General features: G+C 37.6%; 1 protein-coding gene and 1 long non-coding RNA gene across 3 annotated transcripts; one reads left to right on the top strand and one right to left on the bottom strand.

Annotated features, from left to right (window-relative positions):
* Nucleotides 1-57,990: 57,990 nt before the first annotated feature.
* Nucleotides 57,991-121,504, top strand: LOC106070606 (uncharacterized). Of its 2 annotated transcripts, XR_008778724.1 has the most exons (4): nt 57,991-58,943; nt 92,440-92,673; nt 106,006-106,057; nt 121,149-121,504. It is a non-coding gene; the product is annotated as an uncharacterized LOC106070606 (long non-coding RNA). The 2 variants fall into 2 exon arrangements; XR_001218271.2 differs by lacking the exon at nt 92,440-92,673 and having other exon boundaries at nt 57,996-58,943; nt 121,149-121,493.
* Nucleotides 121,505-129,938: 8,434 nt separating this feature from the next.
* On the bottom strand, nt 129,939-131,608 carry LOC106070581 (transcription factor mef2A-like). Its single transcript, XM_013230517.2, has 2 exons — nt 130,883-131,608; nt 129,939-130,004 (listed from the first exon to the last, which is right to left on the bottom strand). The coding sequence occupies exons 1-2, from the start codon at nt 131,606-131,608 to the stop codon at nt 129,939-129,941; spliced, it is 792 nt and encodes a 263-aa protein (XP_013085971.2).
* Between the last annotated feature and the right edge of the window lie 12,571 nt (nt 131,609-144,179).

Here is a 144,179-nt window from a genome sequence, read left to right as displayed (position 1 = left end):
TAAAACATTGGACCACGGCAGACGTCAATGGCCCGCACATCGCGGTCCCCCTTTTTATGTGGGAAGTGGACAGTTTCCCGCCTTTGTTTTGTACGCTTCTGGAACAGGATGTTACGTCTTGAGCCAAATAAATGACGTCATCAACGGCTTCGAGATGGTTTGAACTTGAAGAGGGCTTGACTAGGAAATTGGCCAGTTTTCTGCTTTAGGGGCAAGACTCCTGAATGTTTTTGTTCAATTTCCTCAAGACAGCCGTCAACGAGGTTCTCCATTTTTCCGGATTTTTTTGAGTCACAAATGGAAAGCTAATACCCTGTCAGGCCGGAGCGACGTGACCTTAGTGTGGCAGACGACAATCACTCTGAAGATGTTGTCCCCCCCCCCTTTTTTTTTGTTCTTCTCTTTTTTATTCATTTTACAGGGGTGATTTGAAGAGGGTTTCTCTTTTTAAAAAAGAAATGTGCGAGGGCCAGCTCTAACTAATGTTCAGTGTTATAGCTGTACCCAGAGAAAAATATAAATTTTGTTAAAGCTTTTACTGACTTTTATGGAATACTAGCTGGACAACACGCGGCCTTAGTTTGGGTATCGCTAATTTAGTGGATTGGATTTAGATCTATGTCAAGCATGACGAATATTACCTTAACATTTTAAATTATATTTTGCCACAAAAATGAAAGTAGAGTGTGAAAATGGGTTAAACAGTTTAGCCGGCATATTAGTTCTAATATAAAATACTGTGAAAACGGGTTTAGGGGTTTTCTCGAATCTTAAAAAGTTCCGTTATTTAATAGAGATAATTTTTGGTATTTTTTGAAATTACTTTAGGGCCTTCCGGTTGTGGGAGGGACATTAAACATACACTGCGGTCTCCACCATGATAAAAGGAACATTTATGCCAAGTTTTATCAAGATTGGTCAAACGGTGTTGAATTCTATGCGAGACATACGTATATATATATACTCCTTACATTTCATTTTATATATTAGATTCGCATGTTAAAAGAAACAGCACAAGTAAACTTAATATTACAATAAATTTGAATCTGAAATATTTTTTTTTTCATTTCTTTTATTGTATATCATTATACATGGAGGCCATTGCTTTAAAAGCAAAGCGTTTTGGTATATCCGGTGTAAAGCATACCAGAATATTTATAAACAAACTATCAAACCATATAATAATTTATTTATTTATTATTATTTTTTTTGTGTGCATTTTTTTCAGCACTCTAAAATTTCTAAACTCTTTCAATTGTAGTAGAAATAATAATTATCTAGTTGGCAAGTGTGATTGTTCACAATGGCCTCCTTGACATTGCTTATTTGATCTAGTTATTTTAAAATCTCTGTAAATTTTTAAATTGTACTTTAAAATGTTCCATTGTTGTTCTCTTGGTTCCCTGACACTGCTACCATAGTCCTCGTCTCCCTGTCTGTATGTTACTTACAGAACGTACATTTAAACTGTAAACAAAGAGCGGATTATTCAGAAATGTTTAAAGAGGGAAGAGTTATTAATAGACGAGAAGAAAGCCTTATCATTAGCTCTAGTTGGTCATATGAGCTATAACTGCTATACCAATTTAACTTTTAGAACTTTCTAGGATGTTTTAGTTCAAATAGTGTAACTAGCTCTATTCACAATTAGTAGGCATGTCTGAAACAATTAATTTCCAATTAACCGGGCAGCTGTCGTGGGCATCTTAGTGTGTACGTTAAACTAAACACTAGCTTTCAATCACAAGATGTCCATTGTAGTCCACGCCAAGACGGGCTCTGTTGCTAGTACCTGTTACTTGATTAGTGTTCATTCGAACTGCACCGCAGGGGCGCAGTGTCTTTTTAATCATGCACCATCAGCGGGATCGGGGCGCCATAGATTTTCGCCACGGGAGCCAGTTGTTTTACACGACTTTGGGATGTCTCAATCTGCTGAGGGGCGTTCTCCATCCCGCGGCCGTCTTGAACCGGTTTCTAAAGGCCATACACTGTTACCTTGAATTGATGTGATGGACTGGTAAAGACAGGTGGTCTCAGGTCAAAGTTTCGAACTTCGAGGAATAGCGAATGACGTTTGGGAGAAATAAACACGTCACCATCATTAAGCTGCGTTCACACTAGTTGAACCAATCTAACGTGAGTAGGAAGGAATGAACAGTCAATGTTTAAGGTGTGCGCAGAATGAAAAAGTTCAAAGCGACAAATACTGTGGAGATTTACGTTCTCATTAGTATGAACATTTCCAATAGGAAAATGCTTAGTTTGTCGTCATCCCAAAATTACGTTTAGACTGAGTTGTGGTGGCTGAGTGATAAAGCGGCATCCGAACCGAGGCATCCCGGGCTGGAATCTTAGTGAAGACTGGGATTTTTAATTGCGGGATCTTTAGGGCGCCCCTGAGTCCAGCCAGCTGTAAAGTGTACCTTACATTAGTTGTGGAAACTAAAAGGCGGATAGTCGTTGTGTTTGCCATATGACACCCTCGTTAATCTTGGGCGGAAGAAACAGATGGCATTTACATCATCTGCCCCATAGATCGCAAGGCTGTTAAGTGTTTTAAAGGTGAAACAACTTGTCATTAGAATAACTTAACTTTTGAGTTTCATTTAATGTTCGTCGTTTAGAGAAAAAAGCGATACATTTTCTTTCGTCAAGCCAAGGAGATAAACAATGTCTGTGTGAGCGTGTGTTGTGTACACAATGTCTGTGTGAGTGTGTGTTGTGTACAAAATGTCTGTGTGAGTGTGTGTTGTGTACACAATGTCTGTGTGAGTGTGTGTTGTGTACACAATGTCTGTGTGAGTGTGTGTTGTGTAGACAATGTCTGTGTGAGTGTGTGTTGTGTACACAATGTCTGTGTGAGTGTGTGTTGTGTACACAATGTCTGTGTGAGTGTGTGTTGTGTACACAATGTCTGTGTGAGTGTGTGTTGTGTAGACAATGTCTGTGTGAGCGTGTGTTGTGTACACAATGTCTGTGTGAGTGTGTGTTGTGTAGACAATGTCTGTGTGAGTGTGTGTTGTGTACACAATGTCTGTGTGAGTGTGTGTTGTGTACACAATGTCTGTGTGAGTGTGTGTTGTGTAGACAATGTCTGTGTGAGTGTGTGTTGTGTACACAATGTCTGTGTGAGTGTGTGTTGTGTACACAATGTCTGTGTGAGTGTGTGTTGTGTAGACAATGTCTGTGTGAGTGTGTGTTGTGTACACAATGTCTGTGTGAGTGTGTGTTGTGTAGACAATGTCTGTGTGAGCGTGTGTTGTGTAGACAATGTCTGTGTGAGTGTGTGTTGTGTAGACAATGTCTGTGTGAGTGTGTGTTGTGTACACAATGTCTGTGTGAGTGTGTTGTGTAGACAATGTCTGTGTGAGTGTGTTGTGTAGACAATGTCTGTGTGAGCGTGTGTTGTGTAGACAATGTCTTTGTGAGCGTGTGTTGTGTAGACAATGTCTGTGTGAGTGTGTGTTGTGTAGACAATGTCTGTGTGAGCGTGTGTTGTGTAGACAATGTCTGTGTGAGCGTGTGTTGTGTAGACAATGTCTGTGTGAGCGTGTGTTGTGTAGACAATGTCTGTGTTAGTATGTGTGTTGGGTCTATGTGTTGTCCGTCATTAGAAATTTGTATTTTTGTATAAATGCTCCTTAAAATTGTATGCGTTTCCTTGTAATTAAGGACAAAGATGATATCTTTCAATCTCTTTCCGTTATTTCTGATCTTCAAACGTAGATCTCCCCCGAGCTCTCAGCTCGAGGTTTAAAATCACATTTTTTTTACGTTGTCAATTATCTTTTTTTTTTCTTTTAACACTTTCTTACGTTCCGTTTCTTTTTTCTCTTTTCTCTCTCTCTCTCTTTCTCTCTCTCTCTTTCTCTCTCTGTGTCTCTCTCTGTGTGTGTGTCTCTCTCTGTGTCTCTCTTTGTGTCTCTCTTTGTGTCTCTCTCTCTTTCTCTCTGTGTCTCTCTGTGTCTCTGTGTGTGTGTCACTCTCTATGTGTGTCTCTCTCTGTCTCTCTCTCTCTGTGTCTCTCTCTCTGTGTGTCTCTCTCTCAGTGTCTCTCTCAGTGTCTTTCTCTCTCTGTGTCTCTCTCTCTGTCTCTCTTTGTGTCTCTATTGTTCTCTCTTTAACTTTCTCGTGTCTTTTCCCAATCGATCTGTTTCGTATTTCTCCACTTGCTACCATTTTCAACCTCTCTCCTCCTCTCACATCCTCTCTTTTAATCTTTTTTTTTGTGTGTGTTAACCATACAAATTGTTTTCCTCGTTCTCTCTTTCCCTTCTCTTCTTTCCTTTCTCTTGTTTCCCTCTCCTATGACTTGTCTATTTCTCACTCTCTTTCTTGCATTCCATCTCTCATGTCCGTTTGGCTTCTTTTTCTCTCTCTTATTCCAACTTCTCTTTCTCTTGTTCTCTATCTCTCTCTAACCCTGTCTCTTGTTTTGTCTCTGTTATCTGCTCTATTTCTTTCTGTCTGTATTATTCTGTTCATTTCTTTTTAAATTGTCTGAATTTAAAAATCTTTTTTGTTTTCTTTTATTTATTTATTATTATTTTATTTATTTACAAAACTGCTAATCCCGACCCCTTCCCGGACTTGTCTTAACGTGACTTCAACTTCCCCCTTCCCCGACTGTTTGTTTGACTGTTTGTTTTTCTGTTTGTTTGTTGTTTTGTCTAAGTGTATGACCCAGCCTTCACGCCTTCTGTAACTAACTGTAACTGTAACTAACGTCCACAATTATGTAAACACTCAGCCCCCAATACTAACCTCTTTAAGTAAACTCTTTAAGTAACCTCTTCTGATTACCTCTTTAAGTAACCTCTTTAAGTAAACTCTTTAAGTAACATCTTCAGGTAACCTCTACACGTCGTCTGTACCCTTCCTACCAAAGAAAATCAGATTTGCAAACTGCACGGGGACACTGAATGTGTGTTGTGCATGTTGGGGCTAGATACGTCTCTCATCATCATAGACAGAAACATGACATGGGTCAGGCATGGGTCAGATTTCCTGTGGGCAGCTGTAAATACAAAAGACCATTGTCTCCCTTGCATCACCTCAAAGAAGTTTTATCTTTTGGTAATGTTTGTCAGACTAGTGCTGCTCAAACTTTTGGTACGTGTGTGAGGTTTGGTTGAGAGATGTACCGCTTGTCTACCCGAGTCGTGTTTGCTGAGTGCCTAAAGGAAGCACGGAAGCCTTCTCCCAGACACCTCTACCACCCACCCACCCCGCGCTACGTGTCCACAAAGGTGATTGGAGCAGAGCGCACTAGGCAAGGTATGGGAGTATGCCATACAAAAGTAGTCTTCATAATGATATTTAGACCTACATGTAATGTTGTAATGAATGTGTCAAGACGTTACAGGAGTGCATTCCTAGAATATATATATATATATATATATATATATATATATATATATATATATATATATATATATATATATATATATATATATATATATATATATATATATAGTTCGTCCATTGTGGTTCGATGATAACCACTTTTGTCATCCATGGGGGGCTGAGGGCTTTGCACTGGGGTTTTGTGCCTCATCATGTGGCTAGTGAGACCTATTTGAGCCCGGAATGTTCGGCTGCACACTGGGCAGGTTATTCCAGCTGGAGCTAGTCTCATTGGCTTTGATTTTCTTCTCTGGCGCTTTTCTTCTGCCTGCGCTGTTCTCTTTTCCTCAGCAATTTGTGCCCAAATTTTCACAGCGCGACGCCATGATGCCCTGTCATGTGCTTCTGTCTCCCATGCATCTGGGTCAGTGCTGAACACTTTCAGAGAAGCTTTGATGATGTCCCTAAAGCGTTTTCTTTGTCCACATTGTGAGCGCTTTCCTTTCTTTAACTGGACGTACAGGAGTCGTTTAGGGATGCGGCGGTCATCCATTCTGCAGACGTGTCCTGCCCATCGCAGCTGGGACTGCATCAGGATTGTGTGGATGCTTTGCAGACCCGCTCTTCGAAGGACTTCAGTATCTGGTATTTTTTCTTGCCATTTGACATTCAGTATTTTTTTTTAGACAGGTCATGTGAAAGTGGTTCAGTTTTTTTGGATGTTTTCTGTATACTGTCCACGTTTCTGAGGCATGTAGGGAGGATGACAGCTCGATAGACCCCTAGTACTGAGATAAAGGTGTCATGGGTTCGACCTTGTTTTGGTGTGATGCAAAGAAGTGATGAATTTATGTTTTTTTTAATGCATTTAAAAAGTTTTTTTAACCTTATTTAAAATAGCTTATAATTACTTAGTCTTAGTGACTCCCGAGCCCTTCTGCGCATGGAAATTCCATGAAACTAATAAACATGGCCGAATCCAAAACGAACTGTAATCAATACAGTGTTATTTTAAATTCGGCTTCATTCCTTCTTTCATTAATTATGTGGATGTAACAAAGTTTTAAGCAATGACGTCATGAAACCAACTAAGTTGGAGGGTCATTAGATATGATGGCACTCTGATAAAATAATTGAAGATTTGAATTACTTTCAAATACTCAAAGATGAATGTCATACTAGACCCACAGTGGACAATATCTTAACTTTAACATCACAAAGAGAAGACGTTTCCGAGCGTCTTACAAAATCCTTTTTGAATAAATAAATTCTTAGAACCTCACACTGTAAGCAAATAATCAATTTTGCCAGCCATTGAAAAAGTTTGAAGAACTTTTTTTGCTTTTACACAAACCTATATCTGATAACATAAAAGAATTTTTATAAGCAACGTTACAGTTTAAAAGTGACAAAATACAGGTGACACCACTTAAAAGTTGCTAACAACAAATTTCTCTATAAACTTGGACGAGTTGACCTTTCCTGGTAAAGAAGTATCCATTTTGGCCTATGTTCGTTTTATTATGAATCAAGGTATCCATGATCAACCGCTCGTTGACGAGAATCTCAATAGCTCTTTCAAACTGATGGTTACCGAAAGGCCAAAGCTCGACAATTATGTTAAATATTTTCAACACAGTTCTTGGATGCTAAGGATCCAATTTTAAAAGGAAATAGTTATCAAGTGGAAATCATAGTCATAAACTTTAATGAGATCAACTTTCAGTTACAAGGTGATGACTTCAATTGGATTTAAAAAAAAAAGAGTCTATAATAACAGCATTTCTTGTGAGAATTAATTAATGAAGCAAAAAAATTGGACATTGTGATTTTCTCAATTTCCAAATTTGAAACGGTGAAACTGTCAGGAAGCTTTTGTTTTCATTTATTATGAGATTTTAAATTGCTCTCCATTCCGATTTTCACCTAAGGTTTGAGGACGTAATCATCTTCTGTCTTGAAGTAACGTCTGGATTTTATAAGATAATATATTCTGAATACGGTAATATCCCAATGGATCCCTATCAATCCATATGATGTCGATACAGAAGAGTCGGGTGTAGCATTACAATAAGAACTGCTCAGAGTCAGTACAATTTTATAAAAGGCTGGCAGCTCTTCTCGCTTCCAAAAGATTTGACCTGATACTTATCAGATATTATGGGATATCACAAGAAAGTTTCTAATTATTCACCATCTTCCTATCTAGTGGATAAAGCAAAGTTTCCAGGCTTCTTATAAAACAAAAAACTGGGCATCCCTAAGAAGTTTAAATATTGAACCATTTTCAAGCCTAATATTGAAACTTAATTATTCTAGCAGCCCACTATAAGTTTTTGTGTTTTGTAAGGTATGGTATTACCTGCATATTAAATTGTATTTTACTTTGTTTTAATTTAAATCTCATTAATAAATATATATGACTTAGGAATCAGTGGAAAAAACACATTTGAAGTTGATCAATTTTCAAAATAGGGATAATAGGCTAAGAAGGGATCTACCAAAACCCGGACAACATTGCAAAAGATCTACGAGACAAAAGAAGTTAGATTGTAGAATAATACTATTATGATGATACAGTAAATAAATATATTTGTTACAAAATGTTAGCGTTTATTTATTGTTGACTCTGTTTCATTACAACGAATGGTGAATATAAAAGTAGTCCAGTATTTTCCTGCCTTGGTCCATAGGAGCAGAGGATTTGTTGAACATTTTCGGGATCATGTTAGATGTCAAGGCAGCATGTCATTTTTCAACGTGGAAATTGGGGCCAAGATTTTGACATTTGGTTGTAATGGCAACAGTTTTAGAGACATTTAATCTCAACTCTTGTTGGAAATGTCAAGCAAAGTATGACTAAGATCTTCCGCTGTGTTCCTATTTCCTCAGTTGACCCACTAGATCTAGAACAGGAGATGGACTGGAATGATTAAATCTGTGTCTGAATAAACAAGATTATATATAGATATACCATTTAAAAGTCAAGAAACATGTGGTCCTATAGAAGATATACCATTTAGAAGTCAAGAGACAAAAGGTCCTATAGACAGATATACCATTTAGAAGTCAAGAGACAAAAGGTCCTATAGACAGATATACCATTTAGAAGTCAAGAGACAAAAGGTCCTATAGACAGATATACCATTTAGAAGTCAAGAGACAAAAGGTCCTATAGACAGATATACCATTTAGAAGTCAAGAGACAAAAGGTCCTATAGACAGATATACCATTTACAATCAGAAAACAAGATCTCCTATAGATAGCAGCAACTAGAACCCAAATATTTCAGAAATGCTCACAGAAAAACCTTAGGAGACTTAAAATAGAATTAGACTTAGCAGCAACCAGAACCACTAGTGGATCCAGAACTTTAGAGTGCGAAAGGGGGGGGGGGGGCGATTTTCTTCCCAACCCTAACCCTAAGCATAAACGCGCGTACAGCATATCTATCTATATCTATCTATCTATCCATCTCTCTCTCTCTCTCTCTCTCTCTATATATATATATATATATATATATATATATATATATATATATATTAGAATTAAACAGTAAAGCAGTGTTTCTCAACCTTCGGCGAAAGAAAAACACACACACACAAAACAGCCATGTTGAGGTCTTTCTCTTGACAGCTAGGGGTCTCACCAAGTGAGGTCAGGGGCCAAGCCCCGACACCAAAGGCGTTTTCTTGAATTCTTCAATGCAGAAACGCATTCTCCTGACATCTACAGCTCATTATTCATCCTATTAAATAAGGACCTTTGAATAATGTTTTACTTGAAAAATATTCTAATATGAATTTACAGGCCCTTACTACAATGCAAATACAACCGATTCGTTCCTTGAAAATAAAAGATACCCCACATATTATGACTTTGAGGATCACCGCCGAAAAAACAATTTTTCGAAAAATAATATTTAAAAAAAAGCTCATTTGTAAGTGATACATTTTGTTCAATAGGCATGTTTGTAAATTTGTTTTGTTACAGAACTATAATTCCAAGCTCTAAACAAAGAATTTCGGAAGTGGATTCAAGTATATATTGTGAGTTATAGTCCCAAATATTTTTTTCAAAGAGAAAAATATCAGTATGAGTAAAGGTTGGAAAGAGATGACATAGTAGAAAAGGGGGGGGGCGAAATAATCTAAAAGTACGTTAAAATATAAATAATTAGTATATTATAATTAACATTGCTAATAAATTTATATACAAATTGTGTGATTTCTTTACTAAAATTCGTCCGGGGAGATCGCCCCTACCGCCCCCCCCACCTGGATCCGCCATTGACTAGAACCCAGATATTTCTAGAAGTCGTCTTTTATCGCAGGGTTATAAAATGGGCAAAAGTGAAAGTTCGGGTGTCCTTTGTTTCTTGTGCTTGTTGCCACTCTGTCTGGATTTAGATTGATTGACATTGATTGACATTGATTGATATTGATTAACATTGTGTTTTTATACTTTCCCCATAATGTCATGTTCCCATACAAACTGGATCGGCTCTGGGGCGTGTCATGAGAATCTCTTCGTCTCCAACGAGATTTGAACCTGAGAGCCTTAGTTTCGAAAGTCTAGAGGCTCATTTCTCATCCACCATGCTCCCAACGTATGTTATATGTTGCTTTAAATATTGTTGATGTTATTATTTTTATTATTATCATCCATAAGGAAATGGGAAATAGGAAACTTATTTAAGTCTTTGAAATGCTAATGTACACTGTACCACTCTCTACCTGTATGTAGGCCCCTACATCTCTTCTTCTTTTAGATGTAGTCAATCATTTTTGTAAGACCTCAGTTTGCCCGCTAATTTACTCCGTAACATTACCTCGCGACACCATACACGAGAACTGGACCGTTTGATGTTGACCAGCAGGTGAGGACGTGGCCCGAGGCTTGGCCTATGTCCTCGCCCTCCGTACACCTGTTGGTCGTTTTGGCCGTTAGTATCTTAATGACGGATCTGTGAGGCCAACAGGATAAAACTTCCATGCCACTTCAAGGTGTGAAGACAACATGACCGGGGTTCAACGCGATTGTGTGACGGTGTACCGAGGTTAAGACAAAGCTTTCCTTGCGCACGTGAGCCAAATGGATTTCCTTAAGAAGGGCATCAATATATTTAGTAGGGATTTTCATAACTTGAGTCGTTGGTGTATCCGGTGTACTAAATACAAATATTGATTAGCGGTGAACTTTAACAAGCATGTCATCATTTTGAATTGACTAGTAGTTCAGTATTACAGAATCAAATTTGCATGTTAGTTTTACAAGTAGTAATTTTTTAGTATTTTCTTGGTAACAATGATCTTTCATTATAGTTTCATTCTCATTATTTATTTCGTCTATTTATTTAAAAATCACTTCCAATTTTATTTTTCCTTTTCTTACACTTTTTCTTTAGGTTACATTATATTGCACCCATATTTCCCATAATCGCTTTCTCTTCTTTGTCTTTCTGTTTTTTATTGTTTGAGGAATGTAAATTGGAACTTAATAATCAAATTGTAAACAAAGAACAGATTACTGGCTGTGATCAACTTATGTAGATATATATGAGACTTTCCTCCATGGCAGATAACTCTAAATAGCTAGCTGTTTGGTGTATCCGATGTACAAAACAAAAATAGGAATTGTTGATTAGCGATGTACTTGAGAACGTGTATTATAGAGCACTGTAACATCAAAGTTCTAAAATATTTCGCGTAAAATAATTTTTATTTAGTGGTCAGCAGTGATCCTCTAATATAGCGTCCTTGATCTTACGTACAATAAAAAATCTGTCGCCATATTGACTAACACACACACATACACACATATATATATGACCGGTCTCTGTGTCTAACTTATTGCACAGATTTGGTCAGGGTAAAACTGTGTCTTCAGAGTGTATACTTGGTCAGGGTAAAACTGTGTCTTCAGAGTGTATACTTGGGAAGGGTAAAACTGTGTCTTCAGAGTGTATACTTGGGAAGGGTAAAACTGTGTCTTCAGAGTGTATACTTGGGAAGGGTAAAACTGTGTCTTCAGAGTGTATACTTGGGAAGGGTAAAACTGTGTCTTCAGAGTGTATACTTGGGATGGGTAAAACTGTGTCTTCAGAGTGTATACTTGGGAAGGGTAAAACTGTGTCTTCAGAGTGTATACTTGGGAAGGGTAAAACTGTGTCTTCAGGGTGTATATTTGGGAAGGGTAAAACTGTGTCTTCAGAGTGTATACTTGGGAAGGGTAAAACTGTGTCTTCAGAGTGTATACTTGGGAAGGGTAAAACTGTGTCTTCAGGGTGTATATTTGGGAAGGGTAAAACTGTGTCTTCAGAGTGTATACTTGGGAAGGGTAAAACTGTGTCTTCAGAGTGTATACTTGGGAAGGGTAAAACTGTGTCTTCAGAGTGTATACTTGGGAAGGGTAGACAAATCGTAGCAGTTATAATGGCGGAGATTTTAAAATATATTGCCGCAGGCTTTGACCTTGCTGACAACTTTATTAAGCATGAAAAACAAAGTGGGTCCAGGCTGTGTGGGTTATTTCAAAGGTGGTCAGTGTGCACTGGAAAAAAAAGGGTTGTGGGGGTATAACTGGGATTTCATCTACATACTTGTGATAAGACGTTCACGCTTCCAGCAAATTACACAATAAATAGCCTCGTTTAGTTGTTTCTCTTGGTCGATGGGTGCTCTTAGGATATTCCTTTGTCTCTAAGAATGCTTTCGTAGCTTAATGTCTTGACATGGATATATACAAACTTACAAACAGTCATTTTTTTTACTTTATAAATTGTACATAGAGAGAACTGTTGTCTGTAGGCTAGACATCTATTGCAACAGGAAGGGTTGTACTGTTACAATGGATTAAGGTGGTTGATATATATACATATGGCATTTGAACTTGCACCTGATGTCCTAATACCCCAGATGGTTGTTTAGTTGAAGAAGTACTAGACTTCATTTTTAAGAAATAAAATAATTTAATATTTCAAGTAGTAATCATGTACACATTGATGACCTACTTTATATCATCCCTCCATCCCAGTGGCGCTACAGCCTATGGAGGGCTCTGGCCTGCCTTAACACATCCCTCCATTCAGATCTCTCCTGGGCCTTTCGTCTCCACGCCCTAACCCGAAGTGTCCCCAAGCTGTTGAAGATCTGCCTCCACATCATCAATCCATCGCATTCTGGGTCTGCCTTTGGGTCGCCTGCCTTTTGTTTTTTTTTGGCTTGTATACAATTTTCCCTCCCCTGTTGTCTGACATTCCTTCTACGTGACTTGCCCATCGTAGTCTGTTCTTTTTTATTTCTGTCACAATCAGTAGGTCTTCATGCAATTGATATATCTCAATACACTTAATATATCAAGTAAAAATTCAATATACTGCAAATTAAATAATTGGTTAAAAATAGTAGACTTAACATAAAGTTTAAAACATCTGAACTAAATCGACCCTGTGATGGAAGCTCTTCTAATATATTTATAGGCTCCCCCAAGCTAAGCAATTGAAAGTTCTCTTATTTTCTGTTAGCGTAAACCAAAAATCACCATTTACATTACTTCCTCTTCTGTGTAGAAACTGGAAGTCACTAGAAGACAAATGTAAATAAATAAAAAAAACTTCATGTTTACATTTCTGTGGTAAATGATCATTTTAAGCAGCAGCAACAACAAATTATGCAATGAAAAGGTACATTGGGATTGTTTAATGATCAAGAACTCGTCTAAATATGTATATGTTGGTCTCTAGGACACATTCGAGGTACATACATAGTATAAAAAAACAAACATGTTTTTTTAAGAACATCAAAATAGAATTTTTTTTTCAGATTAGGTCAGTTTAGGTCAGTTTAGGTAATTGAACTTATTTGTTAATGACTCCGAATCGTCCGAATCTTCAGACTGCGTACATTGTCTTGTACGGAGAGTTAAAGACAGTCTGTGTGCCAACTTAAAATACATTCTCGTTTGAAGTTATTATACAATGCTGTCACTATTAAAGTCTCGAAAGTGACACGTTTTAGATTCAATCAACTCTCTTGAGGTGCACATTTTGTTTTTGCTTCCTAATCATTTATACTAATTACCATCCTTCTTAAGATGTCTTGGAACAACGAGGGATCACGTGACGTCTTTGACCTGCTTTAAACTTTTTTTTCGGAGGGAGAGGAGGCATAATGGGAGGAGAAGTGTCCCCTCACAAAAGAAGCCGAGGGAATAATATCTGTGACAGGAGAGAGCGCTCCTAAATTCTCCCAATAAATCATTTTGCCTTGCTGTGACAGGGTCTCAATTGCCTTCATTTCGGGGCCATTTTAACTCACGCTAGAAATAAGCTCGCCTGACAGACTTGGCGAGAGTGCGTTCACATTTCCCAAGGCCTGGAGAGTTTTAAAAAGAAAATGATAGTACATGAGACAGAATGAGAACTTTCGTACGGGGAGTCACTTTTTTTTTTTAAAGAAGTCACTGAGCATCTACCAGTTACCACACTTCAAAACAATGACGCAAATTAACCCTAAAGATTATTGTTGCTGTGGAATATTCAAAACTCATAGATCTAGTTGTTATTTACTCAATATGTTTCATTGTGTATTTTTAAATTTGCTCTATATGATTTGTGATTATTGTGATGATACTAACTATACTTCCACTTTATGCACGCTAGACTTTGAAAAACATTTTAACTTCTCAACGATGCAGAAGCAACTACTGAACCGCAGAATTAACCTAAAATACAAATTGTACTCGGAGACGGCGTCGAGCTAGCCTGAAAAACAAAGTGTACTTCATTAGCATTGATATTCCAACCCTGACCATACAATTTTGATTTTTATAACCAAAATTCTTGTAAAGTTACGAAGGAACTTCTTCTTCTTCCTTCTTGTCATTTTCATGTTGGAGCATTCAGATGACTAGACCAATATATGAGATGAACTGTGCAGTGGTTTCCAAATCAGGGAGCTCTCCATATAGTTTTCTTTCTATTGGGGTGTTTTGGGACCAGTGTCTTGTACGGGCCTCTTGGTAAAGAGAGCAGCTTTGAAGGACATGGTTAGCATTCTCTGGTGACACTCCACATGGTCAGATTTCACTGGTTCCAATTCTGAGTTCCGAAACATATGTTATCTCATTCTGTTGTGTCCGGTCCTTAGTCGAAAGATTAGACGTTGACCTTGTCGGGATAGCTTATAATAGGCGGCGTCTTTCTTGTGATTCGGATGAGAGCTTTGCCATTTCTCATGTATTCTATTCACAATTAGTTTCTTTATTTCTTCTGGATAGAGTGCAATGTTTACTTGTGTGTGTTAGTGTTCTCTCACACTTGGCAAGTGCATCAGCCACGAAGGAACTTATACAATAAATATTTTTATTTTGTTTATAAGATTTATATACTTAAAAGATCTCTATTTAGTACAAATAAAAATTTTATTTTTATACTTTGAACATAATGTACATATAGTGTAAACTGTTTCTTGTATGGCGGGGATGTTTTTTTTATTCTTTTTCCCCTTTAAAAAAGTTTTCTGTGCTCCAATGTACGAAGGTTTAGCTTGTCAGAACCAATCAAAACAGAAAAAAACAAATTATGTGAATAAATAAATATAGAAGATGTCGCAATATTTGTTTAATAAAATAATAAATCTAACAGTTAATGAAGATGTCTTAAAAAATTGAATGGGTTGAGTTGAGGGAAAAAATGTCATATTTCACTGATAAATAATATGACAAAGAATTCAAAGTGTCATATTTTACTGATATATAATGGGATAAAGAAGTCATATGTCATTGATATTTAATATGACAAAAAAATCATGTCAGTGATATATCATGTGACAAATAAGTCATATGTCAGTGATATAGAATAGGTTCAGCCCATAAGGATCCCAGCAACAATACTTTTGAGAAAGCCTGAACTAAACAAGTGGCACCGTTCAACTGCACTACAGTATTGAGGGTTTCTCCATTTTCCGGTTTGTCTGAAGCCAGCTTTATGATTTGGCCCCAGCACGGCCAACTTGCCCGGGCGATGGTCCTGAAATATTGCTAAATGGGGCTTACAGTTTAGGGAGTCTTAATTATTTCCCTCTTCGCTCAGAGACCACCGCATCTGCACGTGCTGAGGACTGCACGCTATCGACATTTTTTGAAAGCGCAGACGATACTTCAATATTTTCTTCCAAGATAGTTTGGAAACTATTTCTGAAAATAACTATTTGTGTCACAGAGCTGACAATGTTTTTAAGAAGAACTCAACGTCAAATGGTAAAGCTTTGAATGAAGATATAAAAATTCAAATCCTTGATTATTAATCATTGCAAAGGAAAAATGAGATAACAATGGTTTTATTAACTTAAAATTCACTAGCTTCTGTTTCACTAACTTTAATTTCACTATCTTCTATTTCACTAACTTAAATTTCACTAGCTTCTGTTTCACTAACTTTAATTTCACTAGCTTCTTTTACACTGGCCTTAGCTTCACTTTAATGTTTAACGTCATTGCATGAATGTGCATTAAAGAAAGCAGTGAGCTGTAGGTGTGTTTGTGTGTGTGTGTGTGTGTGTGCTTATGTCAGAGAGACAGAGAGAGCCCGTCTCTCGAACAAAAACCATTTAGTGGAAATTGATGAGCATTTAATGGTCAGCTCACAAGTCTGGATGAGAAATGGATGTTTCTTCATTGCCGATTTATGTCAGCGCCATCAGCAACCTTTAACCCTCAAGCTGTGAATGTTGTGCTCACAGTATAAGACAAAACATTGACATGTACGCTGTCATCTCCTGGGTGATAAGACCGCTTGGATGATGAGTTGACGCTAAAGGGTCGAAGACTTGTAGGGTCTGGGGCGCTTCTTCATTTGTTATTCTTAAGTTTCTGACATGTATAGAGGGTAAGTTGTCATGGTTACAGGAGACTTTTGTAACCAAACAAATGGCCTGAGAGCCACCGGTTCGTGAATTCAATACTTTAAATAACAAACTTCCACAAAGGTTCATACCGGTGCCGGGTTTACCATAGCGATAGACCGTGCAAGCTCACAGAGGTTCACCATTAAAGAGGCCACCACATTTCAAAACAATAACACAATTTTGATTATAATAAGAAAAGCATGAAATTGAGATTTAAATGTACACGTACTCTATTGACATATTTTAAAAAATTATTAACATTATCTAGTGCAATCTATATTTAACCTTCAAGAGAGAATAAGCCTCCACAATCATCATGTCAAGGACCTTCATTTACTAAAATCCAGCACTGGGTTTATAAACACATACAGGATAGAGAAATAGTTCAACCATTTTCTAAATGTTTATTCCATATGTCAGATATGTTTTCCACAGAGTTTCACTAGATCAATATCTCACTAGCGTATAACTCTCTAACGTATACCTATATCTCACTAACGTATACCTATATCTCACTAACGTATACCTATATCTCACTAACGTATACCTATATCTCACTAACGTATACCTATATCTCACTAACGTATACCTATATCTCATTAGCGTATACCTATAACTCTCTAACGTATGTCTATATTTCACTAGCGTATACCTATATCTCACTAACGTATACCTATATCTCACTAACGTATGTCTATATCTCACTAGCGTATACCTATATCTCACTAACGTATACCTATATCTCACTAACGTATACCTATATATCACTAACGTATACCTATATCTCACTAACGTATACCTATATCTCACTAACGTATACCTATATATCACTAACGTATACCTATATCTCACTAACGTATACCTATATATCACTAACGTATACCTATATCTCACTAACGTATACCTATATCTCACTAACGTATGTCTATATCTCACTAGCGTATACCTATATCTCACTAACGTATACCTATATCTTACTAACGTATGTCTATATCTCACTAGCGTATACCTATATCTCACTAACGTATACCTATATCTCACTAACGTATACCTATATCTCACTAACGTATACCTATATCTCACTAACGTATACCTATATATCACTAACGTATACCTATATATCACTAACGTATACCTATATCTCACTAGCGTATACCTATATCTCACTAACGTATACCTATATCTCACTAACGTATACCTATATATCACTAACGTATACCTATATATCACTAACGTATACCTATATCTCACTAACGTATACCTATATCTCACTAACGTATACCTATATCTCACTAACGTATACCTATATCTCACTAACGTATACCTATATCTCATTAGCGTATACCTATATCTCACTAACGTATACCTATATCTCACTAACGTATACCTATATATCACTAACGTATACCTATATATCACTAACGTATACCTATATCTCACTAGCGTATACCTATATCTCACTAACGTATACCTATATCTCACTAACGTATACCTATATCTCATTAGCGTATACCTATAACTCTCTAACGTATGTCTATATTTCACTAGCGTATATCTATACAGCGTTCTCTCTACCAGACTCATAGTTTCCTATTAAAAGCTGACTAAATATCTAAAAAAAAAAGAAGTGAACTTTTTGAAGTTTTGGTCAGGAAAAATCTTGTACTAGTTAAGACAAAAGCTTCCGGTTCTGGGTCAATAGTTAAACTTTTAAAGAAAAAAAAATATATGAGTCAATATGAGAGAGAGAGAGAGAGCTAGAGAGACAGAGACAAACAGAGAGTCTTGTGTTTATTTGTGTGTCTTTTTTGGTCCACTAATAAAAATATTGTTGTGTCTTGTAAGACAGAGTGTCATAACATATTGGTAGAGGCCCAGTCTCAGTACTGATACTTTAAAACTAGAATGAGTGTATTGAAGACATTGTGTGTGTGCATTAATCTTTAGTTCCAGTCTTTCTGTGGGTTTGTGAACGTGTAATGATGTATCTGTGTGCGTGTATAAGGTGTACCTATAAAATAGTCTTTTAATTCTATCTGTCATGTCTTCGTTCCAGACCACGTGACCTCCAGTCTATAAGCTCAAAGTCTGGTTGTGGTAAGACCTGGAGTACAACGACATTCTGATATTGTCGTCTGCACATTGACATTGAAAACATTGAGGGCGTGGGGGAGGCGGTGGATGTAGCAGACGGAAAGGAAGAACGACCAAGATATAAGGTGAGGGAAACAGTGAGACTAGAGAGAGGGTTCATGAACAGATAGTAGGGAGATGAAGATCAAGAGAGATAGAGAGAGAAAAAGAGAGAGATAGAGAGAGAGAAAAAGAGAGAAACAGAGAGAAGGAGAGAAAGATAGAGAGGAAAAGAGAGAGAGAGAGAGAGACAAGGAGAAAGAGAATGGAAGAGATACTAAAAGATAGAGAAAGAAAGATAGATAGAAAGAGAGAGAGAGAGAGTTAAAGAAAGAGAGTGAGAGAAAAAGGGTAGGGTTCATGAAGAAATAATGTGGTGATGGAGATAAAGAGAGATAGAGAGAGAAAAAGAGAAAGAAAGAAAGAGAGAGAGAGAGAAAAAAGGGAGAGTGAAAGAAAGAGAGAGAAAGATATAGAGACAGAGAAAGGGCGAAAGAGAAAGAAAGAGATACTGAAAGGAAGAGAGAGAATTGAGAGGAAGAGAAAGAGAGAGAATAAAAGGCAGAGTAAGAAAGAAAGAGAGAAAAGAGGGGATGAGAGAGAGAGAGAGAGAGAGAGAGAGAGAGAGAGAGAGAAGTCATAAAAAGCTGTGCAGCAAGAAAAGTCTATGTTACAGAGGCACAGAACAAAGGTAGTCATGAGCCTTGTGTTGCGCATGCCCAGAATGAAAGGACGGAAGTAATAAACCTGTCTTCTCCCAAGTGCAAAGGGATTTCATAGCCGGGCCCACATTGATTGCACCAGACATTCCACACCGGGAGTCGCCCATGAATGGATTATATGTTTTAGCGTAGGGCATAAGCTGTTCGTGAGGCGATCAAGTTTGAATCTATTCGTTCACTATTATCCATTTGGAACAGCTTTGTCTACATAAAAGTAAAGTTAATGTCAAAGTCTCTAGTAAAACCAGGGCGCTACAAGTCCCAGGTCTAAATGATTTTCCTTTTCTAGAGCTATTGTGAATCTAATTTACACCTAGTAGCAAAGGTGTGTTAATACATGTAATGTGTCTATAGAATAGTATAGAATGTCACCGACTCTTTTTTTTTTATAGGAAACCCAGGTATAGGTTGGTGTAAAACGGTAAAGATTTCGGTCTCCAAAACGAGAGGTCTTGGGTTCGAATCCCGATGGGGTTTTGAATTTCAAATTTTTTAGGACGCCCCAGAGTCTGCCTAACTTTAATAGGTTATAGACATACTTTTGTTGGTTGCTGTGCTGGCCTTAGTCTTTACCAAGATCCGAACCCTGAACCCGGTTCTGAAGCCAAGCGCTTTATCACTCAGCCTCCACCCATGCAATGTTTCTTTGTAAAAAACAAAATACAGTTTAAAAAAAAAAAGGAATGGCGTACTTATACATTCAAGGTTTTAAAATCTCTGACCATTAGATATTATTTGTTCCATCTCATTGTGACACTCGTTGTCTGCTTTATTATTTTTTATTTACAGTAATATATAGCGAGAATATAGTCTATTCTATCAAACTTTCTATAGAGATGATGTTTTAAATCGAAAAAAAAACAGATTTTATTTAGGTCGGATTTAGCAGGTAAGATCTAAAGGCGACTTTCATCCAATCAGAAAACATATCGACTTATAAAACATTTTGGTAGATACATTGTAGTCGGTCAAATCTTTTAGAGATGCAGGTTGAAAACTTTGGTTGGTTTTGTCTTGGAAATTTGATCATAGATAGACAGACATAGGATAGGCAGAAAGACAGACACAGACAGACAGAAAGACAGACACAGACAGACAGAAAGACAGACTAACAGATAGATAGATAGATAGATAGATAGATAGATAGATAGATAGATAGATAGGTAGATAGATAGGTAGATAGGTAGATAGATAGATAGATAGATAGATAGATAGATAGATAGATAGATAGATAGATAGATAGATAGATAGATAGATAGATAGATAGATAGATAGGTAGATAGACCAAAGCTTCAAAGAGAATAACAAGAGGCGTACAGTCTGAGAACCACTAGATCGAGCCCCCCAATGTTGTCAATGACAGTGTGAACACAAAAGCCTGACACACGAACCCAAGTCGCCTAGTGTATGTCAGGGACAATGCAGAGCGCACTCAATGACTTTACACTGGCTCTAGTGCAAGACTTCTGGTCATAGTTTGCGCCTTCTAGAGAATAACAAACTATATATTTTAATGTTTGGAATAGACTGTCAAATTCACTGTGCTTAGTTCAGTGGTGTGATCAGTGATCTGCTTTCTTTCCCCTCTAGATTTCAGATGTCCGTTATAGGTGGAACATCCAGATATCTCTAAACATACCATACAATCTCCCATCGGGGTTTGAGCTCGCGGCTCATGGTTTGGGCAACTAAGCTCTTTAAACTTGGTCACCACGGCATTCATTCGTAATAATGTAAACATCCGTCCATAAATGATCCCACTTATAACTGTTATTGATAATATATTTTTTTTATTATATACAAAGTCCACCTATTTAGTCTGTTTATTATCTACAAGAAACAAATCAATGGTACACACTTGGCACAGGTAGAACTCCTCTAGACAGACGTCTGTCAGACTCGGAGGTTTATTCGCTGCTCTTCGTCCAATTAATTTGTCGTTTGCTCTAGTTCTCTCTGCCGTGTCCTCTAAACACCTGATTAAGGAACGAATCATTGCGTCCTGCTGTCTGGCCCTGGAAGCGGGAAGGCTTTGACCCGAATCCTCCAAGCAGATCTTTCTCTCCCACCCCCAACCCATTTTTTTTTCAATCCTGCCATCTGGGACTCTCCAAATTTGATGCGCACGCACGTCTGACGAGGAAGGCGTAACTCACGCGTAACGACCTTGGGTGAGCACCCAGGCAGAGCACCCTGACCTTTCGAGTTCAACCTTAAAAAAATAAAACAAACCAACGAAGCAACTAAAATGTCTTGGGGGGGTGGACTTTCTTCTGCTGTCCTCAGGCTGGACTGCTGTGGACGTGACTTAATGGCCATTGAGTACAATGACTCTCAGAAAAGGGCGCCATCGGAAGTTATTGCGTGTCGATATGATTACTGTATGAAGGGCTCTGTCAGCACTATTTGGGCTGATATTAATAAACTACCTTATGTATTTCTATCTCTTGACAAATATCGAACCTATAAGAGTAAGGCGGTTTGGTTTAAAATAATAACTACTTTAATTCCACTGACGGGAGTCTATTGTCGCCTAAATTAAAATATTTCGGCATTAATGGTCCACTGCATCAGTGGATTAAAGATTTTCTGATAGGGAGAGAACAAACTGTAATAATAAATGGCTCTAAATCAACACCGATAACAGTAAACTCAGGTGTACCTCAAGGAACTGTCTTGGGTCCACTACTATTTTTAATTTACATAAATGATTTACCAAATTGCATTACTTCAGGAACAAAAGTCAGATTATTTGCAGACGATTGCATAATATATAGAACAATAAAAACAACATAAGACACAGATATTTTACAAAGAGAATTAGAAGAATTACAGAAATGGGAATCGAATTGGAGCATGTCTTTCCACTCAGAAAAATGTCAGTTGTTAAGAGTAACAAAAAAAACTAAAACAAATTAATTCCACTTATCTTATTCATGGCAAACCAGTAACACAGACTAAAAACGCAAAATACCTAGGTGTTATAATAAATGAAAAACTGTCATGGAATCCACATATTGATGAAACTATAAAAAAATCAAATAAAGCATTAGGATTTATTAAAAGAAATTTCTATAAATCAAACAAGAACATAAAACTAAAATGTTATTTAACCTTGGTTAGGCCAATAATAGAATATGCATCCTCCGTTTGGGACCCCTCAACTCAAGAAAACATTAAGAAACTGGAACAGACACAAAATAGAGCAGTGAGATTCATAACAAACGAATATTCACATTTGACTAGAGTAACACCTTTAGTAAAATCACTAAATTTAGAAAGCCTTCAGGACAGAAGACTCAAAAGTAAAGTAGCAATTATACATAAAACACTGAACCATAATCTTCAAATACAAAAACACAATTTAATAAAATACTCTGAAAGACACAAAGATAAAGGCACATTCCTCGTCCCATATACTAGGACAAATTTGTACAAATACTCCTTCTTCCCTAGTGCTATTAGAGCATAGAATGGGTTGCATAAGCTAGCCAGGAAAACCAGTGACTTGGCAGAATTTAAGTCATTGGTTAATATGCATGACTAAATGCATGACGCGTAGGACGTAATCATCTTCTTTTTTGAAGTAACGTCTGTATTATATAAGATAAGATAAGATAAGATGTCCTTCGTAAATAAAATACGTCCTTACTCTATGAAGTCTCAAGCATCTTCTGTCCATTGATTTGTCCTCCTTGCTAACCCGCGTTATGTTTTTAATCTATCGTCACGTCACCACCGAAATTCTCGATTATTGTACTTTTACGCGTCAGCCTATTGAATAAAGAAACGCTACTTTTTGGCGCAGCAGTTCTGGAGAAGCAGTTTTGGCGCGATAGGTTCTGACAATATAAAGTAGAATGTGAGGTGTATGTGAATGGAAATAAAAACCGCTTGACCAATCATGATAAAACTTGGCAGGAATGTTCCTTGGGTACTAACTTAGACCGTGGTGTATGTATTATAGCCCTAAACCAAACTTAAGACCCTAAAAAGAAATAAAGTTGTCCGACTCTATTAAAGCTATAGTATTCAAGGATCTAGGCCATGTTTACAATGTTGACATAAGAAAGGATAGAAAGGATTTAGACCTAGATCTAATTTTAAGAAATACACTTTACGCAGATAGTTTTTTACTTTGACACATGAAAATACAAAAGAAGGTCCATTGATTTCATTTTATAATAAAATTAACCTTCAATTTTGTGTTTCAAAAGCATTTTTTACATAAATTAGTTCCTTATATCTGTGACTACAGATTTCCTGACGAACATTCTTTCATTAGACAATACCGTAATGAATCGCGTACTAAAAATTAATTTGTTTAATTGTTTACTTTATAATCCCATCCCTAGATCTAAAACTCTAATTCAACTCTAAGATGATAAAACTTCTCTTCGCACAGATAGTTTTATACTTTAACACATGAACATACTAATTATAGTCCATTTCATATTTTGATCAAATAAACATTCAAATTTGGTTTTCTAAAGCATTTTTAAGAGACTACATTCGTTTACGAAAGCTGCGAAGCCGAGATAGGCCTAGCCCTAGATCTATATTCATTCATGAATCGCGTACTAAAAATTATTTCGTTTAATTTAACAAAGCTATCGCTCTTTTCGTTTTTAATATATATGAATGTATCGGCTTGGGGTAAACCCATTTTGGCAAAAATAATTTTATTTTCGTAGCGAAAGAGAAAAAACTTGAAAGGATCATTAGCTAAGTTTAACATGCATCTAAATCCAATCCACTAGATTAGTAAACACAAACTTAGACCCGCAGGACGCGGGTAATGTCAAGCTAGTAATATATAAAACACAAAGCTTTTTATAATAATGTAATAACTTAAGGGAGGCAACTCAACGAGACATAGACGTTTATTTACATGGAGACATGACAAACACAAAGGGCATCTGCCTTGACTCGCCTTGAGTACAGCATCTCCATATTGGCTCTCTCCTTGGGTGGAAATCGTTAGTCCTTTATGTCAACATCCGACTTGTCTGGTCACTGATAGTGCGCACCTTCTTTCTGCACTATCTTGGATGGCGGTGCGCATGGCAAAGTCATAACATTGCCCCCGTCTTAGCACTTTTCGTCCCGAAAAGAAACACTGCAGCTGAGGTTTGACAGTTCAGGTGGAGGTCGATCAGTGAGAGCCACAGGCGGCAGGGAGCGTGTTCCCCACGAGACCATCCGCATTGTTTTCTTCCAGTGCCGCTTTCTCTTTCTCCAGTTGACCAGGCTGTTGTTGCGATAATGACGTGGCCGTTTGCCACACAAAGAGATAGGGTCGAGCACTGTTTTCTTCAGCACAGCCGTTGATCGGACACGCTGTCTCAGCAGACCTTCCCGACAGACGCCTCTCAAGGGAGCTTCAGGTTCGCTTGCAGCCACGTTGCAAGCAAAGTCCAATGCACCGAAGTCATCCTCAGACAACAGTCTTACGTCCAGAAGATAGGTCTCTTCAGGTTCAAGTGGAAAATGTCTTTCTCTTGACAGCTCAGATTTAGAGTGATTTGATTGACATTCATCTATGCCAATGTCGATGATGATGGTAGAAGTACATATGCGCTGTTGGTGGTTTTCTTGGCATCTAAATTTTATGTGTGAAGCGCCGCACGTACAGTTCATGCTAAACTTCTGGATGCAGTTGTCAAGCTTCGAATTTCCCTCGTGAGCACCGACAGATAGGCAGAGGTCTTTAAGGTCCATAGCATCAGGCTTGAAAGCAGACCCAACGTTGTCTTGATCTGTCCGGCTCATTGAGGTACTGGTAACAGGTACAACAGGAACAAACGCTTCAGGCACATAACAGACTTCAGTTAAGGTACTGGTAACAGGTACAACAGGAACAAATACTTCATTTGTCTCTTTCCGTTCGACTCGGTACATCCCGTTGAGATCATCACAGCAATCGCCATCACGTTTCTCGTCTTGAAAGTCACAACCACAAGACTTGCCCACAACACAGACACAGACGGCGCTCAAATCCCCAGCGTCTCCGTCACCACTGTTTGTGCAACCACAGTCTTGACCACGCAACTTCTTAACCAACGAGTCTACAGGCAACTGCTCCTTTACAAACGAGTTAACTCCTTCTTTCAGCTGAGACAACATTTTATCTACCTTGTTCCCCATACTGTTAATTTGTTCACACATTGCTTCATTTATCTTGCCAATAAGCTCATAAATCTCCGGTTCAATTTCAAATAAGTAGGTATCTGGATCTTCGTCTTCATCTATCAAGGCTTGCCGGAGACGAGTTGTAAGCACCTCCTTGGTACCACCAATTATCTCATATCGGTTACGAAGTTCCTTCCTAAGCTCTCTAACTGAGAGTTGGTCTAATCGTTTCAAAGCTGCCATTGTAAATCCTACCTCCTCTCGTTGAGTTGCCTATAATCCCACTTCTGACAACCAATTGTAATAACTTAAGGGAGGCAACTCAACGAGACATAGACGTTTATTTACATGGAGACATGACAAACACAAAGGGCATCTGCCTTGAGTACAGCATCTCCATATTGGCTCTCTCCTTGGGCGGAAATCGTTAGTCCTTTATGTCAACATCCGACTTGTCTGGTCACTGATAGTGCGCACCTTCTTTCTGCACTATCTTGGATGGCGGTGCGCATGGCAAAGTCATAACAATAAACATCTTTTTTTTTCTCACTATTCTATAATATATATAGTATACACTCCTCCCCCCCCCCCACCCCCGAAAAAAAAAAAAGAGATTTTAATCATTTTGACAATTTCTTGAAGCCCTATTGCGAACCTGGTTGTGTGGTAGGTGCTCGGGCCTCGATGGTTACAGGTTCGAACTCTGTCCTCCGCAATCCCCCGCCATCCTCTTTGAGGTTTGGTCTAGGATGAAGTAATCTTCAATTCCGAGGGGGGCCATCCTAAGCATGTAAAACATACAAACTTGGAAATGTTAGATTTCTGCCTGAGACCATGATATTGAAATGCTTCTCCCGCCCCCCATAAAGTATAGGCGAGATGTGTGAGACGCACAGGATGACATTCATCCATGTTCTTCTCTAATATTTTGTTTTGTTGGAACTTGGGGGCACTAAAAACGACATTGATTTGTGTTTCTGTCCTTGTTTCAGATAGAACAATAATTACAGAACAAACTTAAATCCAAAATGTAATGGACACGAATAATTAATGCTCTTTACATAAAACTAAATGTAAACACAAAATACAACTAGAAAACATAGGCAATTATAATTCTTTTGAAAGACATAATGCACTGAACATATATTGTGTGGCTGAAACATTTCGCGCAAAGACAGCAGCGCCAAAAAGACATGCCGGCTCAAAACGGCTGCGTCAAAATGTCTGGCTCTGCCATTGAAAATATACATTTACACTAACCAATCTGTAAACCAATCTGTAAACCAATCTGTAAACCAATCTGTAAACCAATCTGTAAACCAATCTGTAAACCAATCTGTAAATCAATAGTAAGCAATTGACTTGTTAGAAAAAAAAAACATGAATAAGAAAATGTTAGATCCGTATTCCTAGTTTTATAGAACAGTTCCTTGTAATTGAAATATGATGTTTGGTTCATGTGTTCCGCTGGTTAGTTATACTATCTTCAAGTACTATCTTCAGTTTCTAATCCCGAACAAGGCCTCAGTAGCCTAGTAGGATACCGAATGTGTTACTGTATATTGTTAATAAGTCTCAGACCTGATGAGATAATGACCACTGGTTAGATGCACGTTTGGGTATACATAGAGAACGTCTTTGACATAAATGTATATTGCCATATTAAAACAAAAATGTTGGTTTTGGTTATTTGATTAAAGAAAGAATGAACAAAAAAGTGTTTTTCTAGTGCCCTTCATATTCATTAAACAACATTCGGAAAGATCATTTGCATTCCAACCACTTGACAGTTATAAAATGAATTGTACAAATAATTTGTACGTTTTTTTTATGACACGTATATCATCCCACCGCTACAGTCTTGCAAATCATGCTAAAAGAAAGTGTAAAATAAATTACTTGAAGCCATCAAGTTAGATTACTTTGGCTCATTAACTAACAGCCTGGTCACACAGTTACCCGTTTCTTTATGGATCTTTGTTGGGGGGAGGGGGGAAATAAAACTTACAAGTTCCCCTTTCAGACCTTGTGATCTATAGGGCAGATGGTGTAAATATAATATTGGATATATAATTCTATCATCTAACAGAAGTACATTTGTATGACTCTTCTATTTGTGTACATCCAATTGGAAGACTTTGAATTACTGTTTGATAAAACTTTGAAATCTTGTCGACCGTTGCTGTATACCAGACCCCACTGGAAATGAGTTTACCTCCCTTTCTTAGTCTAGTTTGTACTCTATGTTTGTTTGTTCTGGCGGTCACTCTAACCCCCAAGATATGTAGTTCTGTTTATAACAACATAACTAATGTCAAAATAAACAACAACAACAACAGCAAGAACAATAACACTCTAGTACATTTTGTAAGGGGCTCGCATCTTTGACAGTTGTGTTTAAATCATCGCGCAGACGACAGCGACTCAACAACGACAAACATGTAACGCTGGATTCTTGAGACGAAATCGCGAACGATTCTGCAGTTTTGCATATATTTTCTTTCTGCACTTGCCGACAGTGGTAGAGTTAATGTAACAAACAAGTCGCATCTTGTGACAATGACGTATTACTATAGCTTCGCATTGGCACCGCCTTAGTATTGCGGTGATATCTCTTGGGTATCTATGTCATACCGCTATGGTTTCGTGGTAGTATCTCAGTGGACATGGCCTTGCCCCATGTAAGGTCTGGGGTCACGGAGGTCACGCTTGCCCCATGTAAGGACTGGGGTCACCTGTTAGATGCCTTAAATCTCATCGTTCTTGAGGTCAATTTCGCCCCGAAACAAATAACTCTACTAAAATACAGGTAATGCGAATGTTAGATTCAATTCTTAGAACTAGATCGAAGTCTCACTTTTAAAGGGTTAGTAGTTGGCTATATTACAGACTCATAACCCAGGTTATGCAATTAACGCATAGTTATTGCCACTTAGGCTGATTTCATTATTCCGTAGTTAGACAAGTCCCAGGCTCAGTTCGTGCCGACATGAAACTGTGGCACACTCTGTAAAGCAAGAGGTGAGACGAAAGGTAGGGCTGGAGGGGGGGGGGCAGAGAATTGTTTGTTTTATGAGAGCTGGTGTCATTAATTGGTTTCTTCAATGTCCAGGCACGAGCTTAGTTCGTCATGGTCTCTTCTGTCATTGGTCAACAGTTAGCGGGGGAGGGAAGTTTGAGTTAAGAAAAGCGTGTATGTGTGTGTATATGTGATGAGGTTTGCAGCTTAAGATTTTCATTTTTTTTTCCTAGTGAAACAATGTAGACCTAGAAATCATTTGTTTATTTTGTTTTTTGTTGCTTCTGCTTTCCAATAGATTCTCTGTCTTCTACCACTTCTTTTTCTCTCTCTTTCTCTCTCTCTTTTCCTCTTTCTTTTCTCTCTTTTCCTCCATCTTCTCTCTTTCCCTCTTCTGTTTCCTTTTATATATATCTATATTCTTTTTTTCCTCAATTTTTATGCATCGAGTGTTTTTTGTCAACTATATATATTAGATAGAGAAATATCTATTCAGAAATAGGATTTCTAAAGGTTTCTAAAACTTAAGTTTCAAAGAAACGTTTCCAATCACTGACCTAGTTTTACCATTATTTCTCTGTTTTAGACTACGCACTTATCAAACGTTTGTTCTTATTGTGTTGTTTTGTGTAAGAAAACAATGTTCTCAAATTCTTTCTTCTACTTTTAGCCCTATCATTTCTTCTACTTTTAGCCCTATCATTTCTTCTACTTTTAGCCCTATCATTTCTTCTACTTTTAGCCCTATCATTTCTTCTACTTTTAGCCCTATCATTTCTTCTACTTTTAGCCCTATCATTTCTTCGCCTCTTTCACAATAGTGCTAATTATGTCGACCTGTAGAACAGCCAGACGATGACCCGATATCACGTGTGACCTTCTTGGCCTGACCCGACACCAAACTGCCGCCTTCTCTTTCTGTCCACCCCCTCAACGTCAAAGAACTCCAAAAGAGACCCAGATTCCAAGGTGTAAAGAAGGCAACGCAAGAAGAAAGAACTCTGGCTACCTTCTTTTGATACACCACCCAGAGTAACATCCCTTTTCTGGGGGGCTAGGGAACTGACCTACTTAAGCTCATTCAGATAGCCAAAATGTCCTTTTTTAATTGTTATCTTGTGCCACAAAAGCTGAAAAGGGGGACGTCCGATACAACAGAGGGTGGGGTGGTGGTTAGGAGTCCGGACCCCCTTTTATTCAAAACTACATCTCAATTACTCTCGTATTAAAGAATAGTGAAAGAGAAAGAACTTTTTTTTTCAAAGCCTCCTTTTGGACGTAACAGTTCTTCACGTCACTCGGACATCTTTGTAAATATAGTGTCACCTTGGAGTTGAGGTGAAAGGTTAAAGGTCCTCTCCTCGCCAACACTTATTCTGGCCAACAGCCCTATCACAGCTCTTTCCTCTCTTTTCTCCTTGCCGTAATGTCCTTTTCCTCCCCCCCCCCCCGCGTCCACTCCTTATAAGACTATTTGCTGTGTATTTAGCCTTGAGAGGCCAACACACACGTAGTGCCAAGAAACAGCTGTCTCAGAATAGCAGGAGTCTCCCCCTCCCCCTCTATTTTTTTTCTTTTCCTCACCCTCCAAAAAAAAAAAGAAAAACAGTATCAGAGGAAAGAATTCAATTTACACGAGCGCCCTGTCGAAACGGGAGTCCGTGACGAGCATAAGATGCCTGCTGGAGCGCGGGCTCGAGGGCCGACGAGGGCTCGTCAAGGTTAGTCATCAATTATCGTGGTTCTCCTTAGAGACCATCCGGACATTTAGCTCTGGACCTGCTACTGGCTCTAGGGGTGGGGGGCAAGACTTTTACTAGAGGTGAACTACCACAGAGAGTTGAAAGTGAGAGAGAAAGAGAGAGAAAGAGAGAGAGAGAGAGAGGGAGGTACAAGTTAATAAAAGAAAGTTATCATAGACATGTCAGAAGGAGAGAGTGCTAACAATGGAAAATGTCACCAGAAAGAGAAAAAAAAAAAAAAGAACCCTGCTAGGATATAAGAGAGCATACATTTGTGACGTCCTAACAAAAAAAAAAAAAATAAAGGACATTTTAAACTTCCCGCTTTATTTTATTTGAATGTTGTAAGTGAATGATGCCTGAAATTTTGATTGACTTTTAGGAAAAAACTAAACCAGAATGTTCTGAACATTCAAACGTTTTCTTCCAATTGTAACTGTTACGGACTTGTCGTCTGCCGTTTCACTGTTGTATACAGCGTCAAGTAGTTATTTGTTACAAACATATAAATCCTGTACTCCAAATTGTGCGAGCTGAAAATTGCGTATATAGATTCGTTGTTGAAGTCCACTCTATTACAGTCCGTCTTTGTATTATATGTTTGTTGTGCGATGTCAAATTTCTCTCTCTCTCTCTCTCTGTCTCTCTCTTTGTCTCTCTCTCAGTCCATCCGTTTATCCTCCTCTCTTCCTCTTTTCTCTCTCAATCTCTCTCTATCAGCTCTATCTGTCTATCTATTTATTTGTCTTTCTATTTATTTGTCTTTCTATCCTTTTGTCTATCTATCTATCTATCTATCTATCTATCTATCTATCTATCTATCTATCTATCTATCTATCTATCTATCTATCTATCTATCTATCTATCTATCTATCTATCTATCTATCTATTATATAATATACACCAAAAAACTCAATTCACCGAAGTTCTTCTATTGCTCTAAAGCAAATACCCTCTGGACCTGCTGCCTCAATTTTGTGTTCGAGTTTTACTAATTTGCAATATAGACATTATCTCAATGTACCTAGCTGTCATCTAAAACCAAGGCGGCAGAGTCCCTGTGGCAGCAATTCAAATTTCCACACAGTTGATCCCAGTTCTAGATAAACCCGACTTCACACTCCAGGGCTCGAGTCAGTCTTAACACCATTTCACGCCCTTGCCACGGCTCAACGACTGCAGCACTGAATGATGTCACTTAGTTTCATATAACGCAACTATAGCCCAGGAAGGAAATCTTATGGTATTTTTTTATTCCACTGATTGCTCGCCTGTCTGTGTGTAACGAAACAATCTGTTCAACCCATTACACGCTGCAGACTTAATAAGTTCCATTGGTTGACATTAGATCTAAAGTAGTTTTGTATATAAAGTATTTACTTAGACTGAAAAGGGTTAATTTCTTAAAACGAATACCACATTTTCCGGTGTTAACTGATTCCACCACTCAGCTACGTGTGTCTGATGTCAGAATTCACCACACAGCTACGTGTGTCTGATGTCAGAATTCACCACTCAGCTACGTGTGTCTGATGTCAGAATTCACCACACAGCTACGTGTGTCCGATGTCAGAATTCACCACACAGCTACGTGTGTCTGATGTCAGAATTCACCACACAGCTACGTGTGTCCGATGTCAGAATCCACCACTTAGCTACGTGTGTCTTATGTCAGATGAAATCGAAACATTTGCGATCTATTTATTTAGACGTATTACCGCCGGTATATTCTTACGCCATACATATAAAATATGTAGAAAAATTCATACGTCCTTGCTTTAAGTAATTTATTATTTCTGTTTTTCTTTAGCGGCCCCCGTAAGGGGAAAAAGCCGCTATTAGGTTTGTGCAAAATGTCCGTCTGTCTGTCCGTCTGTCCCTCTGCCCGTCTGTCCGTCTGTCACACTCAGATCTCGAACACTAGAAGAGATATGAAAAATATTATTTCATCATTAAATGCGGCTTGAAAGCTTTAGGTGCAATGGCTACTTTTGGTTTTCTAAAAGCAAACCGTTTAATTTATAAAATTAATTATGCAAGCGATTTTTTCATAAAAATACACCAATTCTAAAACAATTACGTAAATGTAAGGGAGGCAATGTTACAATATGCTAACAAAGATCGATGACTTTTGTGTATTTTCAGTATCACTAAGTCAAATATATTTTTAAAATGTACAGGAAATGTTTACAACAAATATAAATAATAGTTAAAGATGTTTTTTCTGGTCAACTAGCTGCTAAAATTAAAAGAAAACATTTCTGTTTGTTTATAAAGGCTAATAATGCACTTTGTATGTAAATATCACGCACATTTTTGAAATGGACTTTTTATGCAGCGATTTTCGTGCAGTAGCGTAACGTCGCAACATGAACAGGTGCTAAACCAATTCCTTAAACTTTTTAAAAAAATCAGATTTTATTTATTTTTTGTTTAGTGCCCCCATCCGAATAAAAGAAGATTATTTTTGTGCGTTTTGTCTGTTGGTCGGTCTGTCCGTCACGATTAGATTAAAAAAAACTAGAACTCTAAAAGCTATTGAAAATCTGATTTACCCTTTAATGTTCCTCCCGTAACATCTCAATAGTTTTAAGTATCTGAAATTGATTGTTCCGGATATTTTTGTGCAAAACTAATCAACGCCAACAAATGTTTGTTTGCTCTTCTAACTTATATTACATTCAATTTCCATGCTTAAACGTTGCAAAAACACATTATCAATAATATGTTGTTCCGTTTTTTATGTAAATAGCATATTAATGCTAAATCAAAATCTCTATACTGACTTATATTTCATTAAGTGTAAAAATGTTCCGGATATTGTTTTATAAAACATGAATTATGCCTAATGATTGTTTGAAATCGCATAATTTACTAATATTACACTTATATTATTTGACAACGTTCACTATAATTTGGTTATCAATATCAAATTGTTCCGTATTTTCATCTTTAAACAAATTTTAAAAATATCGACAATAGGTTGTTCAGGGCTTTCAAAAAAAGTAATTTACTAGAATTGATTACTGAAAATTACTTTTTAGACATTTAATTTTCTTGCTGAAACATAACATAGAAGTTTTGTAATCGATAAAGAATGTTTCGGATTTAGTTTCTTACAAATCGTCGCCAGAAATTTCCGAATTTATTTAAAAATCTACTAACGCCAAATAATTGTTTGAACTCCCTCTTCTAATTAATAAACAAATAATCTTCTCATTTACGAAATAATGTTTTTATGGATTTTTATGAAAAATATTTTAACTCGCTACTCTCTTACAGTACATTTAACTTTCTACCTAAAACATTAAAAAATCTAATTATCGTTAATATTATGTTCCGATTTTTAAGGAAAATAGAATCCAAACACCAAAGTAAGGTATGAAAATCTCTCCACATGGCTGTAGTACATCTAATTTTTATACGAGACCATCCAAAAAATTAATTAACGGTATTACATTTATCTGAAATTCTCTTTTTCTTTTACTATTTATACAAACGTCCGGAACAATCTATTATATAAACTTTTCAATTGTGTTCATACAATTATTGCGATGTTTTGAAACGTAAAATAAAGGTTAATCAATTTGTTATAACTTTTAGTTGTTGTTTTTTTTTATATCAAGATGACGGACAGACCGACTGACAGACAAAACGCAAAAACAATGCGGCTTTGATCCTCTTTAAATAAATTCTATTAGAACTCAGTGCACCAATGTCTACGAACCCTCGTTAAATATCTCGTGTAAATAAAGACATTTTTTATGGTACCGGTACTAGCCTATTGTGAGGTAATGGAATTTTTTTTCTTTGGCGTCATATGAATGGACTCTTTAAATGTAATGCTAAAAGAACGCACTCGGTGCACCAATGTCTATTAACCCTCGAAAAATTGCTCGTATTGATGAAAACATTTTAGTCTAACTAAGCCGTGTGACGTAGTGTTTTTTTTCCTTTGACGTCACATGGCATTAATTCTTTAAATGAAATGCTAAAAGAACGCACTCGGTGCACCAATGTCTATGAACACTCGATAAATGGCTCGTATTGATGAAGGTGATTTTTAGTCTAGCTAGGCCGTGTGACGTAGTGTTTTTTTTTTCCTTTGACGTCATATGGAATGAATTCTTTAAAAGAAATGCTAAAAGATCGCACTCGGTGCACCAAAGTCTATGAACACTCGATAAATGGCTCGTAATGATGAAGGCGATTTTTATTCTAGCTAGGCCGTGTGACGTAGTGTTTTTTTTCTTTGACGTCATATGGAATGAATTCTTTAAATGAAATGCTTAAAGAACGCACTCGGTGCACCAAAGTCTATGAACACTCGATAAATGGCTCGTATTGATGAAGGCGATTTTTAGTCTAGCTAGGTCGTGTGACGTAGTGTTTTTTTTTCCTCTGACGTTATATGGAATTAATTCTTCAAATGAAATGCTAAAAGAACTCGGTATAGTAATGTTTATTAAGCCTCGTTATGTGACTCGCGTTTAAAAAAGGAATGATATCTTGATTTAGATCTAATCTAGATTTTTTAAACTAGATCTAAATTTTTATTACAGTATATCTAGATCTGGATTTATATTCTAATTAAAATTATTTTAGAGTCTATATCTAGAATTTCTAGATCTAGTTTAGACTAAAATAGACTACATTAAGATGTAGAATTTCAATTTCTAAACTTAAAGTGTAAAAAAAAGTGTAGATTTTCATTTCCAAACGTTTTGATCAATATTGCAATGTTATAATATACTATAACTAATCTACTATTTTTTATTTAATTTAAATTTGCGGCAAATGAGTCTTTGAAACATTATTACTTTTGACCATCAAAATTAAATCATCTCTTGAATATTATTTGCAAATATGCAGATCCGACAGGGATCCGACTTCGACGGGGGCCGCCTCTGAGTTAGTGTAACACAAACTCTCTTTGTAATCTTGTTTTAGTTTGTTGTTGTTGTTTGTTTGACAGTAGAATACTGAGTTGAAGTAAATCAGTTCAGCTGACAGATAATGACATATTAAAGCTGATTCCATGCAAAAGTTGTACTGGTCTCCTACTCCTTGTTGATTTTGTTGATTCTAAATACTTTGAGATTTGTAAATAAAAAAAACGCACTTAAACATTATTAATAATAATAATAAATGAAGTTAGTGTTATACTCGAACCTAAGCCGGCCCCTGCGGGTCAATATTATTGTAATGTCTTTACATGTTTTGTAATTACTTTTACTTTACATACAATCTGAGAAATAAATCGCTTGCTAGTTGAAATCTTAACATTGAAGTAGCTTTACAATTTTTTACTAAATATTCATCTGCTTTTAATGTACTTTATTATAGACAACAAAAATGTACGCTTTAGAAAGTTCAACTGTAGAATAACTGTTATATATTCGCAGTGTACATTACTATATATCTAAGACTTATTTGACTTTATGACAATTTTTTATATATTATTTTATAGGTAATGTCTCATACAATGAAAAGTAACTATACTAAATCTATTGAATACTGTTAAATCTTGTTTAAAAAAACAAACGCGTGTATGTAAAAAAAGTTACTATATATTTTTTTTTAAAGTATGCGTGTGATTTATTTCTTGACTGTGCTTCGGGCTGTCATCAAGATATTCCAGAATCGAACCCTGCCCGCTAACATCCCCAGCAGAATTTCGGTTCTCGCGGGTGTTATGAAACGCAATGAACGAGGTATGACTGACGTAATCTTCTAAATTTTTTCGATGAGAGAAAAACTTGAAAATAAACAGAAACTCTCTGAGGGGTTCAGATTTACTAACTAGAACCACTTCTGTAAACTAAGTACACTATACATAAACAGCGATTTGTTCTAGGGTTGTCTTCTCTCTATCCCCTGGACACGGTGCGTCTTAATGACCAATGACCGTTTAGTCTGTCACGTCTCGACTTTTGTATTGTTCCGGGAACCTGGCAAATAGAATCGCCACCTTGACTTGTGTGAGAGGGCAGCGGTTGAATCCATTTGTTGTGCTCGTGACTTGAATAGTACACATCAAAGGAGAATGCCTTTGTTGGCAGAGAGAATCAAATCTAGGGGGCTGGCAGAGTGTGCAGCTATCTTTGGACGGTTGTCCACACTCGTAAGCGGAAGAAAAACGAATGTCCTCTTGTCTAGGTCAACATAGTCTATCTACTTATCTTTACAATTACATAGTATCAATACACAAGCTAGATTATCAGCTTCTTACGTTGGAGTGTTTCAGTGGCTAAGCGATTGACCAGGACATGAACTCGATGCGATCATGAGCTACGTTGTTCAGCCCCCCCCCCCAACTCTGAATAAGTACAGTTGACCCTTGATAGTCCGACACTTCAGAATCTGAGACAGGGGCGGACTGGCTGTCAAATCGGCCCCGGCATTTCTATTCCATTCGGCCCCAAACTTTCATGTTGTATAATAGGCATCCAACTCTAGTTCTACTTGTCCTAAAAATTAATGTGTTAAGTTTGGTAATGCATCGATAACTGAACGTATGCACACAGTAAACTCTATATCTTTATAAGAAATGTAAGCGTTATGTTGCTTTGTAATGGCTAAGTATGTAGGAGCCCTTCAAGGATGAAGCCTACTACGGGTGTTGGCTAGTAGCCTACATTATTTCGGAAAATGTGATAGATAAAATGAGCTTTATACTGTAAGAGTCTGTTAAAGTTGTTTTTTAAACACGACGCTCAGAGGGTTCCTTTTGCAACAAAATGCTGCTATAAACCTTTCAAAAATTTAATACTTTCTATAGTGACATTCGTGAGGCCCTTTAGGTGGCCTTACCGGCCCATTTAGGTACCGGCCCACCGGGCATTTGCCCGAAGGCCCATATAACCAGTCCGCCCCTGATCTGAGACTCTAAATACACTGACACGGCGCTGACGTAAACTCGTGTAATTATTGTAAACTGTAATACAAATATTTTAAATTCAAATTTAATATAGATCTAGTATGTAAAAGCTGAAATCATATGTTGTTGTTTTTTTGGTGGTTATTTTTAGAACAATGCATTCTTTTTCGTCTATTGTTTATTTTATTTATTAATTTTATGGTACGTAAGAGACAATATTATTACACCCTAAGTATAGAACTGTCTTGAAAAATTGAGAGGAAACAAAAGTAGAGTTCCGCTTTCAGACCTTGCGATCTAGAGGGCAGATAAAAGTCATCTGTTTCTGTGGTCAACGGTTAACGAGTAGGGTGTCAGCACAACGACCAACTGTCTTTAATTTCCCCAAACTAAGGTCAGGCAGCCATTAGAGTAGAGTGGACTGGGGGGGGGGGGCTAAGAATCCTGAATTTCAAAATCCCAACCTTCACCGAGATTTGAACCCAGAACCCCAGGGTCAGAAGCCAAGTGCTTAGCTACTCAGCCACCGCGCCCCTCTCTTGACAAATACGGTTATTAAATTAATTGCAGCAAAGCTAATCCGACGTTTTCAGTAATCCGACTTCCCCCCCCCCCCCTTCCAGTCCAGTAACCATCGGACTATTAAGAGTCAACTGTACATGATTTTAAAAAAAGTGGTGTGCTGTTATTGTGCCTATGCATTCCTGTATATTTGAAGAGAGTCTTGTTTAATGATGGTTAAAACGAAGGGAGTGAGGGAAATAGACTTGATAAGCTGAAGCAACAGGGGCGTGATTTAAAAAACAATATCTACTATCTAATGTCAGGTGTAGCCGGTGGGTAAGAACTAGTCAAAAGGGTTTGGATAGAACTCCTTTGTGAAATGAAAGAGCGAGGGTCCTCTTTAAGCATGCACTACTTGTCATTGGGCAGCCATCCTCTGTCTGCAAGCATGGGTCTCTCCTCCTCTGTCTGCAAGCATGAGTCTCTCCTCCTCTGTCTGCAAGCATGGGTCTCTCCTCCTCTGTCTGCAAGCATGAGTCTCTCCTCCTCTGTCTGCAAGCATGGGTCTCTCCTCCTCTGTCTGCAAACATGGGTCTCTCCTCCTCTGTCTGCAAGCATTGGTCTCTCCTCCTCTTTCAACACACTGGCCTAATTTTATTACACGAGTATGGCTATCATGTCCACTGTTCTGCGCTGTCGTGACGCAAATCTGTCTCTGGTGACCACTAAATCAAGGGCTTGCAACTATCCATTACACTCTCACAGTGAGCACCCAGCTGAACAAGAGGCAGATAGTCTCAAAACGTTAGAGGCCTACAAGAGTTCGCTATTGTCATAGAATGTGTGTGTGTGTGTGTGTGTGACTTGCGCTTGGGAGGGGGGGTCGACTTCTTGCCACTGGCTGTGCCATAGGACTCGGACATTGCTTCTGCTTAACATTGCTGCAAGTTATCTGGACAGTGCCAGAATAAGCTCCTGTTCTAAACATCGCTTCTAGTTTATTGAACACTACATAATTCTATATTAAAACTAGTATTTAAACCGTCAGAAATGCTGCTTGATTGCTGTACATTATCTGTAACTTACTGATTAGTTTGTAGACAAGTTTTTAGAGGAAGGTTAAGAGGCGCGGTGGCTTCCGAAACGGAGGATCCCGTGTTTGAATCCTGGTGAAGACTGGGATTTATAATTTCGGGACCTTTAGGGCCCCTGCTCTAATGGGTACCTGACATTAGTTGGGGAAAAGTAAAGCTGGTTGGTCGTTGTGCTGGCGATATAACACCTTCGTTAACCGTGGGCCACAGAAACAGATGACCTTTACATCATATGCCCTATAGACCGCATGGTCTGAAGGGGTACTTTTGGGAGGAAGATCTGTGGTGACATCCATTTGATTATTTTTTTTCTTTTCATTCTTTATGGATTTAAATTTGGCCTATAAACGATTTCACTCGCACTACAATTATAAAAAGTATCATCTGAGAAGAGCACTCATAGGATCTCTATTTTTAATCATATAAAAAAATAATGAAGGCGAATCAATTATTTTAGATTTAAATTACCCGATAGGCCACTAATAAAACTAACTATTTATTATAGTTATAGATTTCATTGAAATTACTCTGCCATAATGTCTTGGAACGAGACCAATATTTTGCTTCGTCGAGGATTTTAAACTTTTATGAAAATATTTATCCTTTGCTTCTTGTTGTATTGTGTGTTTTAATTCCTACACAATGTATTCTGTCTCCTATTAGAATTGTTTTCTTGGACTGTCTTGAATGTCATTTTATTTCATACATTTCTTGTTCTGTACTTTATTGTTGGACACGTGATTGGAGACTTGAAATGTTTCTTTTTTATGTGTGTGAAGTTATGCTAATGGGAGACAATAACATTCAGGTTGTGTCTGACAATGAATCTATCTGTCACATTTGTCTGTTTTATTGCACAGACTATTGAAACAGAATAAAGAAATGTTTACATAGGCTAAACATACGTTGTAGGACCCTAACTGTATCGTTATTTATAAACTGCCTGTGTTATTATAAGATGATATATAGATGTCTAAAAGAACTTCTTGGTTCAGCGTAAAAGAATATTCGTGTCTTTAAGACCAGTGGCCACCATCTGGGATGAATTTTACAAAGAACTTCGAAATGTTTTAAATATTTGTATACGTATGTGTGGATGTGTGTACCTGTGTATGTGTGTGTTTTCAATGACATTATCAAGGGATTGTGGGATATATTTGTCTTCTCTCGTTCACAGCACAAATACATTGAAGGCTTAATCCTATGATCTTAAAATAATCTTGGGAATATGCTTGCTTGATGCTACCGTTACAAAGAACACAAACTGTAGACTAACCAGCGACCAGCTGATAAGTAGTTACAGATACAAAGAAAAGGAAAGCAGAGCCGCCAAGCGTTATAGAAGGCCTGAACACTGACCTGCAACGTCACAACCTGTGGCCAATTTAGGCCAATAGCTCGTTGCCACGTCGTACATACCTATTGGTCTGAACTCAGTTTGGGAAACACTGACTTAAAGGATGGGAGAAATTCAACTACACCAGTCATTTTAATGTGAGTTTTTCTAGACATCGTTTTAAAAATAAATTCCAGGCGCTAATATTTGACAACATATTTCTATTTTAATAGCCATTTTTTTTTGTTTCAGCTTGTTCTAGTTCTCAATGTGTTGTTGTTGTTGATGTTCTTTTGTTTAGATAGGTTTTTGCTTTATGATAATAATTATGCACTTTTACTGAAGTCCTCTTACAAGACATTGAGAAATAATTAAAACCACCAAAAACGCCTCATTCTCACAGTCTCATTCATGTCTAAAAAAAAATATCCAAACTTAGCAGGTAAACACAGCAACCACTGTAAGTTTTGTAAGTTTATCATTTTATTAATTCCGTCAGAGTAAGGCATTGTAAATCATACACACTCTGTCTATCTCTAGGGCTACGGTAGGGTTAGTCTGCACGGTTAGCAGGCGAGAAAGACATCTCGACATCTCTCTGCAGCCATGTTTTACTTCGCTCAAGAAGCAATTAGGTCACGCATTAGATTTGTTTCATCCGACAGATACTAGCAGACGTTTCATTTGCATACCTTAATGTGGCTTTAATTGCGACTTTAATACTCCGTTAATTGCACGTGACCTTTTTCATTAATAGACAATTCAATTATGATTCACGAGAGTACACAGACACCCACACACATGTATTGCATCTGGCCCCCCACCAAAAATATTTGGCCCCTTACAACTGGGTACGTATCGACCCCTCTTCTCCCCCCCCCCTTCGCATGCTTAAACCGTCAAATATTTATACATAAAATTAAAAGCTTGAAGGCCACGCCCCTCTAATGTTGGAATCCCCCCCGGAGTCAGTTCTGATTGTAAATATATATATATAGGTTTTCTTCGGCTAACTTCCTAAGCTTAAATCTAGCAATATTGTTTTGGTAAAAGAAATGACCGATTGACGACAGAATATCTACTTCTACGAAGAGTATCAAAGGCGCCAAACGTTTGCTATTGCCAGGAAATGACGTCATCAATAAAGTATAAATAGAAAATGTTCACGTTGTCATTGAGAATTTCCTTCTGGTAGACACGTGACGTGTATACATTTGCTTCTGAAGTGTATTGGCTTAAGTCACGTGGTGGTGACCATTTGCAGATGTTTACACGCTCTATGTACTATTGAGTCACATTTTATTTAATTGTTTTTGGTGGAAAAATGACTCGTTTAATAAATTGCTTAGTTCCAACAGTATTGCCCCTTTTAACCACGATTATTAAGCTTCGAACATTGAAGGGGTTTTGATACGTGTCAGTTGGTTATTCAGAGAGACAGATTAATAGACAGATTGACTGATGTGCGGACAGACAAAAAAAAATGTGTTTAGTAAAGAAAAGTAAAGTACCTTGCGATCTAAATTATAGATAATGTGAAGGTCATGTTTCTTTGGCTGGCGGTTTACGACGGTGTCACGAATTCATCACAACGACCACTCGCCTTCACTTTCCCCAACTGATGTCATGTATCCATTGGAATTGGGTGGACTCAGAGGCGTCCTGAAAATCCCGAACTCCAAATTCCCAACCTTCATCGAGATTGGAACCCGAGAGCCTCGACTCGGAAGCCAATCACTTTACCCCTCAACCACAACGCCCCTTTAAATTGTGTTTACCTAGTGTTTAAATTGTGTTTACCTAGTGTTTAACGCCACCATTGATCATAAGCAACGCCTAGATTTTCACCTTTCGTGTCCTGGGTCTATTTCAGCCTTAAGAAACTTGAATTGCCCTTTTAAAAAAGCGATAACGCCTTATCGTGGTCTATGAAATATGATTGTTTTTCTGAGCCGTTGCTGCTAAAGTTCAGCCTGGACGTCTCCGCCTGACAAGTCAATGTCAGCATCAAGTCTGTGCTCATCAAGGGGACACAATCAACAGGGTTTTTTTTTTTAACTTTTTTTTGGGGGTTGAAAAATGAATACTTTCTTATCTAGAGTGTATCTCGAACATGGCAGTTACGTATTCTTTGCTCCCAAGACAGTGACATCCTGGGGTGGGGGTGGGTGAGATTTGGACGTGCGGATGTGGGGGTGGGTTGTTACCGAGAGAAGAAAGTTGTTCTAACCCAGTATAAACGTTGCGCAGCAAGCTCTGATAGTAAAGAGGAGACACACGTTGAACACGGAGGGGACTTGAAATGTTAGACCTTCTCTCAAGTGGTCATCCGGAAACTAAAATGCTTCACATTTTAAAACAGTAAACACATAAATCATACAAAAAAAGCTGACTTTTTCTTTCATATAGACATAGACAATTATTTATCTTATTCTTGTTCATAAAAATCCAAAGACTCAAACAAATGAGCAGAGTAATAAAAAAACAAACAAAACAAACAAACAAAAAAACAACAAAACAAGCAAACAAGTAAGTAAACAAACAAGTAAAGTGCAAGGAATGGTTCCCAGATAGTTGAACTTAAGAATGGTTCCCAGATAGTTGAACTTAAGAATGGTTCCCAGATAGTTGAACTTAAGAATGGTTCCCAGATAGTTGAACTTAAGAATGGTTCCCAGATAGTTGAACTTAAGAATGGTTCCCAGATAGTTGAACTTAAGAATGGTTCCCAGATAGTTGAACTTAAGAATGGTTCCCAGATAGTTGAACTTAAGAATGATTCCCAGATAGTTGAACTTAAGAATGGTTCCCAGATAGTTGAACTTAAGAATGGTTCCCAGATAGTTGAACTTAAGAATGGTTCCCAGAAAGTTGAACTTAAGAATGGTTCCCAGAAAGTTGAACTTAAAAATGGCTCCCAGAAAGTTGAACTTAAGAATGGTTCCCAGAAAGTTGAACTTAAGAATGGTTCCCAGAAAGTTGAACTTAAAAATGGCTCCCAGAAAGTTGAACTTAAGAATGGTTCCCAGAAAGTTGAACTTAAGAATGGTTCCCAGAAAGTTGAACATAGAATTGTTCCCAGATAGTTGAACATAGAATTGTTCCCAGAAAGTTGAACTTAAGAATGGTTCCCAGAAAGTTGAACTTAAGAATGGTTCCCAGATAGATGAACATAGAATTGTTCCCAGATAGATGAACATAGAATTGTTCCCAGATAGATGAACATAGAATTGTTCCCAGATAGATGAACATAGAATTGTTCCCAGATAGTTGAACATAGAATTGTTCCCAGATAGATGAACATAGAATTGTTCCCAGATAGATGAACATAGAATTGTTCCCAGATAGATGAACATAGAATTGTTCCCAGATAGTTGAACATAGAATTGTTCCCAGATAGATGAACATAGAATTGTTCCCAGATAGATGAACATAGATTTGTTCCCAGATAGATAAACATAGAATTGTTCCCAGATAGATGAACATAGAATTGTTCCCAGATAAATAAACTTGACTTGTAGGTTTCGGACGTTTCATCAGAAAGACAGTTACGTCATGGCCCAAACCTCCCGTACAACGGCTGACGTTAACAACGGACGGGTTTCAAACTCGGGACCATCAGGAAAATATTCTGAAGACCAGACTGATAGCCCAAACAAGCACGCAGATGATCGTCTGATGACGGTGCCGATGTACTTAGACTTTGACTTTGACTTAGTTTGACAAGAAGTGTAAGTCAAATCAATTCTTGGCTACTCACTTTGTCAAACTGTATTAATGTTGTCAGAGGCAGTGACGAGTCCAGGTACTTTTACCCCTTCACTCTACAACAAAAAGAAACAAAAAGGACCCCTCCTAAAATAATGTCTAGATCTCTCCTAAAAATGTCTAGATCTCTCCTAAAAATGTCTAGATCTCTCCTAAAAAATGTCTAGATCTCTCCTAAAAAAGGTCTAGATCTCTCCTAAAAAATGTCTAGATCTCTCCTAAAAAAGGTCTAGATCTCTCCTTGTCTTGCTGACAGACATAACAAGCCAGGGAAGCTCATAATAGATGACTTGTACAAGTGTGTGTGTGTGTGTGTGTTGTTTTGTTCTGAAGTGTTTCTATGAATTGTGTGTGTGTGTGTTTATGTTGCTAGTGTGTTGTTACACTAGAAGGTGAGGCAAGTATTTCAATTGAGGATAAAGAGAGACACATCTTATTGACCAAGTTGCTGTCAAGTCACTCTCTGTCTGGTCAAAGCTTGTACACAGTGTATCGTCCGTCTCCTATTCTCGGATCAAGTTGAACTGTGTCACACATTTCTTCATTGGCGATGACAATATGGGAAGTAATCCGAAAAAAAAAGTTAATCAATTAGTTGCAAGCAGATCATTTTGTTTTATAAATAAAATGCAGTTAACGTAGAAACCTAAGGGGGAGATCGGCCTTGCGTGGAGACTTAGAGGGAGATCGGCCTTGTGTAGGGACTTAGGGGGAGATCCGCCTTGTGTAGAGACTTAGAGGGAGATCGGCCTTGTGTAGAGACTTAGAGGGAGATCGGCCTTGTGTAGAGACTTAGGGGGAGATCGGTCTTGTGTAGAGACTTAGAGGGAGATCGGTCTTGTGTAGAGACTTAGGGGGAGATCGGCCTTGTGTAGAGACTTAGAGGGAGATCGGCCTTGTGTAGAGACTTAGAGGGAGATCGGCCTTGTGTAGAGACTTAGGGGGAGATCGGTCTTGTGTAGAGACTTAGAGGGAGATCGGTCTTGTGTAGAGACTTAGGGGGAGATCGGCCTTGTGTAGAGACTTAGGGGGAGATCCGCCTTGTGTAGAGACTTAGAGGGAGATCGGCTTTGTGTAGAGACTTAGAGGGAGATCGGTCTTGTGTAGAGACTTAGGGGGAGATCGGCCTTGTGTAGAGACTTAGAGGGAGATCGGCCTTGTGTAGAGACTTAGGGGGAGATCGGCTTTGTGTAGAGACTTAGAGGGAGATCGGTCTTGTGTAGAGACTTAGGGGGAGATCGGCCTTGTGTAGAGACTTAGAGGGAGATCGGCCTTGTGTAGAGACTTAGGGGGAGATCGGCCTTGTGTAGAGACTTAGAGGGAGATCGGTCTTGTGTAGAGACTTAGGGAGAGATCGGCTTTGTGCAGAGACTTAGGGGGAGATCGGCTTTGTGTAGAGACTTAGGGGGAGATCGGCCTTGTGTAGAGACTTAGAGGGAGATCGGTCTTGTGTAGAGACTTAGGGGGAGATCGGCTTTGTGTAGAGACTTAGAGGGAGATCGGTCTTGTGTAGAGACTTAGGGGGAGATCGGCCTTGTGTAGAGACTTAGAGGGAGATCGGCCTAGTGTAGAGACTTAGGGGGAGATCGGCCTTGTGTAGAGACTTAGAGGGAGATCGGCTTTGTGTAGAGACTTAGGGGGAGATCGGCCTTGTGTAGAAAATTAGGGGGAGATCGGCCTTGTGTAGAGAATTAGAGGGAGATCGGCCTTGTGTAGAGAATTAGGTCGTTCGCTAACAATTTTGAACTAACTACTTTATAACTACTTTATAACTACTTGAATAACTACGGCCTTCCATTAGGAGGCTCCAGTTCGAATTGAAACTCAAGCAGATACCCCTCCCCCTGCTCAATGGGTCCTTGATTGATCAAAGCGCACTGAAAATGCTATTAACATGAAAGTTACACAAAACAAAAACAATACAAATATTTCCATCAGCCCAAATTCATTATTGTAATTCTAGATCAATTATAAATGTATTACATAATTTAGTCAAAATAAGTGATACAATTTCACTCAATATAAGCTTTGTTTTAACAAGAGAAACCATAAAAATACATTTTTATTTCAAAAAGACAATATCTCCAGTGTACAACTTAAAAATAAAACAAAATATTTAAGCAGATTATTAGAAAATTATATTCTTTTAGCTCAAGCTGGGTTTCGAACTTGTGACTTTGACACCGCAGGTCTTTGTACGGGGAAGTGACACTTTAGGGAGAATGGACACGACATGGCCCTAATTGTGCCGATGTGCCAAAAACCCAAAATATCAAATATCTACCCACTTGGCCAGCGATGCATAATTTAGTAATTATTTTTTGGTAATAGCATAATATAAACAACTAGATCTAGATTTCTGATTTAGAACTCTAGAATTTAGACGTAATTTATATTAGATTTATGTAAAAATATAAGCAAAATATAAGCAAAATATAAGCAAGCTAAGATACTTTATTAATCAACGTTTAGCAGCTTTAAATTTAATTAATAATTTAAAAAAAGTGAAGTTGTCGGTACACACGGCTGACTACGCAATGTTTTTTTTACTCCAACTTATAATGAAATTTAAATGTATTTCATTTTTTTTTTTGACTTATAAAATGCTAACGGTCAAACTAGAGTTAGTAATTCCATTCTCAGATATATACATCAACTGTTACATTTCTAGGAGAATCATTAGAGTCGTTTTTGAGCTCAGCTTTCCAGGTTTCTCCATAAAGTGTTTACTAAAAAAGAGGTCTTGTAAAAAATAGGATTTAAAATATATCTTACTTGCTTTACTTGTAGGATCATATGGATAATATAAGTTTTAAAAGGGAAACTATTAGAAATCTCGTGTGTTAATGGTTTGTGTGTTGCCTTTGGGAGGTGAGGATATCTGGTTCAAACCTAGCATCAATTGAAATTATGTATTTAAATAAGAAAAATCTTTTGGTGGTTGAGTGGAGTGGTAAAGCGACTTCCAAACCGAGGGGTCTAGACTTCCAGTTCCAGAAACATATTAGTCTGACATCTTTTTTTTAATGTATTTTATTACCGACTTAATGGTTTTACAAAAGATACAATTAAACTATTAAAATAGATAATTAATTAGATGAGAAAAAGTTTTTAATTGTTCAAAAGTAAACACTTCTCTATCAACGATCTGTATTCCATTGCCGCCTCTTGAGAACTGTCCTCTTACTCTCTTGAGTACAGAATTAGAATTGACTTAGTTTATGTCCCACATCACTAGCGTGCTTCTATTCGACTCACCACATAGTGGAACATTGTAGTGTGAACTATTTAAGTCATGAGTATGTACCGATAGTAGTCCTAACAGAGGATCTACAAATATGGTAGAAACAGATGTTTAATAACAGCACGTGCCAATATTTTGACCTGATTGAGGTCAGACATACATGATAGTTAGGAGGGAATGGACCTCATTCACCAATCGTAAACAAACAACATTTAGCCACGTGATAATATTGATAAAACAATGAAAATTACGTATCACGTGACAGCCTTTATGGATTGCGTAATTTGTATAGAAGATATAGAGAATCACGTTGCAAAATGTTGTTTGTTTACGAATGGTGAATGAGGTCCATTGAAATGGTATTTAGTCTTTCTTGTCAATTGCAACAATTTGTTGTAACAACTTGAAACAAAGAATCTTTATCCAATGTTATCAACTCGACAAAGGGTTATGCTAGAGTCGCAGGTGAACAAGAAAAAGGGACTAGACACCTTCCCCAGTATTGCATGTGTAACTGAACTCCATCACTTTGACTGTCTACCTTAGGATTGAAACACATACTTTTAGTTGACATCTTTTTAGTTGTATTTTCTTCAGGCTTTAGACCTCTTAAACTGGCTTGATAGTTCGGTCAAAGTTCACGTTCCCTATGTGCAGCCATGTTGGCGTGTCTCTATAGTGTTCTAACTATGTGGTCGCTAAGATACACAAATTGTCACATTCTTGTAGCGTTTCCACGGGGTTGACGTTTTCTTTGAGTCTGACATCCTCTTTTTTTTTTTTTTTAAGTTGTGTAACTATATTTAATATAATTAAAAATAGTTTTCAAATAACTTCGCGCAAAATATTAATATTAGTTATAGCTATAATGCCCAAGTCCTCATAAATTGTAGTCTCAGTATCATCATTGCTAGGACTACATAATATTCATGAGCTTCCAGCACTGGCGGATCCAGGGTGGGGGGGCGGTAGGGGCGATCGCCCCCCCCCACTCGGCCGACCCCCCCCCCCGAAGGGTGGGGGGGCGGACGAACTTTAGTATAGGATTCACACAATTTGTATACGAATTTATTACTTATGTTAAAAATATATACTAATTATTTATATTTCAACCTTTTTTTAGATTATTTCGCCCCCCCCCCTCTAGTATGTTGGCCGATTTTGTGGGGTCGGGAGGGGGCGATGGTATCAATCCCGCCCCCCCTACACTTTCGAGTGGGGGGGGGCGGTCCAATTTATTGGTAGAAATCACAGCCTGCTAACAAATCAATCAAATATCTATATCCTTGTAACTTGTTATTGATATTTTAACCGATCTTTATATTATGTCGTTCCTTGTTTGCCGATTGGTGTGTGTGTGTGTGGGGGGGGGTGGACGAATACCTCTTCTGTCCTTCCCACCTAAACCCTTTGAGTGGGGGGGCGGTCCGTTTTTATGGAGAAATCATAGTTTGTGAACAAAATTAGTTGAATCAATATATAAATTTTATATTATGTCGCTCCCTTTCTGGCGGGGTGAGGGGGGGGGCGATTGCATGTACTGCCCTCCCCACTCTAGCCCTCTGAGTGCTGGGGGGGAGGCGGTCCTATTTTTGTGGAGAATCATAGTTTGTGAATAAAATTAGTTGAATATCTATATAATATAAACTACGTATTGATATGTGACCCATTGTAAATATGTCGTACCACACTCTAATCTCAAATTGTATCATTAGTAAATTTAAATGAAAAAGGGTCGTACCAGGTGGGAGGGGCGATACATGCAATCGCATTTCCCCCATCGGACAAATCAATACTTTTTCTTTTTGTATTATAGTTAAGAAATTACAAAATTAAAAAAATCTGTCACTAATATAATTTATAGGCCTATATACTATAAATTAAATTCTTATATCAAGTCGCCCCATACCTATTCTTTAATGCCAAATGCAATCTTTAGCAGAAATTAGTAAAGGAGAGAGGATTAATCGTTTTCACTCTACCGCCATTCCCATTTCCAGACAGAGTTTTTGTAATTTCACATGAAGTTATCATAAGTATTTTAAGAAAGACTTTGCATTGGAAAAGTTAGAATTCAAACGAAATTTTTCAGTATAAGAGTCATGATTGAGATGAGTTCTAAACTCAAATAACATTGTCATAGTCACCTTTTCCCAACCTTTACTCAATCTGATATTTTTCTTGCTAAAAAAATTTGGGACTATAACTCACAATTTATACCATAGTTTTCATGAATACTATTTATCAAATAAGTTTTTTTTCGGCGGCGATCCTTAAAGCAAAAATCTAAATACGTGGGGTATCCTATCTTTTCAAGGAACAAATCGGTTTTATTTGCAATGTATTATGGGCCTATAAATTCAATATAGAATATTTTTCAAGTACAACATTATTCGAAAGGTCGTTTTTTAATAGTATGAATAATGAGCTTCAGGTCAGGAGAATGCGTTTCTGCAATGAAGAATGCAAGAAAACGCTTTTGGCGTCGGGGCTTTGCCCCGAACTTCATTTATGGGTAATGAGTTGTAGATGTCAGGAGAATGCGTTTCTGCAGAGAAGAATGCAAGACAAGGCTTTTAGCGTCGGGGCTTCGCCCAGCAATTAATTTATGGGTAGTGAGTTGTAGATGTCAGGAGAATGCGTTTCTGCAATGAAGAATGCAAGAAAACGCTTTTGGCGTCGGGGCTTCGCCCCGTACTCCATTGATGAATAATGAGCTGTACTTGTCAGGAGAGTGCGTTTCTGCAGTGAAAAAAAGCAAGAAAACGCTTTTGGCGTCGGGGCTTCGCCCCGAACTACATTGTGAAGAATGAGCTGTACTTGTCAGGAGAATGCGTAACTGCAGTCAAAAAAGCAAGAAAACGGTTATGGGGTTGGGACTTCGCCCCGAACTTCACCAGAGAACCTTATAGCGCTGCCCCAGTTGTTTTGTTTTTCGCCGAAGGTTGAGAAATGCTGCTTTTTTTATTCTCATATTTATATATATATATATATACATATATATGTGTGTGTGTGTGCGCGCGCGCGCTCTGTATGCACGTTTATGCGTAGGGTTAGGGTTTACTGGGCGTTAGGGTTAGGGTTTGGAAAAAAATCGCCCCCCCCCCACTCCAAAGTTCTGGATCCGCTAGTGGCTTCCAGCTAACAGCAAGATACTGGTAGATATTATGAAGCACTAACATTCTCCTTCAGCTCAGAGGATCACAGGCACTGGACAAATTCTAGTATGGAATTTTTAGAGGAGGAGTATCTGATGAAACAAGTGACTTTTGTGGCACCCTTTCTGTTGATAAACTCTTAGGATAAGAAAGCATCTTGCTCTTTAAATCCACATCTTTGATAAATGTATTAATACAGCTTCTGGCATTAGGTACAAGCTCTATTGAAAACAATAAGAACATATTGTGGCAGTATCTGGGTAAATACTTGATGCCACACATTGAATGGTAGCAATTAGAGCACTTTAAGTGACATTTAGCATCCTTTGTGCACGTCTTGTGCAGGTACTTGGAGAAATGTTCAGACCATACTATTTAGATCTAGATCTCTGATAGCTACTGTGAATAATAGATACAACACAGTTTGGTACCTCCTGGCATGGGTGAGAGTAAAGAAAAAAGAAAATAGATCCAACTAGAATGGCTAGTAATCCTACTTACTACTAGTTGTTTAGGCCTATATCTAGATCTAGATCTATACAAGATATGAGTAGTGATCAATAGAGGTAGTAAATGAGTAGACTAATAGGCAATGGCTGTAGTGTTGCTCATTAGAAACAGTAAATCAGTATAAAGATCCTGATTCTATATCTATGTCTCTTAATACATAATAATATACAATAAGGATTCTCTTCGCGTCTAAATATTAATGAAGAATATAGAATCTAATATAGATCTAAATAGAGAATCTAGATTTGGATCTAGAATTGTATATTCCCTATATCTTATCTATATGTATATATAAGTAGTACGAGTGAGTATGAGTAATGGCTCATAGTTATTAGTAATAGACTATATAATGTTTATCTATATAAATATAGATAATATAGATCTACATTCTGGATAAAATCTGAAGTAAAATAAAATATTATATATATAATTAAAAATGATATGTCATCCAAGGACAAGTTCTTATCTTCTTATCTTATATATTACAGACGTTACTTCAAAAAAGCACTAAGACTAAGCAGAAGGTTGAGAAAATCCAATAAATTATCATTCATGATTCAATGACAATTTACAATTCAATATGATTCATTAAAAGATCATCTAGATCTAGAGATGATATAGATCTAGATCTGGATTCTCGTATAAGAAAGAGATGATGTCGTTGAGGATGAATCTGGACAGATCTATCTATATAGCAACAGGACTCTAGCAATAAAATGTACAATTGAGTCAAGAAGTTAACATGAGAGTAGATAAACACTAGACTTTTAATTTTATTTATTGAAAATTGCATATCTACCCATTAAATTAGCTTGTCTAACGCCAAACTCTAAATACCATTGCACCTATAACAAGAGATGTTTTGAAATGAATGTTTTCAGTGTCATGTTTAAATAATAGATGCTCACAAAATGAAGATATTTTTTTTCCATCAACTCTTTTTTTTTCATCTTCATTTTTTTTTTAATTTCGTTGTCTTGCTTTCATTTTTTTTTTAAACGCACGCGCCCGTCATCTGTTGGTGTCCGCGTGGGGCGGTGGGTGTACAGAGTTGGCTGGAAGTTAGGGGGGAACAGACTTCTCCTCTCTCGCAATGTAGAATTGCTTGAAGTGGGAGGTTGCGTGCCAGGGGCGCCCATGGGGGAAGAAACAGGACCGGAGCGAGCAGAAGCGACAATGTGCGTATCCGCAAGGCTGTAATGAAATGACCAAACAGAGGCCCGCCATTAGAACGTTTTTGAATGAAGCAAGATAATTTAATCACGAGCAAGGACAAGTGACTTTCGTGCACCCCCCGAGTCTCACAGGGGGAAGACAATGTGTGGGGAAAGGGAGGGACGGTAGTGGGGGAACACAATGCTGGAACAGGAGACGGCTGGGAACAGAAACTTCGAGGGCTAGAAAGGTCAGGGATGACGAGTTTCTCTCATCAGTGGAGCTTGGTGCTTGTTGTATAAAGTGTTTGTGCCTTTAGAGATATAGAGAATGGATGCTGGAAGACAGCGTGACATTATACAAGGCTCAGTAGCCTTTGATTTTTTTCTAATCCTATTTGACAAAAATTATTGGTATGTAAACTATCCCTCCCTCCTCTAGGGAGCCAAAATCTCACTCCCAACCCTTCCTATCACGGCTTTAAAACATTCAGGAGCCGCCATTTTTTTCTCAAATTATAACTTCACTTAATAAGAGCTGTGAGATTTTTCTAGTTAGAGTTCAAATATTTTTTTAGGCAATTCTGATTGATATGACAAATAAGAAATGATAAGGATTTTTTTTTGTTATTAGCAAGATTTTTTTTTGAAAACTTCTATGTCCTGTGGAGTTCTTGCACTTCTTAAATACTTCTATGTCCTATGGAGCTCTTGCAATTCTTTAAAACTTCTATGTCCTGTGAAGTTCTTGATTTTCTTTAAAACTTCTATGTCCTATGGAGCTCTTGATTTTCTTTAAAACTTCTATGTGCTGTGGAGTTCTTGCACTTCTTAAAAACGTCTATGTCCTATGGAGCTCTTGCACTTCTTAAAAACTTCTATGTGCTGTGGAGTTCTTGCACTTCTTAAAAACGTCTATGTCCTATGGAGCTCTTGCACTTCTTAAAAACTTCTATGTCCTGTGGAGTTCTTGCACTTCTTAAAAACGTCTATGTCCTGTGGAGTTCTTGATTTTCTTTAAAACTTCTATGTCCTATGGAGCTCTTGCACTTCTTTAAAACTTCTATGTCCTGTGGAGTTCTTGATTTTCTTTAAAACTTCTATGTCCTATGGAGCTCTTGCACTTCTTTAAAACTTCTATGTCCTGTGGAGTTCTTGATTTTCTTTAAAACTTCTATGTCCTGTGGAGTTCTTGCACTTCTTAAAAACTTCTATGTCCTGTGGAGTACTTGCACTTCTTTAGATTTTCTATGTCCTGTGGAGTACTTGCACTTCTTTAGAACTTCTATGTCCTGTGAAGTTCTTGATTTTCTTTAAAACTTCTATGTCCTATGGAGCTCTTGCACTTCTTTAAAACTTCTATGTCCTGTGGAGTTCTTGATTTTCTTTAAAACTTCTATGTGATGTGGAGTTCTTGCACTTCTTAAAAACGTCTATGTCCTATGGAGCTCTTGCACTTCTTAAAAACTTCTATGTCCTGTGGAGTTCTTGCACTTCTTAAAAACGTCTATGTCCTGTGGAGTTCTTGATTTTCTTTAAAACTTCTATGTCCTATGGAGCTCTTGCACTTCTCTAAATCTTCTATGTCCTGTGGAGTTCTTGATTTTCTTTAAAACTTCTATGTCCTATGGAGCTCTTGCACTTCTTAAAAACTTCTATGTCCTGTGGAGTACTTGCACTTCTTTAGATTTTCTATGTCCTGTGGAGTACTTGCACTTCTTTAGAACTTCTATGTCCTGTGGAGTACTTGCACTTCTTTAGAACTTCTATGTCCTGTGGAGTACTTGCACTTCTTTAGAACTTCTATGTCCTGTGGAGTACTTGCACTTCTTTAGAACTTCTATGTCCTGTGGAGTACTTGCACTTCTTTAGAACTTCTATGTCCTGTGGAGTACTTGCACTTCTTTAGAACTTCTATGTCCTGTGGAGTACTTGCACTTCTTTAGAACTTCTATGTCATGTGGAGTACTTGCACTTCTTTAGAACTTCTATGTCCTGTGGAGTACTTGCACTTCTTTAGAACTTCTATGTCCTGTGGAGTACTTGCACTTTAAAACGTCTATGTCCTGTGGAGTACTTGCCTTTCTTTAAAACACGTCTATGTCCTGTGAAGTACTTGCACTTCTTTAAAACACGTCTATGTCCTGTGGAGTACTTGCACTTCTTTAAAACTTCTATGTCCTGTGGAGTACTTGCACTTCTTTAAAACCTCTATGTCCTGTGATGTACTTGCACTTCTTTAGAACTTCTATGTCCTGTGGAGTACTTGCACTTCTTTAGAACTTCTATGTCCTGTGGAGTACTTGCACTTCTTTAAAACACGTCTTCTAGTTGCATCGAGCTTGAAACTGAAAACCTCAGAGACATTTGTTTACATTGACGAAAGGTTTTTAATAAGCTCCCCATTGAACTCAAATAGCCATACGCCTTTACCTGACCAGTTCAGTGATGCTCCAAAAGAATGGCTTTGTGGTGGTTTGGTATGCTCTCGATAGGTCCTGGTTCGAACCCTTACGTTCCCCGCGGTTCTGCGGGAGGTTTGGGCTGGGATGTAAAAAAAAAAATAAACACTTCAACTTTGAAGGAGCATGTGAAACAGATCAAATTATTTATTTATTTTTATTTTTCGAAGCTTTTTAAAAATGAGTGTTAATGGCTGTTGCCTTCTCATAACGCCTTGAGTCAATATTGCACTATATGCATAGCATTGTTCTTATTTTTATTACAAATGACAGAAAAAAAAGTAACAATAGTGACATTTCAGTAACAATGTATCTTGTGCTTGACTGAATGAAAGTCCAGTCCAGATATAGTTTATATAAGTCTATGGATGTATACTTCTTCGTTCTCTTCTTCCCTCTTCTTCTACTTCTTTGTTCTCTTCTTCCCTCTTCTTCTACTTCTTTGTTCTCTTCTTCCATCTTCTTCTACTTCTTTGTTCTCTTCTTCCCTCTTCTTCTACTTCTTTGTTCTCTTCTTCCCTCTTCTTCTACTTCTTTGTTCTCTTCTTCCATCTTCTTCTACTTCTTTGTTCTCTTCTTCCCTCTTCTTCTACTTCTTTGTTCTCTTCTTCCCTCTTCTTCTACTTCTTTGTTCTCTTCTTCCCTCTTCTTCTACTTCTTCGTTCTCTTCTTCCCTCTTCTTCTACTTCTTCATTCTCTTCTTCCATCTTCTTCTACTTCATCGTTCTCTTCTTCCCTCTTCTTCTACTTCTTCATTCTCTTCTTCCATCTTCTTCTACTTCTTCATTCTCTTCTTCCATCTTCTTCTGCTTCTTCATTCTCTTCTTCCATCTTCTTTTGCTTCTTTGTTCTCTTCTTCCCTCTTCTTCTACTTCTTTGTTCTCTTCTTCCCTCTTCTTCTACTTCTTCGTTCTCTTCTTCCCTCTTCTTCTACTTCTTCATTCTCTTCTTCCATCTTCTTCTACTTCTTCATTCTCTTCTTTTATCTTCTTCTACTTCTTCATTCTATTCTTCCATCTTCTTCTGCTTCTTCATTCTCTTCTTCCCTCTTCTTCTACTTCTTCATTCTCTTCTTCCATCTTCTTCTGCTTCTTCATTCTCTTCTTCCATCTTATTCTACTTCTTCGTTCTCTTCTTCCCTCTTCTTCTACTTCTTCGTTCTCTTCTTCCCTCTTCTTCTGCTTCTTTGTTCTCTTCTTCCATCTTCTTCTGCTTCTTTGTTCTCTTCTTCCCTCTTCTTCTACTTCTTTGTTCTCTTCTTCCCTCTTCTTCTACTTCTTCGTTCTCTTCTTCCCTCTTCTTCTACTTCTTCATTCTCTTCTTCCATCTTCTTCTGCTTCTTTGTTCTCTTCTTCCCTCTACTTCTACTTCTTCGTTCTCTTCTTCCCTCTTCTTCTACTTCTTCGTTCTCTTCTTCCATCTTCTTCTGCTTCTTCGTTCTCGGATGTGTTGATAAGTGAAATGTTTTAGAAGTCATATATAGGCCAGTGTGTATTAGTTTTGCACCTTTTAATTCAGCAGAATTAAATGTTTAAGCTGTTCCGCTTGTAGATCAAAAGTATTTTTTAAAATTATTAAGGTGACAATAGTTTTCGTCAATAGCGCCTCTTTGACATTTTCTTTTGTCTACTTATTTCAAAATCTCTCATAATCTTCCTTTTTCTTTAGGTTCCATTACACCGACCCACAATTTTCCCTACCGTTTTCTCTTCTTTTTCTCTCTTATTGTATTTCATCGCTTATAGAAAGTAAACAGGATAGTAAGAATCACAATGTTAAGAAAGAGGAGATTACTGTGATTATCTTAAGTATGAAAATACTATATTACGTAAAAAAAAAAATTAAAACCCACATTTACATATAAAAAAAAACGGAAATGAATACACACCATTTTTTCCCCTATTTTCTTTATACATCTAAACAATAATGAAAGGGGAGAGAGTTGGGGAACAACAGAAGGGTAGTGGCGATGAAAGTGATGTCCTCAATTGTAGGATCTGAAGCAGAAAGCCACGCAGCCCGCGGCTCCATCCTAAGCAAATTTGTTCCTTGTTAAAATAATATCGTCCACTGCTGTCCCCCCACACATTGCCTCGGGAACCTGGCAGAAGATTTTAACTACATTTGGCTAACACTTGCGTCTGGAACTGTTTCACGAGCGCCAAGTTCATACTGAGAAAAAGTTGAATTCGGGCGTATCAGTCATTCAGTTTTATACACGAAGACCTTTGAAATATCTTACGGTATCTGATTCAGAGAGAGATACAACATGGAGCAGATACTTAACAACTTCTGTGGCATAGAGTAGCTACTAATTGATCTATTGTATATGATAGCTGATACTTATAAATTATTTGTACCAAATATATATGGCTGAGCGATAAAGCGCTTGGATTCTGAACTGGGGTTCCCGGTTTCGAATCCTGGTGAAGACTGGAATTTTGAATTTCGGGATCTTTGGGCGCCCAACTCTAATAGGTACCTGACATTAGTTGGGAAAAAAGTAAAGGCGATGTGTCGTTGTTCTGGCCACATGACACCCTCGTTAACCGTAGGCCACAGAAACAGAAGACCTATACATCATCTGCACTATAGATCACAAGGTTTGAAAGCGGAACTTTATTTACATAGACCCACATAGCATTTGTCTTCATTATGCTGATATTTCTTATATATTTATTTGAGTTGATATGACACAATAACCATTCCTCGACAAATCTGGTTAGCAGATCACTTGGGGGGGGGGAGGGGCTTAACGGATGAAACTTAAACACTTGTGATATCAGCAACAGATTATCTGTGGTGCCCCAACGAATACATTGTGGTTCCCAGAAAGTTTACTTTCGCTGTTGCGAACAGATAAACAGATCACTTGTAATGACCAACAGATCACTTGTGGCGCCCTGACAGATCATTTGATGTGAACCAACGACCCCATAAGCATTTCGACATACGAAGGACATTACCTGAAAAATAAGGACATTACCTGAGAAATAAGAAGGACATTACCTGAGGAATAAGAAGGACATTACCTGAGGAATAAGAATTACATTACCTGAGAAATAAGAAGGACATTACCTGAGGAATAAGAACGACATTACCTGAGAAATAAGAACGACATTACCTGAGAAATAAGAAGGACATTACCTGAGAAATAAGAAGGACATTACCTGTCTGTAATTGCCTTTGAGTAAACTATTACATTTAAATCTGCCGTAGTTTTTTTTTAAATTGCAAAGATGCTGTTAAGTCGTGATGTTAAAAAATAATAATTCGACACCTCTAGACTATGTCATTGCATTTAGATCACGTTACTATGTCATGTCTGCCTCTTCGAACTTCTATATGATTAGTTGTTTACTAGTATAAAAACTAAATCTAGATCAATATTGTACCGTCGAACGAAATTTAGATGTTTAATTTGACCTAAAGTTATAAATCCAAATATTTTGTACTGACGCATTGAACAGTCTTTAACGTACGGCGTTTATCATTGAACACTTTGAACGCTCTGAACGATTTACTTTCTCTCAGATTTGTCAGTGTCGTTAACTGACGATCAAAGTTGAATATATTAGTGCAACACTTTTACTTGTGACGGATTGGGGAAAGAGGGGGGGGGGGGGCATAGGGCTAGCTGCGAAAGAGAGAGGGGAGGCGATCTGTTGACTTGCAGTCCATGTTTAGGGAGGGAAAAAAAGCTATCACGTCTTGACATTAATGGCATATTTATATTATTCATGAACGTCTTTAGCTCATTGTCTAGCCTGAAAATTAGAGTCAAAAGGACCGCCCTTACCCCCGGGTCCCCCACCCACAGTTACACTACGAATTCCCTCCCTTTTCCTGTCAGAAAGATGCTTCCCCCTTCCCTCAGACAAACTAGTTAATCGTCGCCTGCTGAATTTTAACTACTCTCGCTGGGTAATCCGATCCTAGGAAGAAAGTCCGTTGAATAAATTTTGTCTGTCCTCACAAGACTCTTGTCAGTTTTCTCTTCTCATTTGGTGCTGGCGTTTTGATCAGAAACCTAGAAATATTTTCACTGATAGTTTTCGCTATTTTTCTGGACTTCAGTGTTTCTGGGAATCGTTTTCTTTTTTCTTCTGTACCGCAAGAGTTTTGTGGAGATTTCCGAACTTGTCTCTTTGAGTTGGAAAAGTAATAGTGACTACTTCCGGTTCAGATTCAGACTTGGAGATGCTTACGAACTTCCTGTTCTGTACTTCTGATCACATGGTCAGGGGACATTTTCCAAAATACAGAAGTCGACTTTGACGTAGAAAGGAGTTCTCAAGAGCTCTTACCATGTGACCAAAACCTGTTCGTAAGAGATACAAAAAAAATTTGTTTTCAAACATACCGGATGACTAATGACGATATTTTATATATATTCTATATTCTATTATGAAAGTAAATGGTAAAATAATGTTGCCTTTCAGAGAAAATATCCAGCCTAAAGGCAAAGTAACAAATTACAAATAACAAAATAGATTTTGCCTATAATGTTACATTATAATGGGAAGTGTAGTAAAAAGAAGTAATGAATCATTAAAAATAAGATTATAATAAAATAAAAATATAAACTAAATAAGATTATAACATTTTCGTTGACTACAACAGGAAACAAGATTATGAATGCTAACTGTGATTCCGCGACGTCACGCCTTGGATTAAGGATATAATGGTTACCTGAGGATTTATATGGTCACTCTAGGATAAAGGAACTACCCAAAGATCCCAGCAATGGAATGTGTCCACTCGAAGACTGCACACACACACTAAGAGGCTACATTGAGAATATCTTTGGAGTGAGAGTATATGCCAGGTAAGCAGCTCGGCCTTGACCTTTTCATATTTACCTGTACTCTCGTCTGCTGTCGTTGACTTTTATTAAGTAGGACAGTTCAAAGAAAGTAGTTCCGTCTCCATTTTGTTTATGTTTCGATTAGATCAATGAGTTGAATGGCTTTATTTTCTTTCGCGGACCTGCCATATTATGTAAGACAGCTAATCAGGTGTTCTGTAAGTTAAATAGTGACATTCTTCATCGTGAGACTATTGTGAATTTAGAAAACATCGCTGCACAGTTCAATCGAACACATAGTGAACATTTCAGGAACAGAAATAAAGGGATTGAAAAATTCTCCAGGAAAGGGATGGGAGAGATATATAAGTTCTTTGATGAAATCAATAGAGAACTGTTCTTAAAAGGAACCTAGCAAAAACATAAAAAAAATACTTAAAAAAAAAAACAAAGCTTATTATAGGGACAGACAGACAATTACAATCACTATCATATCTCTCAATGCTACAAGATGTATCTCCCTTTTTATATAAAACACAATTAATTAATTACCACTAATTCATTACTTTACTAGTTGTTTTTTTTTTTAAATTGATATTTCCATGAGACAAATTGAGTTGATAAAAGTTTGGTACAAACTGAGGTTTTCATACAACGTTCGCTTGCTTCCTGAATGTATTTTCTTATCTTTTAATAGTTCAATTGAAGAGTTCCATAATAAACTAAACAATGTCAAGGATGCAAACTTAAAAAATTCATTGCTGTCAACTAATTAGAAACGAATTTAGCTTTAATTTAGCACCTCAAGGAGAGTCAGTTTATCTTCGTATCAAATTCTTACTGCTAGCTATTTGCCCGTTTGTTTTTAAATGTTTGACGCTATTCAGTGAAAGTCGAAAGCTTCCTACAGAGGCCTAGTCAAAGTATTTTGTGCTAAATATAGAAGAGCTTGGGAAATTGATTCCGCAGTAGTAAAAATGAAAAAAAAAAATGATCCTATAGTGATACCTTTGAAAACAAACACACACACACACACACACACGCTTCCTTCTTTTTGCACACCAGAGACACCAAAAAGCGAGCTATTTATAATGTTTCAGCCATGTTTGAACATCTGCAATCATTATCATCATCGTCAAACTCCATTTGAGTGAGGGCTTGAGAGGCTCAAACCCTCTCTTGCAAATGCCCTGGACAGAAACCCTGCTGTCTTGTGTAGTGCATACATGTCACGATACAGGTCAAGAATTTTTGGTTTCCCTGACCTGTTGAGACGGAGATCAGCAAGTCTGGGGCAGTCAAACAGAATATGAGGCACGGGGGCACCGTGAATCGAAATTTGGCCATAGCCGTGAGAAATATGAGCCAACAGGACAGCACACTGCACGATTTAAGGGGCAACCCAAATCTCCTCCCCCTGGAGAAACCCATACTTATGTCGAGAAAATTCCCAATAGATACAGTGTCTGAATTCAAAAAGCTAGCTAAGTTTTAAGTACTGATACCAACATTTGACATTTTTCATATCAATTGTCTTCTAGAGATGCACATAATCTCGACATTGAAGAGCAGTCATTTTCGTGTGCATATTGATACACTGAAGTAAAATATTTTTTTAATAAATAAATACATTGCTTACTTTTGTTATGCAGACATATTAAGTCCTTGTGGTAGAGAGTTTTTGTTAACGCATGTGGTATGAAAAAATCCTCTTGTGTGTGTGTGTGTGTGTTTAGCCATTTTGGTGTAAGTGTCACTGAAGACGCAATCGACAATGAACCAAAGACTTGCTGATCATTTCAAAACAAAGTGACTTTATGACTTCTTCCACTTGTAGAAGTGAGCCAAGTTTAACTGTAGAGGTTTTGTTTCTAGCTAGATTACTTACAAAACATACATCCATATAAGTTGTACTCTCTCTCTCTCTCTCTCTCTCTATCTATCTATCTATCTTTCTGTCTGTCTGTCGGTCGGTCTGTCCATCTGTCCCAGGTTTGACAATACTCCCATATTCACACACACACACACAAACACACACACACAAACTCACAGACAAATTGAAATACCATTCTTGTTACATGATAATAGATAAATATAAAGTACCTCTTTTGATTCTTGAATGGACCAGACTTTGAATGTTGCCATGACAACAAGAAATGCTTCTCACCAACGAAGTCACACTTCAACAATTTTTTTTTACGGCAATAGCCGGCGTCCAACGATCAAAGGGCGATTGACAACCTTGACCTTTGAACTTTCCCCATCCCTCCAGTGAAGAGCTGGTCTCATCCGCCATACAGAGATGTAAAGCTGCATGGAAGATTTGTTCTTGGTCTCGCAATGTTCTAGTTCCACCATCAAACTGGTCACTGGGAAAGAGTACTTAATACTATGTATAATTTTGTCCTCTCTGCTGATCCCTGTCCACTATATATAAGTTTCAATATTGAGAAGAGGGAGAGTTTCAAGATGGCTTGTGACGTGATGACGTTGATTAACAAATCCATCCTCACCGCTGTCTTCCTCTTGCTCAACACTTCACTTTCTGCACTTTGAAATTATTTTGTCATTTTTTTGTGTGCATATACGCTTACCAAAGTGATATTCAAACATGTGTAACCATATTTGATATAACATTTACCAAATTAAATTGCTCGTTGACGTAACGTTCTTTCAAAGGACTACTACAGTGTTCGAGTTTCTATACGAAGCATTTTTCAGCGTCACAAGACTTTCTTGCTTGATGTCCCACAGGTGACTTTAGATGTCTTCTATGTATTTATTATGACTTTGTTTTTCCCAGTTCAATTCAAACCTGGGATGTCAAGGATCTCACATATAAAGAAAGATAAACTCTTTCCGTTTTTTTTTCTTTTTTTTTTTTTTTTTGTAAATTGATCATAATGTTATAAACCTGGTGGTGGCACAGATGGGGGTAGTGGTGTGAGTGTAGTCAGCCGACGCAAATCGCCCCAGGCCAGCGCTAGACGAGCGGTCAACCGTGACGAGTTACGACGGTCAGCCGAGACGAGTGTCAACACGGCGGTTCGGGAAGGATCGACGGCGGTCCGGGAAGGATCGACGTCGTGAACAGAACTCAGGAGTGTCACGAGAGTTGTAGTCATCTGAAAACCTAGAAACGTCGAGCGGCGTTCTGTCCGGTTCGAGAAGGCCAGTAGGGACCCTATATAAGAGCGGAGGTGTCGCAGTCAAGACGGTTCACGGCAGGGGTTCAGAGCCCGGTTCACTACAGTCTGGTCGACCACAGCACAGTTCAGCGGTGTGGTTCTGTACGGAGCATTACGACGGTTCAGTGCGGAGTACTGTCAAGTACAATTGAGACGGCTGGCGTCTTGATCTTGGTCTGCGATCGAGTCCGACACAACGAGCCTAGTCTGTGAAGTCAGTCCTGAACTGTTGAACCCAGTGCAAGCCCGGAACGAGACGGAGAGGCCAGTGCAAGAGTTGATACTGCGGAACGGTGTTATTGGAGAGATATTTGTACAGTGTACGTATTGCCAATTGTACAGTACTGGCTGTTATTTATTCAACTATTAAAGTGTTACGTTTCTTTGGAGCCCTGAGTTGTCAAGTTCTTTAAGTTGGTGGTGTATGGTGCAGTTAGTACAGAGCCTGGATAGTGAGATTCGTAACAATAAACTAGAAACACACCAATAGTATATATAAATAAACAATTGACTGGGCTGTTTGATATGCAGCTATAAACAAATGTCTTACAGTCTAATAATAAAAACTTTTTTTTTTAAAGTTATAGATTTATAGATGTAAATGTTTTGAGCGATGTCATGATTAACATATAAAGCACACATCTCTGCGCATATATTTAAAAAGATTGTTATTTATTTTAATGATAATATAGCAGAAACAAAACTTGACAGACACTTATTTCTAGCTCTGGACTTGAGTCCCTTATCAGTCAAGTATTTTAACAGATCGAAATTCTAGTCCCTTTTTACGCCGTGTGCATGCATTACACCCAAACACAAAGAATAGCTCACAAAGTCTAGCAGAAGTGCAGATAGATTTGAAACAGCATGACTAGCAAAATAATTTCCAAGTGAAACCAATCTAGGCTATTAGTCAATGTTTACTCTATTTGTAATTTTAACCAATCTCTTTTTTCTATCACGCAATCCACTTAATACGTTTTTCTCAGGGTGAAAGGTCAATGCCCATTTCCACGTCCATTAGCGCAGTAATTTGATGCCTGCTCCTGGCTCTATACGACCTTAAGTACCATCTCTCAGTTAGCCACCACCCTTGAGACGTGGTCATCAAAACTGGACATAGATCCCATAGCCTGTTTTGGCCATACCATGATGAAGAGATAGCACTTTTTTTTATGAGAAAGTGATAGTACTGAGAAATTAGGCCCATTCTTAGCAGAGCAGTGACTCTAGTAGCAGCTTTAAGTAACTCATTGGAGTTACTAGGCGAAGAGATAAGGACTCGGAAACTGGTTTGTTGATACTGTGACTACATGTATAGGTCAATGCTGCAACTGAACAAGGGATGAGCCTTCTTGTGAAGCAATGAGGGTGAAAACTTTTAGTGTTGTTTTTGTTTGTGCACAGGAATAAGAAGACATAGCCCTAAACCGCACTAGATGGAGACAGACGGTGTCCAAAAAAGCTATGGACAGTAAAAAAAAAAACATGGACCTCATCTCTGGAAGAAAAGCGTGCCATACGAAAAATGGCCAGCTCCTCTGCCACCAAAGCGAAAGCCACATTAACCTGCGATATTTGTGGAAGGGAGTGTCTCTCCAAAATAGGGCTCCACAGTCACATGAGAAAGTGTTCGAGATGAACCATAGTCGTTCTACTACTGAAGGAGGCCAACAACAACATGTTAAGTGTTCGAGATGAACCATAGTCGTTCTACGACTGAAGGAGGCCAACAACAACATGTTAAGTGTTCGAGATGAACCATAGTCGTTCTACGACTGAAGGAGGCCAACAACAACATGTTAAGTGTTCGAGATGAACCATAGTCGTTCTACGACTGAAGGAGGCCAACAACAACATGTTAAGTGTTCGAGATGAACCATAGTCGTTCTACGACTGAAGGAGGCCAACAACAACATGTTAAGTGTTCGAGATGAACCATAGTCGTTCTACGACTGAAGGAGGCCAACAACAACATGTTAAGTGTTCGAGATGAACCATAGTCGTTCTACGACTGAAGGAGGCCAACAACAACATGTTAAGTGTTCGAGATGAACCATAGTCGTTCTACGACTGAAGGAGGCCAACAACAACATGTTAAGTGTTCGAGATGAACCATAGTCGTTCTACGACTGAAGGAGGCCAACAACAACATGTTAAGTGTTCGAGATGAACCATAGTCGTTCTACTACTGAAGGAGGCCAACAACAACATGTTAAGTGTTCGAGATGAACCATAGTCGTTCTACGACTGAAGGAGGCCAACAACAACATGTTAAGTGTTCGAGATGAACCATAGTCGTTCTACGACTGAAGGAGGCCAACAACAACATGTTAAGTGTTCGAGATGAACCATAGTCGTTCTACGACTGAAGGAGGCCAACAACAACATGTTAAGTGTTCGAGATGAACCATAGTCGTTCTACGACTGAAGGAGGCCAACAACAACATGAGAAAGTGTTCGAGATGAACCATAGTCGTTCTACGACTGAAGGAGGCCAACAACAACATGAGAAAGTGTTCGAGATGAACCATAGTCGTTCTACGACTGAAGGAGGCCAACAACAACATGAGAAAGTGTTCGAGATGAACCATAGTCGTTCTACGACTGAAGGAGGCCAACAACAACATGTTAAGTGTTCGAGATGAACCATAGTCGTTCTACTACTGAAGGAGGCCAACAACAACATGTTAAGTGTTCGAGATGAACCATAGTCGTTCTACTACTGAAGGAGGCCAACAACAACATGAGAAAGTGTTCGAGATGAACCATAGTCGTTCTACGACTGAAGGAGGCCAACAACAACATGTTAAGTGTTCGAGATGAACCATAGTCGTTCTACGACAACATGTTAAGTGTTCGAGATGAACCATAGTCGTTCTACGACTGAAGGAGGCCAACAACAACATGAGAAAGTGTTCGAGATGAACCATAGTCGTTCTACGACTGAAGGAGGCCAACAACAACATGTTAAGTGTTCGAGATGAACCATAGTCGTTCTACGACTGAAGGAGGCCAACAACAACATGTTAAGTGTTCGAGATGAACCATAGTCGTTCTACGACTGAAGGAGGCCAACAACAACATGTTAAGTGTTCGAGATGAACCATAGTCGTTCTACGACTGAAGGAGGCCAACAACAACATGTTAAGTGTTCGAGATGAACCATAGTCGTTCTACGACTGAAGGAGGCCAACAACAACATGAGAAAGTGTTCGAGATGAACCATAGTCGTTCTACGACTGAAGGAGGCCAACAACAACATGTTAAGTGTTCGAGATGAACCATAGTCGTTCTACGACTGAAGGAGGCCAACAACAACATGTTAAGTGTTCGAGATGAACCATAGTCGTTCTACGACTGAAGGAGGCCAACAACAACATGAGAAAGTGTTCGAGATGAACCATAGTCGTTCTACGACTGAAGGAGGCCAACAACAACATGTTAAGTGTTCGAGATGAACCATAGTCGTTCTACGACTGAAGGAGGCCAACAACAACATGTTAAGTGTTCGAGATGAACCTTAGTCGTTCTACGACTGAAGGAGGCCAACAACAACATGTTAAGTGTTTGACTATGTTCATAAATAAAGAAACCTAAACTTTACCAATCTCCATTTTTCAAAGAAACTTTGTTTATCTTATTTCTGTAAGTTTCTAATGTATAGATAACATTTTAGTTTGTAGCAAGCTCTCAACCTGATCTCATAATTTGAACAAGGAATGAACTGAACATATTCATTAAGCTTTATAAAATGTTAATGGACTTGGATTCGTCAGCAGCCTTTTAACCCGGAACTAATATTAAAAAGTACAAGATGGCGTCATTTCAGAGTAAATATTTTACGAAGCTTTAGATTTAAAAATCTTCGATTTTCGAGATCTTATTTTAGTATTCCAGGACCCCCGGATCGTGTCGCAAGCGCTTAGAATCATTTCGTAATCACTTTGTTACAACCTAAAGACTTAAATGGTCATTAGCTTCTACCAGCTATCCAACATGAAGTGTTCTTTTGTAATGTAAGCCTAGATATGTGTGGGGTCAAAGGGAAGAAGGATGAAATGACTTTCACTTCTAAAACTGGCCTTAAGACCAATGTAAGTCCGTGTCTCTGAAACTTAAGAACCTGCTGGTATGCTCTACGATATCAGATGACCTCTGCAAAGTCTATAGTTCGACATTCGACATCTGAAGTTCAGAGCAATTAGGGCAGCCTATCGACTAAAAGTCTACCTGGCGTCATGCCCTTTAGTAACCTGACCTCTTGAGTATCACTATGTCACAGATGTATTTGATGGGGAGTCTCTGACCCGTTTACTCAGTCCGCCTCATTCCCCCCCCCCTCCTCCTTTGACTTACGATGGGTCATTTGGCTCTTTTGTCAACCGTAGAGATGACGGGTCTAAAAGGTTGTAAGTAGCCCACTCAGACAGCGTGAACATTGGACTAAGCAGAGCGCTTGTGTAGCTGTTGTCTCACGTTATGATAACAATTATTGTTGTCCACCATTACTGTGTGTGTGTGTGTGTGTGTGCGTGCGTGCGATGTGATGTTAATGGCGGTGTCTAGTGTTACACACAAAGTGTCTACCCTGGCAACTTCTGGCAACACCTGGAAAAGCGATGAAATTTCCATTGTCCACCTGTTTCTTCTTGGCGGTTCTCAAATCATTGAAGGTACGGTGTCCACTTTGCTGACAAGTCCTGTGACAAAAATTGACGCCAGCATGGTCCACATAAGTGGCATAAAGTATAAAACAAATCCACTGCTTAATACTGCAGCAGCAACACAACAAAACCTTTTGTTATCTAGGCCATACACGCTCATTCTGTCCACACAAACACACACACATACATATATACATACATACATACATACATACATACATACATACATACATAAATTCATACATACATACAAACAAACAAACATACATACATACATACTTACATACATACATACCTATTACACACACACACAAACGTAAAACAAACACACTATCTATTTGAAGTCTACTTTGGAGGTGTCTACATCTCACCAATATATAAAGCCTTACTGATCTTTATCGCTGTGTGGAGTCTATGCACTTTTATGATACGCAGCCAACTCTCTCTTGATTGCAAAGAAAACTATTCCGGTTGATTCTGTTTCGAAGGGCCTGGCCTATTCATAAGCGACTTGCAAAAATCCCTGGAAAATACTGGAAAATCTCTAGGTTTTCGATGAATAGATAGACTTCATGGTATCAGGCTTTTGTGGCGCACGTTAATCCACACAGTAGAAACATTTTATAGTCTCGCCCAGTACACGGATAATGTAGGCTGGGATGAAAGAGAGAGAAGGGGGGTGAGAAAGAGAGAGAGAGGGAAAGGAAAGAAGAGATAGAGAGACAGAAAAAGGGGCTGAAAGGGGAGAGAGAGAGAGACAGGGAAAGATAATGATCTATATTTATTTATTGGGTTGATATTTCTTTAACCTGAATAAAATACAGAAATGACTTTAACTCCAGATCTGTTAGTTTTATGTGACTGAAATAATTATTAGACTTACATGACTAAGAAAAAAAAAATAATTGGGAATGAAGTGACCGGAAATGAAGAGACCGGGGATGAAGTGACCGGGGATGAAGTGACCAGGGATGAAATGACCGGGGATGAAGTGACCGGGGATGAAATGACCGGGAAACATACATAATACATATGAATGTTGACAATGTAATAATAATAATTTTATTATATTTCCGTATCATGTGGTATCATGTCGATCTAACACTACAACAGTCAGTAGATCTAACACTACAACAGTCAGTCGATCTAACACTACAACAGTCAGTAGATCTAACACTACAACAGTCAGTCGATCTAACACTACAACAGTCAGTAGATCTAACACTACAACAGTCAGTAGATCTAACACTACAACAGTCAGTAGATCTAACACTACAACAGTCAGTCGATCTAACACTACAACAGTCAGTAGATCTAACACTACAGCAGTCAGTAGATCTAACACTACACCAGTCAGTAGATCTAACACTACAACAGTCAGTCGATCTAACACTACAACAGTCAGTCGATCTAACACTACAGCAGTCAGTCGATCTAACACTACAACAGTCAGTAGATCTAACACTACAGCAGTCAGTAGATCTAACACTACACCAGTCAGTAGATCTAACACTACAACAGTCAGTAGATCTAACACTACAGCAGTCAGTAGATCTAACACTACAACAGTCAGTCGATCTAACACTACAGCAGTCAGTAGATCTAACACTACAACAGTCAGTAGATCTAACACTACAACAGTCAGTCGATCTAACACTACAGCAGTCAGTAGATCTAACACTACAACAGTCAGTCGATCTAACACTACAACAGTCAGTAGATCTAACACTACACCAGTCAGTCGATCTAACACTACAACAGTCAGTAGATCTAACACTACAGCAGTCAGTCGATCTAACACTACAACAGTCAGTCGATCTAACACTACAGCAGTCAGTAGATCTAACACTACAACAGTCAGTAGATCTAACACCAGTCAGTCGATCTAACACTACAACAGTCAGTAGATCTAACACTACAACAGTCAGTAGATCTAACACTACAACAGTCAGTAGATCTAACACTACAACAGTCAGTCGATCTAACACTACAACAGTCAGTAGATCTAACACTACAGCAGTCAGTCGATCTAACACTACAACAGTCAGTAGATCTAACACTACAACAGTCAGTAGATCTAACACTACAACAGTCAGTCGATCTAACACTACAACAGTCAGTAGATCTAACACTACAGCAGTCAGTAGATCTAACACTACACCAGTCAGTAGATCTAACACTACAACAGTCAGTCGATCTAACACTACAACAGTCAGTCGATCTAACACTACAGCAGTCAGTCGATCTAACACTACAACAGTCAGTAGATCTAACACTACAACAGTCAGTAGATCTAACACTACAACAGTCAGTAGATCTAACACCAGTCAGTCGATCTAACACTACAACAGTCAGTCGATCTAACACTACAACAGTCAGTAGATCTAACACTACACCAGTCAGTCGATCTAACACTACAACAGTCAGTAGATCTAACACTACAACAGTCAGTAGATCTAACACTACAGCAGTCAGTCGATCTAACACTACAACAGTCAGTCGATCTAACACTACAGCAGTCAGTAGATCTATCACTACAACAGTCAGTAGATCTAACACCAGTCAGTCGATCTAACACTACAACAGTCAGTAGATCTAACACTACAACAGTCAGTAGATCTAACACTACACCAGTCAGTCGATCTAACACTACACCAGTCAGTCGATCTAACACTACAACAGTCAGTAGATCTAACACTACAGCAGTCAGTCGATCTAACACTACAACAGTCAGTCGATCTAACACTACAGCAGTCAGTAGATCTATCACTACAACAGTCAGTAGATCTAACACCAGTCAGTCGATCTAACACTACAACAGTCAGTAGATCTAACACTACAACAGTCAGTAGATCTAACACTACAACAGTCAGTAGATCTAACACTACAACAGTCAGTCGATCTAACACTACAACAGTCAGTAGATCTAACACTACAGCAGTCAGTCGATCTAACACTACAACAGTCAGTAGATCTAACACTACAGCAGTCAGTCGATCTAACACTACAGCAGTCAGTCGATCTAACACTACAACAGTCAGTCGATCTAACACTACAACAGTCAGTAGATCTAACACTACAACAGTCAGTCGATCTAACACTACAGCAGTCAGTAGATCTAACACTACAACAGTCAGTAGATCTAACACCAGTCAGTCGATCTAACACTACAACAGTCAGTCGATCTAACACTACAGCAGTCAGTCGATCTAACACTACAACAGTCAGTAGATCTAACACTACAGCAGTCAGTAGATCTAACACTACAACAGTCAGTCGATCTAACACTACAGCAGTCAGTCGATCTAACACTACAGCAGTCAGTCGATCTAACACTACAGCAGTCAGTCGATCTAACACTACAACAGTCAGTCGATCTAACACTACAGCAGTCAGTCGATCTAACACTACAACAGTCAGTCGATCTAACACTACAGCAGTCAGTAGATCTAACACTACAACAGTCAGTAGATCTAACACTACAGCAGTCAGTCGATCTAACACTACAGCAGTCAGTCGATCTAACACTACAACAGTCAGTCGATCTAACACTACAACAGTCAGTAGATCTAACACTACAACAGTCAGTCGATCTAACACTACAACAGTCAGTCGATCTAACACTACAACAGTCAGTAGATCTAACACTACAACAGTCAGTCGATCTAACACTACAACAGTCAGTAGATCTAACACTACAACAGTCAGTAGATCTAACACTACAACAGTCAGTAGATCTAACACTACAACAGTCAGTAGATCTAACACTACAACAGTCAGTAGATCTAACACTACAACAGTCAGTAGATCTAACACTACAACAGTCAGTAGATCTAACACTACAACAGTCAGTCGATCTAACACTACAACAGTCAGTAGATCTAACACTACAACAGTCAGTAGATCTAACACTTTAACAGTCAGTAGATCTAACACTACAGCAGTCAGTCGATCTAACACTACAACAGTCAGTAGATCTAACACTACAGCAGTCAGTCGATCTAACACTACAGCAGTCAGTCGATCTAACACTACAACAGTCAGTCGATCTAACACTACAGCAGTCAGTCGATCTAACACTACAACAGTCAGTCGATCTAACACTACAACAGTCAGTAGATCTAACACTACAACAGTCAGTCGATCTAACACTACAACAGTCAGTCGATCTAACACTACAACAGTCAGTCGATCTAACACTACAGCAGTCAGTTGATCTAACACTACAACAGTCAGTCGATCTAACACTACAACAGTCAGTAGATCTAACACTACAACAGTCAGTCGATCTAACACTACAACAGTCAGTCGATCTAACACTACAACAGTCAGTAGATCTAACACTACAACAGTCAGTAGATCTAACACTACAACAGTCAGTAGATCTAACACTACAACAGTCAGTAGATCTAACACTACAACAGTCAGTAGATCTAACACTACAACAGTCAGTAGATCTAACACTACAACAGTCAGTCGATCTAACACTACAACAGTCAGTCGATCTAACACTACAACAGTCAGTAGATCTAACACTACAACAGTCAGTAGATCTAACACTACAACAGTCAGTAGATCTAACACTACAACAGTCAGTAGATCTAACACTACAGCAGTCAGTCGATCTAACACTACAGCAGTCAGTCGATCTAACACTACAACAGTCAGTCGATCTAACACTACAGCAGTCAGTCGATCTAACACTACAACAGTCAGTCGATCTAACACTACAACAGTCAGTAGATCTAACACTACAACAGTCAGTCGATCTAACACTACAACAGTCAGTCGATCTAACACTACAACAGTCAGTAGATCTAACACTACAACAGTCAGTAGATCTAACACTACAACAGTCAGTCGATCTAACACTACAGCAGTCAGTAGATCTAACACTACACCAGTCAGTCGATCTAACACTACAACAGTCAGTAGATCTAACACTACAACAGTCAGTCGATCTAACACTACAACAGTCAGTAGATCTAACACTACACCAGTCAGTCGATCTAACACTACAACAGTCAGTAGATCTAACACTACAACAGTCAGTCGATCTAACACTACAACAGTCAGTAGATCTAACACTACAACAGTCAGTAGATCTAACACTACAACAGTCAGTAGATCTAACACTACAACAGTCAGTAGATCTAACACTACAACAGTCAGTCGATCTAACACTACAACAGTCAGTCGATCTAACACTACAACAGTCAGTAGATCTAACACTACAACAGTCAGTAGATCTAACACTACACCAGTCAGTAGATCTAACACTACAACAGTCAGTAGATCTAACACTACAACAGTCAGTAGATCTAACACTACAACAGTCAGTAGATCTAACACTACAACAGTCAGTAGATCTAACACTACAACAGTCAGTAGATCTAACACTACAACAGTCAGTAGATCTAACACTACAACAGTCAGTAGATCTAACACTACAACAGTCATTCGATCCAACACTACAACAGTCAGTAGATCTAACACTACAACAGTCAGTAGATCTAACACTACAGCAGTCATTCGATCCAACACTACAACAGTCAGTAGATCTAACACTACAGCAGTCAGTCGATCTAACACTACAACAGTCAGTCGATCTAACACTACAACAGTCAGTCGATCTAACACTACAACAGTCAGTAGATCTAACACTACAGCAGTCAGTCGATCTAACACTACAACAGTCAGTAGATCTAACACTACAACAGTCAGTCGATCTAACACTACAACAGTCAGTAGATCTAACACTACAACAGTCAGTCGATCTAACACTACAACAGTCAGTAGATCTAACACTACAACAGTCAGTCGATCTAACACTAATAAAATGTGAAAGATTTTTTTTTTGGGGGGTGGGGGGGGGGGGGGGCTTCTGTTTCTTCTGTACGATGGCCGGACCATAGAGCCGTGCAAAAGTGTTCGACCCCACAGACATCGAGGCTAAGGCATTCACTCAAAGCCTAACTGTAGCTATGAAATAATTGGTATCATTGGTGTCGCTATTGCTTATTTCAGCAGGGCTTATTTCAGCAAGGCTTATTTCAGCAGGGCTTATTTCAGCAGGGCTTATTTCAGCAGGGCCCAATCCTTCCGTTTTTCGTGTCAGACTCTACACCTGACTTTACATTTATATTTAGAAGTTAGATTTATAGATTTGTAGTTGTATTTATACCTGTATGTTAACATTTAGATACTATCGAATAGTAAAGTAACGTAGCATCAAACTTATAACTATAATAGGTAACTGTAACAGGTAACTTGTGAACTGTTGTTGACTTGTAGCACCAAACTGCTGGTAGACAACTAAATCGCTGTAGGCGTATTGTATTTTAACTTGTCAAACTTGAAATGACTTGAGTAACTTCTTCATGAACACAACTAAATAGAACTTGTATTACAATATAAGATATACAAAAATGTACTAGACTTAATAATAATAATAATAATAATTTTATTGATAAAGCGCTGTTAACAAACAAAATGTAGGCTCAAGGCGCTGTAACAACATTACAAACAAAATCACAAGAGTTACAATGACAGTTAATCTAAAAAAGTTTTAAACAGATAGGTCTTAATGTTCCTCTTAAAAGTGGTGTAGCATGTTGTCTGTCTGACTTCAGTAATAATAATAACAAAATCTTGCTCACTACAATAACACAAACTTTCAGTCTCACGTTCTGGAGTCGTCTCCCCTAACTAAATCCAATGACGACACTGCCACCTATCTTGCATCATTCACAACCAATCGTTAACATCCTCCCACTGTCACCATACACACCCCAGAACAGTAACTATAATAAATAGTTTGGACGTATACACTTTCAGTCTGTTTGTCTTGCTCTCTCATGTCTCTCTCTCTCTCTCTCTCTATATATATATATATATATATATCCTTCTCTCGCGTTCTCTTACACTATAATAGTTTTTAAAAAATCAACAACACCCTAAGCCGCAATATATTGCTTTGTAAAAAAAAAACAACATACAATTGAATTAAAAATTAATACTTAAACTTCAATATGAAAAATAAACTCAACAAATAAAATCCATGCTCAGACTGAAATGTTCAAAACACTGAAAAGAAAACAAAAGATAACAACCAAACATCTCAGACATACAAAGCTACATAAGCTTACTTGTCTACACAAATCATCTCTGTAAGACTCAGTCCTGTATGTGTAGACGACATGTATTAAAAGTAAGGAATCTAGGGTGATATCTCTTATGTTTGTTTTTTTTTTCAAAATATTGAAGCAAAGTTTAAAATAACATTTTTTTGGTTGTCGTTTTCTGCATAAATTTACATTCCTTCCCTCCGAGCTCAAATTATTCCATTGTAAAGTTCTTGTTAAATAACACGACATTAGGGCTCTTTTCTAAAGCACTGTTACTTCTGATCACGTAGGACTGTCGAGGAAAGACCCTAGACGCCAGCAGAGCTGGAACATGGAACTAAAAAACCCGACAGCCACGAGTTCTACAACAGCGCAATTGTTAAAGGGTTTTTATTTTTAAATGTCTTTTCCTCGTTAATTGCTATCAACTAAAACTTTAAAAAAAAAATGAATCCTAAATCAGAAATTGTATAGGTTAGTGCATCTTTTTCAAATCCAGAGCAGACAGAATCTATCTATATAAATAATCCTCTTCCTCGCTCAACAGTTTGGACTAGCAATAAGTAAAGGAAAGATTACTCTCTTATTTCTGCGGATAGTTACCCCCCGAAAAAACAAGAGGGGAGGGGGAACAAGTGGGTATTCACACGTCACTACGGATGGCTTCGCGCTGGACTGTCGAACCCTGCCCGCTCCCATCCCCCTTCATCCTGCGGGATGTTTCGACTAAGAAGTAAACTATCTTCAACTCTGAAGGAACAACCGAAACATATAAAACATTTTACAAACAAACATTTTACAAACACTAAATAGCAGCGCCGGACTTAACCATTGTGACCAAGAAGTCATGGAAAGAGAACAAGTAATCTACTATGTATATTCACCCGTCACTAAATAGCAGGGCCGAACTTAAGCATTGTGGGGCCCTATGCGAAACGGATTTCGCGGGGCCAAGTTTGGGTAGGGAAGGGACAATAAGTGAAATTTAAGAGTTTGTATTAGAAAATAAATTCGTCTTTGCATTTTATTCATTCTTTACTATGTACAGAATTACTTTACGAGCCTTGCGTGTAGCGAAGTCATACAGTATATCATGATAATTCTGTTTCCTACATAGATCACGCTCAATAGCAAGAATTACCAAATGTTTCAATCTATCTACGAGAATTGTTGACCTCAAGTAATCCTTCATTAGTTTGAGGCGCGAGAAGCTTCTTTCACCAGATTACACAATTACGGCTAATGCATAATGCGTTTTTATTTATCGCACGTAGGATTGACGTTTTCCATATTGAATGACACCCCAAAATGACAATTTTTGTTTATATATTTCTGTATATTTTAAGGACTTTTTCGTATATTTTTTAATTTCGGGAGATTTCCAGGAACTCCTGGTAAATCGACAGGAGGGCGCGAGATATCTGTTTTAAGTTATTATATGGTTTAATTTAATAATTTATACACCTAGAATTAGCGCGGGTCCTATGAAAGTGCGGGTCCTATGAAAGTGCGGGGCCCATTGCGGTCGCATAGGTTGCAGTGGCCTATGGCCGCCCTGCAAAATAGCGGCGTATGCTACGCCGTCGGTCGACTTGTATATCTTTATCTGAACTTGCATATTCTTGGCTTCTTGGTCAGTGCTGGAGTTTACTAGTCATGATTCGAGGAGTCGTTTGATTTTCATGGGATTCAGCTACAGTGAATAAAAAATAAAAAGATTGACTTACGCAGGGATTCTGAAGGGATGAACAACTGTATAACAAAATACGCATAGGAGAGCCTTGCAAGAGCAAAGTAAAAACACTAGACGTTTGGGCCATGAGGCCTTCAGCTACAATAAAACGAACAAGACGAAAAATTAAGTCAAAATAGGCTTTAAGATAGTCTAACGTTGTTGGCTATCGAGGCGAAAAAGATCTGAGCTTCTCTGGTTTAAAGAAGGCGAGTTACAATGAGTGGGGTCAAAAATGAAAGTAAATGTATTTGTTTTTCTTAATATATATGTACAAATACTTTCTTAAAAACGTTTATATTAAGCGTACTTGTATTAATTAGTCTGGATCAGTCGTGTAATTTAATTTGTAATAGGTCTAGCTCTAACATTATAAAGTATTTATAAAAATTTAAAAAAAGGGGGGGGGGGACCTGAATTCGATGTCATGGATCAAGTCTTCTCAACAAGGTAGAGAGCTTATGAACATGGAAGATTGTTTCTATAGTCTTGTCCTTTGTTTCAGGTTTGTGTTCACTAAGACTCAGACGACGACCTATAAAGGGGACTAATTCAGTTTATACCACCACTTCAGCCAATTATAATTTTTTCCCATGTTCGAGATACCAAACTAAATAATTTATAATCAGTAGTTGCTAAACAAATTGGTTAATATTTTTTTTATTGATTCATGTGTTGTCTGGTAAAAGAAATAATTGTGCAAAATTTCAGCTTGATTCGAGATTGGGTGTGGGAGAAATAACCAGACAGACAGACATACAGACAGAGTTGATATAAGCTTTGTAATAAAGTTTAATATGACCCAGTTCTTACTCCTGTATGTCTCCCTCATTCTCATCACATTCATCTATCCACTCTTCACTTCCGTCTATCTATCAATCTCAGTGGATCCATGTTTAATCCATGTGGGTGCCTTCGCCCCACTCACCCCCCCCCCTTTTTTTTCTATCAAGCAGTAATATGAAACTCTGCCCCCCCCCCCCCCTTGCTTTCCGTGTTTTGGGCTTTGTTCCGAGTTGAGATAAAGCTTAAGATAATCTGGCCAGTTTCATTGCTGTAGGTCTGCTTAGGAACATTTTGTTCTATTTTGTGTGTGTGTGTGTTCACCTGCCAGAGGGATCTTGTCTTCCCCGTTTTGTTTTTTTATTTTCTTATTATAAATAGATTTTAGTTGTTGTTATTGGCGAAGTCTAGTGGATGTAGCATTTGATTTGCCACTTTGTGTTCCTGTACGATGTGCAAGTAATGTGTGACCATTCCGTTGTTATTGGCGAAGTCTAGTGGATGTTTGCCACTTTGTGTTCCTGTACGATGTGCAAGTAATGTGTGACCATTCCGTTGTTATTGGCGAAGTCTAGTGGATGTTTGCCACTTTGTGTTCCTGTACGATGTGCAAGTAATGTGTGACCATTCCGTTGTTATTGGCGAAGTCTAGTGGATGTTTGCCACTTTGTGTTCCTGTACGATGTGCAAGTAATGTGTGACCATTCCGTTGTTATTGGCGAAGTCTAGTGGATGTTTGCCACTTTGTGTTCCTGTACGATGTGCAAGTAATGTGTGACCATTCCGTTGGAATATCTTTTTACTTTTTAGTTATGTTCTTCAGAAAGTCTTCCGATAGCGCGTACGTGACCTGAGCACCAGAAAGACTTTATTTTATTTTGTTCTTATGTCATCTTTTGAAGTGGAATAAATACAAGAAATAACTTGATCTAGTAGTTCTCAAATTATTGCATCTATTTAAAAGTGCTTTACGAGGGGCTCAGAAGTGGTAAAGGGCTTGGCTTCTCAATCGAGATCTCAAATTTAAATACAGGTGAGTGAGGTGAAGATCTGGCAGTTTGAGGCGCCTCTAATGGTTGCTTGACTTAGGTTGGAAAAAAAGAGGCAGTTGGTCGTTGTCCCATGACAATCCGGCTATAGAAAAAGATGACCTTTACCTCATCTTCACCAATATATCTCCAGGTTTGAAAGGGGTTTCTTTACTTTTTAAACTTAACGAGTGTGTCATGTGGCCAGCACAACGACCAACCGCATTTACTTTTCCCAACTAATGTCAGGTACCCATTAGAGCTGCTTGGACTCAGAGACGCCCCAAAATATAGTGAAATATAAAATCCCAGTCAGGATTCGAAACAGGACCCTCCGGTTTGGAAGCAAAGCGTTTTACCACTCGGCCACTGCGCCTACCAATTACGATAATAGTAAATAAAAATAATGTAAAGAAAAAAACAAGATTGAAAACTTTACAAAATGTTTAACTCGTATCCTCATCAGCTAATACTATATAAGACTTCAGCCTGGTGCACTCTCTGCCGTCTTTCTGTCTAGAACTTACAATGAAAAGTGGTGTCAGAAGTGTACGTCCAGCCCACATCCAAACACGAGTGTGAATCATCGGGGCTGTAGCTAGAGATTAAGAACCACTCTAAATTACTGCGCCTTCAATCCCCCCCCCCCCACCCAGCCCGGCCTATTTCTCGCCCTCCTAATGCAGACACGCCACTGATATGGCAGCCACCAACAATCAAACGTACTAGTGCGAAGTAAGATCAATCCAACCTTTGTGTGTGTGTGCGTGTGACCCCCACAAGAAAAGAAAGTCATAACTGACTAGTTCCAGAGTCAGGCCCGGACGGAAAATAAAAACACTGGAAGAAAGAGATGAAGAGAGAGTAGAGAATGTAACGTCAAGAGGCTTTCGATCGAAAAGAGAAAGAGAGAGAGAGAGGGAGAAAAAGAAAGTGAGAGAGGTGGGGAGAGAACCCATAAAAGATTCCGTCATCATCATCAGTGGGTAAAGGCTCAATTCCGTGGGGATCGCGCGGGGATCGCAGGCAGCAGCTTGGACAAGAGTCGGCAAAGAATGGAAAATTAATTTTTGGAGTTGCGGTCTGATTTATGTCTCTCGTAGTCGCCTCTTTATTGTCGCGTAGCTTCATTTCTTGTGGTACTGAGGGCTTGGCTGAAGGAAAGATTGGCCGGACGATGAAATGGAAGAAAGGAAGGGAAAAAAAAAAGCTAGAGGGAAGCGAAATTAAAAAAAAAAAAAGGACCCTCTACATTAAACGAGAAACTAGCTTAACAAAATAAAGGAACGGAAATATAATGTAGAAAATTTAATAAGATTTAAAATACGAGTGTGTGAGAGATAGTAAACTCGATCTATGACACTAACATAAAACACACCATGCATGGAACTATCATAAGACTTTGGAATACATAACAGGCGTAATAATATAATTAGAATGTGAGATGAAAGATGTAGATCTAGCGGGATTACTGTGTACAGCTAAGATTTGGTTTGCGCTTTCATTTAAAGACTTGATTTGATGATTATTTATAGCTTTCAGCTTTCGAGCCAACATCCTTTACCATGTGATGAACTCCCTTTAATCCATGAATACTTTAGTACGAACGGTGTGAAGATAAATTGCCGTGACAATAAATATTTTTAAATGTTACGGAGATACAATTATAAAATCAAAGATGACTTCCTGATCGTATGCTCATTGTCTTCTGTTTGTCACATATCCCACAATTCCCTACTTTAAGATTTACGTTTACATTTTGAGCCAACCTATTATAGCTGCAATGCTATACGTAGCAAAATGTATTTATTTCTAAATTTATATTTTTTAGAAACCCAAAAAAATTAAGCAAAATTTATATTTGGTTCTAAACTCGTTAGATTCTTTATAAATTCAATAATTTCCGGAAAATCTTCTATTGAATTCAAACAAAATGTATCATTGTACTCAATACTGTCATATTTGTTTCTTCTAAATTCTGTCATTTCATTCATTCTTTAATAAACTGCATCAATGAAACTGCGAATTTAAGAACTGAAACACTCCCCCCCCCTCTCCCCACTGTGCTCCTTTTACGCTTCACTCCCCCCTGCTCTGTGAAATCATTCTTTCCAAGCCAATTTCTTATAAGTGTTTCTTCATTTGGCTAGCCAAGCCAGTGCTGCAATGTGGAGATGGAATGAGGCACACGCTGGAGATTAATTTGTCTCTGTGACGCAGGAAGATGTTCTTTCATTGCGGGGCACCCCCTCGTCTCTAATGAAGAAAATTTAGTGGCTTTTAACCCCCTTGATTTATGAAGCTTTGCACTTTTCTATTTTTTTTTGTTTCGTTTGAAGAGCCTCCCACTTCGCTTCTCTGTAAAATATATGGCGTGGAGAATCACTGGAAGGATTAAAAAAAAAAAGATGATTTATCAACAGTTCTAGAAAAAGATATTTTAGTGCTGGATCTGAGAACGTCGTGCTCTTGGTCCTATCATCGTGACCAGCATTAGGACACTGGTAGGACACTGGTAGGACACTGACACTGGTAGGACACTGGATGGAGCAGAAAAAAAAACCGCAAAGGTCATATTATTACTAGCGTTTCAAAGAGTGTCGTAAGGCGCACATTTTAAAAAGCTGTCGTAACTAAAAGTTAAAGTACATTAAATGACTTGATAAGTTAAATGACTTGATAAGTTAAATGACTTGATACATTAAATGACTTGATACATTAAATGACTTGATATATTAAATGACTTGATACATTAAATGACTTGATACATTAAATGACTTGATATATTAAATGACTTGATAGATTAAATGACTTGATACATTAAATGACTTGATACATTAAATGACTTGATATATTAAATGACTTGATATATTAAATGACTTGATACATTAAATGACTTGATACATTAAATGACTTGATACATTAAATGACTTGATACATTAAATGACTTGATATATTAAATGACTTGATAGATTAAATGACTTGATACATTAAATGACTTGATACATTAAATGACTTGATACATTAAATGACTTGATACATTAAATGACTTGATACATTAAATGACTTGATACATTAAATGACTTGATACATTAAATGACTTGATACATTAAATGACTTGATAACTTAAATAACTTGATACATTAAATGACTTGATACATTAAATGACTTGATAAGTTAAATGACTTGATACATTAAATGACTTGATAAGTTAAATGACTTGATACATTAAATGACTTGATACATTAAATGACTTGATAAGTTAAATGACTTGATACATTAAATGACTTGATACATTAAATGACTTGATACATTAAATGACTTGATACATTAAATGACTTGATACATTAAATGACTTGATAAGTTAAATGACTAGATAGATTAAATGACTTGATAAGTTAAATGACTTGATACATTAAATGACTTGATAAGTTAAATGACTTGATAGATTAAATGACTTGATAAGTTAAATGACTAGATAGATTAAATGACTTGATAAGTTAAATGACTTGATACATTAAATGACTTGATAAGTTAAATGACTTGATAAGTTAAATGACTTGATACATTAAATGACTTGATAAGTTAAATGACTTGATAGATTAAATGACTTGATAAGTTAAATGACTAGATAGATTAAATGACTTGATAAGTTAAATGACTTGATACATTAAATGACTTGATAAGTTAAATGACTTGATAGATTAAATGACTTGATAAGTTAAATGACTAGATAGATTAAATGACTTGATAAGTTAAATGACTTGATACATTAAATGACTTGATAAGTTAAATGACTTGATAAGTTAAATGACTTGATACATTAAATGACTTGATAAATTAAATGACTTGATAGATTAAATGACTTGATAAGTTAAATGACTAGATAGATTAAATGACTTTGTACATTGAATGACTTGTTTGGACGATAAGGTGCTGGGTCTTCGGTAGTTAAGACATCAAGGTGCTGGGTCTTCGGTAGTTAAGACATCAAGGTGCTGGGTCTTCGGTAGTTAAGACATCAAGGTGCTGGGTATTCAATAGCTGGGCAATCAAGTTCCTATGTAATCGAATGCTATGTACAAATACTTCTTCTTCCCTAGTGCTATTAGAGCATGGAATGGGTTGCCTGAGCTAGCCAGGAAAACCAGTGACTTAGCAGAATTTAGGTCATTAGTTAATATGCATGAATGAATGCATGATGCGTAGGACGTAATCATCTTCTTTTTTGAAGTAACGTCTGTATTATATTACGTATATTATTTATATACGATAAGATAAGATATGTAATCAAGTGCTAAGTTATCAAGTGTTATGTAATCAAGTGCTATGTAATCAAGTGTTATGTAATCATTTGGTTGTCATAAAGTGCTAAGCAATCAGGTTCTGTGCTATAAAATAATGTGTAATCACGTGCTATGAGGTCAAGTGGTAGTCACCTGCTACGCATTCTTAATAACGTTTGTGCGTTTTACTTTTCAATAATTTGTTTTTAAATAAGACAAATTTTAAAACGCCAAGATGAAAAGTATGATCTAACTTGCTTCAATCATATTTAGGTTTTACAGATTTAGATTTAAAATAAAAAAGAAAAAGAAAAGAAATCAAATCGCAAACCTTCATCAGCAATGTTAGAAAAAAAAAACAAGGTTACAAAGACAGTTGATGTGGAAACACAAACTCAAAATCGGTCCCCGAAGTGGTCTACCCAGACAGGTAAAAAAAAAAAAGCAGGTTTCAATATTTTCAGAAAGAATATCAAAATGAAATTCTATCAAAGGCAAATGACAGAGAAGAATGGAGAAAGAAGAGTGACAGATCTAGTGTGGTGCCTCAACGGTCCAGCAGACCAAGGGATAGGTGAAAGTGAAGAAGTTAGATGTGACCCTGGCCTAACTGATGTCTTATAATGATTATCTAATTAATCTAATTGTTCTGTAAAGGGTCAATGTCTTCATCAAAGCCTCAGGAAAAAAAACAATCTCCCCTTCCTTTAGCTCAGTGGTTCCCGAACTTTTTTGTCTCGTAGACCCCTTGTCATGTTTTCTGGTTTTCGGTAGACATCTTGCTTAATTTATATTGTATTGTTGCTAATTCATCTACTCCATTTTTTAACAACTAATTTCTCACTGTAGTGAGTCGAAGAGTGAAAAAGTCATTTAAAGCTACATTCTAAGTTATAGAGATCGTATCTTTTGTTATTGATAAAATTCAAATTGAAAGCAATTAAAATAACAATTAATAAATATTACTGGAACCACCAAACACACTGGGAATGTTTTTTTTTTTTTTGTATTTTTTTTTACAGATTCATGATCCGTCCCTACAGATATTATATTTCATATAGGAATTACTTTTTCTGTGAAAACATTAAATATTAATTAATTAATTTGCTTTAAGTATCGCTGTAAAAGTTCTCGCAAAAAGCAGTTTCTCGTGTATTTCTTGATCTTTCACGTCTGGCTCAAATATTGGATCCGTGGAACTCTTTCACTATCAAGAGAAAGGGCGAAGGAGAGCACTGGTGCCTAAACCAGTAAGCTTCGGTCAGGAGAGATTCATTATCCTTGACGTTCAACCCACCTAGCAGAAGGAAAACGGAATTTAAACCTCTGCTGCCTTGCAACTATACCCAAACATGGGAAAGTTTTCTTGGGTCAATTTTGAGGAAAAATAAGGAGCCGGCGACCTTTAGGCCCGAGCACATCTAACACGTGACCAGGCAGGCATTAATAGTTTGCAATATGCGTTCAAGAAATAGTCAAATATATTAACACTTTTTTTTTTTTGGGGGGGGGGGGGGGCTGGGAGGAGAGAATGTCTACAGTAATCCCTCGATACTCCATCATTTACAGATTCGCCATTTGTTTATTTTTCGATGGGGGCTATGACCGCTATCTATATTAAGTGATAGTAAGAAAACTGTGAAAGATAAATAGCCAAAATTGTTCATTCAATTCCTTGACATTCAACAACATATATTTGTATCTATATCTCGTTGCCAGCTAGGAGAAGTGCGCACATTTTTCTGATTTCACTTTCAAAACCTTTTCCTCTTCTTTCTGGTACATTTCTGATCCTAAATGTCATTAATTTGAGTCTATACTTGGTCAGACTATTTCAACGCCACTCGTTGTCTAAGAAACATGTCAAGGATCAGTATGTACGTAGTCGCTCAATGAACTCTTTATTTTGTGTCTGTTCTATTTATGTGTATGTTTCTCTTGTGTTGTTTTTATATGAGAAAAGAGTCCTTGTAATCACAACAAATTTCCGTAAGGATCAATAAAGCAGTCTTAGTCTTAGTCTTAAAGTATTAGACATGCTACATCCTCCCAATATAAGTGTAGTGTAACTGTGTAAATGTAAACCTTTTTTTTTTACTGTAAATTGAGTGTAAACACTCATTAGACCTTCATTTTCATATGGTGTGTAAATTAAAAGTTTATTTTGGCAATTATTCATGAGTATTAGACGAAGCCTGTAGGTGAGAAACTATCATTGACAAGTATTTCTTACGTACTGTAATGTTCACGTCCGAGTGACATGTACTTACCTTAAATCACAACTGGGGAACTTCCCTATTTAAGAAACGTGTACATCACAGGTAGATCCAGCTGCACAGCATTAGAGAATATCTTTCCTCTACTTCGCGGAAATTCGTTTTGTTTTTCGCGGGTGGACTTGGACCCCCGCCCCCTGTAAAGCGATAAATCACTGGACTATATACATACTATAGTCTAGTGTACTGCAAAAACAGTGCTTATTTATAAATGACCTATTATAAATGAACGCCTATATGACCATCGCGCCAAAACTGCTGCTCCTAAACGAACTCAGAGCTAAAACATATCGTACCCTAAGTATACCCTCATTGGTAAATGTGTACACTAACAGTCGCCTAACATTGCAAATTATTCATTTCATCAATATCAGTACTTTTAAAAAGGGCAAGCAATTCTATTTGTAGTAGCACTACTTATCTCAGACTGGGGTGAATTGTAGCACTACTTATCCCAGACTGGGGTGAATTGTAGCACTACTTATCTCAGACTGGGGTGAATTGTAGCACTACTTATCCCAGACTGGTGTGAATTGTAATGCAACATTTGTATTTTAGGTAGATAAATAATTCTGAGCATATTCGACTGATACAAACCAGTGTGTGTGAGTTGTTGCTTGTTGTTTGGTTGGTTTTGTACGTCAAATAGCACAATGTAGAAAAGATTTTAAAATGTTACATAATTTACATTGACTGTTGTTACCTGAGATTACTGCATGACATCATGCAAACGTTTATTACCAGAGATTACTGCACGATGGCTTATAAACGCTTTTTGCATGCGATTACTGCGCACGAGATGCTGTAAACGTTTGCTGCACGAGATTACTGCACGAGATTACCACACGAGATCTTGTAAAAGTTTATTGCGCTAGATTACCACACGAGATCTTGTAAACGTTTATTGCATACGATTACTGCACGAGATTTTAAACGAGATCCTGCACTAGTTCAGTGTAGACCTCTTGCACGTGATCTCAGGCTAGATCTATGCACGGGATCTCTCAAAAGTTAAATGCATGAAATTTTGCACAATCACATGTGTGTGTGTGTGTGTGTGTATTTACTGTGTATGTGAGAGAGAGAGAGAGAGTTATCGTTCGTTTCCATCATTGATAATTACGTCTACGACGATTTTAGCTTAGTCAATATGTTGACCAATACTCAAGACTTCATTTTTTTTTAATTTAAACAACAGAAGAATAAAATAATACACGGACAGAAAGAAAGAGAACAAGAGAAAGAAAGAGAACAAGAGAAAGAAAGAGAACAAGAGAAAGAAAGAGAACAAGAGAAAGAAAGTGAACAAGAGAAAGAAAGAGAACAAGAGAAAGAAAGAGAACAAGAGAAAGAAAGAGAACAAGAGAAAGAAAGAGAACAAGAGAAAGAAAGAGAACAAGAGAAAGAAAGAGAACAAGAGAAAGAAAGTGAACAAGAGAAAGAAAGAGAACAAGAGAAAGAAAGTGAACAAGAGAAAGAAAGAGAACAAGAGAAAGAAAGAGAACAAGAGAAAGAAAGAGAACAAGAGAAAGAAAGAGAACAAGAGAAAGAAAGAGAACAAGAGAAAGAAAGTGAACAAGAGAAAGAAAGAGAACAAGAGAAAGAAAGAGAACAAGAGAAAGAAAGAGAACAAGAGAAAGAAAGAGAACAAGAGAAAGAAAGAGAACAAGAGAAAGAAAGAGAACAAGAGAAAGAAAGAGAACAAGAGAAACAAAGAGAACAAGAGAAAGAAAGAGAACAAGAGAAAGAAAGTGAACAAGAGAAAGAAAGAGAACAAGAGAAAGAAAGAGAACAAGAGAAAGAAAGAGAACAAGAGAAAGAAAGAGAACAAGAGAAAGAAAGAGAACAAGAGAAAGAAAGAGAACAAGAGAAAGAAAGAGAACAAGAGAAAGAAAGAGAACAAGAGAAACAAAGAGAACAAGAGAAAGAAAGAGAACAAGAGAAAGAAAGTGAACAAGAGAAAGAAAGAGAACAAGAGAAAGAAAGTGAACAAGAGAAAGAAAGAGAACAAGAGAAAGAAAGAGAACAAGAGAAAGAAAGAGAACAAGAGAAAGAAAGAGAACAAGAGAAAGAAAGAGAACAAGAGAAAGAAAGAGAACAAGAGAAAGAAAGAGAACAAGAGAAAGAAAGAGAACAAGAGAAAGAAAGAGAACAAGAGAAAGAAAGAGAACAAGAGAAAGAAAGAGAACAAGAGAAAGAAAGAGAACAAGAGAAAGAAAGAGAACAAGAGAAAGAAAGAGAACAAGAGAAAGAAAGAGAACAAGAGAAAGAAAGAGAACAAGAGAAAGAAAGTGAACAAGAGAAAGAAAGAGAACAAGAGAAAGAAAGATGAAGAAAGAGGGAGACACATTCCAAGCTAAATACGACACGGCAGATCTAATGGATTCTAACAATAAAACTCTAATGAGACTTGAAAGTTAATATATATATATATATTCTTCCTTGTATCCAATAGAAGTCAGCAGGTTCCCTCTGAACTGTTACAAATGACTGTCTAAGCCAGCTGGGATTTCCTCGGATTAGGACTATATGACATGCGGAAGTGATGTCATAAATGCATACCTGAGTCAAAAACCCAGGTAGCTCATTCAACGTCTGAATGTCATGGCGATTATTTTTATTGAAGTAACCTAGAAACTATCACTTTCATATAGCATGTCCAATGTCATCCTGTCTTGTCTGTTTAAGTAAATTAAGCCTTTTATTATATTTTTTTAATAGTTTTTACTCACCGGTTACGACGGGAAATGCGATACAATCAATAAACGATGAGTACATATCATGGGCGTAGCTAGGGGGGGGGGGGTTTGGGGTTCAACCCCCCCCCCCCCCGAAATGAAATTCCCCCCCCTCCCCCGAAGGGGGGGAGTCGGAATTTAGTGACTGATTTTTTGCTTTGATTTTGTTTATTTTAGTTGAGATTTTAATACTAAACCATCACTTGCCCCAGCACATCCAAAGGGGTTTTGAGTTTAAAACCCCCTACCAGGGGGGTTCGAGTTTAAAAACCCCTACCAGGGGGGGTTCGAGTTTAAAACCCCTACCAGAGGGTTTCGAGTTTAAAAACCCCTACCAGGGGTTTTGACTTTTAAACCCTCTACCTTGGGTTTTTGCAGTTAACTCCCCCTCTACTACAAAAGAAAACAAAAAAAAAAATGCAAACGAAAATCCCTTTATTCCAAGAGCACAGTTAAGGAAGATTTTGATTTTAAAACCCCATCTAAAATTTAAGATAAACCCCCTCTTCAATATAAAAAAAAGCTTATTACGCACTCAAAATGTTATGAGCGTAGCTAAATGGGTTTTGACTCAGTTTTGAGTTTAAACCCCACTTCAGCGGGGTTTGAAGGTAAAAAATACCTCTTTAATAATAAAAACAAAGCAAATTATACACTCAAAATGTTATGAGTGTAGTCAAAGGGGTTTTGAGTTTAAACTCCCCTCCAGTGGAGTTTGAAGCTAAAAAGTACCTCTACAATATAAATAAAAGCAAATTACTCACTCTAAAATCTAAGAGCGTAGCCAAAGGGGTTTTGAGTTTAACACCCCGCCAGGGGGGTTTGAAGCTAAAAAATACATCTTCAGTGTAAGAAAAAAAGTAAATTACGCACTCAAAATGCTATGAGCGTTGCCAAAAGGGGTTTTGGGTTTAAGCCACCATTCAGAGGGGTTAGATGCTAAAAATACCTCTTCAATATAAAAAAAAAAGCAAATTACACACTAAAATTATTTGAGCGTAGCCAATCCAATCGGGGATTTTGAGTTTAAACCCCTCTTCTACAGATGGCCTTTTTTTAAAGTTTGAAACCCCTCCAGATGGTTTCGAGTTTAGGATCCCCCTACAGAGCATTTTGAGGTGGAAAACCCCCAACAGATTATTTTGACGATAAAACTTCTCTTTTCGATATAAAATCTAAAGCAAACTACAGTCACTTAATTCCAAGAGCGTATTCAAGAGAGGTTACACATTTTTACCAGTGGCAGGGCTCAATTAATAAACTGCAGTGAATAGTCATCTGCCGAAATTGAAAAACACTAAATATGGCTCAACAAAGATGGCTAAGACAGATTTTAGGAGTCAGTTATAGAGATCGGGTCTAAATCAAGGAAATCCTATGCCGAAATGGGAGTTGACCCCTTAGTAAGATTGTGAGAGAGCGACGCATGAGGTTTGCGGGACATGTTCTCCAACAAAATGAATTACGCATAAGAAGAGTTGCAATGATATCCTAGTACAACTTGACGCCACTCATTCATGGAGGTCCTCATGGCAGGTGGGAAGAGGCTTCAGACATTACCAGTGACAGATTTTTATGGAAACAGCTTGACGCCAAATGCTCCGAACGGCGCGGGAGGATCTAAGTCAGTAAGAATATCACATTAGGTTTTTGAAATAAAACTTTTTAATAGCAGGAAAATGCAGTGTAGATACCTCAGAATATGCATTTTGTTGGCTTTCAATATCAGAAATAGCGATTGGCGGCGGGGCTTCGCCCCGCGCTGGGGGAGCTCCTAGCGCTCCCCCAGACCCCCTTGCTAGTAATGGCGGGGAATCTACAATTTTATGGAAACAGCTTAACAGCAAATGCGCCGAACGGCGCGGGAGGGTCTAAGTCAGTAAGAATAGCACATTAGGTTTTTGAAATAGAACTTTTTAATAGCAGGAAAATGCACTGTAGATACCTCAGAATATGCATTTTGTTGGTTTTCAATATCAGAAATAGTGCTTGGCGGCGGGGCTTCGCCCCGCGCTGGGGGAGCTCCTAGCGCTCCCCCAGACCCCCTTGATAGTAATGGCGGGGATTTTTTCTACTAACTCATGGAAGAACCTATTCTAGGGCACAATAAACGTCTTCCGAAAGCGAAAGAATGAAGGGTCAGAATGTAATAAAGATTATGTACACACACACACATAAATATAATTTTTTTTTCGCGGGGGGGGGGGAAGAAAAAAAATCCCCCCCCCAAACCCCCCCCCCCCCCGAAAAAAAATCCTGGCTACGCCCATGGTACATATATACAAATATCAAAGATAGCTAATAATTATTCTATTTGTGTGTATGTGTGTTTAGGAGGTTTTCTAATGGGACAATACAAAACATAAAACAGAGTAATAACTTCCTTATTATCCATTGCTTTTTTCCCTTTCTCCGTCCAAACGAAAAACAATGAAATATGGAATTTAATGTTTACCTTTCCAATTGTATAATAGTTGACAGTATTTAGACTTGTGTCTCCTGGTCTCCTGGTCTCATGGTCTCCTGGTCTCCTGGTCTCCTGGTCTCCTGGTCTCATGGTCTCATGGTCTCCTGGTCTCATGGTCTCCTGGTCTCATGGTCTCCTGGTCTCCTGGTCTCCTGGTCTCCTGGTCTCATGGTCTCATGGTCTCCTGGTCTCATGGTCTCCTGGTCTCATGGTCTCCTGGTCTCCTGGTCTCATGGTCTCATGGTCTCCTGGTCTCATGGTCTCCTGGTCTCCTGGTCTCATGGTCTCCTGGTCTCATGGTCTCCTGGTCTCCTGGTCTCCACGACGTTCACATATCGATTGTCCCGTTATCAATTTAGTATTGAGATTCACTTTGAGTTAAATATTTCACTTTTAGTCCAAAGCTATGCTCCAACACATAATACATAGTCTCTCTCTAACGTCTCACTTTTAGTCAAATGTCTCACTTTTTGACCAATGTCTCACTTTTAGTCAAAATTCTCACTTCTAGTCAAAAGTCCTACTTTTAGTCAAAAATCCAACTTTTAGACACACTTTAGAACTAAGTTATCTTTTAATCTAAACTTTCGTTTGAAGTAAATTTGTTCACATTTATAGAGCGACTACATAGTCTTACACTTAGCATTAAGTCTTCACTTTTAGCATTTTTGTCTAATCTTAATTCACCTTATAAAATCTGTATAACTTTAGCTACGTTTTAATTTGATTTGAATTGTCACTGTTCATCTTACAGCGCCTGTAAAATCTAGTGCTTTCTTGTGTTACAATCGTGGAGTATGTTTTGTACTGTTTTATATTGAACATTCAGTCTTCTGTCTTTAACAGTATTAAATTTAGTTAGCGCCCAGTGGTCTATAGACAAAAGCGTTTTTAATATTTGATGTAGACCTTTCAACTTGGATTGTATACATCTATGTGGTGGTTACTTTGATTAGTTATAGCATGATATCCCTAAATCCTTAAAACGATGGCTGCCTGGTCGTGCGGTTTGCGCGCTGGACTGTCGTTCAGATTTATCGATGGTCCAGGGTTCAAACCCCGCCCGCTCCCACCCCCCGCCGTCCTGCGGGAGGTTTGGACTAGGAAGTAATTATCTTCAACTCTGAAGGAACATCAGAATCATGTAAAACATTTTACAAACGTTTTTAAAACTGTACTAATTAATTATTTAAATGGTCTTGTTGCTTTTGAATATTCTTACACAATCATTTTACTTTGTGGCGAATGTTCTTTTCCCTTACACCCCCCTCCCTCCACAACCACACTCTATTAATTTCAACAGTTGTGCCGTCTCTCTGTTTTAATACTCTAGTTATCTCTTCTATTAGCAGGACAGGGAAAGGGGCTATAACCAAAAGTGCCCACCAGGGCCTGCCCGATCCAACTCGCTGTAGAAAATACTAACGAACTTAGGCCCCCTGGGACGTTGAACTCCCTCCCCCCTCCCACACTGGCCAGACTGAAGACCCAGGCATCCACTGGATCAAACGGTGGACCGGCAATACAGCTCGCGTAATAGAATTTATTGCCAAATTGGACCCTCCGATTGGCGAAATTATTAATTAGTGCTGGTTAGACGTCGAGAGGCCAAACCGTAACTTCGTTTCGGGCTGAGTGGTAACAAGGATGCGTTGCCACTAAAGGTTGTCCGTTTTTCTGGGAAACACGGGTCAATACTATCGACTGGCACCATGTTGAGTTTCTTTAATTGTGTGTCCGCTTTGTGTTCAGACGTTTGTCTCCAGCAGAACTGGAATCTTACTTTTTTTTTTTCGCAATGGTGCGTCTTCTCAAGGTACACAAGACTGACAAACATTGAGATGTCTCTATTGTAGATGCTAACTAGTATATATGGCATAAAGGGAAAGGAGAATGGTTATTGCCCCGGAAATACCGATAACAATGATAGAAAAAAATCAGAAAACGAAATCCGAACCAAAACTAAGTAGGCCAATATTAGGCCAAAATAACACGATGACTAAATTAGGAGACAAAACTAACAGACAAAACTAACAGACAAAACTAACAGACAAAACTAACGGAAAAACTAACAGACAAAACTAAAAGACAAAACTAACAGACAAAACTAACAGACAAAACTAACAGACAAAACTAACAGACAAAACTAACGGACAAAACTAACAGATCAAAAAAAGGTGTTTTGTTCAAATCTACTTTGGACACATACATAACAATAAGAAACAAGAATCAATGTCTGACTCTATTCTTAGTGAAAGGATAAAAAAAAGTAACCATTTTTTTCTTTTCATCTAAAAGCTCTAATTACCAATATTTGTATCCTTTAACTTTTGGCTTTTTTAAATTTACTTTTTTGTTCTCTGATCGGTGATGGTTTCGATCTTCTGTCTATTGAAAAATTTGAAACATTACCTGGAGAGAAACATACAGATATAGTCTCACAAGAAGTGCTTCAAGTCAGTGGATTTATCTAGACTCACAAGCCAGTGGCCACATGGAGACATAAACCGAGGCCAATCGTCATAGAAGGCCTGACCACTGACCTGCGACGTCGCAACCTGTGGGCAGTACAGACATGTGACGTGGCAACGAGGTCTTGGTCTCTTAAGCCTTCTATGATGATTGGCCTTTCATGAAACCGACGGAATCACTCTATTGGGTTCGGGAGTAAATGACCATTTCAATGTTAGCGTTGTATCTGTGTCTCTGCTGTACAGCGTGGCCAAGTTGGAAGTCCGTGGTTTAAATCCTCGTTACAGCTTAGAGTTGGACAAAACAACATAATTTACTCAAACAAACTGACTGGTAAGAAATAGATACCTACAGAGGTGTGGCTACATAGTGCAGGGCAGTAAAAGTAAATTAAAGTTCCCCTTTCATACCTTGTGATCTATAGGGCAATGTGAATGTCATCTGTTTCTGTGGCCGACGGTTTACGAGGGTGTCATATGCCCAGCACAATGACCAAAATCTTGTCAAAAAATGTCAGGTACCCATTAGAACTGGGTGGACTCAGAGGCGCCCAAAGATCCCGAAATTAAAAATCCCAGTCTTAACCAGGACTCGAATCCGGAACCCCGGTTCAGAAGCCAAGCGCTTTACCGCTGGGTCACCGCGCCTTCACAGTGTAGGGCCAGTAGGTGTGGTTTAAGGGTTCCATTACTGAAAAGAACACGTGACTGCCATATAAGTCTTTGTTACAATCTTTCAAAACGTTTGTTTCAGTTCATCACATTTGGACGAAATAGGAAAACAAAGAAACAAAAATTAATTAGCGATTTGAAATGGATTGAGACAGCTATCATTAGAACATCATGTAGTTGAAGCCAGTGGTCTAAAGGGACAGAATACATTCATGGCCATACAACAAACAACAAAACAGGACGTCATCTTCATAGCAATCAGACAGTATATGACGTATCAGACCTTGAGCTCCCGGCCTACACACCACAGCAAGACGTGAGTCTTAGTAGCTCATGTGTATTTCAAGTTTATAAAGTGTCACGACTCTTGAATGTCTACTTTAGTTATTTCATTACGTCGACCACCTCTGTAGGTGTGTAAACCTCATTACCTCCAATATAGAATAATGCTTTTTTTTGTGCTCTTTTGCAAGATAAAGTTTTACAAAATGTTGCTTGTAATAGCTTCTTTCTGGCACAGATTAGCCCACATCCCTTGGTTGTCTGCCCTAATCTCTTGGTTGCCTGCCATTATCTTTTGGCTGTCTGCCCTTGTCACTTGCTTTTTTTTGGTTGTCTGCCTTTATCTATTGGATGTCTGCCCTCATTACTTGGTTGTCTGCCCTCATTACTCCGTTGTCTGCCCTTATCACACAGTTCTCTGCCCCATCATCTCACAGTTCTCTGCCCCTGTCCCTCTATATTGAATTGAAAAATCGACGAAAATTCAGTGATTGTACGTAGGGCTAATTTTTTGTTGTGGCCGAGAGGGTGGCGGGTAAAGTGATACTAGAATTCACGGGCCAAAAATGTGTGTGTTTGTGTGTGTAAGTGTGTGTGCGTGTAAGTGTGTGTCCGTTCGGATTGGGGGGTGGGGTCTAATTAAATCAAAAGTCGAAATCAGAATACTATAAGCAGAGTGAACAGAAAATAAAAAGGGGGTTCCAATTGAATGTAACAACTAACACTACTGCCATTCACGGGCTAAACCGTTTGTTAGTTGGCTCTGAAAAACACGTGCCGTTTATAGGAAGTTCAATAAACAGGAGATGTGGCGGACAAAATAAACAATAAACAAATCAACGGGCGTAGACGTTGTGTAATGCTAGTGTGAGCAGGTCAGGCAGGCGCGAGTGGGAGAGGACCTATTCTCTGCTCAACATTAACTTTAAACAGACTAGACTACTTTCTTTTAATGTTTCCAAGTCTTGATCAATATCACGAAACTAGAATTTAGTATAATCAGAGTAGATTTACACATGGGCGTAACCAGGTTGTTTTGTTTGTTTTTTTCTGGAGGGTGGAGGTGAAATATGATGGGGAAACTTTTTTTTTTACTCTTTATTAATCTATCATTCATTATTTATAACAAGCAAAGTAAATCGCTTTTGTTAAAGGTAATCAGCTTCACAAAGAAGACATTTTCTTTAAAAAAAACATTAACATTTTCTGTTAGTTGTTCAATGCAACTCCATTTAGTTTCACTGGGAATGTTGTATTTTCTTTTGGCTGTTGCCTTCGCGTCTGTCGTGCTAAACATTTCTTTCAGCTAATAACGTTTGAAGTTATTCTTTAACACTGGTGTACTCTGGCTTCTACAAACTTGAAGCAGAAGACATGATTTGTTTACCAGGCATTAGTGTCCATATTTTCTTTATACAAGCGAATAAAAGACACCAACAATCTGTCTTATGATTTGTTCCTTACAGTAGTTATGTATTGAGATCTAGACCCTACACACGATAGAAAAGACACCAACTTGTCATATTCAAAGCGGGCACTTTTTTCATTTCAATACTTTACTCCTTAACGATAACCGTGTCTTTCTCCGCCACCATCGAGTCCCGATAGTTTACAATGTATCTAGTTGAGGAGGACGTACCCCAGCGCCCAGTGATGTATGGACACACTCGTACAGAGGGGAGGGGAAAGTGTAAAGGGCGGGGTGGCCCACACACAAAGTTGCAACCTCTCCCCCCAATGATCGAAAACAACACGTGTGAAACTAGAACTGTAAGAAGAGAGAGAGAGAGAAGAGAGAGAGAAGAGAGAGAGAGAAGAGAGAGAGAGAGTGGGAAAAAAACATATATGTAGACTGAGGAGAAAGAATAGAAAAGAAATGCAAACATCTCTAGCCCATTAGGTAGAGAGCTGACTCTGGGCCCTATTGAAATACCTGGAATAGGGAGAACATTTTTTGTTCACTGTGTTTGGGTTGAGGGAGGTGGGAATTGGAGGAGGTAATCGCATCGAAACCATTCCCCCGACACCAAGGAGAAGCGAAGAAAAAAAGATCTCCGGCCGTAAGATTTACTGCCCCCACAATTTCCTTGTTGAAGAATGCTGAAGTCGAAATGTGCGTGCTCCAATCAACCGACTTCAACAAGGGGCCGCAAATGCAGTTGGATTTAGTGAAATTCGCTGTCAATGTTTTTTTCTTCCACGTGAAGGCTCAATAAAGGTGCATACAATGCAGCAATTTTTCATGCAGTATTCAACTTTGTTAGCACATTTCACATGCTGGCAGTGGTCACCGAGATTAGCGACGAACTTTGGAGGATGTATTAGCCTGTAGACTTGATTCACTTTGACCGGATGTACGAAATACGAAATCAAGCCTATAAATCCTCACAAAAAAAGATGTCGTTTAAAAAGAAAAACAATGAAGAAGTCCCATAATTCCATGATTTTTTTTATATTTGTATATGTTTTGAGGAGGGCAGTGGGGCAGTGGAGGATTAATGTGTTTCACGGTGGGATGTGTGGCTGAGTTTAAATCCTGACTCGAGCAGAGTTTCGTCTGCTGAGCGCCTGTATTATTAAATGACAGCGATGTAAAAAGAAAATGAACCTGTTGTATTTTTTCCTATAATTTCAGGATATTTGATGTAGCTAAGTACATGTAATGAAGTGCTAAGTAGATATAAATTATATGTAATGAAGTGCTAAGTAGATATAAATTATATGTAATGAAGTGCTAAGTAGATATAAATTATATGTAATGAAGTTCTAAGTAGATATAAATTATATGTAATGAAGTGCTAAGTAGATATAACTTATATGTAATGAAGTGCTAAGTAGATATAAATTATATGTAATGAAGTGCTAAGTAGATATAAATTATATGTAATGAAGTACTAATTTGATATAAAGTTCATGTAATGAAGTGCTAAGTAGATATTAATTATATGTTATGAAGTGCTAATTTGATAAAAAGCTAATGTAATGAAGTGCTAATTTGATATAAAGCTCATGTAATGAAGTGCTAATTTGATATAAAGTTCATGTAATGAAGTGCTAAGTAGATATTAATTATATGTTATGAAGTGCTAATTTGATATAAAGTTCATGTAAAGAAGTGCTAATTTGATATAAAGTTCATGTAATGAAGGACTAATTTGATATAAAGTTCATGTAATGAAGGACTAATTTGATATAAAGTTCATGTAATGAAGGACTAATTTGATATAAAGCTCATGTAATGAAGGACTAATTTGATATAAAGTTCATGCAATGAAGGACTTATTTGATATAAAGCTCATGTAATGAAGGACTAATTTGATATAAAGTTCATGTAATGAAGGACTAATTTGATATAAAGTTCATGTAATGAAGGACTTATTTGATATAAAGCTCATGTAATGAAGGACTAATTTGATATAAAGTTCATGTAATGAAGGACTAATTTGATATAAAGTTCATGTAATGAAGGACTAATTTGATATAAAGTTCATGTAGTGAAGGACTAATTTGATATAAAGTTCATGTTTTGCAATGCTCTCCAAATCTCGTACTGCTTCAATCAAGTGTGTCGAATTGTACGTCTCGAGAGACTATCTTTACCCTCTTCACCGACCCTCACATGGACATAGCTCTGACAATTATTCAAGGAGAATTATATGTAGACATAATGTCTACAATTTTAAAACCTGAAAATTATTGTAATTGTAAAGTGGATGTGATTGTCGTCAAACGCAGTAGGCAAAAATCAATAGACTGACATAACTGACATGTTTGTTCTGACATGGCACTGTAGCATTCTTGTCAGCTCTCTGCCAGCATGTCAACATTGAAACATGATTACAATAACGACACGCGAGGCGCGGTGCATGGCATTTTTTTGGGGGGAGACAAATGCGGGCGGTCGTTGTGCTAGCCACATGACACCCTGGTAAGACTAATGAACAAGGTAACTGATTCGTATATCCCAGTATTAGACAGCTCTCCTGTTTCCTAAGTTTCGTAACGTTTTGTACGCCTGTGGATTGAGTCCGGCATTAACACGTGACTCTGAATACAATTGTCACGCCCCTCCCCCTTTGTATTTCCCTACCAACTCCAAACTGTACTGTATGGGCAAACTGTTCAAATCTAACGGTCTATTGAATGTACACTAGATGTTTTCACGTATTTAAAAAAAAAAGTCATCTTTTATGAAAGTGTTAGCCATATATATCATCGCTGACTGCACCCCCCTCCCTCAACCCTTTCATAGTTGTAAGCTGTCAGAGTGCGGCTACTACCAGAAAGTTTTCATTGAAGATTGTGAAGAGTCAAAAGAAAAACAACTTTCACCTTTTTTTTTTTTCACAGATATTTTGAACAGAAATTCTCGCCCCTTGGCTTTTTTCCCCCCCGTATCCAAAAAAAAAAAAAAAAAATCTCATTTCAAGTTTTTTCAGAGTCGCAAGTTTCTCTTTTGTTTTGTTGGGGGTTTCTTTCAGTCTGTCGTGTATGGCATTCAACTTAGGCGAGGTGACACGGCGCTACACCGGAGACCCCGCACCTGGAGCCCAATGTGACTGCCTGGTCGTGTCTAAAACAGCTGTAAAGAAAGAGAGAGAGAGAAAGAGTGTACAGCCTGAGACGAAAGGAAATAAAAAAGAACAGGGTAAAATTAGTGTTGATTTAAGGGTAGAGGGTAGCGGGCACTGGGGCTCAGGTCTCTCAGACACAAGAGAAATATTGTCAAAAAGTTCTGTTTTCTCCGCCCACAATTAGTCTTGCATGGAAGTAGGCAACATGCAACATGCAACTGCAATTAGTAAAGCGCTTTGCTGGAAACGTGTTTCCTTTGTTGGAGTTCTGTCAGTGGATAGATATTGATAGAAGTGGAACTCCCATCAGTGGCTAGAAGTGGATCTCCCATCAGTGGCTAGAAGTGGATCTCCCATCAGTGGCTAGAAGTGGATCCCCCATCAGTGGCTAGAAGTGTATCTCCCATCAGTGGCTAGAAGTGGAACTCCCATCAGTGGCTAGAAGTGGATCTCCCATCAGTGGATAGAAGTGGAGCTTCCATCAGTGGATAGAAGTGGATCTCCCATCAGTGGCTAGAAGTGGATCTTCCATCAGTGGATAGAAGTGGAACTTCCATCAGTGGCTAGAAGTGGATCTCCCATCAGTGGATAGAAGTGGATCTCCCATCAGTGGACAGAAGTGGAGCTTCCATCAGTGGCTAGAAGTGGATCTCCCATCAGTGGCTAGAAGTGGAACTCCCATCAGTGGCTAGAAGTGGATCTCCCATCAGTGGCTAGAAGTGGATCTCCCATCAGTGGATAGAAGTGGAGCTTCCATCAGTGGATAGAAGTGGATCTCCCATCAGTGGATAGAAGTGGATCTCCCATCAGTGGATAGAATTGGAGCTTCCATCAGTGACTAGAAGAACTACCATCATTGGATAGAACAGGGAGATCAAAAGATAATTTTTCCGGTTTTGAACTGACAGGATGCCAGGGGATGCTTTGCTTAAGAGCAAGTTGTTTTAAAACCTAGACATTTATTGTACATTATCCACATACGATGACACTTAGCAAAGCCACTTGTACATTAACTCAGCAGTCTTGAATAAATTCTTGTTCTGAGTAAATAAAAATATAAATCAACCCACAAAAATAAAAACACAAAAAGTAAATCAAATGATTGTTTATTTCGTCCTATTTAAAAACAAAAAATGACGCCTCCTGTCTCAATCTGGATAACACTGCACAGAATTGTGTCACATTTTCAAAGGAGATCATTTCACATTACCCAAAGAACAAAAACTTCAAAAACTTCGTAAAATGTGAGCTGTTTCAGTAAGTATCTCCCTGACGCATGTTATGTTTGCGCACTAGCTTATCCGATTCTGCAACTTTCTTGCCTGACAGCTACGCTACGGTGGTCTGTATTGCCCACATTCACCGTTGGACCGATGGTGGGAGACGGCCCACAAAAGAACTGACACTGGCACTTAACGGCAGACGATTAATCACTCGAGCAGAAGACGTCAAAAAGGCAAACCATTTGATTGGTCCGAAGTATCACGCGATTTCTTTTCATACATTTTTTTAAAAACCTTTTGTAAAGTATTCTTACCCTCACACACACACACACACTGACACACACACTCTCACTCTGGGAGTGTCAGTGAATAGTTTGAAGAGTGAGCTCATATAATTTTGGCGGGAGGCTATCAATTTCAAATTAAGAATGTGTGCTCAAATTTAACACACAAACTGAACATGCCGAAACTAAGCGAGGACTTACTTCTTATATAATAAATGGACCGTTGGTAAACTGGACATGCAGACTTTAAAATTAAGCAGCGACTGTAGTCTTCAGATATAGGTCTGTAGGGTGGAAGGATCATGCACTCCCAGCAGGACATAATGTTTACTTCATAGTGAAACTTCTTTATTTCCTTTTCCATCAACATTGAGCTGGTCTCTTTAACTGGATCTCCAATGCGCTACGACGTCTTTCTGTTGTGCTTTATATTATACATACTTTTATCAATGTTCTTCACTGTCTCTGTCTGTCTGTCTGTCTGTCTGTCTCTCTCTCTCTGAGCAGTTGTGCCTGACACCAAGAAAAGTGGACAATTTTACTGTCTGTCTGTCTGTCTGTCTCTCTCTCTCTGAGCAGTTGTGCCTGACACCAAGAAAAGTTTACAATTTTACTGTCTGGATTGATGAGTCCAGATCTCCACTTCTTTCGCTTCTGCAAGGTAGCAGACTTCTACTTGAGATCTCCGGACACCAAGGTACCTCTCATGGTAACCATTCACCTACACATTATTTTTCCAGACTCCCTTTGAGAATCAGATCATGTCCAAAGTACTTAAAGCTTAATGAGTGTCAAATAAAACCTTCACATTTTGTTCACATAGAACAGTGAATACGACGAAAACAAAATGTATTGAAAAATGAATGCGTGCTCTGAGATAGTTTGTAATTTAAAGTTTGGGATTACCCTACACATGACATTATAATAGTTTATCAGTACTTGAATTGGTCATAGCCTAATTGGCGTGCTGCACATGCTTGTTAGTGAGAGGGGGGGGGGGGCTAGAAGGGACGAATCTAAGGAGGTGTATATTCCTATCATAAGAAGGTTTACATTCCTATCATAAGGAGGTGTACATTCTATCATAAGGAGGTGTACATTCCTATCTTAAGAAGGTTTATATTCCTATCATAAGGAGGTGTACATTCCAATCTTAAGGAGGTGTACATTCTATCATAAGGAGGTGTACATTCCTATCATAAGGAGGTGTACATTCCTATCTTAAGGAGGTGTACATTCCTATCATAAGGAGGTGTATATTCCTATCATAAGGAGGTGTATATTCCTATCATAAGGAGGTGTACATTCCTATCATAAGGAGGTGTACATTCCTATCTTAAGGAGGTGTACATTCCTATCATAAGGAGGTGTACATTCTATCATAAGGAGGTGTACATTCCTATCATAAGGAGGTGTACATTCTATCATAAGGAGGTGTACATTCTATCATAAGGAGGTGTACATTCTATCATAAGGAGGTGTACATTCCTATCATAAGGAGGTGTACATTCTATCATAAGGAAGTGTACATTCCTATCATAAGGAGGTGTACATTCCTATCATAAGGAGGTGTACATTCTATCATAAGGAGGTGTACATTCTATCATAAGGAGGTGTACATTCCTATCATAAGGAGGTGTACATTCTATCATTAGGAGGTGTACATTCTATCATAAGGAGGTGTACATTCCTATCATAAAGAGGTGTACATTCTATCATAAGGAGGTGTACATTCTATCATAAGGAGGTGTACATTCTATCATAAGGAGGTGTACATTCTATCATAAGGAGGTGTACATTCCTATCATAAGGAGGTGTACATTCTATCATAAGGAGGTGTACATTCTATCATAAGTAGGTGTACATTCTATCATAAGGAGGTGTACATTCCTATCATAAGGAGGTGTACATTCTATCATAAGGAGGTGTACATTCTATCATAAGGAGGTGTACATTCCTATCATAAGGAGGTGTACATTCTATCATAAAGAGGTGTACATTCTATCATTTGGACGTGTGCCTTGAATGGTGTGAACATTTTACTAGACGATCCAGTGAAACCTTGTACGTGATTTAGTCTCGATTTCTTGTTGAATATACGACGTCCAAATGTGTCCAGCTCCGCAATTACTTTAAATAATTAGTTAATCTCGATACCTTCACGTCCATGGCTGGCGTAATCAACCGTACTTTGTTTGTTCGCGTAGACCGAGACCCCCCCAGTGACACCCTTTTTTTTTTCTGGCGAGCGCCTGGAGATGGGAGCTGGGGAAGGATAGGGAAAGAGATGTTTGAACTGCCCAGAGCAAACACCAGGTGAGATTTATGCACCCACCTCGAGATGCACAGAACAAACCAGTTGAAACGGGTTGCCATGGTTGCAGAAGCCCTCCACTGAAACATTCGATGTTGAAGAACTTTGTCTACAAGGCGCCAAGTTTCCCCACCCTGTTCTCACCTTTTAGTTGTTCCCCCCCCTTTTTTTAAAAAACCTTTCCATCCGCAGTTGTCATTCAATTGTGTGTATCCCTCCTCCAAATCTATTCTCAGCAACGCCTCTGACATGAGAGTGTCATCTATTGGGATATCACAGCGACGTCACTCGAGCGCTGATCGGATTTGGAACAATAAAAAAAAAATTGTTTGCATTAGATGTAGAGGCATCGATTACTTTACATTAAAGTTTAAATGTAGAAGTTTCGATTACTTTACATTAAAGTTTGAATGTAGAAGTTTCGATTACTTTACATTAAAGTTTAAATGCAAAGGCATCGATTACTTTACATTAAATTTTAAATGTAGAAGTTTCGATTACTTTACATTAAAGTTTGAATGTAGAAGTTTCGATTACTTTACATTAAAGTTTAAATGTAGAGGCATCGATTACTTTACATTAAATTTTAAATGTAGAAGTTTCGATTACTTTACATTAAAGTTTAAATGTAGAAGTTTCGATTACTTTACATTAAAGTTTAAATGTAGAAGTTTCGATTACTTTACATTAAAGTTTGAATGTAGAAGTTTCGATTACTTTACATTAAAGTTTAAATGTAGAAGTTTCGATTACTTTACATTAAAGTTTAAATGTAGAAGTTTCGATTACTTTACATTAAAGTTTAAATGTAGAAGTTTCGATTACTTTACATTAAAGTTTGAATGTAGAAGTTTCGATTACTTTACATTAAAGTTTAAATGTAGAAGTTTCGATTACTTTACATTAAAGTTTGAATGTAGAGGCTTCGATTACTTCACATTAAAATATAAATATGGAGGCTTTGATTATCACATTTAAAGTCTAAATAGGAGTCTTCGATTACTTTAAAATTTATATTTAGAGGCTTTGATTAGTTTAATAAAAAGTAGAAAGTTTGATTAGTCTAATTCAGGGGTGGGCAAATTACGGCCCGCGGGCCACATGCGGCCCGCCTGAGTGTTTTATGCGGCCCGCCGACACCTACAGAAATCAGGTTTGCCCTGTCTCATTATTAAAAGTTTCAAGTAAACGAAGATTATGCTTATTGGCTATACATCAATACACTCTATTCAAGACACAATCTCTGAGTGTTGGGTAGAATTGAAACACGACTGTGAAAAATAGTATTTTTTATTTACTAAAAAATATCCCAACCATAAACTCTAAACAGGATAGTTTGCACAAAGCTGCATAAAATTTCAACATTACATTTACAAACTGTGTGTAGTAAAGAAGCTTATTACAGCTAAAGGACTTAACCACGGATAGTTCCGATTTATGAACGAAATAAATTATATGTATCCGCTAGCTTAGCATGGGCAAGGCAAATGAGAAGAATATGAATTCTTAAGATAGAAATTGTTGTTCCTTGAAGGACATTGACTCTGGCTTTGTTACCAATATTTCTAATGAAGAGTGGAAGAAAGATTTGATATTTATGATCTCTAATGCAATTGATTGCTTGCCTGTGAAATGTAAATGTATGTTAAATCTTTTCAAACAAGGATTTCCATTTTTACATGCAAGCAAAAGAAAATAATTTGTGTTATTTTCCTTTGCTGAAAGGTGAAACTATTTCTAGTGAAATGATTAAAAGTACAACACTAGTTTCCATAATTGTGCAATTTATAAAAGCAAATTTTAAGACGTCAAGAACCAGTTTTCAATACCATCAGCTCACCATTTAGCGCAGAAGCTGATTCAGCTCCAGAGGATATAGCTCAAAGCAAAGAGAAGTTCCAGTCAGTACTTTGACGGGAGTCTTATTGATGCCAGAAGCTGTATTTCCACACTTTAAAAATGTGCTGCTGTTCACACTATTTGTGTACACATACATCTGTTCTTCTTCTTCTTCTTCGTTCTCATTTTACATGTTGGAGGGTTCAGATCAGTAATCTTATATCTGAGATGAACCGCACATTGGCTTCCAGATCAGGCAGTTCTCTGAATAGTCTTTGGAGGGCTCTGGGGCCAGAGTCTTGTTCGGGCCTCTTGATTTTGTATGCACCATTAAATGACATGGCCAGCATTCTCTGATGATACTCCACAAGAGCAGGTTTCACTCCTCCCGACATTTAACTTCCGGAAGGTAAATTGTCTCATTCAGTGAGCAAGTTGTTGTTTTTTTGTGGAAACTAAACAAGTACAATCACTGGTCAATGTTGACTGACTGTAATTTGACAGCAGTCACAAGGGCAACAGCTAGTAATATAGTTTAACTGTTTCGTAACATTATACACGAGTGTAAAAAGTAAAAATTGCACATTAAGTACATTTGTATATGTGTGGGGATATTGTGATATAAAAAGAGAACAGCTGTTGTTTTTTTTTAAATCGTAAAATTGGTTTCAAACATTGCTATTTTATGTTGTATTTTTTCAACGTGGAGTGTGGAAAAAAAGAAAGAAACGTGTTAGCTAGTGTATCTTTCTAAGTTCCAATTTTGTTTTTAATGCGGCCCTCGATACAAAAAGGTTGCCCACCCCTGGTCTAAATAAATGTAGAGTCTTTGATTTATTTACATTAGGAGTAAAGGCTTCAATTAGTTTGCATTATCAATCGAAGGTTTGGTTTAATTGGGTAACAATTTGAGGCTTTTAATACTTTGAATCAAAGATAGAGGGTTTGATTTGCTTGCTTTCAAAGAAAGAGGCTTTCAAGCCAATCACAATTTCGATCAACAAATTCGAGACGAAATGTAAGTTTCGAAATCAATTTTTCTTCCTAAACACATTGCAGAGACGTCTATAGTACACAATGTATCGATACTGCGTAATATTGTGTTCTAAAAACATTTTAGATTTTTTCACAAGAAGCATTTATATTTATATGGAAGAAATTTTAATGTTTCCAAAATTATTCCATCAGGGATCCCATGGCACTGGTGTTTTCAATTTAATATTGATCTAGGTATTTTATAATATTTGCATTTGTAGGCCTATCCTATTAGGCAATGAAGTGTGTGTGTGTGTGTGTGTGTGTGTGTGTGTTGTGAGTCTAGAAGTTCTTGTTGCAGGCCTGTCATTAAACTATTCATACATTGGTTTCTTCCTGAGGCTTGCAGCGAAAATGTCGTCGTGACTTGTCCTCTCAAAGTCACGTGACTGTCTCACCATTTTGCTGTCATTATTAATAACTATTGTTAGTTTTAATGTTAAGAACACACAGTTTGTGAAACACATCGGACATGCACCTACAATAAAACTTTGTATTCAACAACACAATGGCAAGAAAGAAAAGACTAATACTGTTGATCATATTTTTAATGGTAAATCAAAATAAATCATTCAATCATTTATTGTTTATTAGTTGATGTCATTTTTAGTAGGATCGACGGGGCTTAAAAGATGTGGGCTTTTGACATTTGGCGACAGAGAAGGAGAAGTGAAGAAAAAGATTAATAGACTTGAAGTAACTAGATAGCTTTGGTTTGAATCCTTGTGAATTATTTTCTAGTTTTATATATTTCTGCAGTGCCATTGACAGTTTTAGATAGTTGTTAGTAAAAGCCAAGTATATATAGAGTTTCTTAAAGAAGTTTTCTAACTTTACTCAAGTTTGTGTGACAAATGAATACACATACCTAAGAGTTCAGGTTGGATGAACCATCTGGAGCTCCATATCAGCAGAGGGTCTACTTACACTGCAATAGTATTGGTCTTTTAAAATCATACTTCAGTATCTTTAGGTCCATATCAGCAGAGGGTCTAGTTACACTGCAATAGTATTGGTCTTTTAAAATCATACTTCAGTATCTTTAGGTTTACTAACAATCTGCCCAGACATGGATATTCTGTACTATTTGTTTCCTTGCTTCCATTGTGTAGACTTAACCATCGAGTCAGCCTCAATTCTTCATTCTAGTTCTTTTTACTCATTTGCTCTTCCATTTCTAGAATCTTTCCAGATCCATTGGAACACCAACAGCATCTCTCTCTCTCTCTCTCTCTCTCTCTCTCTCTCTGATGTTGTCACTGACGTAGACAGTCCCACAGATCGATTTTACTTCGTCCGCCCCTCCCTCTCCTCACCCGTACCCGTGCCTGCAGAACGTGACGGGAATACGTGGCGTGGCTCCCTCTATTCCACACCGGCACCCAGCCCACTGGCCGGACACTGCAGCCTCCAATTAGAAAGCATCAGGGACTCGTGCTAAATTGAAAAGTCAAGTCTGTTGGGCTGGGTGGAAACGACAAATCATTTTTTATCGTGGATTGGTCTCATTTCTGGGCTCTCCTTCACCAACTTCCCATCTTTGGCTGGAGTCACCGTTGTCCTGGTCTTAATCTTATTGACTCTATATGGAATAGACTAACTGAAAACAACAGCAGCTCAATAGAATAGAAACACACATTCACATTGTCCGTTAAATCAAGTGACAGTTGAATCTACACAGATTCTAAGGAACATAAGTGTGCATAGAGATTTAGAATTGTAATAATGAGAGAAGATAAACAAGAGCATGCATTATATAAATGTAGTGATTATTTAGAGGCTTTAAAAAATACCATTCTTAACTACTCTGTCTGTCTGTCTGTCTGTGTCTGTCTATCTATCTATCTATCTATCTATCTATCTATCTATCTATCTATCTATCTATCTATCTATCTATCTATCTATCTATCTCTCTATCTCTCTATCTATCTATCTTTCTTTCTTTCTTTCTTTCTTTTTTTTTTCTATCTGTCAATATATCGATTTCGAAATAGAATTTTGTTTTAAAACTAATGCTAGCAAAATAAATGTATAATTAATTTATAATAATTTCACAACTCTGCGAATATTTAAAATAAAATACTTTTGCTTTTTCAGATACTGAAACAGCTGAGATATATTTTACGAATTATGCAATAGATACGGTCAGGTAATCTAAATTTATCAATCACAAATTCGTTGTATAAGTTTTAGTATGAACTCTTGTGCATACTTTCAAATATTGGGAGTCATTGACAACTAAAAACAGCCTGAAACTACGTTTCTAGCCGTTTGATCTGTATTAATCAAGTGTTAATTGATGTTTAATAGGTCCAAGATATCGTTTTAGTAGGTTTGTTTCTCTCATTATTATCTCATGGATATAAAATTAAAGGCACTCTTTGACATCAGGTGCTCAAGACAACATATTGAACATCTGTTATAGGGAAACAAATGTATCCTCTATTTTAAAATTAATCTATTAATCTGATTGAGCTTGACCTATGTAAGTACTTCTATAGTAGCGCATAATGACTTTTAAAAGTCAATTCTCAATTATCACTTAAAAGTCACTATGCCATAAAACGACGGCTTACCAGAACATCACCTTTGATGCCCGTAGTATCAGTATGAGGGATGGGTCAGGCTCAAATGTTGTTACTGAGAACCATCCATCCGTGAAACCTAATAGTTCTATCAAGACATCCACTGATGGCGCAGGGTGTCTCAAAGATAAAAGAGTAAATGGTAGCAACTGTCGCCCTGGACATAGACGTGACATCTGACCCATGCCACAGCTGGTCGTGTTATCAGTGCGGCCTTTCCCTTCTGTAGTCTTGCAATCTTGTGCACCCATCAGTAAGATTTGAACCATCTCTTTATCTATTCTTGTCCTATGAGGGGGGAGGTTATCACGTGTCCAACATGATACAACTGTTAATTTGAAGATCTCTAACACACATGAAGAAATCTAGCACATGTGTAGCACACATTTAGCACTCTAGCACACACATATTACTCTAGAACAAGCGTTGCATTCTGGCACCCATTTAGCACTCTAGCACTTAACGTAGCACTCTAGCACTCATGTAGCAACCTAACACACTTGCAGTCGAGTACACGCATAGCGCTCTAGTGTGCGCTAGCACGCATTCATCATTCTAGCACACATGCAGCACTTTATTACGTCTGTATAACTCTAACAACATGTAGCACTCTAGCACACATGCAGCACTTTATTACGTCTGTATAACTCTAACAACATGTAGCACTCTAGCACACATGTAGCACTTTATTACGTCTGTATAACTCTAACAACATGTAGCACTCTAGCACACATGTAGCACTTTATTACGTCTGTATAACTCTAACAACATGTAGCACTTTAACACACATGTAACACTTACGCACACATTTTGCACTTTAGCACTCGTGCAGCACACAAGCAACACTCTTAATTGCACAGACCAAATTAAGTTGAAAAACAGTGAGGATTTTTTTTTAAAACTTTTTGTTGCATTGTAAATAATGTACGAAGTACGCATGCACCTGATTTTCTTCACTCTATGGTCTACAGCAGTGATTCCCAAAGTGGTCTATATAGACCCCCAGGGGTCTACGAAGAGTTCCAAGGGGTCTACGAAAGTGAGAAAATAAATTGGGGGTCTATGAGAAGTCCATGGGGGTCTACGAAAATGGATTTCATTTAAGCAGGACGTGACTTTAATTTTCACATCTCATCAATGTAAATATTTCATACACTAATATATGATTAATTCCTTAGTTAACCGTTCAATATTTATCCTGCTATTCAAACGAAAAATTGTTATATTTAATTTCAATACTTATAATAGCTTAATTTTTTCTACATGTAACAAAAAATAAATGTAGATTATACAGCATTAGTTATTTAAAATTGGGATTCATTTCTTCCTTGTCAAAGAAGCGGTCGCCAAGTGCCTTTTTATGACGATATGAAACTAATTAGGTGGAAGATCAATTGCGACAATACCATTCTGATAAAAAAGATATAGATTTAATAATAATAATAATAATAATCTTTATTGTCCGTATGGAAATTTGTCTTACAATTTGTGCATTACACCAAACAAAAAACATTATAACTATAAGAAAACAAAATGTACATTCACACCAGACTCACTCATAATTTACATGTGACAAAGTTTATACCAGATTGTTTGAAAAACTTTAGAACTCTCAAAGATAAAGTTTAGTATAGACCCACAAAATCTCTCTTCAAAGTCATATAGGCCTAGATAAGATGATGGTTTGTGCGCGTCTTAAAAAATCTCTTTACTTATAACCAAATACGAAAAAAGGCTACAGATAAAACATTGATTTTACCAGCTATCAAAGTAGTTTTAAAAACTGTTTTACACAAATGTACATCTGATATTATTTTAAACACATTTCTTTAAGCAACAATACAGTAAATACATCGGTGGTATGAGTTATAACAAAGCTTCTTATTAAATTCTTTGCAAACAACATATACAGTTTGGGATCAGTGGCGTCGCAGGCTCTGACTGGGTGTAGCGCTGTGTGCTGCATACTGACTAAGGGTCGTCTGCTCCTTATTTCACCCAGGAAACAGTTCCCATGTTTGGGTATATCTGCTCCTTATTTCACCCAGGAAACAGTTCCCATGTTTGGGTATATCTGCAGAGATTTGAATTCAGTTTTCCCCCTGATAGATGGGTTGCAAGCCTAGGCTAATGAGTCTCTTCTGCCCAAAGCTTACTGATTTAGACGCCAGTTACTTCGCCCCTTCTCCTGTTTGAGAAAAAAGTTTTGCGGACCCAATGTTTGAGCCAGACGTAAAAGATGAAGAAATACAGATACAGTGATACCTAAGGCCAATTAATTAATTAATATTTATTGTATGAAGAACTACTTCATAGAACAACAAATTCCTATATCAAACATAATATCCCTAGCAACGGATGATGAACCTGCAAAAAAAAAAAACAAAAAAAAACCCACACTTTTGCAGTGTCTTTGGTAGTTTCAGTAATACATATCATTTGTTATTTAAATTGGTTATAAATTTGAATTTTATGAATAAAAAAGATAGAGCTCTCTAAATTACAAAGTAGCTTTAAATTACTTATTTACTCTTCGACTCACTACACTTAGAAATTACTTTTAAAATATTGAGTTTGTGAATTAGCAAAAATGCAGTACCGGTATAAATTAAGCAGGGGGTCTACCAAAAACCAGAAAACATGGCAAGGGGTCTACAAGACAAAAAAGTTTGGGAACCACTGGTCTACAGTGTCAAGCAGCTCACACCAAACTACAAAGGGACATCATCATGAATGACTTCTCTATTCAATATAGCCTAACATACACGTATTAATCTAGTTATTTCCTCTTAGTGACTATTTAAAATGTGTAAAGTAAAGCTTTGCGAAGCGGACTTTAAAACAAAAGTAAGGGTCATTACCCTAATGCACCTGTGAAGATGAATGCAGATAGACAAATATAAGAATGTGGAAAATAAGAATAACACATTTAACCCTTAAAGTGCTGAGCTTTTTTACAATGACTATAAAAACAAGATTACAAAGAGAGTTTGTGTTACACAAACTCAGAGGCGGCCCCCGTCAAAGTCGGATCCCTGTCGGATCTACATATTCGCAAATAATATTCAAGAGGTGATTTAATTTTGATGGTCAAAAGTAATAATGTTTCAAAGATACATTAGCCGTAAATTTAAATTTAAATTAAATAAAAAAAAGTAGATTAGTTTTAGTATATTAAAACATTGCAATATTGATCAAAACGTTTGGAAATGAAAATCTACACTTTTTTTTTACATTTTAAGTTTAGAAATTGAAATTCTACATCTTAATCTAGTCTATTTTAGTCTTAACTAGATCTAGAAATTGTAGATCAAGTCACATAACGAGGCTTAATAAACATTACTATACCGAGTTCTTTTTTCATTTCATTTAAAGAATTCATTCCATATGACGTCAAAGGAAAAAAAAACACTACGTCACACGGCCTAGCTAGACTAAAAATCGTCTTCATCAGTACGAGCCATTTATCGGGTGTTTATAGACATTGGTGCACCGAGTGCGTTCTTTTAGCATTTCTTTTAAAGAATTCATTCCATATGACGTCAAAGGAAAAAAAAACACTACGTCACACGGCCTAGCTAGACTAAAAATCACCTTCATCAATAAGAGCCATTTATCGAGTGTTCATAAACTTTGGTGCACCGAATACGTTCTTTTAGCATTTCATTTAAAGAATTCATTCCATGTGACGTCAAAGGAAAAAAAAACACTACGTCACACGGCTTAGTTAGACTAAAATATGTTTTCATCAATACGAGCAATTTTCGAGGGTTAATAGACATTGGTGCACCGAGTGCGTTCTTTTAGCATTACATTTAAAGAGTCATTCATATGACGTCAAAGAAAAAAAATTCCATTACCTCACAATAGGCTAGTACCGGTACCATAAAAAAATGTCTTTATTTACACGAGATATTTAACGAGGGTTCATAGACATTGGTGCACTGAGTTCTAATAGAATTTATTTAAAGAGGATCAAAGCCGCATTGTTTTTGCGTTTTGTCTGTCAGTCGGTCTGTCCGTCATCTTGATATAAAAAAAAAAACTGAAAGTTATTAAAAATTGATTAACCTTTATTTTACGTTTCAAAACATCGCAATAATTTTTAGGTATGAACACAATTGAAAGGTTTATATAATAGATTGATCCGGATGTTTGTATAAATAGTAAAAGAAAAAGAGAATTTCAGATAAATGTAATACAGTTAATTAAATTTTTTGGATGGTCTCGTATAAAAATTAGATGTACTACAGCCATGTGGAGAGATTTTCATACCTTACTTTGGTGTTTGGATTCTGTTTTCCTTAAAAATCGGAACATAATATTAACGATAATTAGATTTTTTAATGTTTTAGGTAGAAAGTTAAATGTACTGTAAGAGAGTAGTGAGTTAAAATATTTTTCATAAAAATCCGTAAAAACATTATTTCGTAAATGAGAAGATTATTTGTTTATTAATTAGAAGAGGGAGTTCAAACAATTATTTGGCGTTAGTAGATTTTTAAAAAAATTCGGAACTTTCTGGCGACGATTTGTAAGAAACTAAATCCGGAACATTCTTTATCGATTACAAAACTTCTATGTTATGTTTCAGCAAGAAAATTCGGAACTTTCTGGCGACGATTTGTAAGAAACTAAATCCGGAACATTCTTTATCGATTACAAAACTTCTATGTTATGTTTCAGCAAGAAAATTAAATGTCTAAAAAGTAATGTTCAGTAATCAATTCTAGTAAATTACTTTTTTTTAAAGCCCTGAACAACCTATTGTCGATATTTTTAAAATTTGTTTAAAGATGAAAATACGGAACAATTTGATATTGATAACCAAATTATAGTGACACATTGTCAAATAATATAAGTGTAATATTAGTAAATTATGCGATTTCAAACAACGATTAGGCATAATTCATGTTTTATAAAACAATATCCGGAACATTTTTACACTTAATGAAATATAAGTCAGTATAGAGATTTTGATTTAGCATTAATATGCTATTTACATAAAAAACGGAACAACATAATATTGATAATGTGTTTTTGCAACGTTTAAGCATGGAAATTGAATGTAATATAAATTAGAAGAGCAAACAAACATTTGTTGGGGTTGATTAGTTTTGCAAAAAAAATCCGGAACAATCAATTTTTAGATAATTAAAACTATTGAGATGTTACGGGAGGAAAATTAAAGGGTAAATCAGATTTTCAATTGCTTTTAGAGTTCTAGTTTTTTAAATCTAATCATGACGGACAGACCGACCAACAGACAAAACGCACAAAAATAATCTTCTTTTATTTGGATGGGGGCACTAAACAAAAAATAAATAAAATCTGATTTTTTAAAAAAGTTTAAGGAATTGGTTTAGCACCTGATCATGTTGCGACGTTACGCTACTGCACGAAAATCGCTGCATAAAAAGTCCATTTTAAAAAAATGTGCGTGATATTTACATACAAAGTGCATTATTAGCCTTTATAAACAAACAGAAATGTTTTCTTTTTAATTTTAGCAGCTAGTTGACCAGAAAAAACATCTTTAACTATTATTTATATTTGTTGTAAACATTTCCTGTACATTTTTAAAATATATTTGACTTAGTGATACTGAAAATACACAAAAATTGTCCATCTTTGTTAGCATATTGTAACATTGCCTCCCTTACATTTACGTAATTGTTTTAGAATTGGTGTATTTTTATGAAAAAATCGCTTGCATAATTAATTTTATAAATTAAACGGTTTGCTTTTAGAAAACCAAAAGTAGCCGTTGCACCTAAACTTTTCAAGCCGCATTTAATGACGAAATAATATTTTTCATATCTCTTCTAGTGTTCGAGATCTGAGTGTGACAGACGGACAGACGGACAGACGGACATTTTGCACAAACCTAATAGCGGCTTTTTCCCCTTACGGGGGCCGCTAAAAAAAACATGGGTTTACAATGCTATTGTTTAGAGGCTAAAGTACCACACGCGTCTAAAGGGTTAAGAATGACTACTAAAAAGAATAAAAATTTACAAGAAAAACTCACGAAAAGAATAACCATTTAGGAGAATAACAAATACAAAATTAACAAATATATTAATAACAAATACAAGAATAATAAATGGAAAAACGACCAATGACAATTATGAACATTTAGGCCTATATTTACGACATGACTTCACTCCACTGGCGGATCCAGGGGGGGGGGGGCGGTAGGGGCGATCACACAATTTGTATGCGAATTTATTACTTATGTTAATAATATATACTAATTATTTATATTTCAACCTATTTTTAGATTAATTCTCCCCCCCCCCTTCTAGTATTTTGGACGATTTGGTAGGGTCGGGAGGGGGCGATGGCATCAATCCGCCCCCCCACCATAAACTTTCGAGTGGGGGGGGCGGTCCTATTTATTTGTAGAAATCACAGCTTGCTAACAGAATCAATTAAATATCTATATGATTAAAACTTGTTATAGGCATTTTAACCGGTCTTTGTATAATTTCGTTCACCTGTTGGCCGATTGGAAGGGGAAGATCGAATACCTCCAGCGCCCTTCCCATCTAAACCCTTTGAGTGGGGGGGGGGGCGGTCCTACTTTTATGGAGAAATCATAGTATGTGAACAAAATTAGTCGAATATCTATATAATATAAACAGGTGGAAGTGCGATACACGCCATCCCCTTCCCCCCCCCCCCCCATCGGACAAATCAATACTTTTTCTTTTTGTATTATAGTAAGAAATTACAAAATTTAAAAAAATCTGTCACTAATATAATTTATATATGCTATAAAGTAAATTCTTATATCGAGTCGCCCAACCCCTATTCTTTAATGCAAAATGCAATCAATAGCAGAAATTATAAAAAGGAGCGAAAATTAATCGTTTTCATTTTACCGCCCTTCCCCTTTCCAGACAGAGTTTGTGTAATTTGACAAGAATTTATCAAAACTATTTTAAGAAAGACTTTGCTTTAAAAAAATTATAATTCAAACGAAATTTTTCAATATAACAGTCACGGTTGAGATGAGTTCAAAAGCCAGATAATCTTTTATTAGTCGACTTTTTCCAACCTTTACTCTATCTCATATTTTTATAGTTAAATAAATTTAGGACCATAACTCACAATTTATGCTAGAATTTTATTGAATATTATTAATCGAATTTTTTTTTTTCGGCGGCGATCCTCAAAACCTTAATCTAAATATGTGGGGTATCTAATCTTTTCAAAGAACAAATCAGTTGTATTTGCAATGTATTAAGGGACTATAAATTCATATTAGAATATTTTTCTCATTATTCAAAAGGCATTTTATAATAGAATGAATAATGAGCTGTAGGTCAGGAGAATGCGTTACTGCAGTGAAGAATGCCAGAAAACGCTTTTAGCGTCGAGGCTTCGCCCCGAACCTCACTAATGAATAATAAGCTGTAGATGTCAGGAGAATGCGTTTCTGCTGTGAGAAATGCAAGAAAACGCTTTTGGCGTCGGGGCTTCGCCCCGAACACCACTAATAAATAATGAGCTGTAGATGTCAGGAGAATGCGTTTCAGCCGTGAAAAATGCAAGAAAACGTTTTTTGCGTCGGGGCTTCGCCCCGAACCCCACTGATAAATAATGAGCTGTAGATGTCAGAAGAATGCGTTTCTGCAGTGAGAAATGCAAGAAAACGCTATTGGCGTAGGGGCTTCGCCCCGAACCCCACTAATAAATAATGAGCTGTAGATGTCAGAAGAATGCGTTTCTGCAGTGAGAAATGCAAGAAAACGCTTTTAGGCGTCGAGGCTTCGCCCCGAACCCACTGATAAATAATGAGCTGTAGATGTCAGAAGAATGCGTTTCAGCCGTGAAAACTGCAAGAAAACGTTTTTGGCGTCGTGGCTTCGCCCCGAACCCCACTGATAAATAATGAGCTGTAGATGTCAGAAGAATGCGTTTCTGCAGTGAGAAATGCAAGAAAACGCTTTTAGGCGTCGAGGCTTCGCCCCGAACCCACTGATAAATAATGAGCTGTAGATGTCAGAAGAATGCGTTTCAGCCGTGAAAACTGCAAGAAAACGTTTTTGGCGTCGTGGCTTCGCCCCGAACCCCACTGATAAATAATGAGCTGTAGATGTCAGAAGAATGCGTTTCTGCAGTGAGAAATGCAAGAAAATGCTATTGGCGTAGGGGCTTCGCCCCGAACCCCACTGATAAATAATGAGCTGTAGATGTCAGAAGAATGCGTTTCTGCAGTGAGAAATGCAAGAAAACGCTATTGGCGTAGGGGCTTCGCCCCGAACACCACTAATAAATAATGAGCTGTAGATGTCAGAAGAATGCGTTTCAGCCGTGAATACTGCAAGAAAACGTTTTTTGCGTCGGGGCTTCGCCCCGAACCCCACTGATAAATAATGAGCTGTAGATGTCAGAAGAATGCGTTTCTGCAGAGAAAAATGCAAGAAAACGCTTTTGGGCGTCGGGGCTTCGCCCCGAACCCCACTGAAGAAGCTTACAGCGCTCTCCCAGACCCCCAAGCTTGCAAGAGAAAGACTGGTTTTTTTTCTGTTTTTTTCGCCGAAGATTGAGAAACAGTCTTATTTTACTCTCATATGTCGAATATATATATATATATATATTTTATATATATATATATATATATATATATATATATATATATATATATATATATATGCTGTACGCACGTTTATGCATAGGGTTAGGGTTTACTGGGCGTTAGGGTTAGGGTTTGGAAAAAAATCGCCCCCCCCCCCCACTCCAAAGTTCTGGATCCGCCAGTGCTTCACTCATTGCTAACATAAAAACCAGAGAAATCCTAACAGCTAGCATGGAAAGATTTAACATAAAAACTCAAGAAAACTAGACCTCTATCATGGAATAACTTAACATAAGAACTCGAGAAATCTAGACCTCTATCATGGAATAACTTAACATAAAAACTCAAGAAAACTAGACCTCTATCATGGAATAACTTAACATAAAAACTCGAGAAATCTAGACCTCTATTATGGAATAACGACATAAAACTGGAGAAATCTAGACCTCTATCATGGAATAAGGTAACATAAAAACTCTAGAAATCTAAATTTCTATGATGGTATAACTTAACATAAAAACTCGAGAAATCTAGACCTCTATCATGGAATGACTAAACAGGTGTGCACAAAACAGTCTCTTCCATGTCTAACACCATTTCATTATGTCAGTATTGTCTCCCCTTGACTTACCTGCCCCTGCCATAAGTTCTTTTTGTCATCCAACCCTACACTGGTCCCAGCTCAGTGGAGACAGACACGGACATGGCGCCCCCCTCCCCTTATCTCTTCAATCAAAACCTTCACCGTTCATCTCACATCTCATCTGTCTTAACCGTCTTTTGATGTCTCGCCTAGACAGCCCCAACATCCAAAGCAGGGGCGTATCTGCTGTTGTTGTATCAGTGAAGAATGCTGACATAGACACAAGTAGGCTATGATTCGTGTAATGTTGACAATGTGTAATGTTGACAATGTGTAATGTTGACAATGTGTAATGTTGACAATGTGCAATGTTGACAATGTGTAATGTTGACAATGTGTAATGTTGACAATGTGTAATATGTTGACAATGTGTAATGTTGACAATGTGTAATGTCGACAATGTGTAATGTTGACTATGTGTAATGTCGACAATGTGTAATGTTGACAATGTGTAATGTCGACAATGTGTAATGTTGACAATGTGTAATGTTGACAATGTGTAATGTTGACAATGTGCAATGTTGACAATGTGTAATGTTGACAATGTGTAATGTTGACAATGTGTAATGTTGACAATGTGTAATCTTGACAATGTGTAATCTTGACAATGTGTAATCTTGACAATGTGTAATGTTGACAATGTGTAATCTTGACGATGTGTAATGTTGACAATGTGTAATGTTGACAATGTGTAATGTTGACAATGTGTAGATTTTCATAGAAATTTTATGAACGTTTCCTTAATGTTCATTTTACTTCCTGCTGGTTTGACATATGATTGGGCAGCCAAGACGATGGTCTTGGGTTCAGGTGTGGTCAAATATAATTTGTCCATCGTCGTTCGATGATGACCAATTTTGTCATCTAGGGGGCTGAGGCCTTTGCACTGGGGTTTTTGCTTCCTTGCCTGGCTGGGCAACGACCAACCGCTTTTACTTTCCCCAGCTTAAGTCAGGTATCCATTACAGTTGGGTGGACTCAGGGGCGCCCTGTAAATACCATACATAAACTCCTAATCGCAGTCTTCACCGAGATTCGAACCCAGTACCCAAGGTTCGAAAGTCAAGCCCTTAACCACTCAGCCACCGTGTTCCCTGTCCGGGCTGGAGCATAGTCATATTGGTACAACTTATACACTTGTCATTGGTCAATTCGTGACTATGAAAAACTTGACTAGAACTAGTGCAATCATATACATTTATTAATGTTTTTTTTATCTTTTAAAAATTTAATACAAAATTCATTTTAAAAAATGGATGCAATCTCACTGATTTGTTGTTTTTTTTAATTTTTAAGTATTATTACATTTTAATTGTTTCTTTTCTTCTTTTTTTTCTTTCGGCCAGTCTTTAGGGGGAGGGGGGAATCCTTTTTATTTCTTTATTTAAGAATTATTTCCTGTTTCGGACAAGGGTGATGGGAGGCAGTGTCTCCATATCTGGATCAAACAAGCTCGTCTTCAATCTACTTTCTGAACTTAAACGAGACGCTGTTGAGTTGTAGTCATCATTCCCACCTGTCTGACGATATGTACACGGTCAGAATACAACAAACAACAAACAATAATTGTTTGTGACGTCTGCAGTGTGTAAAAAATATTTTATTGCAATGCATGGTAGCGGTGACATCTTTTCGGAAACGATTTATAAAATCACAGAGGCATGAATCCATGTAAAGGTGAAAGTATTTTTTTGTGTGTGTTACTCCGCAACTGTATGAAGTACTTTGACGTCATACATTCTTGCCCCTAGTACACTCAACCTGTACAGAACAGGTAGTCAGCTGCTATTGGCGGAAGATTTTATCACCAACATCTTTCATCTAGAAACAAGCATTTCGTTGGTGCAGTATTTACTGCCGTTGACTTGGGCATACTAACCTCATTTAACACATTTAACACTAACCTCATTTAACACATTCTCAAGTTGAACTCTAGACACGAATTACAAATTTGAAGCTTAGTGCAAAAAAAAATATTAACAAAAAAAAAATAATGAGTTGGATTAAAAATATGTAAAAACATTAGGTAATATTTATTCTATTCAACAGTAGGATAGGAAGAGAATGTATGCAGATAGGTGACAAATATTTTAAAAAATGTGTGTCCACCCAACTCTAATGGGTCCATGGCATTAGTAGCTGAAAGTAAAGTCGATGAACTGGCCACACGACACCATCGTTAAACCGTCGGTCAGAGAAATAGAAAAAAAAGTTGTCGTCATTTGTCTTCGGGGCACTCGAACCAATCAGCTGAGCAGTTCCTACATTTCTACTTATTCATAAGAACATCAAGTACGGCATGGAAAAAATATTGGAATTTTTTACCTAGCTTCTATCAACTCACTCCGTCTGTCTGTCTGTCTGTCTGGTACAAATATTGTTCACGCTATTTCTGTCACGCCCAATTTTCGGATCAAATTGAAACTTTGCCAATGATAACACATGAATCAATTGAAAACTTGACCAATTATTATATCCATTAATCGTAATTAATAAATTTCGTTTTATATAGAGACTGTACCAGTTAAGGGGAGATAGGCTTTGTGTATAGAATTAGGTTGTTTGCTAAAAGTTTGAAACGGATAAAGATAACCATAAAACCTACTAGAGTCTAAGTACTTGTATAGCTAAGTGGATAGAGAATTCAGACTCTACAATTTTTTTATTTTAAATTGTTTTTGAAAAGGTCGCACGGAAACTTTCTCCCCCCCCCCTCCCCCACCAAATCTTGACCACATAAAAGTGAGTGGACCAAGATAATTGCGCTAAAAAAAAAAGTAATAAAAACCTTTCCAATCGTACACAATTTTTTATTGTTGGTTTAGTTCTATAAAAAAAAAATTGTTTTACATGATAAATTCAAAGTAATTGATACAATTTCACTTAATGTAAGCTTTGTTTTTTTTTTTTTTAATATTGTACCTGTTAATAAATTATGCAGATATGTATTATCTTATAAATAAACTAGAATATCAGAAGTATATAAGTGTGTATGTATGTATATATGCAATGTGCTAACACCGGTGTGAGAATATCTGTATGCATGTCCTTTATAGAAATCTAAACCAAATTGTCAATCTTAATGAATCTTGGGATGAATGTTCCTTAGATAATAACTCTGATCTTGTACTATGCCATACAATTAGAAAGTCTATTAGATTTAGCTCAATGAGGCATCATGATAGATATTTAACTATTAGATGCCTTTGATTATTTCACAAAACAAAAACAGAATTTACAAAATAAAACCCGGGTAAAAACACAAATAATAATGAAAAAAAAAAGACTTTACATTTTTGCAATGGTGTGAAAAAGGCGGGTCTGATTTCAGTTCAACTTGACTGTTTATTTTATTATTTACATACGTTACTGTTCTAGTTAGTACCTAAGGAAAATTTATGCCAAGTTTTATCAAGATTGGTCATACGGTTTTTATTTCTATTTGGGACATAAATACATACTGCCTTATTTTTCGCTTCATATTATAGATGAATGTTACAAATAATATAAAAATCAGCTTCCTTCCTTTTGATTTTAGTGTAATGCGCAATATATTACCATTCATAGTTGATAGGTTACTGCTTAAGCCTCTTTAGTATTTTTCTTTGAAATATTATCTTTGTTTAAAAGAAGAAAGCATCTTTTTTTTTTTTTTTTCATTTCTAAAAACAAAAAAAAGTGGAGGGGGTTCTTACAGAAGTCAAAAGATAGCCGTTGCACCTATTTTTAGCATTCTACAAAATTTTGTAAATTGTGATTTTCAGGAGCTCTTTTGGTTTATGAGATCTAAGCATGAAAGACGGACAGTGGGACAGATAGACCACACAGAAGAAATGGCGCTTTTCCTCTTTCATAGGAGCTAAAAAATGAATTTAAAAAAAAAATAAACTTGACCTTTAAGCTATATCAAATATTTTCGAGACGTTTCTCTTTACATATATACAATTATCTGTTTGTTTGTTGTTGTTTTTTTTTTTTTGTTTTTTTTTTTTGTAAATTAATTTTTACTGATTTAAGACTATCAGGGGCGAGCATTCAATGACACAACCGACACGTGTATGTCTAAATCCAGACAGAGTTATGTCGGGGGAACAGCCATCATTAATATCACCGTGAAGACACGCCAGAGTGTAATGTATAGTCCAGTAGTCTGTAGTCGGGGATTAAGCTCAGCTCTCCATGGTAATCCCAAGCGATGTGCCAGACCAACATTAAATTTTATATTTTTTTCTTATATATTTTAGTGTGGAAGTCTCCATGTTCATACCGTACTGACTATACACGCTTTTAAACCTAGAAAGATAAAGGCGTTCGCATTCCCAAATGTCCATCTGTGATGGGCGAATGTCAATCTGTGATGGGCAAAGAAATTGTCACATCTTGTTACTACCATTTTTATTTCGCACCCTGTTTGCTATTGCGTCTTTAGGCGCTGAACAAACACAACTCTCGAGTCCAATGGAAAAACTCCAAGTTCCTATCTGGAATTAGAACTTGAGCACTGTCTCCAGTAAGCTTTTTGCCATTCATCTATAAAACTCAACTTGAGCCATGCTGCCAACGTATTTTTATTTTGATAAGATATGAAAGATTATTTTTCAAAGTCAACAATCTATGGATCAGTAGAGTGCGCCTGTCAAGTGACAACAGTTAGCTTACCCAAACCCCGCCCCCCCCTCTATCTATCACAACAACAACAACCCATATTACAATGACCACATTCAGGCACATTGTCTGTGCGGTCTCTGGCTGGATTTCTAGAAGTACACAACAGTTTTAAACTTAGACATTATGGATGATTGCTCAAATGTAGAATTCTAGAATGAAATATTAAATTGGAATTGGAAATGTATATTTGGCCTCCTTCAGTCACGAAATGACTATAGATCATCTTATAGAAATGAGATGAATGCCTGGGCATTAGCTTTCCTCCGAACGATGTCACCCACCCCTATCTTTTGGTTACAGACTTGGATCAGCGGCGTAACAGGGTGTAGCACTGGGTGATGCAAGTGGCTTAAGGGTCACCGCCTCCTCATCTTTTCTCAGACTCCCAAAGTCTTTCCCGTATTTGGCAAGGCAGCAGAGGTTTGGATTCAGTTTTCTTTCTACTAGGTGGGTAGCCAGCTAATGATTACGAGCCCCTCCTATCCAAAGCTTACTGGTCTAGGCCCCAGTTGCTCGCTTTTGTTAGCGAAATCAGTGGACCGAACCCAATTTCTGAGCCTAGCGCGAGGGCCAGGTTATGGACTAGTTACCAGATGCTACTGAGACGCATGCCATTGGATGTATTTAAAGGTACTGGAGTGCTTATACCAGTTACCGCCTCCGGCAATCAAAACCTTCGGGATTATGTATTATTATTTGATTCTGTACTTATATATGACTATCTTGCTATAACTTTATTTTTTTTAATGCTGTGCAGGTTAAAGACGTCGCAGAGAATGAAAGACAACAATTCTTTGATTGAGCCTATATTTCACACAAGACAACCCTCTTTGATTGAGCCCCTGTTTCACACAAGACAACCCTCTTTGATTGAGCCTCTGTTCCAATAAGACAACTTCCTGGTGATGCCTTCGTTTTACACAATACTCATTCCGGATGAAGCCTCAGTTTCACACAAGAACACTTCCTGATGAAGTGTCTATTTCACACAACTTCCGAGTGAAGCCTCAGTTTCACACAAGACAACACTTCCTGATGAAGTGTCTATTTCACACAACTTCCGAGTGAAGCCTCTGTTTCACACAAGACAACACTTCCTGATGAAGTGTCTATTTCACACAACTTCCGAGTGAAGCCTCTGTTTCACACAAGACAACACTTCCTGATGAAGTGTCTATTTCACACAACTTCCGAGTGAAGCCTCTGTTTCACACAAGGCAGCTTTCTGGTGAAGCCTCGTTTCACACAAGACAACTTCCTGATGAGGCATCTGTTTCACACAAGACAACACTTAGTGATGAAGCGTCTCATACCGGATAGCTCTTCCAGAATACTGGTCTTCAATGTCTCTCTCCTTCCACTTTTCGAGTGACCACTACATACAGACACTGCTCAATGAATCGTTTAGGAAATGAACTATTGAATAGTATCTTATCTTATCTTATATAATACAGACGTTACTTCAAAAAAGAAGATGATTACGTCCTACGCGTCATGCATTTAGTCATGCATATTAACCAATGACTTAAATTCTGCCAAGTCACTGGTTTTCCTGGCTAGCTCAGGCAACCCATTCCATGCTCTAATAGCACTAGGGAAGAAGGAGTATTTGTACAAATTTGTCCTAGCATATGGGACGAGGAATGTGCCTTTATCTTTGTGTCTTTCAGAGTATTTTATTAAATTTTGTTTTTGTATTTGAAGATTATGGTTCAGTGTTTTATGTATTATTGCTACTTTACTTTTGAGCCTTCTGTCCTGAAGGCTTTCTAAATTTAGTGATTTTACTAAAGGTGTTACTCTAGTCAAATGTGAATATTCGTTTGTTATGAATCGCACTGCTCTATTTTGTGTCTGTTCTAGTTTCTTAATGTTTTCTTGAGTTGAGGGGTCCCAAACAGAGGATGCATATTCTATTATTGGCCTAACCAAGGTTAAATAACATTTTAGTTTTATGTTCTTATTTGATTTATAGAAATTTCTTTTAATAAATCCTAATGCTTTGTTTGATTTTTTTGTAGTTTCATCAATATGTGGATTCCATGACAGTTTTTCATTTATTATAACACCTAGGTATTTTGCGTTTTTAGTCTGTGTTACTGGTTTGCCATGAATAAGATAAGTGGAATTAATAATTTGTTTTAGTTTTTTTGTTACTCTTAACAACTGACATTTTTCTGGGTGGAAAGACATGCTCCAATTTGATTCCCATTTCTGTAATTCATCTAATTCTCTTTGTAAAATATCTGTGTCTTGTGTTGTTTTTATTGTTCTATATATTATGCAATCGTCTGCAAATAATCTGACTTTTGTTCCTGAAGTAATGCAATTTGGTAAATCATTTATGTAAATTAAAAATAGTAGTGGACCCAAGACTGTTCCTTGAGGTACACCTGAGTTTACTGTTATCGGTGTTGATTTAGAGCCATTTATTATTACAGTTTGTTCTCTCCCTATCAGAAAGTCTTTAATCCACTGATGCAGTGGACCATTAATGCCGAAATATTTTAATTTCTTAAGCAAACTATGGTGGTGAACTTTGTCAAAAGCCTTAGAAAAATCTAGTAAGATAGCATCTATTTGTAGTAGTATAGTATAGTATAGTAAAATGTGAAATCATTCCTCATTGCAGTTTCGTATAACCGTTAGCCGTAGAAAAAGAAAAAAAAATGTTACTTTGATTCAAGATGTATTTTGTCTTGTAGTTTCAAGGCACTTGAACAGATCGGCCGATCAGTGCACTACATTGTTGTTGTTTTTGTGTATTTCACAGACTGCAACCAAATTTAAATTTAGTAGCAAAATGATGTCTGGGAGAATGAAAGTCTTGCTCAGTTGAGAACTTTATGATTATTATCACAAAGCTAATATCAACATACTCACTGTCTGTAGGGGGTTTTGATTTTACGTTCTATGTTACTTCTGCCACATCCAATCTCGAATCAAGTTGAAATATTGCAATTATTTTTTTGTAGCCGACAAAACAAAACAATTTAAATAAATAACTAATTACTTAATAAAGTAAAGTAAAGTCATTAGCAAAAAACTAATCCCATTTGGGCAGCTGTTTAAGAAAAATATCCATAAAAAAAGCTAAACAGATTCAAGAAATAAAAAAATCACCCTTTGGGTCAGGATTTTGTGATTTTACCATCACAAAAGAGATACAAGACACCGATAGCAAAGACAACAGATATTGTTGCTGGTTGCAATCTTCGGTGATATAATAATTAAATAGAAACAATTTGATATAAACTTTTCACATGTAATCTGGTGTGAATGTACATTTTGTTTTTTTTCTAGTTACAATGTTTTGTTTGGTGTAATGCACAAATTGTAAGACAAATTTCCATATGGATAATAAAGATTTATATTATTATTAATTATTGGTAGTTAAATTATTTTGTTTGGTATTGATCAAGAGAAAGAAAAATTAATTGACTTGAATTATTCCCCTTTATACTTTGTGAAGTATAATTATGTCATCACTTCAAAGTTCGAAACTAACAATAGAGAACTATGAAACGTTCTCTTATTCATAAGCATTTCGATGGCATAGCGGTTAGTGTATTGGCTTGAGGAGGCTTGAGCCCTGAAGTTCAAATTCAAGTCTTGCAGCTCTGCTACTCCGGCCTTCTGTAAACACTGCTAATCACAACACAACACATCAACACATCAAGAACTTGACAACAAGGCTCCAAATAATCTGGTACTTTAATAAGGGTCAAATAAAACAGCCAATACGACACTTGGCAACACAATCAACTGCTACAACATTAGACCGTATATCACTGTACTAAACTCATAACTCTACTGTCTCTTCCTGGACTCGTACGTTTCACTGGAGGACTGCACCAGGACCGACTTCATGGCTGACTAACAGTCCCGGTCTCAACGCTCTCCGGTCTTGAACTGCTGCTTTTCTACACACTGTGTCTGGTCCGCGAAGGCTTGTGATCAGATGACCCTAACACGGGCGCTATTCACGTGCAAAAATCATGCCAGTACTGTCCCTTGCCTTTCAATATAGCACGCTAAACTGTACTACTGGCATGTGTCACCTATGTCAGCTGATCACACACAGTTAACCCTATTGCGTCGCGAATAGGGTTATAACAATATAGTGTTATAAACCTGGTGGTGGCACAGAGAGGGGTAGTGGTGTGTGTGTAGTCAGCCGACGCAAATCGCCCCAGGCCAGCGCTCGACGAGCGGTCAACCGTGACGAGTTACGACGGTCAGCCGAGACGAGTGTCAACACGGCGGTTCGGGAAGGATCGACGTCGTGAACAGAGCTCAGGAGCGTCACGAGAGTTGTAGTCATCTGAACACCTAGAAACGTCGAGCGGCGTTCTGTCCGGTTCGAGAAGGCCAGTAGGGACCCTATATAAGAGCGGAGGTGACGCAGTCAAGACGGTTCAGAAAGGAGGTTCACGGCAGGGGTTCAGAGCCCGGTTCACTACAGTCCGGTCGACTACAGCACAGTTCAACGGTGTGGTTCTGTACGGAGCATTACGACGGTTCAGTGCGGAGTACTGTCAAGTACAGTTGAGACGGCTGGCGTCTTGATCTTGGTCTGCGATCGAGTCCGACACAACGAGCCTAGTGTGTGAAGTCAGTCCTGAACTGTTGAACCCAGTGCAAGCCCGGAACGAGACGGAGAGGCCAGTGCAAGAGTTGATACTACGGAACGGTGTTATCGGAGAGATATTTGTACAGTGTACGTGTTGCCAATTGTACAGTATTGGCTGTTATTTATTCAACTATTAAAGTGTTACGTTACTTTGGAGCCCTGAGTTGTCAAGTTCTTTAAGTTGGTGGTGTATGGTGCAGTTTGCAGAGAGCCTGGATAGTGAGATTCGTAACAATATATATATATATATATATATTGTTACGAATCTCACTATATATATATATATATATATATATATATATATATATATATATATATATATTACATTTAAAAAGCTATCAAGGTACATTGGTAACCATCACCCAGATACTCCCATCTTCCCCCCCCCCCCTTTTATTACCAACTGGTCCAGACAAGTGATAGGATCATAGCGCGGTGAGAAAGCTAAAAGCTGAAATGACCTTAAACAAAAACAATTGGATACAAACATTTCTAATCGCACAGATTTATGATTGTTCCGATCTAGTACAAATCTAATAACATGGCTGATCTAAAACAATTGATACAATGACACTTGATATAAGCTTTGTTTTTAAAAAATAGTTACTTTTTCATATTTTTTTGTTCTCTTTACGTTGTATTCTCATTGTCTGTTTCCTGGTACTGTAGGAAAGTCTTGGAATAACTTAAGAATTCATAAAATGACAATAGGTTTGAGGAGGGGGGGGGGGGAATCATCATAAATTAATATTTCTAAGTAAAAAGAAAAGAACTTTCTGACCTTTGACCTACTTTTAGGAAACCGATTATCAGCATCTGTCAGAATAGATAAATTCTGAAAATTACTCTTATTAATAAACATCCAACAGTAAATTTGGGGTTCATTCCAAAAATGACAACGTGTGAGATGGCTTCCTGTTTTGGGAATAGCTCTGCTAGTAAAGACCTCTCGCTTGCTCTCTCTTTTTCCATTTGCGCAACTATCTACGTAATTAATTTGTTCTGGATCTGCGTGCAGAGTTGAGCACAAAACAACAACAAAACCCATTCCCAAGCCATTGTTCTGTCTTTCACAGCCAAAGAAGAAAAGATCTGTGTCGGCGAGCTGGTCACAAACAGATCAATATGCCAGCTAATTTAATATCAGTGGAACTAAGCAGGGCGAGTCTCGAGCGTGACAAATTTTATAGGTGCTCTGACTCGTTTCCCGCCAATTTCCACGTCAGCTCTATGATGGAAACACAATAATTTGTCTGTGTATTAGAGAAGTTCCTTGAATAGAGACTTGGCTAGGACCAAGGCGTAAACACTGTGATTTTTTTTAAAATAACACACACACACAGGGCTTTTTATTCTCTTTGACGTTTGGATAAGGCTTGGAAGAGATGCTCACTTTGTAATACAAGGCTATAGTTTTAAAGTACAGAAAAGCTACACGATAGATTGAACCAATTATTGCATTGTGGACATTTAACTGCAAGACAGGTTAAAAATAGAAAACACAATAAATCCTAGTCATATCTGAGAGGGGAAATTGTGGAATTTAAGGATTATTTTTCTGTGCCATTTAAAGAAGAGAAGGCGCGGTGGCTGAGCGGTAAAGCGCTTGGCTACTGAATCTGGGGTTCCGTGTTCAAATCCTGGTGAAAACTGAGATTTTAAATTTCGGGATCTTTGGGCGCCTCTGAGTCCACCCATCTCTAAAGGGTACCTGACACTAGTTGGGTAAAGGTAAAGGCGGTTGATTGTTGTGCTGGCCACATGACACCCTCGTTAACCGTTGGCCATAGAAATAGATGACCTTTACATCATCTTCCCCATAGATCACAAGGTCTGAAGGTCTGTTTTATTTTAAGAAGGGAAGTAAATCTCTTTTTATTTCCCAGAAGTTTCTCCGGAAGAATTGTGGAGATTTGAGAATAATCTTCCAATATGACTTAGTTCCATATTACATGTCTCAATCTGTTGGTTTTAGATGCTTTACAGTAGAACCAGAGTTTCCTTTCCGGTGAGCGGTCCTGGGACTCTCAAGAAATGGATCATTGGTGGCCTATGACCTCTCACCACCTTGGTGATGTAATCAAAAAGAATCTTCACATGACATTTGGCGCCAAATCATATTGCAGAAGTTGATTCTCCCAACACCTGGAGGTTGTCTCCTGAAGACTTTAGTACTGCAAGATAGAGGGGGGATGGGGTGAAGTCAGACTTCTCCTCTCCTAAAGGATTGTCTAAATCGGCTGACGAACGCCATCAGCCAGAAGCTTCCAGTATTGATGCTCCAGGTATCGGCCTTCAACCATATTACGTGCTGCCATAGTAACTAATTGTAATTTGACTACCCTATAACATTCTCCTTCCATAATGTATGGCTTCTTCTGTCTCGGAAGACAATGGCTGCGCCCTGATGATTCACTGGCTTTGGTTTCGTCTTTAGACGGGGCAGAATCTGGAGTGACTGATCAATCCAATTCTGGAGCGGCAGAGTTTACCACAGTTCGTGCATGTGTATGCATCTGTTCTAGGGCTAGCTGACAGTGCAGTTTCTTTTTCTTTCTCTTGACTGACGCAGTTTCGTTTCTTTTGCACTCGGCGAAGCTCGTACCAGCACGTACAGTCTGTCTCCATGCTGTCCGGTCTTTGGCTATCTCTTCCCACATACTTTGTTCGATGCCCGTGGTTCTCATGTCTCGTTTGCAGACATCTCTGTAGGTTAGTCTTGGGCGGCCCTTGGGTCTTACTCCCTGTGCAAACTCAGCGTATAGGATGTCTTTAGGGATTCTTCCATCTGGCATGCGAGTGACATGTCCGAGCCAGCGTAGTCTTCTCTGAGTTAGAAGAGCTTAGATGCTGTGCATATTGACCCGCTTCAAAACGTCCTTGGTTGGAGGCATGATCCTTCCATAGTCCTTTATTTCAATCACTTCCAACTTACTTTACTGATTTAACTAACCGACCTATATAAAGTAAGTAAAGTTCGCTTTCATATCTTTACCGATTTAACAGATGTGGCATATACGGTTAACGAGGGCGTCATATGGCCAGCACAACGACCAACCACCTTTACTTTTCCCCAGCTTATGTTAGTTGGACTCAAAGGCTCCCCAAAGATTCCGAAATTAAAAATCCCATTCTTCACCAGGATTCGAATCCGGGACCCTTAGGTTCAGAAGTCAAATGCTTTACCACTCAGCCACCTCGCCTCCAACCCAACGACCTTGACTCTCCCCAACTTAAGTCAGGTACCCATTAGACATGGGTGGACTTAGGGGAGACTTAAGATTCCCTAAATTCCAAAGCCCAGTCTTCTCCGAGATTCGAACCCAGGACCCCAGGTTCGGAAGCCAAGCGTAAACCACTCAGCCACCGCGCCCCGTATAGCGTGGAAGAGTTAGTTACAATCAAACACACACATACACACACACATTTGAAGCACTATTAAATAAATAAATAATACATTCTTCTTCTTCTTCTATTAACCAGCTTTTTGCTGCTGAGCTGTGAGCTCTTTTGCAGACTGTGCCAAGGAAAAAAAGTGTTCTGTTCTCTTCAGTTGTTCAGTACTGCTGTACAGGGTGTTGGTTATGTTGGGCTGAAGTGGTGTATTAGGGTCTGCCTAAGGTCGATTAGGAAGGGGCATTCAAAGAGGATATAGTTTACGGTTTCATAAGGGTGGGCGCAGTGCAAAGGGGGAGTTGTGTGGAATTTATTTTATTGAGATGGTAAAAACTGGACAGTATTAACTTCCTCCCCCGCAAAGTGCAATCTACAATCTACCTACTAAGGACAGGACACACAGCTCTGTTAAATTACCATTACTATAAATATTAGATAAAATAATGATAATTTTCGGTACTATTTTATAATGAGCGAGTGACAAACACTTCAAACATGAAATAGGTGCACCAGTAGATACATTATAAGAAAACTAGTGAAATAGGTGCACCATTAGATACCTTAATAGGAAACTAGTGAAATAGGTGCACCAGCAGATACATTATAAGAAAACTAGTGAAATAGGTGCACCATTAGATACCTTAATAGGAAACTAGTGAAATAGGTGCACCAGTATATAAATTATAAGGAAACTAGTGAAATAGGTGCACCAGTAGATACATTATAAGAAAACTAGTGAAATAGGTGCACCATTAGATACCTTAATAGGAAACTAGTGAAATAGGTGCACCAGTATATAAATTATAAGGAAACTAGTGAAATAGGTGCACCATTAGATACATTATAAGGAAACTAGTGAAATAGGTGCACCAGTATATAAATTATAAGGAAACTAGTGAAATAGGTGCACCATTAGATACATTATAAGGAAACTAGTGAAATAGGTGCACCATTAGATACCTTAATAGGAAACTAGTGAAATAGGTGCACCATTAGATACATTATAAGGAAACTAGTGAAATAGGTGCACCAGTATATAAATTATAAGGAAACTAGTGAAATAGGTGCTCCAGTAGATACATCATAAGGAAACTAGTGAAATAGGTGCACCATTAGATACCTTAATAGGAAACTAGTGAAATAGGTGCACCAGTATATAAATTATAAGGAAACTAGTGAAATAGGTGCACCATTAGATACATTATAAGGAAACTAGTGAAATAGGTGCACCAGTATATAAATTATAAGGAAACTAGTGAAATAGGTGCACCATTAGATACATTATAAGGAAACTAGTGAAATAGGTGCTCCAGTAGATACATTATAAGGAAACTAGTGAAATGGGTGCAACAGTAGATACATTATAAGGAAACTAGTGAAATAACCCTAAAACTCTTGTCCTCGTGACACCGTCACAGATAGAAACCAAGCCAACAAGCAAGTCGCCGAGAGAGAATTCCACGAGACGTATTCTTGAGCCTGGTGTATTTAACTGTCCCCACATCATCATCCAATGATTCATGGGATACCAGACCCATAGTATGTCATTCCATATCTGTACTTTCTGTTATGGTTGTACTTTGCCTAAACGGACAAGAGACAGAGAAGATCTTGAATATATATCTTTTGTTGCTACCCAACCTGGACAGTTAGACAACAGAAAGACATTTGCCGTGGAGTTATCCAGTTAGATGACAGGTCAACCGAAGTTTATAAACAACGTGGTGGAGGCAGTCGCCGTGACGTCAACGCGAAACATTACACAACTTTAGCGAGACTAGGTCGACCTGAAATCTTTTTTATTTTAAGACCATACATTGCTTGTAGGTCTACACAGTTCATTTTAAAGGCATGCATTTGAAAGCTTATATCACTCACTTTGTCTGGTAAAAAATTTATAAATGTTATTTCTCTCATACCCAATCTCGGATCACGCTGAAATTTTGCACAATTATTTCTTTTACCTGACAGTACAAGAATAAAACAAGTAACCAATTAGTCAATTTAACTATTCATTATATCAATCATTGTTTATATCAGTCATTGTTTACATCAGTCATTGTTGATATCTGTCATTGTTTACATCAGTCATTGTTTACATCAGAGACAGACACACAGAGAGTCAGAGAGAGAGAGAGAGATACACAGAGTCAGAGAGAGAGATACACAGAGAGTCAGAGAGAGAGATACACAGAGAGTCAGAGAGAGAGAGATACACAGAGAGTCAGAGAGAAACACACAGTCAGAGAGAGATACACAGAGAGTCAGAGTGATACACAGAGAGTCAGAGAGAGAGAGAGAGATACACAGAGATTCAGAGAGATACACAGAGAGTCAGAGAGAGAGATACACAGAGAGTCAGAGTGATACACAGAGAGTCAGAGAGAGAGAGAGATACACAGAGAGAAAGAGAAAGTAACGTAGAAAGAGAGAGCGACAGTGACAAAGAGAGACAGAGAAACAGGCAGATATGTTGTGACGTTGAGATGTTGTGATGTGATTTTGAGATGTTGGGATGTTGGGATGTCGAGATGTTGGGATGTTGAGATGTTGAGATTTTGGGATTTTGGGATATTGGGATGTTGAGATTTTGGGATTTTGGGATGTCGAGATGTTGAGATATTGAGATGTTGAGATATTGAGATGTTGGGATATTGGGATGTTGAGATGTTGAGATATTGAGATGTTGAGATATTGAGATGTTGGGATGTTGAGATGTTGAGATATTGAGATGTTGGGATGTTGAGATGTTGAGATATTGAGATGTTGGGATATTGGGGTGTCGAGATGTTGAGATATTGAGATGTTGAGATATTGAGATGTTGAGATGTTGGGATGTTGAGATGTTGAGATGTTGAGATATTGGGATGTTGAGATATTGAGATGTTGAGATATTGAGATATTGAGATGTTGGGATGTTGAGATGTTGAGATATTGAGATGTTGGGATGTTGAGATGTTGAGATATTGAGATGTTGGGATATTGGGGTGTCGAGATGTTGAGATATTGAGATGTTGAGATATTGAGATGTTGGGATGTTGAGATGTTGAGATATTGAGATGTTGAGATATTGAGATGTTGGGATGTTGAGATGTTGAGTTGTTGAGTTGTTGAGAAGTCGGGATGTTGGGATGTTGAGATGTTGTGATGTTGAGATGTTTGGGATAGTGTTTACTATTAAAACCCATTATGAAGATTTGACTATCATTGTACAGCACGTAGACCTAAGACATCAAGTAGCATACAATTTGTGTCAAAGCTTCTACTCACTCTGTCTGTGTGATAGTTTCTACACGTTATGTCTCCCACACCCAATCTCGGATCAAGCTGAAACTGAGGAATCAATTGGAAATGATTACAAATTATTTATTTAACTATTTGTCATTAATTATTTTGTTCGGTATCTTGAACAAGTGAATGAAATAGTACTTGACTGAATTGGTGGTTTAAGTTGAACTAGTCCCCTTTATAGATCGTTGTCTGAGGCTTAGTGAACACAAACCTGAAATAGAAACAATAGATAACTATACAATCTTCCATGTCCATACGCTCTTCGCTAGCAGAGTGGTTACCGTGTTGGCTAGAGAAGCCTGAAAAGGCTTTAGCTCAAGAGTTTAAATTCAGGTCTTTTTTTTTTATAAATAAATTTAAAAATCATCCAGATATCCCGTTCATTCTCTCCCCATCCCTTTCCAACTGGTCTACAGAAGTGATAGGATCATAGCGTATTGAGAAAGCTAAAAGCATAAAATTGCGTTAAACAAAAACAATTGGTAAAAATATTTCTAATCAACACAGATTTGTTATTGTTACTTTAGATCGATTACAAATTTAATTAAATTATCCAAACTAATTGAAACACCTAATATTAGCCTTGTGGGTTTTTAAAAATATTTTTTTAAAGTATTTTCTTTGTATTTTGCTTGTTTAAAATACCTTTCATTTTTACTATGTAGCATTGTCTATGATATCGTGTGTCGTCTTTTTGTTACTTAAACTTTACTTCATGTGCTCTTAAAATGTCATCATGACCTGATATTCAAATGCTAAATGCAAAATAAAAAAAAATAATTTATTATTCATAAAGATTGTGTCGTATCGAGACTTGAAGCAGAAATCTAACTGGAAAAAAATATTAAGAAAAACAAAAAATCAAAAACTCTCGGACTAAAACAACTTCATGAGTTCAATGATTTGAAGACGATTGTTTGAGTAGAACAATATACCCTTTTTTTTTTTTTTTTTGGAATAGAAGGAAGAAAGTAGAGCCATGTTGGGAATAGGGTCAAATAAATTCTCTTCCAGTGACATCCTGTTCTATTGTTGTCTGGAGTAAGAAGATCCTCCTAGCGTGAACTCAGTAGGAGTCTGTCTTGGTGAGAGCCATTTTACTGTGGGCCAAGGAGCCATTCTTGTTACATCATAAAACCTGGAGAAAAAAATTAGTGGGTGGAATGGGGGTTGGGGTGGGGGAAGAGAGAGAAAAAGAGGACCACCACGTAATGGACGCCATAAACCAACTGGGGATGGGGAGAGACTAGGGATACCTTACGTGAAAGAATGGAAATAGGACACCACTGCAGGAATGTCTGCAGAAACTTCTCCCCCCCCCCCACCAAGCTCCTTTTAAATTTCACCAACCCAGCGCCTTCTAACCTTACAACTATTAGAAATCGAAATATATCTATTTGAAAGGGACATAAAAAAAAAAGAAATAAAATACAGTTGTCTGTGGGCAGTCAAAAAACTAAGAATACATCATTGACTTTTTAAAATACAGACAAATATTTGAATATGTGAAATTATATGAAATAAGATTTAAGACAACGCCCATGCTACACTACAGGTCAAGACAACGCCCATGCCACACTACAGGTCAAGACAACGCCCATGCTACACTTCAGGTCAAGAAAACGACCATTCTACACTACAGGTCAAGACGACGACCATTCTACACTGCAGGTCAAGACGACGACCATTCTACACTGCAGGTCAAGACGACGACCATTCTTCACTGCAGGTCAAGACGACGACCATTCTTCACTGCAGGTCAAGACGACGACCATTCTTCACTGCAGGTCAAGACGACGCTCGGGCTACACTGCAGGTCAAGACGACGCCCATTCTTCACTGCAGGTCAAGACGACGACCATTCTACACTGCAGGTCAAGACGACGCTCGGGCTACACTGCAGGTCAAGACGACGCCCATTCTTCACTGCAGGTCAAGACGACGCTCGGGCTACACTGCAGGTCAAGACGACGCCCATTCTACACTGCAGGTCAAGACGACGACCATTCTACACTGCAGGTCAAGACGACGCCCATTCTACACTGCAGGTCAAGACGACGCCCATTCTACACTGCAGGTCAAGACGACGCCCATTCTACGCTGCAGGTCAAGACGAAACTCATGCTACACTTCAGGTCAAGACGAAACTCATGCTACATTTCAGGTCAAGACGTCGCTCATGCTACACTGCAGGTCCATTAATTAAAGTTTTATTAGTTGAAGTAATATTATTAGTTGAAGCTGAATGTTTTACTAAGTGAAGTATCATGTATCTTTAAGTTTTATTTATGAAGTATCAAGTCAAGTTGTTATTGAATTGAGAAGTTAATTTGATGTGAAAGTTGATGAAGCATTATTAAAGAAGTTTGAAAGATAATACAGAGATGTTTCTTTACTTTATTAATTATCAAGTTTGATCATATAATTCCCGGCATGTGTGTTTGTCACAGTTACTAGCATGACGGCTTGATCAGGATTGAGACATGAATTTGAATTCAGGTCATTTCCTTTTTTTCTTTATTATAAATGTTTTAAAACGTGATTACTGTAAATTTACCCAGATATTCCCCCCCCCTTTTTTTTCCAATTATTTTTTGGCAACTGGTCCAGATAAATTAGAGGATCATGGTGTCAGGTGAGTTTACAGGTCTAGGGTGTGACTTGCCTTGCCGGGTTCCCCACCTCAACGCTGAATATTAACTTTCTGTCGGGGTTGTACTTTAGTCGTGGCTCGTCTGCCTGGACACCCCTAACAGTCTAGCAATCAATTTATGAAATGAGTATCAAAGAATGAATACTACAAATAGTAACGTTTACTAGTCAATAACGAGATTGCATATAACAAAGCAAAGGTTTAATGGAGTAATGATATGATGTGGCATAAATGATGAATAAATATTAATATTATTTACAAGGGCAAATACAAGTGATATATATTAGTCCAATGAGATATAGCACACCTTAAGTTCAGTGCCACAATACGATCAGGGCTCGCGAAGCCCACAGCCCAATGCCATGGATGTAAGGACCAAACCATAACAATCAGGTTTGCCTACAACAGAGTCCCAAGCCTACGTCCCTAAACAAGAAAAATACACATTCCTTGAGACCGCCATTCACAAAATTCTTTTACTTAACGATTTTAAAACTACAACGCCGAAGAGTAAAGCAAAATAAACTAACTTACCCATCATTGGAGAAGAACTCAACAACAGAGCGACTGCTAACCAGCAAAACAAACAGAGCTATGACATCAACATAGCGCGTCCTTAAGAACTAAGAACAAACCATTATGGTGCATAAAAGAAAAAAATCAAGCAAGAAGCAACTCTAAATGCGCACGACACATAGCGTATTGAGAAAGCTAAAAGCATGAAGTAGCGCCAAACAAAAACAATTCTAAAAATATTTCTAATCGCCAAAATTGTTGTTGTTGGTCTAGATCTATTCCAAATTTAATGACATGACTGATCCAAACTAATTGATAAAATTCGTATAAGCTTTTTTTTTTTTTTTTTTGTTTGTTTGTTGTTGTTGTTTTTCTTTTTTTTTTTTTTTTTTTTTTTTTTTAAAGTATTTTGTTTTCCTTGGTAAAAAGTGCATTTTTGGTTTTGATAACGTATTTAGTTTAAACTTAGTAGCGCTAACAGTCTTCAATATTGTCTCATCCGTCCCTTGATTTGCGACGTAAAGGTCATGGGACATTTCGGTCAGCAGCTGTTCTTGGCAGGATATCAAGAGAGAGGCCGGTCCATCCTTTTACTTTGTCCAGTCAGTTTTTCTTTAGACGACCCTGAAAGTGCTCCCTTCACTGGACCTTGAAGGATGACTTCTTAAAGTGAGTCATGTCTGACACTATGACGACCCTGAAAGTGCTCCCTTCACTGGACCTTGAAGGATGACTTCTTAAAGTGTGTCATGTCTGACACTATGACGAACCTGCTCAGCTTTCCTCCCTTTAAAGTATACGTGTATTGCTTCCCTTTACCACCCGAGTGTTGACTCTTCAGTTTTTCTTGTATTTCTGCAATTCTTCTTTCAACTTCAGTGTTCAGGGTCCAACTTACACTAATATACAACGAATTTGAGACCTTTAACAAAAAATACAGTTTTTACTTTACTTGGAAGCCGATGTTACTTTTGCAAATTTTCTACAGTTTACTCTTGAAGGCGGTTACAAGCTTAGACGAGCTTTAACTCAATATAATTCAGTAAGGTGGAGAAGTGCAGCTCGGGCCAGCTTGTGAGTTGAGTTATACAAGTGTTGAAATATGTTCGTTATTTCGGAAGCTGTAATCTAAGTTAAGCTGAGAATTTGAGATTAATAGTGTTTTCCAAGTAATATGAAACAACTTTGAACTTTTTAAACTTACCTAGTGCTCATTTTACCGCCCGCGTCATCCATAAACTGATTCTTTTGGACAGTCAAGATGACGTCAGAATTGAGATGGCAAATGTTATGCTGGAAAGGTCGAGCTGTTAGTGTGCAGTTACGTGCAGTTACATGATTACCATGTCTTCCACTGACCCACATTAACACTCTTAACAAAAAAAAACTAAAAAACATTCTTTTAAAAATAAATGCTAAAAAATATTTCAAAAACAATTCTTTACTTTGTGAAGCGTAAAAAAACAAACCAACAACACCATATGAACACATGTGAGACGTTTGTTTCCTAATTGATAAGACACATGATAATCATGCTAAGCGGTTTTATTTTTAGATATTTGACCTAATTATGTTTCCCTCAACAAATGCATGCAGACGACAGCGACTCTTCAGGAGTGTGAAAGGAAAGATTTAATAACTAGAAAATAATAATGTATCTATGTCTGTATTCTAAAACACTTGAACTTCGATATTTTCCGTCATTTTACTTTTTTCAAATAAATTTAAAGTAAAATTCTTATATTACAAAGCTTATACCAACTCACTCTATTTGTCTGACTCTCTGGTCAAAAGTTTGTACACGTTATTTCTCCCACACACAATCTTGGACCAAGCTGAAATATTGCACAATTATTTCTTTTACTTGACAACACAAGAATCAATTAAAAAAATAATTTAATTAACTATTGGTAATAAATTATTTCTTTTACTTGACAACACAAGAATCAATTAAAAAAATAATTTAATTAACTATTGGTAATAAATTATTTCTTTTACCTGACAACACAAGAATCAATTAAAAAAATAATTTAATTAACTATTGGTAATAAATTATTTCTTTTACCTGACAACACAAGAATCAATTAAAAAAATAATTTAATTAACTATTGGTAATAAATTATTTCTTTTACTTGACAACACAAGAATCAATTAAAAAAATAATTTAATTAACTATTGGTAATAAATTATTTCTTTTACCTGACAACACAAGAATCAATTAAAAAAATAATTTAATTAACTATTGGTAATAAATTATTTCTTTTACTTGACAACACAAGAATCAATTAAAAAAATAATTTAATTAACTATTGGTAATAAATTATTTCTTTTACTTGACAACACAAGAATCAATTAAAAAAATAATTTAATTAACTATTGGTAATAAATTATTTCTTTTACCTGACAACACAAGAATCAATTAAAAAAATAATTTAATTAACTATTGGTAATAAATTATTTCTTTTACTTGACAACACAAGAATCAATTAAAAAAATAATTTAATTAACTATTGGTAATAAATTATTTCTTTTACCTGACAACACAAGAATCAATTAAAAAAATAATTTAATTAACTATTGGTAATAAATTATTTCTTTTACTTGACAACACAAGAATCAATTAAAAAAATAATTTAATTAACTATTGGTAATAAATTATTTCTTTTACCTGACAACACAAGAATCAATTAAAAAAATAATTTAATTAACTATTGGTAATAAATTATTTCTTTTACTTGACAACACAAGAATCAATTAAAAAAATAATTTAATTAACTATTGGTAATAAATTATTTCTTTTACCTGACAACACAAGAATCAATTAAAAAAATAATTTAATTAACTATTGGTAATAAATTATTTCTTTTACTTGACAACACAAGAATCAATTAAAAAAATAATTTAATTAACTATTGGTAATAAATTATTTCTTTTACTTGACAACACAAGAATCAATTAAAAAAATAATTTAATTAACTATTGGTAATAAATTATTTCTTTTACTTGACAACACAAGAATCAATTAAAAAAATAATTTAATTAACTATTGGTAATAAATTATTTCTTTTACTTGACAACACAAGAATCAATTAAAAAAATAATTTAATTAACTATTGGTAATAAATTATTTCTTTTACCTGACAACACAAGAATCAATTAAAAAAATAATTTAATTAACTATTGGTAATAAATTATTTCTTTTACCTGACAACACAAGAATCAATTAAAAAAATAATTTAATTAACTATTGGTAATAAATTATTTCTTTTACCTGACAACACAAGAATCAATTAAAAAAATAATTTAATTAACTATTGGTAATAAATTATTTCTTTTACCTGACAACACAAGAATCAATTAAAAAAATAATTTAATTAACTATTGGTAATAAATTATTTCTTTTACCTGACAACACAAGAATCAATTAAAAAAATAATTTAATTAACTATTGGTAATAAATTATTTCTTTTACCTGACAACACAAGAATCAATTAAAAAAATAATTTAATTAACTATTGGTAATAAATTATTTCTTTTACCTGACAACACAAGAATCAATTAAAAAAATAATTTAATTAACTATTGGTAATAAATTATTTCTTTTACCTGACAACACAAGAATCAATTAAAAAAATAATTTAATTAACTATTGGTAATAAATTATTTCTTTGGTTATTTGGAACAAGGGAAAAGAAATGTAATTGACTGTAGTGATGGTACAAGCTGAATTAGTTCCCTTTATAGGTCGTCGTCTGAGTGTTAGTGAGCACATACCTGAAAAATAGGACGACACTATAGAAATACTAGATAACTGTACAATCTGAGGTGACCGTGTGTTGGCTTTGAGAAACTTGAGAAGGCTTGAGTCATGAGCTCCAATTCAGTCCCCCCCCCCTTTTATTTTTATTTTCATAAATGTTTTTTTATTGTTAGTCTAGAGCTAGTACAAATTTAATGACATGACTGATCCAAACGAATTGATACAAGTACGCTTAATATAAGATTTGCTTTTTAAAAAACTATTTTTAAGATATTTCCTTTTCAAGCGATGTTGGATATTAAAAGACGTTATCCAAAACAAACAAACTACGACCTCTTTAGTCAAAACAAGTCAGTCAGCATGAAACCAAGATGAATCTCTTTAATAAAATCACCGTCCCAACAGCTACCTACTAGGCTTGCGAGTCGTTGAAGTCATTCATAACGGATGAAAAGAATCTAAACGTGATTCAAGAGCGATAGCTGAGAAGAATCCTGAGGATAGCATACCGAGTTCATGTCACCAACAGAGAAGTTCTCTCACATACCGAGTTCATGTCACCAACAGAGAAGTTCTCTCACATACCGAGTTCATGTCACCAACAGAGAAGTTCTCTCACATACCGAGTTCATGTCACCAACAGAGAAGTTCTCTCACGTACCGAGTTCATGTCACCAACAGAGAAGTTCTCTCACATACCGAGTTCATGTCACCAACAGAGAAGTTCTCTCACGTACCGAGTTCATGTCACCAACAGAGAAGTTCTCTCACATACCGAGTTCATGTCACCAACAGAGAAGTTCTCTCACATACCGAGTTCATGTCACCAACAGAGAAGTTCTCTCACATACCGAGTTCATGTCACCAACAGAGAAGTTCTCTCACATACCGAGTTCATGTCACCAACAGAGAAGTTCTCTCACATACCGAGTTCATGTCACCAACAGAGAAGTTCTCTCACATACCGAGTTCATGTCACCAACAGAGAAGTTCTCTCACATACTGAGTTCATGTCACCAACAGAGAAGTTCTCTCACATACCGAGTTCATGTCGCCAACAGAGAAGTTCTCTCACATACTGAGTTCATGTTACAACAGAGAAGTTCTCTCACGTACTGAGATCTTGTCACCAACAGAGAAGTTCTCTCACATACTGAGTTCATGTCACAAACAGAGAAGTTCTCTCACATACTGAGATCATGTCGCCAACAGAGAAGTTCTCTCACATACCGAGTTCATGTCACCAACAGAAAAGTTCTCTCACATACCGAGTTCATGTCACCAACAGAGAAGTTCTCTCACATACCGAGTTCATGTCACCAACAGAGAAGTTCTCTCACATACCGAGTTCATGTCACCAACAGAGAAGTTCTCTCACATACTGAGTTCATGTTACAACAGAGAAGTTCTCTCACGTACTGAGATCTTGTCACCAACAGAGAAGTTCTCTCACATACTGAGTTCATGTCACAAACAGAGAAGTTCTCTCACATACTGAGATCATGTCGCCAACAGAGAAGTTCTCTCACATACCGAGTTCATGTCACCAACAGAGAAGTTCTCTCACATACCGAGTTCATGTCACCAACAGAGAAGTTCTCTCACATACCGAGTTCATGTCACCAACAGAGAAGTTCTCTCACATACTGAGTTCATGTCACCAACAGAGAAGTTCTCTCACATACCGAGTTCATGTCACCAACAGAGAAGTTCTCTCACATACCGAGTTCATGTCACCAACAGAGAAGTTCTCTCACATACTGAGATCATGTCACCAACAGAGAAGTTCTCTCACATACTGAGTTCATGTCACAAACAGAGAAGTTCTCTCACATACTGAGTTCATGTCACAAACAGAGAAGTTCTCTCACATACTGAGTTCATGTCACAAACAGAGAAGTTCTCTCACATACCGAGTTCATGTCGCCAACAGAGAAGTTCTCTCACATACTGAGTTCATGTTACAACAGAGAAGTTCTCTCACGTACTGAGATCTTGTCACCAACAGAGAAGTTCTCTCACATACTGAGTTCATGTCACAAACAGAGAAGTTCTCTCACATACTGAGTTCATGTCACAAACAGAGAAGTTCTCTCACATACTGAGTTCATGTCACAAACAGAGAAGTTCTCTCACATACTGAGTTCATGTTACAACAGAGAAGTTCTCTCACGTACTGAGATCTTGTCACCAACAGAGAAGTTCTCTCACATACTGAGTTCATGTCACCAACAGAGAAGTTCTCTCACATACCGAGTTCATGTCACCAACAGAGAAGTTCTCTCACATACTGAGATCATGTCACCATCAGAGAAGTTCTCTCACATACCCAGTTCAAGTCACCAACAGAGAAGTTCTCTCACATACCGAGTTTATGTCACCAACAGAGAAGTTCTCTCACGTACTGAGATCATGTCACCAACAGAGAAGTTCTCTCACATACCGAGTTCATGTCACCAACAGAGAAGTTCTCTCACGTACTGAGATCTTGTCACCAACAGAGAAGTTCTCTCACGTACTGAGATCATGTCACCAACAGAGAAGTTCTCTCACATACCGAGTTCATGTCACCAACAGAGAAGTTCTCTCACATACTGAGTTCATGTCACCAACAGAGAAGTTCTCTCACATACCGAGTTCATGTCACCAACAGAGAAGTTCTCTCACGTACTGAGATCTTGTCACCAACAGAGAAGTTCTCTCACATACTGAGATCATGTCACAAACAGAGAAGTTCTCTCACGTACTGAGATCTTGTCACCAACAGAGAAGTTCTCTCACATACTGAGATCATGTCACAAACAGAGAAGTTCTCTCACATACTGAGATCATGTCACAAACAGAGAAGTTCTCTCACATACTGAGATCATGTCACAAACAGAGAAGTTCTCTCACATACTGAGATCATGTCACAAACAGAGAAGTTCTCTCACATACTGAGTTCATGTCACAAACAGAGAAGTTCTCTCACATACTGAGCTCATGTCACAAACAGAGAGGTTCTCTCACATACTGAGATCATGTCACAAACAGAGAAGTTCTCTCACATACTGAGATCATGTCACCAACAGAGAAGTTCTCTCACATACTGAGCTCATGTCACAAACAGAGAAGTTCTCTCACATACTGAGATCATGTCACAAACAGAGAAGTTCTCTCACATACTGAGATCATGTCACAAACAGAGAAGTTCTCTCACATACTGAGTTCATGTCACAAACAGAGAAGTTCTCTCACATACTGAGCTCATGTCACAAACAGAGAAGTTCTCTCACATACTGAGATCATGTCACAAACAGAGAAGTTCTCTCACATACTGAGATCATGTCACCAACAGAGAAGTTCTCTCACATACTGAGCTCATGTCACAAACAGAGAAGTTCTCTCACATACTGAGTTCATGTCACAAACAGAGAAGTTCTCTCACATACTGAGATCATGTCACAAACAGAGAAGTTCTCTCACATACTGAGATCATGTCACCAACAGAGAAGTTCTCTCACATACCGAGTTCATGTCACAAACAGAGAAGTTCTCTCACATACTGAGATCATGTCACAAACAGAGAAGTTCTCTCACATACTGAGATCATGTCACAAACAGAGAAGTTCTCTCACATACTGAGATCATGTCACAAACAGAGAAGTTCTCTCACATACTGAGATCATGTCACAAACAGAGAAGTTCTCTCACATACTGAGATCATGTCACCAACAGAGAAGTTCTCTCACATACCGAGTTCATGTCACCAACAGAGAAGTTCTCTCACATACTGAGATCATGTCACCAACAGAGAAGTTCTCTCACATACCGAGTTCATGTCACCAACAGAGAAGTTCTCTCACATACTGAGATCATGTCACCAACAGAGAAGTTCTCTCACGTACCGAGTTCATGTCACCAACAGAGAAGTTCTCTCACGTACCGAGTTCATGTCACCAACAGAGAAGTTCTCTCACATACCGAGTTCATGTCACCAACAGAGAAGTTCTCTCACGTACCGAGTTCATGTCACCAACAGAGAAGTTCTCTCACATACTGAGATCATGTCACCAACAGAGAAGTTCTCTCACATACTGAGTTCATGTCACCAACAGAGAAGTTCTCTCACATACCGAGATCATGTCACCAACAGAGAAGTTCTCTCACGTACTGAGATCATGTCACCAACAGAGAAGTTCTCTCACATACCGAGTTCATGTCACCAACAGAGAAGTTCTCTCACATACTGAGATCATGTCACCAACAGAGAAGTTCTCTCACATACTGAGTTCATGTCACCAACAGAGAAGTTCTCTCACATACTGAGTTCATGTCACCAACAGAGAAGTTCTCTCACATACTGAGTTCATGTCACCAACAGAGAAGTTCTCTCACATACTGAGATCATGTCACCAACAGAGAAGTTCTCTCACATACTGAGTTCATGTCACCAACAGAGAAGTTCTCTCACATACCGAGATCATGTCACCAACAGAGAAGTTCTCTCACGTACTGAGATCATGTCACCAACAGAGAAGTTCTCTCACATACCGAGTTCATGTCACCAACAGAGAAGTTCTCTCACATACTGAGATCATGTCACCAACAGAGAAGTTCTCTCACATACTGAGTTCATGTCACCAACAGAGAAGTTCTCTCACATACTGAGTTCATGTCACCAACAGAGAAGTTCTCTCACATACTGAGTTCATGTCACCAACAGAGAAGTTCTCTCACATACTGAGTTCATGTCACCAACAGAGAAGTTCTCTCACATACTGAGTTCATGTCACCAACAGAGAAGTTCTCTCACATACTGAGTTCATGTCACCAACAGAGAAGTTCTCTCACATACTGAGTTCATGTCACCAACAGAGAAGTTCTCTCACATACTGAGTTCATGTCACCAACAGAGAAGTTCTCTCACATACTGAGTTCATGTCACCAACAGAGAAGTTCTCTCACATACTGAGATCATGTCACCAACAGAGAAGTTCTCTCACATACCGAGTTCATGTCACCAACAGAGAAGTTCTCTCACATACTGAGATCATGTCACCAACAGAGAAGTTCTCTCACATACCGAGTTCATGTCACCAACAGAGAAGTTCTCTCACATACTGAGATCATGTCACAAACAGAGAAGTTCTCTCACGTACTGAGATCATGTCACCAACAGAGAAGTTCTCTCACATACTGAGATCATGTCACCAACAGAGAAGTTCTCTCACATACCGAGTTCATGTCACCAACAGAGAAGTTCTCTCACATACTGAGATCATGTCACAAACAGAGAAGTTCTCTCACGTACTGAGATCATGTCACCAACAGAGAAGTTCTCTCACATACTGAGATCATGTCACCAACAGAGAAGTTCTCTCACTCCTCCCCTTATTGAAATGGTGACTGAACGTCGTATGAGATTCGCGGGACAAGACAAACACATTTATCAAAGTCAGACATAACATGGAAGCCGAAAAGAGGAAAGCGATAACAAGGTCATCCACGTCTGACATGACGTCATATCTTTCTAGAAGACCTCAAGTCTTTAGGCACC

This window comes from Biomphalaria glabrata, chromosome 6 (genome assembly GCF_947242115.1).
Source record: "Biomphalaria glabrata chromosome 6, xgBioGlab47.1, whole genome shotgun sequence".
Taxonomy (NCBI): Eukaryota; Metazoa; Mollusca; class Gastropoda; family Planorbidae; genus Biomphalaria; species Biomphalaria glabrata.
Note: the sequence above shows the minus strand (reverse complement) of the source record. Positions and strands in the feature narration are given on the sequence as shown.

Bases quoted from the DNA above. Each gene is read 5' to 3' on its own strand.
- LOC106070581 (XM_013230517.2), bottom strand. From the start codon at position 131,608: ATGGGTTTTAATAGTAAACACTATCCCAAACATCTCAACATCACAACA. The intron at 130,005-130,882 runs GTTTCTCTGTCT...TTGTCCGTTTAG, and splicing joins ACGTCACAACATATCTGCCT to GCAAAGTACAACCATAACAG.